The sequence below is a fragment of the Mauremys reevesii genome, linkage group 1, assembly GCF_016161935.1.
Source record: "Mauremys reevesii isolate NIE-2019 linkage group 1, ASM1616193v1, whole genome shotgun sequence".
NCBI lineage: Eukaryota > Metazoa > Chordata > Testudines > Geoemydidae > Mauremys > Mauremys reevesii.
Genome location: NC_052623.1, coordinates 200,461,790 through 200,605,968, shown reverse-complemented (window position 1 = coordinate 200,605,968; position 144,179 = coordinate 200,461,790). Strand labels below are relative to the sequence as shown.

General features: G+C 45.0%; 1 protein-coding gene, 1 long non-coding RNA gene and 1 pseudogene across 2 annotated transcripts; 2 read left to right on the top strand and 1 right to left on the bottom strand.

The window, feature by feature from the left end:
- Window positions 1-25,447: 25,447 nt before the first annotated feature.
- NFKBIZ (NFKB inhibitor zeta) lies at window positions 25,448-35,173 on the top strand. Its single transcript, XM_039511220.1, has 12 exons — window positions 25,448-25,751; window positions 27,933-28,072; window positions 29,103-29,139; window positions 29,262-29,365; window positions 29,479-30,233; window positions 30,617-30,722; window positions 31,021-31,167; window positions 31,563-31,626; window positions 32,235-32,404; window positions 33,123-33,233; window positions 33,355-33,522; window positions 34,635-35,173. Exons 1-12 carry the CDS (start codon window positions 25,514-25,516, stop codon window positions 34,686-34,688), a joined length of 2,094 nt encoding a protein of 697 aa, XP_039367154.1. The 5' UTR covers window positions 25,448-25,513; the 3' UTR covers window positions 34,689-35,173.
- A 2,368-nt stretch (window positions 35,174-37,541) lies between these two features.
- Window positions 37,542-123,577, top strand: LOC120374616. The gene is made up of 4 exons (XR_005586175.1): window positions 37,542-37,689; window positions 69,366-69,488; window positions 121,338-121,412; window positions 123,405-123,577. It is a non-coding gene; the product is annotated as an uncharacterized LOC120374616 (long non-coding RNA).
- On the bottom strand, window positions 54,562-55,092 carry LOC120374610 (annotated as a pseudogene).
- Window positions 123,578-144,179: the final 20,602 nt, after the last annotated feature.

Here is a 144,179-nt window from a genome sequence, read left to right as displayed (position 1 = left end):
TTCTAGAACCCTGGGCTCCTCACACTTATTTCAGCTGAGGGTGTTTTTTAGAACCTGTGATGAAAAATTGTAATTGAAATTTTTTGTCCAAGAAAAGGAAAAACCTGAAAACTTTTTAGTTCTTCGTCAAGTAATGTCCTTACAGGCATGCTACTTCAGGTGTGCTTGTACCCCGTGCACCTTTGACTGGAGACTTTTGTTAATAGTGCCTGTTTGACCTGTGCATGTGCCCTACACATCCTTGTGCCCTGCAAAACTGAGCTTGATAAGCTTACGGAGGGGATGGTATGATGAGACTGCCTACAATGGCATGTAGCTGATCTGCAACGGCTAGCAACCAGTATCTCCAATGGCTGGAGATGGGACACTAGATGGGGAGGTGTCATAAACAGATAGTTAAGGGTTAAAGTATCTTTTACCTGTAAAGGGTTAACAAGCTCAGTAACCTGATGAACACCTGACCAGAGGACCAATCAAGGGACAAGATAATTTCAAATCTCTGTCGAGGGAAGGCTTTGTCTGTGTCCTTTGTTTGGATTGCCGTTCTCTCTTTGGATTTAAGAGAGGCCAGACATATTCTTCAAGTTCTCCAAAGTTTCCTGAAGTATTTTCTTCTATTCAGTATAGTGAGTATTAGAAAGGCGAATTAGTCTTATAATTAATTTCTGCATTTGCAATTGTGTGTTTGCTGAAGAAATATCTTTATTTCTGTTTGCTGTTACTTTGATTATTCTGAGGAGGAGGGAGGGGCAGTCTCTCCAGGTTTATAAGTTAGACCCTGTATTTTTTCATCCTGATAATACAGAGATAGTATACTTTTTTTCTTTCTTTAATAAAATCTTTTCTTTTTAGAACTTGATTGATTTCTTCCCTTGTTTGGATTTTCAGGGGAAGGGGAGGGGGGGAAAGTGAATCCCTCTTTGTTTTGATTCAAGGAGTTTGAATCTGTACTGGTCTCTCCTAACGGCTAGGGGAGGGGGGAAGAAGGTGGAGGGGAATGGTTTATTCTCCTTTGTGTTGAGATTCAAGGAGTTTGGATCTATGTTCCCAGGGAAAGTTTTGGGGGAACAGGGAGTGTGCCAGACACTAAAAACTTGGCTGGTGGCAGTGTTTACCAGATCTAAACTAGGATTTTAGTTTAGAGGAGTCCATGCAGGTCCCCATCTTGTGAATGCTAAAGTTCTAAGTGAGGAATAAACCTATGACATGGTGGTAGAGGTGGGATGGTATTAAGAACCAGGAGCCATTGAGAGCTATTCTCTCCTTCTAGAGCAGGGAAGCAGTCTGAGAAAGGAGGGTGGGGGGTAGAGGTATTCAGTTTCTAACAAGGTATTGTTAGAAGGAAGTTTTTCCAGCTGGGCTAAGTTGGAGGTAATAGGTTTTTCTAACAAGGCTTGTTAGAAAGGACCCCTACTGAGAGATCATTAGCAGTTTGCCAGAAACAAGTTACAAAACCAGATTTTCTGGTTCTCCCTCAGCGAACAACCAGATACACATTTGCAAATGAAAAGTTTTGTTTTCTTTTTAGTCAGTCGTTGATAGAAAGGGTTAGGAATTTGTAACTCAAGCAACTGAACCAAGCAACACAGGTAATTCCTTGACTGCAGAGGGGTGTGGCCAGCACCAGAAAGCAGGAAACATGAGTGCCAAGGAAGCATCTAAACTGGAAACAAAACAAAGAGAACTGCAATTAAAAGAAAAGGAATTGCAATTAAAACTCCAGGAGATGAAAATAAAAGAAAAAGCCAAAGAGGCTGACCACAGGAGGGCGTTGGAGCTCCAGAGGGAGGCCCACCAGCAGGCCCTGGAATTAGAAAGGGCTAAGCAAAATGTTCCAGCCAACCCTAACAACCCTTCTCCAGGCACTGTTCCCCATCCCAAAAAATTTCCCACCTACATGGCAGATAATGACACTGAGGCCTTCTTGGAAAATTTTGAAAGGACCTGCCATGGGTACAGCATCCCTGAAGACCAGTACATGATAGAGCTGAGACCACGGCTCAGTGGACCCTTAGCAGAAGTGACAGCTGAATTGCCTGTCCAGTACAAGGGCTGGTCAGGAAAGTGGACTTTTGCTGTCTATGACAATTCTTCCATCCCCATGCTACTGGGGGAAGACTTGGCCAACCATGTGGAACTGGCCAAGAGCGGGGGGAGTGGTCACCCGCAGCCAGGCCAAACAAGCTTCCACTCCCATCCCTGTTCCTGAGCCGTCCACCAGGGCCCCATCTGTGTTACCAGAGACCCAGACAGAGGTGGTGGAACTGGATCTCATGCCAACAACTACAACAGCCATAGTACATCCAGTCCCAGAACCAGAACTGGAAGAGCAACCAGCGACAGAACCATTGCCAGCACCGACGCCAGCGCTTGCAAACCCGTCTCCAACCTCATCGCCAGAGGGCGCCAGCGGGCCTGAACTGGCGGAAGCAGCAGACAACCCTACCCAAGAGGCTCAGCCAGAGCCTGAAATATCACCTAGTGCACCAGCGGAGAGCGGTTCACAGTCAATGGAAACAACCTCATCACCTACATCGCTTCCAGAGGAACCAAGTCCAAGTCCACAGTCTACGGAGGAACTGGTATCTCCAGCCTCAAGGGAACAGTTCCAGACTGAGCAGGAAGCCGATGACAGCCTTAAGAAAGCTTGGGCGGCGGCACGGAGCAACCCACCGCCTCTCAACTCGTCTAACCGAAACCGGTTTGTTGAAGAACAAGAACTTTTATATAAGGAGATTCTTTCTGGTGGACACCAGGAAGGCTGGCATCCTCAAAAACAGTTGGTAGTTCCAACTAAGTACCGGGAAAAACTCTTAAGCTTGGCCCATGATCATCCCAGTGGTCATTCTGGGGTGAACAGAACCAAAGACAGGTTGGGGAAGTCCTTCCACTGGGAGGGGATGGGCAAGGACGTTGCCAAGTATGTCCGGTCAAATGGTTAAAAAGTGTTCTTAAATGTCAAATATCTTGTTGTTTACATACTTAGTAGTATATGTAATAGTGCATGTGTTTTATTAATCTGTTTATTTTAAAGTTCTAGGAGGAAATCACCGCCAGTGTGGTTCCCCCACTGTCTGCGATTTGGGTGGCGTGTCATAAACAGATAGTTAAGGGTTAAAGTCTCTTTTACCTGTAAAGGGTTAACAAGCTCAGTAACCTGATGAACACCTGACCAGAGGACCAATCAAGGGACAAGATAATTTCAAATCTCTGTCGAGGGAAGGCTTTGTCTGTGTCCTTTGTTTGGATTGCCGTTCTCTCTTTGGATTTAAGAGAGGCCAGACATATTCTTCAAGTTCTCCAAAGTTTCCTGAAGTATTTTCTTCTATTCAGTATAGTGAGTATTAGAAAGGCAAATTAGTCTTATAATTAATTTCTGCATTTGCAATTGTGTGTTTGCTGAAGAAATATCTTTATTTCTGTTTGCTGTTACTTTGATTATTCTGAGGGGGAGGGAGGGGCAGTCTCTCCAGGTTTATAAGTTAGACCCTGTATTTTTTCATCCTGATAATACAGAGATAGTATACTTTTTTTTTCTTTCTTTAATAAAATCTTTTCTTTTTAAAACTTGATTGATTTCTTCCCTTGTTTGGATTTTTCAGGGGAAGGGGAGGGGGGAAAAGTGAATCCCTCCTTGTTTTGATTCAAGGAGTTTGAATCTGTATTGGTCTCTCCTAACGGCTAGGGGAGGGGGGAAGAAGGTGGAGGGGAATGGTTTATTCTCCTTTGTGTTGAGATTCAAGGAGTTTGGATCTATGTTCCCAGGGAAAGTTTTGGGGGAACAGGGAGTGTGCCAGACACTAAAAACTTGGCTGGTGGCAGCGTTTACCAGATCTAAACTAGGATTTTAGTTTAGAGGAGTCCATGCAGGTCCCCATCTTGTGAATGCTAAAGTTCAAAGTGGGGAATAAACCTATGACAGGAGGGTTCTGAGAATCCTTTCCTAGGTGTTTGGTTGGTGGGTCTTGCCCACATGCTCAGATCTAACTGATCACCGTATTTGGGGTCAGACTGGCAGAGACCCTGGAGGTTTTTTGCCTTCCTCTGCAGCATGGGACACAGGTCACTTGCAGGTTTAAACTAGTGTAAATGGTGGATTCTCTGTAACTTTGAAGTCTTTAAATCATGATTTGAAGATTTGAGTAACTCAGCCAAAGATGGGGGTGGCGGAGGTGTCCATTACAGGAGTGGGTGGGTGAGGTTCTCTGGCCTGCATTGTGCAGGAGGTCAGACTAGATGATCACAATAGTCCCTTCTGACCTTAAAGTCTATGAATAGTCTATTTATACAGCTGTGTGGGCAAACTGCTCTCAGGTCCTTCTCAATGGCCTTGCATTTAGTTTAATTATCCTTTTCTTTGTTTTATTTAATTCATATTTATTTTATAGAATGATTTGTTTTACAATCCCTTTTCCCCTTTACGGAAGCACTTTCCTTTCAAGATCCCTGTTGTTCCAGGGTCTCCAGGCTTCAAAAGTTGCATCTCTTGACAGAAAGCTATCTGGGACAGTGATGAGTATTCGCAGTATATCTTCTGCTTGTTTGGAGGGAGACATCCTTCAAGTGTTCCATTTGCTCAGCATTCAAAAGCAGGGCTGGAAAGAATTAAGAAATACAACATAGTATTTTAATGATGAAGCATTCTCTCCATCTGGCTTCAGATCCAGGCTTCGGATTCCTTTCAGCCTTCTGCCTCAAGAGTATTGAAAGTATTGGCAGTGGTCACCACTTATCTTTGATGTCTATGGATAGTTGTATTTCTGTACCTCGATGACTGACTTCTCAAGGGCTGGTCTTACAACGAGGATTTCTCTTCTGTAAAGACAGCAATGTCTTTGTTCCATAGACTAGGACTGCAGTGCTACGTCAAGAAACCTACTCTGAGGCCAGTGCAAATGATAGAGTTCATAGGCACCTCCCTAGATGCAGTATCCTCCCACGGACAGGTTCTTGACATTAACACACCTTTTATGTCAAAAATTCAAATCAGTCCACAGACATCAACAAAAAATTTCCTTCAGTTACTCAGGCAGCTTGTATGTTTGTGATGCAGCATGCCAGGTTATTACTTCATAGATTCCAGGGCTGTCTTAAAAACCCTGAACAAACACAGCCTGAACAAGCTCGTATTGGTCCCTTGTCAAATATGAGACTCTCAAGTGGTAGGTAGACCCAGACAATGTCTGCACTGGTGTTCCATTCATCCAACCTTCACCTTCCATCACCATAATGACAGATGCATTTCTGGGCTAGGCAGCACATTTAGGGATCCACGCCATTCAGGGGAAATGATCTGCCAAAAAAGTATTGTTACTCATCAATCTCCTAGAGCTGAGGCCGGTTAGGAATGCCTGTATCCACTTCCTGCCTTTAATCAGGAAGAGATCCATAAAAATTAATGACGATGTTGTCTATATATTCTATATTAACCGGGGGTGGGAGCATGGTGATATCCCCTTCTCTTTGTGCCAAAGAGATGAAGCTATGGTACTGGTGCATGGTCAACCCCATCCTAAGCTCTGCAGTCTGCCTTCCAAGTGTACAAAATACTATGGCTGATGACCTCAGCAGGCACTTCTCCTGAGACTATGAATAGGAGTTGGACTCTCAAGTGCATTTTTTTCTGACTTGGGAAGTTACAGAACCATGGATCTCTTTGCCACTGTTACCAACGGGATGTGCAGATGATCTTTCTGGAGATGGGGATTAGGCCCTCACTTACTGGGAGATACTTCTGTATGCATTTCCTCCAGTGCCACGGAGTTCGAAGGTGGTAAACAAAATAAAGCAAGACAAAACCAAGATCATATTAGTGGTTCCAGCATGGCCCAGAGAGATCTTGAACCTTTCCCTGATTCACCTAGCCATTTGTGTGGCCATGAGCCGTCCATCCATTCCCAGCCTTTTCTCTCAAAATCCCAGGCGGACACACCATCCCAATCTGGAAATTCTTCACCACAAGGCTTGGTCAGTCAAAGGTTCACAGGAATAGAGACCATCTGTTCTGCAGAGGTACAGCAGGTGTTATTAAATAGTTAAAAAAAAAAAGTCTACACAAGATCCCTACTTTCAAAAATTGAAAAGGTTTCAGTGTCAGTGTGCCTGTGATGTCTTTCATCTGTTCATTATCTACTCTCTGCTGTTCTTGATGATCTATTGGAAATAAAGTAAGGATTATCTATGACTAAGGCTGCGATTTGGTCATGGATTCCATGGCTTCCAAAGACCTCTATGACTTCAGCCAGTGCCGGCTGGGAGCTGCAGGGACCTCTGCTGCCTGCAGAGGCAAGGAGTTGGGTGGTACCTCACCAGGCAGCAGGAGCCCCTCGCAGCTCCCAGCCAATGGCCACAGCAGGAGAGACCCCCGCCGCCATGGGATCCCAGGAGCTCCTGGCCACTGCAGGCGGCAGGGGGGACCCCCACCACTCTCCACCTCAGTGTGTGGCGGGGGGACCCCTGGAGCTCCTGCGGGGGGGCAGGGGAGACTCCCACATTTCCCACCACTGTGGTTGGCAGGGGGGACCCCCACAGCTCTCCGACTCTGCGGACAGCAGCGAGGACCCTGTGTGACCAGAGACTGGGGGGTGCCAGCTGAGGTCACTTAATTAGGGTGAACTGCAAAGAATGGGGTAAACAACCCCGAAGCTGGTGGATATTCTAATACTTAGATTTACCAAGCCAGCACTAAACAGCTTCTGTAATTTACTCAGAAGTCCAAAACACAGTTCCTTTAAAGTAACCCAGCCTCATGCCTCCACCTAGTTACCCAGGTCAGATATGATGAAGATTAATGAAAATCTTATATCATCATATACAAAAGTTCTACCAATCCCAAAGAATCAAACACATTACCTCCCAGGTTAATGAATATTCCAAATCTTACCCAAATATACACTTACAGCCAATTCTTATTAACTAAACTAGAATGTATTAAAAAAGAGAGAGAGAGAGAGTATGGTTAAAAGATCAATATACATACAGACACAAGTTCAATTTTTGAGGTTCAGATTTATAATAGAGATGGTGAGCTTTGTAGTTGCAAAGAGTTCTTTTAGAATTTAGTCCATAGGTTATAGTCCAATGTCCAATATCATATCCAGGGTGTACCAGCTCAACTGGGATCTCATCTTGCGCCTCAAACTTCCCCGATGAAGCTTCCGCAATCTGATATGACAGGATCAGGACCCAAGGATCTCTTATACAACTCCAAGCCTTCTTTGACAGGTTGCAATCCTTAAGTGAATAATATGCAATGAAGGCGACTTTGAAGTAGGCCCATCACCAGTAATTAGCTACATGAATTAGCATAAGGCAATTGCCTGTTTTCCACCATTCGCAGATGATTGGCTATACATTTCAAAGAGAGATAAATACAGTGACATCCTGCGTGTGCAGTTCATTTAAAAGCTAGGATGTTCTTTTGATCTCTGAATTAACAGAATACAGCGTAGACAGGGATTGTTGATTACATTGTTGACCACTCCCAATATATATGTAAATACACAAAAACACAAACATTATCTCCCCATATGTCTGAAGGGTTGAATTTGAGTCATTCATTCTGCAGGACGCTTAACTCTTTCTGGTCATGCGTCACACCCCTGCAGCTCTCCACCTCTGTAGGGGGGACCCCCAGAGCTCCCGGCAGCTGTGGGAGGCAGGGTGGACCCCTGCACCTCAGAGCCACCAGCAGAGGGAGACCCTGGAGCTCCAAGTCCCCATGGGTGGTGGGGGCCCCTGGAGCTCCCAGCCCGCAGCTACCCAGGCTCCTCATTTTGTCATAGATATTTTTAGGGACACGTCAAGGCTTCTTTGAATTTTTCATTATTGTCCATGACCTTTACTAAAAATATCGGTGACAAAATCTTAGCCTTAACCAGGAGTTCCATCAGGGTCCACTTGGTCTCTATAACTTGGCCTCATTCCCAGGTTGAGGGATTCTCAGTATTTGATCATCCCACCTCAACGAGATTCATTAAAGAATCGAGAAATCATTTCCCTCACATTAGAGAACCCACCTCATATGGGATTTAAACTTTGTACTCAGATGTCTTATGAACTACCCTTTTCAAACTGATGGCCACATATTCCCTCCTTCACCTATCCATGAAAACAGCCCTTATTGGTGACTATCACTTTTTGTAGAAGAGTTGGGGAACTAGGTGCTTAAATGGCGGACACTCCCACCCTCTTCACAGTATTTTTCAAGGACAAAGTCTCATGTCTGGATACAAAATTTTTACCTAAGATGATATCTGAATTTCATATCAATCAGGTCATCCATCTCTGTTTTCTTCCCCAAACCGCATCAGACATGGGAAAGTGCTGCCTTCCATACCCTGGATGTCACAAGGGCACCAACCTTTGAGTTGGACAGAAGCAGATCATTCAGAAAATCTGCAAGAATGTTACTGTTAATCGCTGACAGGTCCAAAGACTCCAAATCTCCACCCAGAGGCACTCTAGGTGGATTTCTGAATGTATTATTTCTTGCTATGAATCTCCAGTTTACAACTTCCTCCTAGGATACTGGCCCACTCCACAAGGTCTCTTTCTACCTCTAGAGCAACTTGGTCTTCAACACATACATTCTCCAAACACTACACGGTGGTTCATTCTTCTCGATCAGATGCTGTCTTGTCTCCAGTATTGGACTTGGGTCCAAAGCTCCCTTCTCCTGTTAAATATGCTGCTTGGGAGTCTTCAATTTTGTAGGGTTTTAAAAAAAGTCTGCACCACTTGTCTTCAACAATCGCATCTTCAAGCACTCGTTACCCTTGATATGCAAAATTCTCCTATAAATTATTTGAAGCTTCAGTTTTATTTAAAAGTTTTGTTGTTGTTTTTGTTTTGCCTAGGAAGGTATTTGTCTTTTTGTTTGTTTTATGATGTAGTAACTTCAAAGAGTTTAGGGAATGAAGTTATGTCCCCTTTAATTGAGTCACACTACGTACTGAATTTTGTTTATAAACAAGGCCACTGCACTAAAATAAAACCACAACCCTTGTTGGTACTTTTAAAAGTGTTGTTTGTCTATATTTCTAGTCTATTTATTAGGATACTTCTAAGCTTGTTGCTTATCTGTTGGTAGCAGTGAAATACCTCATGGCTGCACATTGGTGGGAAAAAAAAGTTACTTGGTTTAAAAGGGTTTAAAATACATGTTATGGAGAAGCTTACAAAGAATACAAACAAGGGGAGCCCAGCTATTTCCTGTTTGTGAGATATGAGCAAAAGACCAGAGAAGTATATTTTTCTTAATGATAGAAGTGTAATCTTAAACATTATTAAAACTCCTACTTTCCCTTTAATTTATCTTGTTTGCTGTAACCCCACATATTTTTCTTTTATATTCTTATAGCCTCTTTGTAAGTAAGTGTGTCATTTCCTGTTCCTGGAAAGTAATTTATTTAAAACACTGTGTTGTATAGACATCTTGCAGAAGGCGCCTGCAGATTAAAATGGAAAAAGCAGCTAGGGAAAAGTGTTTACAGTTTAGTTTTTGTTATTGGTAAGGTGGGGGGAATCTGTCTGCAGGGCATAAATTTAACACTCACGTTCAAGTGCCAATATTGTCATATGGTGTCTGGTGTCTAAATGTGAATACCAATTGGGATGTGTCCTCAGAGGGCTTTGAATAGAACAGGGGTCGGCAACCTTTCAGAAGTGGTGTGCTGAGTCTTCATTTATTCACTCTAATTTAAGGTTTCGTGTGCCAGTAATACATTTTAACATTTTTAGAAAGTCTCTTTCTCTAAGTCTATGATATATAACTAAACTATTGTTGTATGTAAAGTAAACAAGGTTTTTAAAATGTTTAAGAAGCTTCATTTAAAATTAAATTAAAATGCAGAACCCCCCCCCCCCCCCCCCCGGACCAGTGGCCAGGACCCAGGCAGTGTGAGTGCCACTGAAAATCAGTTTGCGTGCCGCCTTCGGCACACGTGCCATAGGTTGCCTACCCCTGGAATAGAACATAGGACTCTAGTATTGAAGGCTTTAAAAACGTACACATCCAGCATAAAGCCTGCTTGCCATATTATAGGCATCCAGTGTGAAGAGGATAGGGAAGGCACAATATGGTCCTAGCTGCTCTGCCCTGTAAGCAGGTGTGTTGCTGTATTCTGCAGTGCTGGGGATGCTGTGCTTGGAGCTCCCACAGAACTGCTGCTGCCTGCAGTGCCTCCCTGCAGTCACTAGGTGACAGGCAGCAACCAGCCTCCCTAAGGCCTGGCTCTTGCCCAGGAAGCTGAAGCCAGTAGATACCAGCTTATACAGATGGGTGCTCAGCACCAGCAGTTCCTGACTTAGCCTAAAAGGGCTGCAGAGCAAGAGGCCCTTCAAGTGTGTTGTAAAGATGGGACAGGAAAAGGGGGCGGAGGAGGGAGGAGATTGCAAATGTCTGAGACCAGGGTCCTGCTCTATGCCACAGAACAAGAGGAGGGCTGATTGATTTGGGCAACGCTGTTAGCAACTGGATGAGACAGGGTGCCCTTGTGGGAAACGGCAGCCCCAAAACATTTTAAAATATCAAATGCCTTAAAATATGAAGCACAGGCTCTGCCCCTGTCTGTCCCACTCCCCTACCTCAGACACGCCTCCCTCCATGGCAGGGTTGATACAGCAATAGTTTACAAGGCTTGCTTACAGAAGTGTTCATATTTAATCTGTGAACCAGGGCTTCACATGTCTGCAGAAGTGAGGGGTAAGAGAGAAGGAGAATCGTTTATTAAACAACTCCCTCAAACATTTTCTCACAACCAGCGTGGGAGGTGGCACGACTTGCCAAACTTTTTCAATTAGTGCCATCTGCTGTCAAAGTCTTTTTCTGTGGGAATGCTCTTGTATCTCTGGTGCTTACATGGGCCCATCACTGTAGTAGCACGAGTGCCTCGTATTTCTCCTGTGGGGTAGGGAAGAGCTATTATCCCCATTTCACAGAGAGGAAGTGAGGCATAGAGAAGCAAAGTGACTAACCCATGGTCATACAAGAAGTATGCGGTAGATGAACCCAGGTCATTCAAGTCCTAGGCTAGCACCCTCATCACGGGCATATCCTTCCTCTCTCTGCCCTGCCTCTCCCACCCCAGAGCCAACGTAGCCTGAATTTGTCAATTTTCTAGCAAATGGCTAAATAGTCTATGTATTTAAGCAGAAATTGACAGAGGTGATGCAGTTAAGAGTGGGATTTCTGTCTGGTGGGAAAGTGAGGTGGGACTTCAGTTTTTGGTCATGTGAGTGCTGATTAAGATGCCAATTCAGCAAGGTATTTTCCTATTTTTGAGCACGTGAGCAGCCCCACTGACTCTATTGGGGACAACACATGCTTAAAATCAGACACATGTTTAAATACCTTGCTGAATGGCGATCTCTGTGGGCTAACTCAGGTGATTGGCACCTAGGTTAGACTAGCCCAGGTAAGAGCAGCTATGCTGCAAAGCCCTACCCCAGTTACTGCCTTCACCCATGTGTGCTGCTGCTTGCCAGGACTGCTGGGAGCACATCCCATGGTTCTGTGTGCCGCAGTGCAGTAAACTGATTTGCTCTATGATTCTTTCCCAGTGAATTGTGGGAGAATTTCTCTGTCCTTCTAGACCAGAGGTTCTCAAACTGTGGTTCGTAGACCACCAGTTTGAGAACCTCTGGTCTAGAAGGACAGAGAAATTCTCCCACAATTCACTGGGAAAGAATCATAGAGCAAATCAGTTTACTGCACTGCGGCAGGTGGTCTGCAGATAGTTCTCGCTAAGGTGCACGCCTGGGCGGCTGCACACAAGAGAATGAAGAGCCGTGTCCATGTAGCTCCACTAATTAGGTGCCTGAACTCTGGAGAAGACACACATGTAAGGTGAGTTGGTGGCCTTGGGGAGAATAGGGGGTAGGTGGGAGGGGGCAGTGGGGTGAGAAGAGAGGTTGGGGGGGATTTGGGACATGCCGGGCTGCAGTGGCCAGAGAAAGAGGCGACTTTCCCCAGCTCCAGGGCTGCAGCTGCAGGGGAGAGACCCCCCCCCCCTTCTCAGCCCCATCTCCGGGGGCTGCTGCAGCGGGGGGAGAGGGCACGTCCATCGCATTAGAAAGGTAAGACTACTGATATTAAAATGAGTTGTGTGCTTTTATTTGTAGAACAAAAATGTTACTTATTAAGTTTTTTTTATATAGCACTTTTATCGGAAGCGCTTTACAATAGTTAGCTAATGGTACAAACAACATTTGGAAAGATCATTATGTGGTTCGCCAAGACCCTCAGCAATTTTCAAGTGATCCGTGAAAAAAAAAAGTTTGAGAACCACTGGTTTAGAAACAACGGGGAATTGTGGGAAGGCATTTGAGCATAATCAGTGCTTGAGTGAATCAGTCCGTGCCCTCAGTGAAAAGTGGGTGAGTTTACAAGCCCCAGTGAAAGTGGCAGCCAAATTCTAACCTGCATCCCCAGCCTTGCCAGCGAACTTGGCTTGAAAACAACACCAAATTCAGATAAGAGAGCTCTGTGTGGGGGCAGGATTGATGTTAAAGACAACGCCTGAGAAAGAGTCCAGGCTAACTCTGCCGTGAAGACATGCCCTATGATGCATAGCAGAGTGGGAGGGGAAAAAAGCTGGGCTGCAGCTGACTTACGCTTTGTAATGCCTCTGTGGTTGTGATTTTAAATGTATGTCAAGAATACCCAGAGTTTTGGGTAGGCACCCTCTGCTGGGAAGCTTCTTTTAGAGGTGAAACCTTAATAAATAAATAGAATATTTATACTTTGTTAATTTTTAAAAAAAATGCTGCCTAGATACTGCGTTTGAAGTTTGAAGGCTGCATTGTGGAAACATGTGACTAGATTTGGAGAGGTGTAGTACTGTGTTCCCATTGTGTAATTTGACACGGGGCTGGGGTCAAATCCTGGTAGAAGTTATCTGGGATTATCCTCATCTGGGGTTTTGTTGAATCTGGCCCATTCTGAAGGCAAAATGGTAAGTATTTTTTTGAGCCACAGGATGTTTAGCAGCACCATTTCCCAGAGGGGAAGTGAGGCATAGAGAAGCAAAGTGATTTGCCCCTGGTCATACAAGAAGTATGTGGTAGATGAACTTGGTTCATTCAAGTCCGAGGCTAACACCCAAACCACTGGCACATCCTTCTTCTCTCTGCCCTGTCTCTCCCACCCCAGAGCCAACATACCCTAAGGTAAGTGGGGGAAGGTTACTTCATCAGGGCAAAGAAAGCAACTCAAAATTCCTCCACCACATGGGAAAACAGTTTAACATGTAGTGTGTTTAGGCCTGACTTGACATGAGTAATTAAACGTGGGGAAGGCCTCATTTCTTGGAAGACAGGATTAGAGAGGTAACTAGATGAGCAGGCTGAAAACAGAATGTTTGTGCTAAGATAAGCAAATAGGTCAGTAAACTGAAAGACACATAATTTCCAGCTAGCTGAAATAGGAGGAGGAACAACCAGGGAACCATTTCCAAATACAAGGTAACAAGGGATAAGAGAAGTTGGGATCATAAAGTTGAGGTAAAGAGTAAAGTCAAAGATGGACAGAGCATGCTGTACAGCATTGGTTCCTGCAAAGTAACTAAGCCAGTCCCAAAATGTGATGCAATGTATAGTGAATATAAAGTAAGTACCAAGCATATAAAGGAAGAGGGGTTCTGTGTAACTTTGGATGTGTGGTATACCCTGTGTCTGATCAACTCAGCGTACCTTTACTGCATGCTGTATAAAGGAACCTGAATAATGAGCTCGGAGTCGAATCAAGCTCATGGGAAACCCAATGGAGCAGGTCTCGGAGGCTACCCCAACAGCATGGTGTGTCCAGGATAGGAGGAGCCCTCACTAGCATCTCACTGATCCATGATTCATCCATCCCATGTGCATTTCACCTTGCCCTTTCTTTCCACCTTCTGTTCTTTTCCCTCCTTCTTAGCCCTAAAAATATGTAAGTATGTTTCATCCAACACCCTCATGACTGGGTCCTCTGCCTATCAATCTGCATCCTGTATTGTCTGATCTGCTTTGCCAGATCCTGCACTGCAGCTTGTCTATCCACCACTCCTGTACATGTATACCTGGTAGAGCAGGGGGTGGACCAGTTATTAGTGACGTGGTCTGGCTGTGGGAAGTGCATGAACAATGCTCCAATATCACAGTATGATAGTCTGTTCCAAGTTAACTAGCCCATAAAACAGGGAGCACAGCAGAATGTCGAGGACTGGCTCCTAGGGCCAAAAACTGGGCGGGTGATTCAGAATTCAATAGGGGAGATGAAGCAATGATGCTGAAGAAAGTAGCTGAATTTGCCGGAAGAGTGTCGGAACTAGGCGGAGTTCAGGGCTCCTTTCTCCTCCTGCCACCCTCTCTTCTTTATCTCTAGTCTTCCCTGTCACCTCCACCCCCAGTTTTCCTGCCTTCAGCTGCCTGAGTCATACCTCCAATCTCTTCTGCCACATTTGTCTGCTTGACTCAGCGTTCCTCAAGGAGGTGTCTCTTGTCAATAGTGAGAAGGTATTTTTGTCTTAGCTGTCTTTTGCCATCCATCTTTTCTTCCATTTCAGTTTCCCTCCTCACTTTATTTATTTATTTTTTTAACTTTTCTCCTTTTGTCTCTTGGCTTTTCTCTGGTTTTCTGTTCCCAGTGTGTCTCATTTTTGCCTTTGACTTAGTAAAGAACAGTGCAAAGTGGCAGTTACTTTACCGAAAGAGGAGACTGGCTCAAAATAGGTATAGATCTTTTAAAGAAAAAGATCAATAGAGTCAGAATCAAGCAAATATTAGGTTTTCTCATAGAAAAAGACATGTAAAATAGGCATGTAGATTAGCTATGCACCTCTCACTCCTGGTAAATTTGTAACTTCTGTTTGAAATTTAGTCATGTGTCTCTCTTTAGGTGCCTCTTAACCTACTGAGTTCCTACCATGTCTCCATAGACAGTTGCAGTTCCTCTAATTGTGGTGGACTCCTAGTGTGGTCTAGGTCTGGGGATGCATGGGTTTTATTCTCTGTTCTGTCACTGAGCTACTGTATGTCCCTGGTCAAGTTGAATCACTTCTCTGTGAGTGTCAAGTATCAGAGGGGTAGCCGTGTTAGTCTGGATCTGTAAAAGCAGCAAAGAGTCCTGTGGCACCTTATAGACTAACAGACGTATTGGAGCGTGAGCTTTCGTGGGTGAATACCCACTTCGTCGGATGCACGAAAGCTCATGCTCCAATATGTCTGTTAGTCTATAAGGTGCCACAGGACACTTCGCTGCTTTCTCTGTGAGTGTTTCCGTCCCATCATACTTACGTAGATTGTATGCTCTTGTGGAAGGGACTGTCTCTTACTGTGTGTTTGGCACCCGTTGTTCTGGGTGCTGCACAATCTCAGTTGTAGGTTACAAATGATCATTTAATTCCCTAGATGGCTTGAGTGGTGTGGGAAAAAATCCCACTTCCTAGAAACCTTTCACATTGGAGGTAAGATTTATGATGACTTGTTTTCACAGGTTGGGGAAGGCATAGAGTTTTCGGACACAGAATTTGCAGGGGTACTTTATATAATCTCAGGATTTATCCTGGTCTCTCCTCTCTACCTAACCTGGCAATGAGTTGGAGGCAGGCCTGTGGTCAGTGGATGCCCTGTCTCATCTAACAGGAAGTATTGTCTCTGGAATCAAGGCAGAGCTTCCTCTTCCTAACAAGAGATGCTGTGTACAACAGAGCCCCATCATTAGGACACATCACCAAGCTAGGCAGGCATTCTAGATGTATTCATTTGGTTCAGAAAAGGCACAAGCACGTGAGCCCTTTCACCTGAAGTCGTGAAACAGATACTAAAATATGTAGGCGGGAGCCAGGGCTAGTGGTAAGAACAGATGTCTGGGGGCCAGCAGATCTGAGCGCTGTTCCTTCTTCTGTCACAGACACCTTATCTGTGAACTTGGGCAAGTCTGCCATGCTCTTTGCTGCAGCTGTCCCCACTTGCAAAGAGAACTTACGTACATCATAGGTGTATTGAGAGGCCTATTGTAATTAATGTTTGGAAACTGGATCCTCCCTGGAAAGGTACCATAGGAGTGAAAAGGATTATAGTTTGGGCATAAATGCATTTTTCTGTGATTTATACAGGCCTGAGCCTACCATCACGACCATTCAGCTAATGAATAATAAAATACTAGAACCTTCTTGAAACAAACAGCTCCTATTTCAAAGAAAAATGTTTGAGTGCGTCAAGATTATCTGTTGACCGTTTTCCAGTGATAGAATATCTCCGAGAACAGCAAAAACAGAACCCACGCAGCACTTCCTGGCTACAGGGGGTGTGGTTTCAAAATGATCACCTTTGGGAAGGGAAGGTAATCTTAGACATCTTTCAGCTTGTTCAGACAGGCGGGGGCGGAGGTTACTGCTATGTTCTTCACATCCACGTTCCAGTGCAATAGGCGGCAGTGATACCAAATGCACAGAGAAGAGCTAAGGGAAGGTTGTTCAGTGCATTTACCTTTTTGGTGCTGGCAACCAGCATTGATATTCATCATAAGCATGCTGGGGCGGGGTTAATGATGGGTGCTTAAAGCAGTGGATGCTACCTCTATGATGTTTAAGATTCAGGTGCCACTGGCCTGCTTGCTGTGTTTGATAGGTATAGCAAGTCCTGGCATACATCACCAGGGGAAGGATAGGTTGTCTGCTTGTGTCTGTGCGAGTTTATAGATTGATCCAATCTGCTCTTAGGATACTCCAGAGACCAACAGTGTGCTGAAGATCACAGTCATCTCTTTTGGTGGGTGATATTTTACATTTGATTAAAATTGTTATGGTAAATGAAGGGGACCTAACTTTTCATTCTGTAGAACATTTAGCAATTTGCTCATCATGCAAAGCCTTCATTTGCTGAGAATTACAAGTCTCAGTTAAACCTAAACCACCCTACTGAAGCCAGTGGGATGGATAGATGGAACACAAGATAGGCTGTGACCCACTGGGGCAGATTCATCCCTGGGGTAATTTCTCTGAAGTCAAAGGAATTACCATAGGGATGCGTTTGGCCAATGTGTGTCACTGCTGTACAGCTTAGTTAATGTGTATAGAGCAGTATGTGGTGGCAGTGTAAGTGCTTAGTAGTAGTGTTGCCAAAAGGCAGGTGACTATTCAGTGGTCCTGTAACACATTTGCAACAGAGACGCAAAGTGTCTTGTAAGAAAAGGAAAGAAAGTAAAACGTTTCTTGATTACTTGAGTGCTGAAGAAGCAATATTAAAAACAAAGCGTGTCCTACGGAGCTGACTTTTTTAACTTGCACCAGGAAAGAAATCCTGCTCTCTGAGTTGCAATGTTTTGAATTGAATTAAATAAATATTATTATTTAAATATTTAAATAATATTTCCCAGTGAAGTGGAATCTGATCCTGCAGTAACAATAAACAAGGACCCAGGCCCTGCTGTGGAGCCTCTCGATCCTCTTCAGCAGCAATGTGCCAGTCCGGGTTTTTCAGCATGCCCTTCAGGCAGGGGAATGTCCCTGAGATGCTTACCCTGCTTGGGAATTTCCACAGTGCAGAAAAAGTCCAAGTAGCCACTCTCGGCCCTCTCCACCCCAACTTCCTCTTGTATGTCACACCATTCCCCCATCTCCCACCTCCTGTTAACCATTGCAAAAGATAACTGGGGTCTGAATCACTGCAATAAAAAGACCCTGGTTGGTTACACCAGATCTGTATGTAAATAGAGTCAGGTCTCTTCTCTTTTGGCTAGGGCTTGTGTGTGTGTGGAGGGGGGGGGGGAGTTTCCTTGCTGCTGCTGCGTCTCATTATTACATCTCGGAGGAAACTGCTGTATCCTTTTCTCTCTCACACAGACTTGGTAATTATTGAGGATCGGTTACCAGTGGGGAACAAAGTAATTGCTTATTTTGTAGATATCTAAATCGCTCTACAGAAATGAAGGTACACTATTATTTTATTATTTACTTTTGTAATTTAAAAATCATAATAGAAGGCATATAACTGTATTTTTCTCCCGTTGGACAGCCTTGGAAATTGCTTGTGCTATCATTGTCCAGTTATTTCTGTAGTGGAATACCAGGTATATTAAAATGTTTGATTTTGGCTAATGTTAACAGATGACAATCAGGAGTGAAGGAACTTAAGTGAAAAGTGGGATTTTAAAGAGCACCTAAGTAATTTAGGAGCACATGCCATTGATTTTTCACTGGGACTCAAGTGCCTACAATACTTAGGTGCTCTTGAAAATCCTAATGGAAATCCCCTTTGGTAACTATCATGGCTTGTGTAAAAATGGATGATGGGTGAAGCAGAGAAGCTTAGAGTATTAGATGAGGCATCTGTTTTAGGAAGCAGTTGTTTTAAGTAGCTTTGGCTACACTACATTTTATTTTTGTTTGTAATTTATCAATGAACTGCTGGAGGATAGAGTGGAAGCAACACAGCTGCAATCTAAAGTGAGTAGCAAGTTGTAATACATAATACAGACTGCAGACAAATACATATAAAGAAGGGAAATAAATATTTATCATGAATGGGAACTTATTGATTACTTGGAGGACTGAAACCAAAGTTTATTGGCCAGTAGGAGCTTCTCTGGCTTATCATTTAATGTAAATTATTGACTCTTGCATAGCATCCTATTTCATTGTATCACACATCTTATCAGAAGGTGAGGGAATGTGTTACAGAATTGGGCAAAGTGACTCTTGTAAAGGACAAAACATGGTCTGGATGCTGGAAAGAGCAGATACCTCTTTGGACATAGTTCTGCTACCTGGAGTAGTTGTTTGAGGGCTGGATACCTTGGTGATAGGCATGGATAGGATATATTCTTCCTGTATGTCATTGTGTGGCAGAGCAAACCAAGCATGATGTCCTGAGGTCTTAGGTTACCATTTCATAAAGCCAAATAACAAAGGGCAAAAGGCACCTAGGAACACTTAGAATTAGGGCACCTTTCTGCTCAAATTGAAACCTTTCTGCTCCAACAGACACCCTTTTCCTTTTTGGTTATTAGTTTTCCGGTTTTCTTTGCAGAAGGTGTTACGTTTTGCTTCATGCTTACCGGAAGTGCACAAAAGGAGCAGTGTTACTCTTGATCCTGTGTTCCTATCAGTCTCCCCTCCCTGAATTCCTGAGATTAAACTTAGCATATCACTGCTGCGTGAGCAAGTGTAGGGGGTGGAGGTTAAAATTGTGTGTGTCCCGAGCCCCCTTTTAAGGGACTGTAATGAAAAGGGCAATAGTAGTTAGCAAGAGATGTGAATCCAGCTTTGCCCATGGCCTGGCTCCTGCAAAGCAAAATTCTGCAATCACATCTGCATGATGGATCTGGATTTAGATATTTTGTATTCCCAGCTTGGTTTTCTTGCCTGTAGGAAGAACAGAATGCTGGAACTGAGAGCTCTTCCCCCACCCCCATGCTAGCCCCGCCCCCAGTTATTTGAGAACAGAATTTTGTTAGCTATCAATCTGGGTCATGTGGCTTATTTCCAAGAGTCCTGAAATTGTAAATTGAATTTTATAGGGTTGATATATTGCTGTAATTTGTTGTTATCCATGACTATGACGACTCCTTTTAAATATGTAACCTGTGTTCTTTAAGTGTTCTTATTGTTCTCATAAAACAACAGAAGCAAAAGAGGGCAGAGATACTGTTAATATATTTTGTGAGGGCCTACCTATGAAGCTGACTATCATAACTCTATGTATGGGTCAAATTGTGCCCTCAGATAGACTGGTGCTGTCCAGTGGAGGAGGATTACACAAATTTAATTGAGGGCAAAATCGGTCCCAAGACATACAGTTTATGCCTGTACTATGTAACTTTTAACCATGACGTTCGACACTTTCCTTGCTATGGCAAAATTTTGTCTGCTCACTGGCATTGGTTTAGGAGGTTTGTTATGATCAAATGTCCTGCTTCTTGAATTTCATGCTGACTTATAGATGAAAGCTGGACAACTGAATCTCAGGAGCTCCCTGAATTCTTTGGATCAGGTCCATAGAAGAAAGACTTCCTCCTTAACTTACCCTTCACTTATTACACCAAGGCAATGCAGTGCATATGGGTTGTGAGACTGGAAACTTAGGGTCCTCACCATATTCCAATTTGAGAAGCTAATTCTGACTATGTAAATTCTTTCAATTGGTTAAAGACTTTTCCTTTTCTTCCAGTCCTACCCAGTTGAATGGTGATACTGTGCTTTGTTAAACAGCTGTTGCAGCCCACTGCATAAGGTGACTTAATTTCATTGGTGAATGAAGTGTTTGTGTGTTCCTAAGACACTATCTAGATGTAACAAATTAAAATGTGTGTTCTGGAACACCAAGGCAGTGTTTACAAATCCTAGCCTTAATGTTCATTCCAAGTGGAATGGTATGGTAAAAATCGGTGAGCAAAACATTCAGCCACGTGTGGTATGTATCCCACACTAGTGAACAAGATATCCATACCAGGTGATGTGACATTGCTCTTTGTCATGGGAAATCTGCGTTCTGCTTATTAATTATCTATACATTATGGTGTCACTGCTGTGCGTGTTGCTTTAGAGACCAGTCCCTGCCCCAAGGCCCTTACAGTAGAAATGAGAGTGGGAACCTAATGAAAAATGATGATCACCTACAGCAGTTTGTATGTGGAGGAGGAGTGCTAGCAGTGAATAAGGGGTATGGAGAAATTGCTTATGGGAAAGCATTACTTATAAAGAATTCAGATCAGCTGCGTGGCAGTTTCATAATGCATGGGAGCTCTGATGTTTCTCCTCTCTACTGATCTTGGCTCTGTTTTGCTCACAGTCTGAGAGAGGCCAACCTTATTTCATTTTTGCCCTTAGTAGGGGCCTGATCCCACAAGTTGCTGAGCACCCTTAGCTCCCAATGAAGAAAAAAGGAGTATTAAGGGCATTCTGTACCTAACAGGTTTGGACTCTAAAATATTTACCGTGTATGAGCACTCCCAGTTTTCCTTTTAACATGAAGAATTATGTATGAGCATACAACACACACACATACAATCTTTTTAGAAGTCAATTTAGTTCTAGGCTGACACCCCCGGAAACCACCATCCACAAAAAGGGGATCAGAACAACTATAATGAAGTCAGAAGCAATACAAGGTTCCCTGCGCTGGATTTTAGAGGTAAAAGGTGTCGCATCCCATTTCCAATCCACTGAACTGTTCAGTCTCCTTGTTCAAACTTAAAGCAAACTTATCTACTGCTTCTGAGTAGTCTCTGAAGAGAAAATAATCGCTATGCTTTAGCCTCCAAATACTGTGATACTATTCAAAAGACAAGTACAATGTTATGTTTGACTATATTTTGGAGTGCTATTTAGAAATCTTTCCGGCACACAAAGGTGTGGCAGCTATATTTGTATAAATTGACTCAAGAGCTTGCTGCGCCAGGCTAAATATACTTATTTTAGTGTGAAGAGTATTGACATCAGGAGCCTTAGTACAGCAAATATTTGCCTAGATAATGGAATACGTTTGTCAATTGTAACATTTGCATTTTCACTTTAGACAACTTAGGCAATGTTCTGGTGATCCCATCCCAGAAATATGTTGATGATTCCTCGATTCTGTTTTTGTGCTTCTTGGATTCTGGGGTCTGGGGCAGTTTCCAGTGTGAGTTAGAGCAACCCCAGACACTGCTCTAATTTCCAGGAGTCTTGCACAGCCACTTGAGTGCTGCTCTGCAGCCCAGATTTGCCAGATCAAATAGCACTCCCTCCAGCCACTCCCCCATGAATCCCTACCATAACTCCTGTACTTCTCCATGCTGTGGGCAGCACAGGCCCATATACATCAGTGCTAAGTCATTCCTTGCAGAGGATATTTCGCTAATGCTAGTTGTGGCCTCTTTACATTCCCTTTCTGGGAGCAGGGGCCAGATTCTGGCTCTAAATTGTTGCTCTATAGTGTTTCAAACGTTTTTGAATCTGGGTTATGAAGAGTAAAATAGCACTAGTTCAAAGCTGGCTGGCAAAATCATGTCTCTTAAACTGAATTCATACTGTCATTATTAAAGAGTACTGTGGTGCTGAGACATGTAACTATGATTAAGCTAACTGGTTAATTGTTACATGTCTAAGTAGTTTCAGTGATCAGGAACATCTAGTCAAGGTAAAACCAGGTTGATATACCTTCTGTCCACCAATATTTGACCAGCATAAGACAGCAGTTTGAAGTGAGAGAGGGAGAAGAGTTGTATCTTTTAAAGGGGATAATAATGCACTGCTTAATTTTGTACGGTGCCCAAATATTATAGAAGTAAGTGTAGGTATTTACTTGTGAATTTGTTTATTAAAGCAACGTTTCAGTAAAATGTTTGTTTCCAACTTTGGCCACTAGTTGGCATGAATGGTACACTGCATAACTGCATGACTTGTTCAGAAAAACAACATTGGCTCTTGCTGTCCTGGGTCAGTGGTATTTTTTTTGACTAGCACCTCATATTAACAGCCTATAACTGATGAGTATATGAGCCCATGTGAGGGTCTATCACAGTGAAGCTATCCACTGCCTGAGAGTTTGTTGCACACAGTAACAGAAAATGAAGGTGGTACAATTCTGTTTGATTGTATTTGAGCTGGGTCTAATATTCTGACCTTAATTTACACCTGCCCTGTGGAGCTGTGAGTATTGTTGCATTAATGTGCTGTTAGAGCCCCACCAGGGGAGGCTGGTAGTGGCATGTGCTGAATTATTGCAACCACTGGACCTCATGCTCCTGCCAGCGCCTCTCTCATTTTTGGCTGTGCTTGCTCTGTGTTGGTCCCTCAGAGGAGTAGATATTCCAGCCTCTTTGTGCCACTATTGTGTCCTCTACCTGGGGAGGACTTTCCAATACTGAACATGTTTATTGGGGTCTTTGCCAGTGGAGCCATCACTGCTTGATGTTCAAGACCTTTAGCATCAGGGGCAGCTCTAGCGATTTCGCCGTCCCAAGCACGGCGGCACGCCGCCGGGGGCGCTCTGCCGGTCGCCGGTCCCGCGGCTCCGGTGGACATCCCGCAGGCACGTCTGCGGATGCTCCACCGAAGCCACGGGACCAGTGGACCCTCTGCAGGCACGCCTGTGGGAGGTCCACCAGAGCCGCCCGCCGCCCTCCCGGCGACCGGGAGAGCGCCGCCTGCGGCTTGCCGCCCCAAGCACACGCTTGGCATGCTGGGGCCTGGAGCCGCCCCTGTTTAGCATGATGGTTTTAATACCTAAATGTGGCGACATAACAATCATTTTATGTATGTGGAAGTTACTGGGAAATGACAACACCCTTTATAAGGTTGCTGTGAGCCAATGAGCGGATCCTGTGCAATAAATGGGGATATGTGTTATAGAAAGGGGTTTTGTTTACAGAGCTCAGTGGAGTTAGAAAGACCTTAATCTACCTTAGTTGAATATAGGCTTTTATCAGAGGGCCTAATAAATAAGATGACCCTGTAGAAATAGCTACTAATAAACTTAGTGTGGTGCCTTGAGTGGATTTTGGATGCTAGGACAGCAACAGGGATTTAGACCTCAAATACCTTTAATGAATAGAGCGGAGAAGAAAAGCTTAGAAATAGAATAGAAAAATCAGAAAACCCTAGTTAAATCAAAACAATTAAACTGAAGCTAGATTTTATGCAACATTCTTCATGGGACATAGAGCTCCACTTAAGTTCACCCAAAGTTCATCATTCTAAGGTAGTGGTATCTTAACCTATTTACTATTGTGGGTTGCATCTGCAGCTCTGTATGTGTTATGTGGGCCAAATCCACACAATATATATACAACCTGTATGGCCTTGAGGCTGTCACATGGGCTGTAGCAGTGTGCTGATTTGGCCACAAGCGGCCCGTGGGTTGAGAACCACTTCCCCAAGGTAATATTCAGGGAATAGTCTCTTCTCTTCCTATGTGTTTTTATAGCACTTAGCAAAATGGGGCCATGATCTTGATTGGGACCATTGGGAGCTTCCACAATACAAATAACATAATGAATTTGATTTTGTGTGAAAGGTTTTTTTTAATTAATCTTGATATTTTAATGAGAATGTTATTGATAATTGCAACATGATCTAATTATTTGGATTATATACTCTTCACATGTAAACTACTGTGTGCTTGTTAAGAAGGGAAACCCATTTGCAACAATAGTTTAAACAAAACACCCAACCACACCTAACCACTAAAGAACTAGGTAACACTCCATTACTATGTACAATATTGAGCTTTTGGTGTAGGGCAGCTGTAGATAAGTAAAGTCTGATCAGTCTGAACAGTTCTCAGAAAACTACTTTAGGGAGTCATTCATCAGTTACCAAGTGTGCAAAGAGTATTTTGGGGTGAAAGGATCTCACACATCTTTGTAGTAAAGTCATGTCTATGCTATGGGGACTATAGGGACATAGCTGCCGCATTGTAGAAGCAGCCTATGGAAACAGGCTTTTCCATTGCTGTAGGAACATTACCTCCCTGAGTATGGTAACTAGGTCAAGCAAAGCATCCTTCCATTGAACAAGCTGTGTCTACACAGGGAGTTAGATTGACATAGCTACAGCCTTCAAGTGTGTGGATTTTTCACATCTCTAAGCACAATAGCTATGTTGACCTAAAGATTAAGTGTTGAGTAGACCTAAGAAATAGTGACAATAGCTACTTGCTATCAGTGCAGCATTACTGAGTGTGCTGTTGAATTGTACATGGTTTGGAAAGGGATAAAAATCATTTTACCGCATCTATAAAATTTATGACCTGATTTTGCAAAAGTAAGGCCTGCTGTAGTCAACAAGAATGCTCACACATGATAAGACTGCTGGTGGAAATATGTGAATTTTAAGCTCTCTTTGACTACTGTGTTTCTGACATTGGTGTGAAAAGTTTGGATGGTAGCTGCTTTTGTTTCGTAGCTTACCATGAAAATATTTCTACAGTTGGTTAGATTTGAGTGTATAGATTAAATACATAGTTCATTCCAAACAACCCTCCTCTTCCACCTGATATCGAAAAGAAAATCTGGGTAATGAAAAGTAATTCCTCTTCCTCCTGCCCCAGTTTGTTTATGTATCGTTATGTGGTCCCCAATGCCATGTCAGCTGGTCAAAAGTCGAAGTTCCCCCAAGCCAATGACTCATTGGGTTGGTGCGGTTGCGCTTAGCGGTCCACAGGCGAGGGACGTGGCTCTGTCCCTCTCTGACTGTCTCCACCCCGCACGAAAGGTCCCGGAGAGGGACAAACACTTGCAGTAGGGGCGGGGGGTTGTGCTGCCTCGGGTTAATGATTCACCGGGCCGGCCGCGCTAAGCAAGCGGCGCCAGCGGGGTGTTGCCCAATCCCGGGCATTTACTGGCACTCCCGCCCTCGGCAGCGCATCACGCCGGGCCGCGGCCAATGGCCGGGCCGCCTGCTGCTTCCCCGCGGCCCGCTCCCCGCCGGGGCGGGGCCGCTATTAGAGCCGCGGCCGCCCCCTCCGCCTCCCACTTCTCAGCGCCCTGGCTCAGCCCGCGGTGGCTGCTGCTGCTGCTTCCCGCCAGTCTCCCCGGCCCGCCCCGAGGACTATGATCGTGGACAGCAACCGGGAGGCGCCGGCCGACGGCGACTCCGGCTCCGTGAGCAGCCCCCTCAACCTGGCCTATTTCTATAGCGCCTCCCCCTACTCCAGCGATGGCAGCTGCTCGCCCGCTCACTCCACCCCGGGGTCGCCCGGCTCCGACTCCGACCTGTCCGTCAGCAGCAGCGGCGGCGGCGGCGGCCGGAGGAGGGACTCCCTGGAGGGCGTCCGCCAAGCCCTGCAAGGTAGGCGCCAGCCGGGCCCCGCAGCCGGGCCGGGGGGGGAGAGGCGCTCCCCGCTGGGGTGTGTGTTAGCCGCCGGCGCTGCGAGCCCGGGTATTTAGCGCCAGCCCACAAAGCCGAGCCTCTGCCTTCGCCCTGGCACTGCAGGGGCACGTCCGCAGTCAGCCGAGCCCGCTGCGGGGCACCCCGCGCCGTGCCGCCCTGCTCCGCCCCAGGGGCGGCTGCGTTGCAAGGGGGCTGTATTGGCCACACGGCTGGGTTGATCTTCCGAGGGGAAAAGTGCCGCTTCAGAGTCACCCGTGCAACGACCTCCCAGGCGTCTGCTGCGGCTTATTGCCTCTTCTGATGAAAGAGGCTCATGCTTAAAATCCCTTGTGTTTATACAGCACCTAGATCCTAAAGACGTAAGAAGTTGTGATGGGTAGAAGATCACATGTAGTAGTCGCAAGTGCGGCCGTGTGCTGTTGTTGCCTTTTTCCTTCGCTGCCCCTTAATAATTTTTAAATTTGATAGTGAAGTGAGGAGGGGAAGGGGTGTGGTACAACCACTGTGTAAAGCAAGTTGGTTTCAACAAAGGATACTTTGAAAACGAATGTCTGCGAAGTCATAACTGTTTGAGGATTGAAAATAGGCTAGGAAGAAAGTGCTTTAGAAAAACTGTCATTTTGAAACCAACCTTCAAATGGGAGAAGAAACTACCAGTATATTTTGCACTGGATGATTCATCCTCTAGTCTAGTGCATCTTTTATAGGACAAAATCCTGTGAGCTCAGCAGAGCACCCTCAACAGCCTTTTCTCAGTAGGTGGGGAGGGCACTTGGCACTTCATAGTAGGTGCTCAGCACCTTGGAGGATGAGGCCCGTAGGGCCAGACTCTAATACCCTTTACTCATGGTAAGTAGCACCGTACTCCACAAGTAATCCCATTGATTTAAGTGGAATTCTGCATCTGGAGTAAGGGTATCAAAAGCTAGCTTGTGTGCATGTCGCTGTATGTTGTGGGATGTCAGTACAATCTGGAAACAGCCTTTTATGTACAGTGGTTTGTTTAAAAAAAGTCATTGGAAATGTTTGCTCCTCCATTTTAATTTGCATTATGTCCTTCTTCCCCAAATAATCTTAAACACCCCCCCCCCCCGTTTGATTTGGATCTGGTTGGATTTATCTTTCATAAGATTTTTGTTTGTTGAAAACATTAACCATATAAGCACAATCTTAATAATCTTGTTTATACTGTCTTCTTAAAAACAACACATCTTCTTTGTGGATAGGAATGACCTATCAGCCTCTCTTTCCACTTCATACCTCCACTCAAAGGCCCTGCTTCTGGCCAAGGAAAACTGGGCCTCTTGGACTGTTTGCTGGGATGAGGTGCTTTGAAGACCATAGGTCTTTGAAGACTCCTACTTGACATCAGTGGTCTTTGACTCAAGCCCTTTATTTCCTCTTTCCCAGACAGAAATCCCAGTACCTGCTGGCCAGGGAAATTTGGAACCTGAACTCTAATCTCCAGTTAAGACTTCAGTATAGGGATTTTTTCTATACTAGACTCCGTACTTTCCTTATCAGGTCACATAACTTCCTTTTGCAAGTGGAATGCCTTAGGTCATCATTTCCTGTCTTCCACTTCTGTTTTTGTAGCTTCAAAACTGATTTAATTTGAAAGAGGATGTGAGACAGAAGAGGTCAGGCCGGGAGTGTCACAGTTGTATTGTACTTCTAATAAAGCAAGTTTTCTTTCTTAAAGCTGCACTTTCAGTCACTATGGAGATAACAAACACAAGTAATTCTGAAAATTATTATACAAACCCCTGTAGCATTTTGACATCTAATTTTTTTATATGTAATAGATTGTGGCAGGGGACAGTTTATGAGTGGGGTCCTTTTCTGTGACTGGCGCTTCTAGCCACTATGATGCTGATGTGTTAAGTTTTTTCCAGCTTGTTAACCAATGAGAGTTGGGGGTTTGGAAGACTCCAGAGGAATAAAAATCATACAGGTTATATTCTTCTGAAACACTGGCTGGCAATGTTCTGTGCAATATATTTTTATGTCAAAGGACTGTCTGCATTTTCAGTTGAAAGCAGAGTTTGAAGTTATTTTCCACAGTTGTTTCTTGATTTGCCTCCTTGGATCAGGATTGTGCTGATGCATTAATTTTGTTTTTGTTTTGTTTCTCAACAGCTGAACACCACATGGGGGGAGGAAAGCAGCACAGAGGACCTTTCCAAGGGGTTCGTGTGAAAAATTCAGTGAAGGAGCTCCTATTGCACATTAGAAGCAACAAACAGATGTCCTCAGGCCATGTTGCCGATGAATTCAAGGTAATTCAGTATTTTTGATAGTATGGGTCAAATTCAGCTCTGGCGTAAGTGAGTTCAGCTCTGAATGAAGAGATGCACCACCTGATAACACTAAAACCAAATTTGGCTCCTTGCTGATGTCCATATGAGCAGAGGTATTTTTCTCTCCCAAAATAGGAGGAGGGAAGAAGTTGTGGTTGGGAGGTAATTTGGAAGAAGCCAGCAGGCGGTTTCACTGTGTTTGCTAAAAGAAACACATTTTGAAAGTTTTTTTTGTTTTTTTTGCTTACTAAACTTTATTTTCCAAATGGAGCGCACATGCACACACACTTACATTTGAAACTATGAAAACTCACTGTGCAGTCTGATAGAATTCTGGAAAGGGCTGAGGGGCGTGGCATTCTGAGAAGGGAACTATTATTTAATTGCTCGTCAGAGCTGATGGCCTGCTCAGTGCTGTACAGGACTCAAGAGTGAAGGTGGGTGGGTGGTGTGTTTCCTGAGGAGCCTGCAATCCAATAGACAGAAACAGGAAATGAGTGTTGGGAAGCCCAGAGAGAGGAATATCTGAGAAGGGTGTCTTGATTTTGTTTGTTTGTTTTTCTTGTGGAAAACCCATAAGAGTCTTGAGGAGCGATTCTCTTATGTAAAACCCCTATAGAAGTTAATGGGGATGAAGCTGACAGGTTTCCATGGAATTCTCTCTATGATCCTATGGAATTTAATAGAATGTATAGGTTTTTTGAACAACTGTATCAAATTCTATAGCCTGGATATAATTCTGGTACATTCTATAAGGTGTCTCAAAAAGCTTTATAATTTTCTCTAAAATTCTGTAGAACTCTTTCATAAGAGTAGGCTTAAAAATAAGGATTTTTTTCTTCATCCAATCTGGTGGAGATTAAAAAATGAAAATATGGTCAGGCCATCACCTGTTAGGGCTGCTTTAAGAGATGGGGATAGTTAGTGTTTGCATTTTTTTTTTAATTATTGAAAGAGCTCCTTTTAAATTGGTTTTGGCTTTTTAAAAATATACTTATTTTCTACATAGGCACAAGCAGGATTGATGAACTACGAACAGTTTACAGGTACAAGTATTCTTACTTTTGTATGCCTCTGTGCAATACCTGTATAAATATTTTAGAATATTTGCAAAGTAGATTGCAAGAGTAACCTAAAAACTGATTGTAAATGCATTTTCTCTGAACAGAGTTGAAGAACATACTCGCTCACAGTGGTAAAAGAAAGGCTCACGAGTCCCTCTGTGATGGACCCAGTTACAAAAGACCAGCTACTTTCCATTCTCACCTCTTGGTAAATATTTCTATAATATTGAACATTAAATTATTTTTCCACTTAGTTTGTGTAATAGGAAATGGTCAGCTAAATACATTTTTCCTCTTTTTTTGTTTTTAATTTTTCTCCAGACACCACCACAAACACCAACCTCTATGGATAACATGGAAGAAGCCCATAAAAATGAACCAAAACATAACGGTTCTGACATGCTTCAAAACATTATAAATATTAAGAATGAGTCAAATCCTGTTTCTCTGAACACAGTGCAGGTCAGCTGGCTGCACAGCATATCTAACCATAACTCACCAGGGGAACGATATCAGGATATCCAAGGGGCACAGGCTTTTTCCCCTTCTGAGAAGTACCAAGCCTTCCAAGCCAATAGTCCCCAACAAATGCTGGATCCACCCCAGAATTACCAGTTTTCTTCCTCACAGACTCAGGATTTGCCACAGAAATATACTCGAGATTCATTACTGGAATACAGGCCATTTTCTGGCAATGACCAGTCCCCTACCTACCAACAGAATGTCTTTGAAAGCCACGAACTGCCGTATTGCCCAGGCCAAAGTTTCGCATCTCTCTTGAATGAATCTGAACACTCAGAGAATATACTCCAGCCTCTAGCCACTGCCCATCAGCAGTCTGATGTCAATGCCCCTGCTCAGAATTTCGGCCTAGTGCAAAATAACAGCTGTAGTACACTCGATGGACACAATTCATCTCTGGCTGCTCTGAATGTCTCTCTACAACACCAAGGTATTGTCAGAAACACGACACAGCTGGGCAAGTCATTCTTTCAGTGGCAAGTGGAACAGGAAGAGAACAAACTGGCCAACATCTCTCAAGAGCAGATCCTTGCAAAAGACTCAGATGGGGACACGTGAGTATTGTTTATTTTACCACTGCTAAATTAGAAGTGTGTGGATTGTTTATGCTTGTTTGTCTGTGGATTGTTGGGTTGGAATGGGATTCCTTTCACGTATTAGCAGTGGGTGCATGTTGAGAATGTGTGATGGCTTCTCCTTTCAAATAAAGGTGGTACAGTAATATTGCCGGTACCCAGTATTCCATATGATTTTCACTGTTGTAGAGTCTGATGTAGACCAGTGCTTAGGTGAATTAAAACAAAAGCACAAATTGCATGCCATCATTGGATGTGGAACGCTTGCAGCATGTATATCCTGCACTTATATTTCTCTAATGGTACGTCCCCCATTTGCACAGTTAAATTGTAACTCTCTGTATTTGTGCCCCTCCCTGCAGGTTCCTTCACATTGCTGTTGCCCAGGGCCGACGGGCTCTTTCCTATGTTCTTGCTAGAAAGATGGCTGCTCTGCACATGTTGGATATTAAAGAACACAATGGCCAGGTGAGGTTCTCTATGTCCCAGCCTCTCCAAAGGGTTTACATTTCCAAACCCTAAGCCAAGTGTGGTGGAATGCTTGTTAATATTAAACCTGAGGTTGAGCCTGCATGCCACCTTGGGCTGTCAAACAGTGGATTCCCCAGAACCAGTAAGATTATGTTCTTCGAGTTGTTTGTCCAAGCTTCCCAGTGTCCATAAGCATTGTTTTATTAATAGCTTTGTAGTGGGGATATTTTTAGTCCCCATTTCCTGGTAGATAACAGCTGACTAATATGTTATCTTTGTTTCTCAATATTTGCAGAGTGCCTTTCAGGTGGCCGTGGCTGCCAATCAGCATCTTATTGTCCAGGACCTGGTTAGCCTGGGGGCCCAAGTGAACACCACAGACTGCTGGGGTAGAACGCCATTGCATGTTTGTGCTGAGAAGGGGCATTCCCAAGTCCTTCAGGTAAGAGTCAGAAAGGCTGTAAAGCTTTTCCCTTTGCCTTCCTCCCTATCCCTAATGGCTTTACATTCTTGTATGACCCTTCCCAGAAGATTCTGAAAACAGTCCTCTGCGTTGCCAGAGTATTATCAACAAGCTTTTATAAATATATCCCTTACACTAATGGCCTAAAACCTGCAGCTTCCTCTAAGATGATCTACAGTGTATTAGGCCATGACTGTAGAATCATGTAGTACCTTTTATTTTATTTTTTAAAAAAGGGAGTATTCTCCTTTAATATTATGATGGTTTCCTTTTTTTCTTCCCAACACACTGTTGTAGCAAGGTGTCATAAATGCTTTAATTACCAGTATATCTTTTGAATTGAACTAATGAGTACTTCATCCCCACTTTTGCAGGCAATCCAGAAGGGAGCCATTGGAAGTAGTCAGTATGTGGCCCTTGAGGCGACAAACTATGATGGTGAGCAGCTGTGTGTGTGTGTGTGTGTGGTTTTTTAAATCCAGAGTTGCTGGGTATTGTTTTGTAGCCACTGACACACATGCTACACTGGGCAAAAAGCAATACAGCTAGGGGCGTCAAATGTTTCTTTCCCACCTGAAGGTAATTGTGATTGGCACATCAGCTAGGTTTTCCTAGTTTCTGTGCAGAACTTACTTTCTTGGATTCTGCACGACTTCCACATTAACTCTGGTGGATAAATGTTTAAAATGTACGTCTATCAAGTTCTAATTTAATAACAATCTAATAACTGATGTGGCTGAGTATCGAGGAAAGAATAAGGAATACAGAGCAAACCATCAATTCAGGTGAAAGCTGTTTAAATTGAAACTTGCTTTGTGAACAGTTTAGTCTAAAGTACATGTTATAACGCAGTCTTCTGAAAATCAGTTCTTCCATTAGTCACCTGCTGACATCAGTTTAACCCCTGACATCACAAACACAGAGCAGCACAAGGACATCTGGTGTTAGTCAGAAAAGTGGAACCACAGAAGGAAGCCCCTTTTGAAACAAGCCGCCTGTCCAGTGGTTCTTTACTGTTTGCTCATTGAATTTTTTTTAATTTTAAGGGTTCACAGCTTTGCACTGTGCAGTGCTGGCCCATAACGCTGTGGTGCACGAACTCCGGAACAGTCAGCCGCCGCACTCTCCTGAAGTCCAGGAGCTTCTGTTGAAAAACAAGAGCCTGGTGGACACCATCAAAGCTCTGATCCAAATGGGAGCCTCTGTCGAAGCAAAAGTAAGAGCAATAATTCCTTAACTGGGGACTGACTGGTCTCGAAAGAACTCTCCAAGTGAAAAGAATCACTTACTACAAATGAAGCAGATTAATAAAAAAAAAAAAAAAGTATCAAAGCACAGTAGGATCTATTTTATGTGATTGGAATAGGAACATTGCACTGTCTGGCCTGAATAAATGTAAACAATACATATTAGGAGAGGGGAGTGACTGCTTAATTTTTAGATGAACTAATTTTTACTGTGTTGGTAATTCTGTTTTATGAAAAGGGAAAGTCATTGGAAGCAGTCTGATATATCCATAATAACTAGGTGCTAGTTTTGCACTGTTCTTGACATTTGAATTTGAGTGAAATGCTGATCTTGTATCCAGTTCAAGTGTGTAGTGGGCCAGTTTGTCAGCTGGTGAAAATTTGGCACATCTCCCTTGCCTTCAGTAGAACTATGCCAATGTTAACATCAGCTGAGGGTCTGGCCCATTGTGTGTTAAATCCAGAATACTTACTTTTAAGAAGAATTAACTCTGCTTTAATTTGGATTAATTTTCAGTGTGTTCATGGAATTACAATACCGGTGGGGTGGGAAAGGCAGGTATTTTTTTCCCCATGAAAATGTTTATTTCCCTTTTTGTTTTAAATGTCCATGTATGTTTGTTCTCTCACAGTGGAACCACCAAATGTCCAGCATGTAATACTGAAAGTTTTTTCTTTTTTGGATAGGATGGTAAAAGTGGTCGCTCTGCTCTGCATTTGGCAGCAGAAGAAGCCAATCTGGAGCTTATTCGTTTCTTTTTGGATCTACCTAACTGCCTGTCTTTCGTTAACGCAAAGGTATGGTATCTTTCTTGAATTCAGCAGTAGAGTAGAATGTTGTATGGTAATGGCATTGTGTGTGCACTGTGGTTCATAAACCTTCCTATCCTTAATAGTGTTACTCTCTCGTCTTCACTAGGCTTATAATGGCAACACAGCACTCCATGTGGCTGCTAGCCTGCAGTATCGGTTGACTCAGTTGGATGCAGTTCGTCTGCTGATGCGAAAGGGAGCTGATCCAAGTGCTAGAAACTTGGAGAATGAGCAACCAGTTCACCTGGTTCCTGATGGCCCTGTAGGAGAACAGGTAAAAAAAAAAAAAAAAAACCTTCAAATTCTTTCAGTCCTTTTCCGGGAATTGCTGGCAACTGATACAAATCAATGATGGTTCCTTAGAAGCCCTCCCTCTCTAGAGGTCCTCTATTAGAGACCTAGCTATCAACACATTTCTGAGTTCTCATTTAAGATGAGATCCTCCCTGTCGTCTTTCCTAAGAGAGCAGAATAGTGTGACCATTCTGCATAGGACAATTGAGTATTCCAATAGCCCTTTCCCCTCATTGCAATGCTCTTCTAATTGCTACATGCTAAATGTAAAGCGTGAAGCAATTAAAAGTTAAGTTGCTTGGGGAGTCACAAAGCTAGTAGCGTAGATAGTGATTGGCTGATCTTAGTTTCAGGAATGGTCTTTGGCTCTTCAGAAACGTGAATTGAATTTTTTTGAGTCTAGCAGTTCAGTTTGCTTATCTCTGAATCACATAGCAGATTTGCTATACCCAATTTGTACAACTCTAGACCCTTCAATACAGTGGGACAGTGGTTTCTGTAGGACCAGGATTTGGCCCAGTCCGATTACCCTGAGCATTCCCTTCAATAATTAAATAGTAATCTTTAAACAAGATATTAAAAATACAGTTTCCTTTAAAATCTAAATTTTTAGGTTCAGGATCATGTGTAGTTTTTTAACATGACAGATGCACAGAATTCTAGAAGGTACTTGTAGCATCAATAGCTTTTTATTGTAGAACCAACATTTAGCTTTTTTTTTTTTTTCTTCTCCCCAGTGTCATAACTTCATAGCACATAAGGCCCAATCTTGTGAACATTGACTAGTTCTTGATTTATTATTTGTATTGTGGTGGCACCTAGAAGCCCCAGCCAGGACTAGGGCCCCACTGTGCTAGATGCTCATAACAAGTAAAAACTTATTATCTAAGCAAGTAAGTAATTCTGACCTCATTGACGGTGGCATAAATCATTTAACTTTAGGGCAAATCACAGAAATGAATGAGCTCAGACTCTAAGCTATTAGCAAGAAAAAGAGATACAGGTTTGGGTTTGTTAGATATTTTTTCTGACTTTAGAATGATTGAGTATGGGAAGGTGCATATTAATCTTTGTCTCTCTCTCTTTTCTTCAGATACGACGTATCCTGAAGGGGAAGGCAGTTCAGCAAAGAGCTTCGCCATATTAAACTCCTTGTGTCTTGGAGTTCAGTACACTCACTGTCAGTTAGGCAGTCCTAATGTATCTGTAAATAGACCATTTGCCCTGTGAAGGCAAATGTGAGTTGTTTCTATGAAACAAAAGTATTTAGTTCACTATCATATAGTGGGTTATGTTAACAATTCAAATTCCTCTGAACAGATGGGAATGTTCCATACTCAGGTGTCTGAATACCTGGATTTAATAGCTGTGGCAAGCTGACTTATTTAAACAGTTTAACTAGTTTTGAGGCAAGGACGATTATATTGAAGGTTTTTTTGTATTTAGATAGGTATGAGATGGCAACAATGTTCAGTTCTTTTTTTAATCACACAAATATTAATTTATGGAGAAAAACTAATATTAATTTTAGGGGCCAACAGAATATTTATATTTCTCAGTGTTTTATGCTGTACTGTATATAAATCAGTAGCATTATCCTGCTATTCAATAGTTCTTTGTAATTGCTTGAAATGAACTAAAAAGAGACAAGTGTTTCAAATGTAGAATTTTGTATTGTGGATTGCACATTGAATTCTAATATTATGCTTGTACAAATAGATGAATTTCATTATGTATGATTGTGGGGGCAAAGAGTACAGTGAAGATGAAGTGTCATGGACACTTGTATACATCAGTCAAAGTTATTAACAGGAAATGAAGTGCCATAACTAAATGACTATAAGCTTGAGCCTACTCCCAATGAAATCCATGGGGACAGTATCAGATCCTTTTTGCATGCACCAGCACAGGACTTTATTTCATCTTAACAGTGGATTATGTGGGAGAAATATCCCTATCTATACAGTGTATATATTTTCATCAACATACTTTAATGAATATAGCCCTGACTCAGGCAAGTACTTAAGCACATATTGCTTAACTCCCTCCCTAGTCAGTGAAATACTTAAATATCAGCTTAAACCCCTCATTGATTTCAATTTAAATACTTTTGCTATGTATTTACCTCTAAAGGAGAATACTTTCAACAGTTAAGTCCTATGTTTTTGTACCTTATAAGCATAGTGGATAGCTAAGTTATATTTGAAGCTAACATTGTTTTGTTTTTTAAGAATAATTCTGACTATTATTGCAAAATGTTTACTAATGATGATGTATAGACATGCTCTGTTGGAAAGAATTTAATGTTTTCCAAAGTGATCCAGTGTGTACAATAATCCAGTTTGTTCTTACTCTCTTTGCTGTAACTGTTCTTGCATCACATGTGATTCTCTTCCATAGCCATGTAACTAACTTGGGATAATCTGATCACATTGTTTGACAAAGTATGTCTTGTAGACAAGTTAATTGGAGAAATCTGGTATCCTCAAATGTAGCTGTGATGCATATCCACTAAATTCTCATGTACAGTTTCAAATAAATCTGTTAATCCAAAAATGTTGGGTTGTGGTGTATTTGTTACAAATAACTTAGTTTTGATGAAATATTTTGACTTCTTCCTGGTACACTCTATTGTTACTACTGGGATCTGGTCTGGGAGGGCTACCCATTTAGCAGGTTGTTTGAACACAATATTGCAATCGTTACATGACCAATCCTTCCTCACATGCAAAGAGCCCTCTCTTCTTCTACATTTATACTCAGAAAGTTGGCTAAGGTGCCAAAGCTTCACTATCTCCTTCCTTGGACCTTTCCTCCTGATACTCCGTCCTTTCTTCCCTATGGTTCATGTAGTCCATTTGGTTCAACAGTTTGATTTGGTTCCACTGGCATCAGTTGTGCCCTCCATAATGAGAAGTTATAGCAGATTTGTCCCAATTATGTCAGGGTGCTGTTTGGGGCAAGATACTCTGCCAGTGCCTTCTTCAGGAACTGGGGCCTCTTAAGGACTACTCCTGCAAGGCAGATGCTTCACTTGATAGGTGGGAGGAGGCCAAGTATCAACCAGTGGAAAAGATAATCTCAAATGGTGATGGAGACTTGAAGCTGGGTAAAATTCACAGCTAGTGTAGGTGGACATACTTCAAAAGTCCATGAAGTTGCATATGGATAAGCCGATGAATTTAGCCTAGAGTCTCCTGGTAACAAGTGTTCGTAGGGGAAGTATGTGTGTCTTGAGAGACTCTGATCTATAGACACACTGAAGTCAAAAGGTGTGTCCACATCTGCTAAGTTTCTCTGCTGATCTCTTGATCTGGGAGAGAAAGATGGTGCTCATTTCTGTGAGGATACTGCTCATATTCTGTCCCACTCCAGTGCCACTTCATTAATTTGTGGTTTAAGATAATGTATTGGAATGCCTTCTCTGGGGGCATTACTAGCTAGCTCACCCAGCAAGTGAGCAAAGTACTTTTTGAGGGTGATAGAATGTAGGTATAGTAAGTGCTTGGGTATAAGGTCAGTACCACAGATGGCCCAGTGGGAGCCTTATTCAGGTCCATAACAATAATACTTGCATTGGAGGGATACTTTTTTGGAATTAAGGTTTTGGACAGACAACCCTCAGAGAGAAATTCAGTATTTTGATACTTTATTTTGTACCCAGAATTATTTCATTATCTCCAAGGCTAAGTATACAATTTAACAAAAAAGAATCTAGCCCCAAATAGAACTAACTTATTTTTTCTTACATAAAATTGGAAGGTGATTAGTGTGTGTGATATACTATGGAATAGGCAAAGGTTAGAGGTTATCCTTTTTATTGAAGTAAGAAACTTTAGGAATTGACTTGGATAGCAGGTGAGTAACATTTGCCTGAAACCCTGCACTCCATTAGCAGGTGTTGATACTGCTGGGAAAGGGTTAAGGTAGGTTTTACTGATTCATTGGTACAGGTGCCTTGTTATCTCACCTGGATGTAATGGAGGTGGGAAAGGGGATCTAGGTTGGGGCTTGAGCAGCATTGAGAAAAGAATGCTAGTAAACTTGAAGAGAAGGATTGAGCTAAACTTTATCCCCAGATTGTTGACTTCTTTGGCTAACAAAGTCAAACCCTGGAAAGGAGTGAGTTTGGACTTGTGGACCGTGGAGTAAGTACAGGTTGGGAAAGGTGCCTGCTCATAATGTCCTAGAAATATGGCTCTGCTTTGAAGCATTTCCCACATCTGTCATTTATTTTGTGTTTATCAAGAAACCATAGACTGGGTGTATACCCTTTGGGTGGCTGGGTATGGCAGCAGCAACGGCAACTTCAAAACATGCAACATGGATGTTTTGTTTCTCTGGCAACAGCAGCATACTTTTCTGATTGCCTCTGTTTATGCGAACAAATACAATCCTGGAGAAGGGAAGAGCTGATGATGGGGAGAGCAGTATTGAAAATGAGGGGTCAGAACTGGGAGAGCTCCTGAATTTAAATATCTAGCAAATTGCCTTGGCCTGTCAGGTTATTCAAACCATCATCACCTTTCACCTTCTTTAGGAGTTTTACTGGTCGACTTGGTCTGAGGTAATATTAAAACCTTTCCCACTTGGCCAAATTTTGTTGCCTTTATGTACAAACTGTTTCCTATATCTCTAGCTTCCACCTTTATTTTATAATTTGGGTAAATATGAAAGAAGAATATATCCTAATGGTTGATTCTCTGCAGAGCATCCTGCTTCTCTTTAGAGAATGTGGCTTGATTGTATCTGAGCTTAGCTTTGAGTGGGTATGTTTATCCATGAGGCTAGCCATCTGGGATACTTTGGGACTCTTTACTGATCCTGGATTATCAAGAGGTACTGATGGCTAGAAGCAACACTTTTCATCTGCATTTTACCAAGTGGTAATGGTTTGTCATCCTGGGTGGGGAATTCACAAAAGCTTAGGTAGCTGTGGTGACCTTCATGTGGTTAGTTCTCTTCAGTGTTTTCTGCTGGTTCAAAACATGACTGCCAAATTATTCAGCAGTGTTAGCTGTAAAAAGAATATTGCTTCTGCTCTCTGCAATGGCTCCCATTTTTCTTCTGGAGACAATTGAAGGTGGTGACTGTAATACATAGTTTAGTTTGGGCCATTGCTACCTTAGAGTGACTTTCCCAAATGACACACGTCCCCTGACAGTTATTCAGCTGTGGGCCTTTTTCAAATTAGATTAGCATTCTTGTACTTGTCTGGTGCCCCTTCTCACTAGCAGACCTTCCTCTCTGGAATTAACTCCTTCCTTTTGGCCTGAAACAGCCATTATTTGCTGACTGACTCCAAGGCTCATTAACTTAGGCTTTTTTGCTCACAAAGCATGTGATGCATTGAGTTGGTGTTTTGGAGGCATTAATGTTGCTTGATGATGGTCATTCTGCTCTGTTATAACTGCCTTGAGACTTGGTAATGGCTGAATATTAATTTAAAAATAAGGAGTAGTTCTCAGTATCTCACTTCTCAGGTGCTCAAAAAATGAACTGCTAGTATTGCTACTTCAAGGCTAATTTCTGAGTGGCACTGTAGCATACCTCTCTTCATATAGTCTATAGGACATTCTCTGAGAGTCAGCTCTGGAGTTTGGCAGCGGTGGCACCAGCGCTCCAAGCATGTGCCTGGGGCAGCAAGCTGCGGGGGGGGGGTGCCTGCTGGTCCCTGTGAGGGCGGCAGTCAGGGTGCCTTCGGTGGCACGCCTGTGGGAGGTCCGCCAGTCCCACGGATTCAGTGGCAATTCGGCGGCGGGTATGCCGAATCCATGGGACCGGGGACCTCCCACAGGCGCGCCACCAAAGGCAGCCTGCCTGCCGTGCTTGGGGTGGCAAAAAAGCTAGAGCTGCCCCAGGTGTTTGGGGAGTTAGTTTGTTTACAGAGACTATAGGGTCAAATGCTTCCTTTCTGACAAACTCACCCAACTTACAGCACCTCTGGCTTTCATATTATTTTGGACCCTCACATTTTTATTAACATTAAAAATGTATTTTGTAGTAGCACTGAGACGCCAATCAAGTCAGGGTCCCATTGTGCGAGGACCTGTACACACATTGAGTAAACATATAGTTGCTTTTATGTGATGTCTTTCACAAACCTGGATCCTGACCTTTGATTTGTTTGCTTCCCTGTCTGTCACCTGCTTAACCCAGCCTTACAATAAACAAGGGAAGAATAATGTCTTTTTGGATGGGGTGAGTAAAGTGTCATTAGTTTCTTCTTTACTATAATCCATTGATAAAGGGTGGCAGAGTAGGTTTTTGTGTGTCTGGGCTGGTTAATTTTCATGGCTGTTTTGTAAAGTTGCTCTTTGAAGTTTGCCTTTCAAGGAGGTGGGTGTTGCATTACCCCATACTTCACACTTGGCTTCCCTTTTAGTTTCTGGTGAGTTTTTTCTGCTCCTCTTTGCTCACTGGGTAGCCTGAGGAAGGATGAGTAAGATGGTGCAGTTGAAGCATTTGATTTAGGAGTGGGAGCATAGGGTTGAAAAAAGTTGCCCTATTGCTACTGTAGCTTTGTTCTGGCTTTGATTCCAACCTGTTTTTAGTGCCTGAGTGAAATGGTCTTTCACCAGGATACAGTGGTGGGATGCTTTTAAGGAGTGGAATAGGAAAACACATTTTGGGAGAAGTTCTATGTGACTGTTTGCTCATCCTGCCACGCCTACATTTTAAGGGTTGGGTTTGGTTTGTTTGGCTTCTTCTGAAACATACAAAACTTTTTTTTTTCTTTTTCTGGTCTATAGTTCCCAGGGTACCAAATACCCTACTAAGTAAAACAGGAGAAGGTGCAGAAAAGTCTTCAGTTGTACACTGTAAACTTTAACTCGGCCCCACAATAGAAATAATAGCAAAGCATATATCATCCTCACTTGCACCGGACACTAAGTGTGCAGGGAGAGAAATATAAAGCTTAAATATAAAACTCCCTGCCCCAAGGAGTTTCTAATCTAAACTGAAGGCAATCTAACAAGTGACATCAATAAACTAGGGAAGACGTATGGAGAACAAAGGTTACAACAGTGAAAAGATCATGAGAGACGCTTATTGTTGCTTTTGCATCTTATTCCTCTTTACTGTGTTACATTGTAGGCAAAATGTCTAGAATGAAGAGCTGGGTGGATGTTACTGACAGCAGGCTGGCTGAAAAGCATGAGTGTGAGGACAGATGGGGTTGGAAAGGAAACTCCAAGTACAGATGGTAGCATCATACTAATACCTAGCTCTCTTCAGCAATAGTTCTCAAAGCTTCTTACTAAGACGAGCAGGATCATTATCCCCATTTTACCAATGGGGAAACTGAGGCACAGAGACAAAGTGACTTGTCCAAGGTCATCCGCTAGGTCAGCGGAGGAGCTGGAAACAGAATCTATGTCTGCTGAGCCTGAGTTCAGTGCTCTATCGAGTCCCCCTTAGATTTGGTCAGAGAGCTGCTTGTGAGAGGGAAGAGACACAAAGGGCTGGATCCAATGTCCACTGAAGTCTAAATGGCTTGCAACTGACTCTCAGTTATTTGCTATTCTCAACTATTTGCAGAATAATTTGCAGAATAATTGGTCAATTCCTGGTCTGCAGGTCGTTCATGAGGAGTTCTTTGAAATTATTAAAATATTCAAGAGGAGTGTTTGTTTTGATTGACTGTCCCCTAGTTGGATGGGCTATGGTTTAGATTTAGGTTTCTGGTGCAAAAACTCACAAGTGAGCTTAAAAACTCACTTTCCATGAAAGATTTTTGTTCTGACCCTGGATTGCTAAAACAGAAGCAGACAAGCAAACACAGAATGGGCCCAAATGTAGGCAAAGTGAATTCAATTCAATTCAATTTGTTGTTCAAGCGATTATTTATGGGAAAACTCTTTGAGGTATTGTCCATCTCTAATGGGAGTATGTCATGAACACTTGCAGCAAAGCGATGGAAGGCTATTTACTGTAGAGAGTGAGAGGGGACATGTTAAAGCACAGTATGATATGTTGCAAGGACACTGTATTGCTAATAGATTCCTCAAGCCAAGGATACTATTCAAAGAGCCAGAATAAGCATCTGCCTGATTGGCTAGGACTATTAAAGGAGCCTAACCCATCAGCCTTAGCAACTTGACACCATTATAAAAAGTAATGCTCCTGTGGGAGCAAGATGCAGCTGAGCTACCTACCTTGAAAATTGTTGCTTTAAATCAGGGGTCAGCAGCCTTTCAGAAGTGGTGTGCCGAATCTTCATTTATTCATTCTGATTTAAGGTTTCATGTGCCAGTAATACATTTTAACGGTTTTAGAAGGTCTCTTTCTGTAAGTCTATAATATATAATTAAACTATCGTATGTAAAGTAAATAAGGTTTTTAAAATGTTTAAGAAGCTTTATTTAAAATTAAATGAAAATGTAGAGCCCCCCGGACCGGTGGCCAGGACCCAGGCAGTGTGAGTGCCACAGAAAATCAGCTTGCATGGTGCCTTTGGCACGCGTGCCATAGGTTGCCTACCCCTGCTTTAAATGGTAGTAGATAAGGGAGGATTATTTACTGTCTAAGTTTGGAATATAGCATTGGCCCGATTTTGTGTCCTAGCTTCTTAAAGTCAAAAGCTGATGCATTTGTCTCTGACTTTCTCCCTTCCTTTTACTTGCTGCCATATAGACAAGCATAGAAGCCTTATGAGTTTATATAGGGGGTTGATTTTCCTTTTGCAATTAGAAGAATTGGCAATATGTAAAATGTATTGTTACCCTATATACACCCATACAACACTTTCCTTTTTCTAGAAATACTGTAAAGGAAATCAGTACTTTACAAATGGTCTAGGAGAAAATATAGCTAGCATGCTCTATGCCTTCAAAATTTTTGGTTCTCTCATATTAAAAATAGAATAGGGACAGTCCTGGACACACAAACCAAACTTAAGGTTGTAAACGGATATTTAAGACACTAGTAGAAAACTGTAGTTGCAAAAATAATCAGATGTGTGAATGCTGGGAGCTCAATATGAGAACAGAAATAATTAAGGTTCCAGTGTCACTCTTACAGGCAGATCCTCAGTTGGTGCAAATTGTCATCGCTCCGTTGACTTCAATAGAGCTATGACAATGTACAGCGGCTGAGGATCTGTCGCTCTGTCCTCAAAGTTCTGGCCACTGCAGACAGGGCCACCTTAGGTGAAATCTTGCCCCCCTCAGTGTCCCAAGTTACTGAGATTTTTGCCACTGACTTCAATAGGGCTAGGATTTCACCCCTTGTCTTCCCCCGTCCAGCTCTGAGGAATGTTGGAATGGTAAACAAACAGTGTGAAGCTGTAAAAACAAACACTTGCAAGGATCTGATGCAGAGAAACTTTTACACCATATGACTTTCTAATAATTTTTGGGATTTACTGGATTTACTGTGTATGGATATTCCAGGCAGTTTGTTTATTTTTTAAACAAATGTATCAACTGTTTGTGAGCTGGGACACAGCATTTGTGTGTGTCTTTGATTACTGTAATGCAGCGAAGAGATAGGGAGAAGCTCAGTGAAGGCCCAGATTCAACATGTTAAAGTTAAGCATGTGCTTTATGTAGTCAGGGCCCTAGTTTAGTAAAGAAGTCCGAGGATTCCATTGAAGAGGTGTTTACAGCACAACGCGCAAATCCATTTTCTCAGAATATGGGTTAGCTCACTGTAGAGGCAGCTGACTGGCTTGGGATTAAGGGAACTCAAAGAGAACCTGGAGCCTGAAAAGTAAAATTTACCGTAATTGGTCACCTTATCTAGATTTAGAAGCTAGACCGAATTGGAGGCTGAGTTGCACCGAGTGGGGAAAGCTGAGTCAACTTTGTGACGGGGTAGCGCTGTGTTGATCAGGATGCTGAGAGGCAGCACCTACTGCTACTCAGAACTCTCATCTGGTATCCATAAGCCCTGTTGGACCCTTGCACCAAGACATCTTTGTACGAAAAAGCTCCTTTTAGAGAAACAGTATTGGAAACGGCAGGTCTAGTTCTTCCTCTTTAAACCACCGAATGAAGTTTCATTACCAAAGTGTTTCTATATTTATACTGTGAACTGGGGAACTCTCTCTTCTTTCTCAAGTTCTTCCCTGTGATTTTCGAGTTTCTCAAGACAGCCCACATGCCACTATTGGCTTTATGCAATCTGGTGCTTTTGACATCTGTGCCTGTAAATTCAGTCATGTCGCTCTGAGACAACTTCAGAAGTGCTCAATAACCAGTAGTCCACACTGAGAATGCGTGCAGCATGGAGTGTAAGGGGAGCTGCTGTGTACGCCTTAACTTAATTAGGTGCCTAAATGGGAATAGAGCTCTCTTGAAAATCCAGCCCAGGGCTAACATCCCTCCAAGCTTGGATGTAGGCTTCATACACCATATGATCCATGGAGTACACTATTTCTCCTAGTCACTGCAAGGCTGCCTTGAATCTTTTCGTTTTCCATTATTCCCTTGGTTCGACAGCGCTAGGTATAGTATTAATGATCAGTGTGAGTATTGTACAGCATGCTCCAGTGACTAGTAAAGTCAACTCCTGTAATATGGAACGAGGAAAAGAGCTATTTATACAGCTTTGCCCCCCGATTTCAAACCTCTCCCTATAGTCTGCAAATGTGTCCTCTAGTCTTGTCTCTCTGAAACTGCTTTACTGGGAATCTTCTTCTTGCTATCAGTATCCATGCCTCTTCTGGACAGATCATGCCTCCCCAAATACCTACCTATTTTCAGATGGCCAGGGCTGTGGGCAAAAGGCAAGTGCCAATGCTGCTCTGAGATCCTCCAGCATGTATTAAGACGTGAACCTTGGCCTCTGTTCATAGCCCAGGCATCTCATGCCGCACCTGAATTTTACCAAATCTCCCAGGTAGGAAGGGGAGTCATCCGAAAACAACAGTAATACCCCAGTATTACTGCCAAGCTAATGAGCCATGGGGGTTGTACAGATGCCAAAAGCCATGCTCTAGGCTGCAGAATCTTTATTAGGGGCAATGGTGAATGAGAAGACAAGAGCCCTGTTTGACTCTCAGCTCTCAGGAGTGTTTTTAGAGCTGGTCACTTAGGGGTGACCCCCACCTCAGTTTTTTAAACTGAGCTCATTTGAACTGGAAATCTTGGAGACACAATAAATATGGAAACCCATAATGCGATTTTACAGCATCACTTTTCAGAACAGAAGCATTCCGTTGGTCTAGTTACTCAAACGAGGTTAGTGTCTCAGGAAATCCCTTAGAGGCAGCGCCTCAAAGGGTAGGTCTACACTGCAATGAAGCCACCGCTGGCCTGTCAGCTGATTTGGACTTGTGGGGAGGGGGCAGAAGCTTGGGCTGTAAATTGTGGTGTACGCATTTGGGCCCAGGCTGGAGCCTGGGCTCTGAGACCCTGTGAGGGGGAAGGGTTGCAGAACCAGGGCTCCAGCTCGAGCCTGAATGTGTGCACTGCTCTTTTACAGCCCCACAGCCTGAGCCCTGCGAGCCTGAGTAAGCTGACCCAGGCCAGCTGTGGGTGTCATGGGCAGTGTAGACATATCCTATGAGTAGCTCTGATAGTATTTTGCTAACTTACTGGAAAAGCAGTATTACTGAAGCAGCGTCACTTTGCTCTGTTTTTCCTAGGAATCCTGCTCTTACAAAGGGGGGAGAAGGGAACTGCCAAGTCAGAAAGAATCACTTGTTTCCTGCTTGTTGACCAACAAAAAAGTTGTTCCCTTTCCGCCTCTAGGTGAATTTTTCACAAACAGCAGTGCTGCTGCTGCAGCTACTCCCCACCTGGGCTCTAGGTTGAGTCCTACACCCCCGTCCCTCCACCTTTTGCCCATGTTCCAAGTTATTCTATTTGAGGCATACACACAGAGAACTTAGATAAAAACATCAAATACTTTCTGGAAGGGTGCAAGTCCACGCTACTTTCTTTCTTCGAATCCAGAACCCCAACACGCAAGAGTCACAAAGCAGGCTGCCCCCGAAGGCAGAGAGGCACAACTCAGCTAGGGTGGCTCTTTGCAAACAGCCTGCTGAGGATGCAGATCATGTGGGTTCCCTATGAGGCCCCTTGCCTGCCAGCAAGACCAGGAAACCCTTTCCACTGTGAAGTGACAGCTTGTAACTTTAACACAGTTTCCAGTACACCACACGAGTTACTGTGCCAAACAGCAGAGCCCCAGCCACCCGGGATGAGGCTTGAAAGCCTCCTGCTCTTTTGAAAACCCCCAGCTCCTCCCCAGTCAGAGCTATGGAGGACAGAGTCTGCCCCTGTTGCCCTTGATTCCCCACCCCCCAAAGTCTGCACCAAATCGCTGGGCCATGCAGGGCTACCAGCTACCCCCGCCCTTCAGAAAGCCACTAGCTGTCACTCCTACCAAGGGTTCTGAGGGAGCATGTCTGGGTAGAGCGACCAGACAGCAAGTGTGAAAAATCGGGACAGGGGGTGGGAGGTGATAGGAGCCTATATAAGAAAAAGACCCCAAAATTGGGACTGTCCCTATAAAATTGAGACATCTGGTCACCCTATGTCTGGGCATGCGGTGCCTTCCCCTTGCTCCCAACAGGTACACCGACCGTGTGCCAGGGCAATTGGTTCCAAGGGTGGGTTATAAAAGCCCCCGGCTCTTTAGGAAGCTGCCAGTTGCTTTGGCCCTTTGCCCACGGTCCCAGGGAACCACCTATGTATCTTACACCTTACTGTGCACCTCCCAGTATCTCCTGCTGTTGTCAACTGGCACCTACGCTCAGCCCTTCACAGAACACGCATCCAGCCAGTCCCAGCCCCTGAAGAGCTTACAGTCTAAATAGCAGATGGACAGGGAAATCAGGACAAGCAGGGAGCCACTTAAAAAATGTACAAATTCTCTGTCCTCCCCTGAATGGCACATTTAATTCGGTATTTTTTTATTTATGGCCTGCAAGGGCCTTGAGAGACAGGAGCCTTCAGGAAAGAAGTAGATGAAGGGGGTAGCAGGAGGGCTTGGCCAACTGGGATTAAAGCTCAATCTCTGGCTGAGCCTGCATATGCTTTGCACACTGCAGCATTGTTCTCCCTGTTATCATGCTGATGGCTCTGGCTCCGGCTATATTTATTGATGTCATATTGTTTCATTTATTGCTTCTGGGCTCTTCCTAGTTGCTGCCTCCCTTTTAATGCTGTAAACCACCTTCACCTTTGTAGGCTCCTGATTAACTCCTGACTCTTCTAAACCTTGAATTCCTTGCTGCCATTTTATTCAGTACCAGGCCTCTTAATTAGCACTCCCACAGTGCTGTGGCCTCCTCTCTGCCTTTCTTAATTCCAGTGCTAACACGTTTACCTCCCGCTTTTGCTCAGTGGGGCCACTCTCTCTTTTTGCCTCCTCATCCAACACTTCCCCTCTCTTAAACATGTCCCCACACTGATACTTTGGATCCTTGTCTCCATGCTTTTTCTTGGCTATTTCCACTCTTATCTCAGCCCTTTACCATCTCCCGGGCCCACTGTCTCTGGCACTGTTCTGCTCTGCTGCCACTTTCATTTTAGTTCCACTGATACCTCCTCCTTTCCCAACTCTGGCTTCCCACCTTTGTTGCTTCCCACTCCTTCTCCCACCCTGACACTTGCCTATTTAGCTCCACCCTGGCCAACCTTTCTCCCATACCCTGCCCATCTCTCCTGCTGCTTCTGTCATCAAGAACTCAACTTCTGCTCTCCACTCTGACTGAGACCTGGGTTTCTCCCTCTGTCTCTGCCATCTCCTATAACAGCTTATTCTTTTCTCACTCTCTTCACCCTGAAGGCCACCCTTGGGCTCTTCCCATCTCCCTTCCTGCCCATTCTAGTCCAGCCTAGTTTCTCTTCCCACATCTTCTCTTATTTTGCAATCCACTCCATCTGTCTCTTCTTTCCCCTCTGGCTCTAATTGCTTATCCCCTCCACTCACCCCCTCATTCTAAGTGACTTTGAATTGGGGCTTTCCCTCTCCTTCACAGGCACTACCTCTGTCCAGGATCATTTCAGGCTATAGATTGTCTGGATGGCCCTCACTGCATCTTGAAAGAGGATATATATAGAGAGAAATCATGTTACTTTCTTAGTACTTTCATTCTGCTCATCACTTTTAAAGCTGCCCATTTCCTCTCCCCATCACTTGCCCTGTTACCTGGTCTTACTGCAACTTCCAATCTACCAACATCTGACTCCTCCAAGACTTTTTTTTGGGGGGGTGGTGGGAAGAAGAGGGGAAAAGTTAAGAATTATTCTCCTCTGGTCCCTTTCCTGCTTCTTTCATGAATGTTCTGGTATCTCCTCCTTGCCTATCCAGTTTGTCTGTTCCCATTTCCTTGTCTTTTCCAATCCCCTGTTGCACCCCCTTCATGAGGATTTCTGTTAGAGCTGGTTGGAAAAATTTTCCAACCTCTTGTTTCCTTTTGTCCCCAGAGCTTAATTTTCTGACCAGTTCTTCCATTCAAGGGTGACTGCTTTTATCAAGGGTCATCCGTGAGTCCCTCCTGGAAAATCTGAGAGCCTCTTCTCTTTTGTATTCAATCTACTGGATTTGACTCTAATCACTTGCTTCTCAAACTACCCCTCTCTCTCTCTGGACTTTCATGACTCTGTACTCTCATGATTCTACTCTTACCTCTCCAGCTGCTCCATCAGTGTTTCCCTTGACAGCACCACCTCCCTCCCGCTCTCTGTTGGCCTCCCTCAGGGGTATGTCCTCCATTTCCTGGTCTGCTTCTACACCCAGTCCTAATGGCTTCCAATTTCCACCTCTATGCTGAGCAAACCTCTCTCTCCACACCTGACTTCCTCCTCTCTATGCAGTCTGGCACCTCTGCCTCCCTATGTAACATCTCACCTTGGATATTTTATAATCAGTTCACGCTTAATATGCTGATACAGCAGTCAGTTTTCAATCTTTTCTCTCCCTTGCTTTGTTGCCACTCTGGCAACATCCTCACTTTGTCTCCTCTTCTCCCCGCTATGTCCAAGCCCTGACACTGATGTATTTTTCCTTTCTAGCATCCCTTTCCTCGCCATCTCTGCTGCTGAAACATTTGTCCAAGTCTCAGTCATTTTCAGCCTTAACTACTGCTGCATCTTCCTCACTATTCTTCCCGATTCTCTTGCTCTCTCCCTCCTGCACCAATCTGTTCAGAATTTACCTTCTTTGCTGTTTGGACCACATTGCTCCCCTCTTCAAATCCCTTCAGTGGCTGCCCATCACTAAAATTCAAATACCCGGTTCTCATTTTCAGTGCCTTGCCCAACTCCACGCCTCACTGGAGCTAGTTCACTTAATTCTACTGTCCTTGTGCATTTTGTTCCACCCAAGCCTCTCCCTAACCACACCCTTCGGCATATCCTCCCCACTCTTGCCTTCACACCCTCTTCCATTACTGGTCTCTATGTCTAGTGTAGCCTCTGTGCGCTGGGGCACAAGCCCGTTCATTCACATCTCCTCAAAACTCATTTCTTCCATGTAGCCTGTCATCACCTGGCCTTGCTGGCTTCTACATGCAGATGGTGTGGGAGCGGGAGTGCTCTCTTTGATCTACAAAGTCTTCATTGTTTGGGTCCTGTGTTATTTAGAGGCCATCTCTCCACTTATGTTTTCAGCTAGCAGTAGAGGCTTCTGGGACACTTCAGTTGACAACACCTAGATTTGTACCTCTGAAGCAAGGGCATTCTCAGGGCAGGTGTGTGTGTGTGTGTGTGTTCAGCTCTGGAATCTGCTGTCCCCTTGGCTCAACTACAGCGTAGTTCTATTGTCCTTCAAGGTGCCTACAAGGCCTATCTGTTTACCCAGCTCTGTATGAAGGGGTTGAGGGCGTTTCTGTTTGTGTTCGTTATCACTGGTTTAGCGACGCAGTGTCCCTCATTTGATTGCTTATTGCAAATGTGCTTTGAGGCTGGTGCATGAAAGTCATAAATTAGGGAAGGGCTAGTCAATAAGCTCTGTTTCCACAGCTGAAACGTGCGTCAGTGATTTATAACAAAATACTTTAACTTCAAAAAAACCCACCACAACAAAAGCCACTCATAATAAATCTCTACTGTTAACTGTGGGGAAATTCTATATTTCCCCCTTCTCTCCTTTATCATGTCTTTCCCATACCCTCTATATCTGTCTCTCTAGATTGTTACCCCCATGGGACCTTGTATTTTTGTAAACATGCTAATAGCAGTGCATGAAGAATAAAAATAGAGATGGTGATATCTTTGAGTGGGCCTAAAAGAGTCTTCCTGACTCCTTTCATGGAATATTTGCTATAAAACTTGTTTCTCTCATGACACATCACAGCGCCTCTTGCACAACACATTGTCTTAGCTACAGATGTTCAGTGCTTAGGGAGCTCTAAAAGTACTGGTATGGAAGTGGCTGCCTTTATAAGAAGTGCAATTGAAAATGAAGGCAGTAGGGGATGACTGGGGACTCATTACAGAGGTGTCCATCAATCAGTAAATTGGTTTACTTCTGCCTAGGCTGAGAGACACATCAGATGGTTTGTTTTGAAATGACTAGTGGTCTTGGTTCAGTTCCTAGTATGGGTGGCTACAGCCCAATTGGCACCCGTGTTGGCAGAGAGTTCGAAGACTGAATAAGCATGAAAACCATCTCTCCTGGATGCAGGGCCGGCTTTAGGCCTATTCCACCAATTCCCCCGAATCGGGCCCCGCGCCCAGTGAGAATCTCTTCCCTGGCTAGATGCGCCTTTTTAATTTTTACTCACCTGGCAGCACCCCGGGTCTTCGGCGGCACTTTGACGGCGGGTACTTCGCTCGCTCTGGGTCTTCGGTGGCACTTCAGTGGCGGGTCCTTCAGTGCCACTGAAGACCTGGAGTGAGTGAAGGACCTGCCGCCGAAGTGCCACCGAAGACTCGGAGCACCGCCCGGTGAGTACAAGCCCCATGTTTTTTTTTTTTTTAAGTCATCCCTGCCGGGGCCCCGTCGAAACTGTTCGAATTGGGCCCCGCACTTCCTAAAGCCGGCCCTGCCTGGATGTGGTTCTTGAAGGTCAGGCCCTTATCAGACTGTTGTGGGGGAAATCTGTACTGAACCTATTCTCTTGATAAGTAGCCCTGGAGAATGACGTTCTATCCAACCAGGATATTCCTTTCTCGACCCCCTCCCCTGCCAAAAAAAGACAAGGAACTATAGCCCAGATCCTCAAAGGTCCTCAGGTGCCTAACTCCCATTGATTTCAATGGGAGTTAGGAGCCTAAAACCCTTTGGTCACTGCAGACCTTACAGTTAGTTCCTATCACCAACAATGTGCTCTGGTCATGGATTGCCTACTGGTAATGTGTTGACAATATACTTGGTGGCTGTAGCGGAGATTTCTTATATTCAATCTCCTTTAATGTAGCTTGCATCCCTTCTGTACCTCACTATGCACTGATCAGAAACCCGAGGGCTCTGAAGTATTTTTGGAGACATCTGTTCACATTCCCCTGTAAGAGGACACGCCATTTGATTAAAAACCTGGCATTCAATGTAATCCAGGGTGCCTGAGAATCACCAATTACTCCTTTTGTGGCATGCGGAGGTGGAAGAGAGAGAATCTGGTGTGATTCAGAGACCCAGCAACATTAATCAGTGAGGTGGAGTGCTGGCTGCAGATCAAAAGATAGATGAGTCAGGTGAGAAGTCTGCATTTGGCTTGAACCCAATGCCTGTTTGCCTTGGCACGCTCTGAGTGCATGTGGGCCAAAGACAAGAAGAGTTGAGAGAATCCTGTCTGCAGTGCAGCGCTGGCTCCCCATGGGTGCAGAACCCTTGTGGAGTGTGCGCTGTCAGAAGAGTCATGTGAGAGGCAATCTAATCCCTGACAGCTCTCTATAGAGTTTTTCCCAAGTCCCTGGCTTTTCACGTCGCATCTCTCCATTTGTGCCCTCCCACCTCCCCCCTGCCCCGGACTGGCTCCATACAAAGTGTTTAGTTTTTCAGGATACAAAATGGCGTAAAGCTGGGTTTGAAAAATTGATCTAAATGAAATGAATGGGGAGCAATGGGAGGTAGGGGTGGGGAATTGTCCTAAAAGTACTGGCCTCGGTACTCCATTCTCCCACTACTGCACTTGGAAACAGAGGGGCAAAGGTGGGCTTTCTGCCTCCTGTGTTCTGGGGCTGTACAGGAACTTGCCAATATACATTAGACATTGCAAGGCTGCTCTAACTCCATGCACAGGTTGCCCTAGCCTCCTGTGGGAAACTCAGAATAGCTAGAATGCAGCAGCAGTCTGGCCTTGCTTCTGGAATGCCCTCTGTGCCAGAAGGTGTGATGTGGGTCAGGCTCAGAAACAGCCTTCTGTGAGCTCGATGACCTTTGGGGAAATCCTTTATGCCAGGGATGGGGAAGATCTGCTACCTTTTGATGTCCTTTTGTGTTGGTAGCATAAAGGAGATGAAAGTAATGGACAACCAGGTTGACCAAACTGGAGATGTGTGGATTATTTGTGTGTAAGTAACACAGTCTAAGGGCCCGAGCCTGCATGACTGACATCAATGAAAGTTCTGCCATTAATCGCAATGGCACAGGATTAGGCCCTAAGTGCATCTCCTCTGCAAATGTCTAGGAACCTTTATCCCTGTAATTACAACAAGACATGCAAATACACGCAGAGCCAGCTAATACCTATGGTATAGAACAAGTGTTCCCTAAAGGTAGGATTGGGTGGGCCCATGAAGTGTTTGGGCCTGAGAGCTAGGAAACATCCCAAAAGCCATGCTGACTCAAGGACCAGACAATAGAAGTTATTCATTGGGGAAAGTGGCGAGGGGACCTTTGACAGCGCCAAATACATTCATCCTCTCCTGGAAGGAACAAGAAATCTTTCTACCCCGGAACTGGGCTGGAAAGGATGTGAAGACAACTTAATTGAACATGGGAAGTTTACTTTAAGGGGAGAACAGTACTGAGAATAATCTTTCATTATGGAGTAAGACATAACGAGGCCTGGCCCAGTCATCCAGTGGCAGCATGTTGCACTGCCACAGATAGGGTCAGAGACGGGGGGTCCCAAGGCTCAACTCCTGTTGTCTCACAACAACTCTCAGGCACAACGGCTCCTGGAGAGCATCCTGTAACCCTCCAGCCATACCTTTTGGCTGATCTAGTGCTGTTGGCCTTACTCCAGGTGACTTCTACCAGTCCTCTGGCCCTGTGCCCACGGACTTTCCAGGCCCCAAATGCCTCCCCAGTGACTGTGCTTAAGCAATTATTTTTTTTTCTTCAGAGGTGGGGAATGGGAAAACATTATGGCAAATTTTCAGCCCTGTTGCTTAGACTTAAATGAAAAGAGTTAGAGAAAGCCGACATTGGCACAGATGCTCCACAGGCTCCTAACATCAGTGCCTGCATTTTAGAGGTGAAGAAACTGAGATGGTGGGCTACATTCCTTCCTTCTGTAACTCCACTGAAGTCATTGCAGAGATGACTTTGTTAGGGTGACCAGACAGCAAGTGTGAAAAATTGGGACAGGAGGAGAGGGGGTAATAGGAGCCTATATAAGAAAAAGACCCCAAAATCAGGATTGTCCCTATAAAATCAGGACATCTGGTCACCCTAGACTTTGTCCACTCACTAAGTGAAATGTACCTGAGGCACTATGGCCTGTTGGATTATGTAGGCATCTTATTTAGGCAATCTCAGTTTTGATTCTGACCTTTGGACAAGTTATGTGTCTCCTCTCTGTAGAATGGGGGATTAGGCTATTTACCTGCTTCAGAGGGACTGGTGAAGGGAAATCTTGCCTAGTGTTTGTAAAGTGCTGTATAAATTCAACGTGTTAATGAAGCCAGTCTGTTGGAGAAATATGTTCCCAAGGATACTTTCTTCTATATAAGACCCAACTTTCCTCCCACTCACACAAGCGTAAATTAGGAGTAGAGCTCCTAGACTCAGATGCATGGGTGTAAAACTAGTGTGACAGCAGAGTTGGACTCCGTGGGCACTCAGCCTTCGACTTCCTTGACACTGCCCATGTCTGAATTGTCAAGGGCTTTTTCTCATGCTTCACTGCCCAAAACATTGAGTTCCCTGAACTTTTACCTAAACAAACCTCCTGCCAAGAACTGTGGAGGATACAAAAATCACACAACACAAAGAGGTGGAAAATTCTCCATTGGTTTAACTCCACTCTACTAATGCTCCATAGACTGGCCTTATACTGTGCTTGGCCTGCTTTGGTTTTCTTTCCAACAGCAACTCTTGCCCTACATACATACACCTGTTCCTCGTTCCTTTCCCTTGGTCTCTTTTCCACCTTCTGAAAAAGTGAATATATAAAACCAAGCAGCCATAAGCATTCAAATTCCTATTCTGGAATCAGTGACTGCCCCGAAGCACCGTCACTTATATTTGTACAGTACCTAGCACAGAGGGGGGGCAACCCTCTTGTGGCATTTCGGTGCAACATAATATTCTAATATTATCACAACATAATATTTTAATGATCAATACACTATAGGGCTGCATATGGTTTCTCAGTGTGCTGCTTGCTGTGGGAATTTATGGTGACAGCTTCTTCTGCAGACCTGGCCAATTTGTACAGCAGGATTAGACACTTGTAGGAGCAACAATAGCATTTATGGTTATACAAATACAAAAACAGTATGGCGGCTAGGCCAAATAAATGAACAAAGAAAACTGTCAAATTCAATAACTTGACAGAGTGTATAATCCAAAGTTCACTTTGCTTAGGATTTTATTACTCTTTCAAAGCAATCATTCCGGTAACTTGCTGCTGTTGTTCTAATACTGGAAATACTCTTTTTAAACAGGTAATAAAATGTCAACAACTGGACTTTGGCTTACACTGATTGGGGGGGTTTGGGAAATGAAACTTTTGCAAAAGAATCTTTAGCACCTGGAGTGTGTGACAGTGTGTGTGAGAGAGAACTTTGCATAGCTATAGCACCTTTCTAATTTCAACGTTATTTCTAAGAGCTATTAAAGTGCTGTGCTTTGCATATGATTATACTGAATTCCTTACTAATGGTGTTAAGGAGCCACGCCACACAGTTTTTTGTTTTCTTTTTTATTTATGTACGTCTGTTATGTCAGATTTACTCCTGAGCCATAAGTTTTTGCGTCTTCAGCTTCTTTTGAGAGACTTTTTTTCTTCTGAGCAAATTCCTTTTCTGGCTTTGGAATAATCTGCTCCTTCTCAGTGAGGATCATTTCAATATGACAGTGGGAGCTCATGTAGGGGTTGATACGACCATGAGCTCTGTAGGTACACCTCTGCATTTTGGGGGCCTTGTTGACCTGGATGTGCTCAATTTGAGTTCAGCATTACTCTCAGCATTTTTTAGTATGTGCAGTAGGAACTCTGCACTCTTTTTAGGCCAACGCCCCTGTGTCCAGCCCCACTGCTTGGCCGGAGCACATCTGCCAACTCCACCATTGTAATGACGGAAAGGAACACACTGCTTTTTTAGGGTCATATCCTTTAAATATTTAGTGGCATTCCGGATATGCATGCCCTTGATAGCTTGAGCTGTCTCATGAGTTTGCTTGAAGTGGACTCGAAGGGTAGAACTCCTTGACTTGCATGATTTGGTGGGGTTCTCTGGATGAAGTGAGTAGTGGACCATTTTCAGAGCTTAAGTCAGGGGCTGGTAAATGAAGCACTGAGCATTTAAGTGATTTGCTCAAGGTCTCACTGCAAGTCAGTGATAGAAATGGAGACAGAACCCAGGTCTCATGTTTCCCAGGATATTACACCATAATTTCATAGAAAAAATGGCTTCCTAAAATGATGGAACACACTGGGAACACTTTTTCGTCTTCTCAGGCCTGGTCTACACTAGGACTTTAATTCGAATTTAGCAGCGTTAATTCGAATTAACCGTGCACCCGTCCACATTTAATTCGACATAGAGGGCTCTTTAGTTCGAATTCTGTACTCCTCCCCGATGAGGGGAGTAGCGCTAAATTCGACATGGCTATGTCGAATTAGGCTAGGTGTGGACGGAAATCGACCTTAGTAGCTCCGGGAGCTATCCCACACTGCACCACTCTGTTGACGCTCTGGACAGCAGTCCGAGCTCGGATGCTCTGACCAGCCACACAGGAAATGCCCCGGGAAAATTTGAATTCCTTTTCCTGTCTGGCCAGTTTGAATCTCATTTCCTGGTTGGACATCGGGGCGAGCTCAGCAGCACTGGCAATGATGCAGAGCTCTCCAGCAGAGGAGTCCATGCAATCTCAGAATAGAAAGAGGGCCCCAGCATGGACTGACCGGGAAGTCTTGGATCTGATTGCTGTGTGGGGCGATGAGTCTGTGCTTTCGGAGCTGCGCTCCAACAAACGGAATGCAAAGACCTACGAGAAGGTCTCCAAAGCCATGGCACTCAGAGGATACAGCCAGGATGCAAAGCAGTGCCGCGTGAAAGTCAAGGACCTGAGACAAGGCTACCAAAAAATCAAAGCGGCAAACGGACGCTCTGGAGCCCAGCCCCAGACATGCCGCTTCTACGAGGCACTGCATGCCATTCTCGGTGGGTCTGCCACAACCGCCCCACCAGTGTCCGTGGACTCTGACGATGGGATAGTGTCGACGGGCAGTTCCTCGGCGATGTTCGCGGACGGGGAAGATGAGGAAGGGTTTGAGGAGGACGAGGCAGGCGACAGCGCTTACAACGCTGATTTCCCCGACAGCCAGGATCTCTTCATCACCCTCACTGAGATCCCCTACCAACCCTCCCCGGCCGTTACCACGGACCCTGAATCAGGAGAAGGATCAGTCGGTAAGTGATTAAAACATGTTAACATTTATTTTTTAACAAAACAGGAATATAAGCTAGGCGAAAAGAAGGTCTATATATAGGGGGACGGAACAGGCATCTTCTTCAGAGATCTCCAGGAAGCTCTCCTGGAGGTAATCGAAAAGCCTCCGCAGGAGGTTCCTGGGGAGAGCTGGCTTATTGGGTGCTCCGTGGTAGCACACTTTTCCGCGCCAGGCTCTCATCTGGTACTCCGGGACCATTGCCTTCACGAGCATGGCAGCAAAGGCCCCTGGTTTGTGCTGGCTTTCATGCAGCATGCGCTCTCTGTCTGCCTCACTGACCCTCCTCAGGGTGATCTCGCGCGCAGACTCCTGCATTTAAGCAGAGTGATTTGTGTACTATTAGTACTGGTAGTGCTTCACTGTTCCTTTGCACAACAAGAAGCGTCACTTTACAGCCACGTGGTGGAGGCTGCAGAGTGGCAGCATACAGGGATCTTTCCCAGGGAAGAGCTGTGAGGGGGTGGAACAGGGGCAGAGTTTATGCTTTCAGGATTGCCTGCAGCAAGAGGACAGAGCTATACATTCACTCTTAAGCAGCCAAAAGTCTTTGGCTTACCATGCCTGGCTGCTCCACGGATTCTGCTGTCCTGCCCCGCTTGTCTGGTCTGCAGTGCAATACCCCAGGCAATGAAAGCGAATTCAGAAAAATCAAACTTTCCCTGAGTGAGTTCGCATGAGATAGGTGCTGTGCATGGTCTTGTTAACAGACACTGATTAGACTATGTTCCTTGTTTGCAAACATGTATCTTTGTAAGGAATTCACTCCCTTTTTCCCATCACACAGCTGCAACTGTATCCCGACCTGCTCCAGTATGCCCCTCACAGAGGCTGGCGCAGATTCATCATTCATTCATGCCCGTCACCCCAACCGAGGTATGGGCCGCCAACAACAGATCTCCATAGTCTTCTATCCTGGGCCATTCGCTCTAGCTGGTTCCAGGTATAGCCCATTTTGCTATCAACCTGAAGGTAGATATTTCTTGGGCGGCCTCTTTTCCGCTTGCCTTGGGGGTTCCACTGCAGTGCCTGTCTGGTGATGTTGGTTGGCTGCTTGCGTAGTGTATGTCCTATCCAGCCCCACCTTCTCCTTCTAATTTCTTCCTCTGCTGGGAGTTGACGGGTCCTCTCCAAGAGGTGGATGTTACTGATGGTGTCTGGCCAGCGGATCTGGAGAATCCTTCTGAGGCAGCTATTAATGAAGGTCTGGATCTTCCTGGTGGTTGTTTTGGTTGTCCTCCAGGTTTCAGCTCCATACAGTAAGACTGATTTCACGTTGGAGTTGAACAGTCGAATCTTTATTGCCAAAGACAGCTCTCTGGAGCTCCAGATGTTCTTGAGCTGTAAGAAGGCTGCTCTTCTGGCGCAGATTAGGCGGCGCAAAAAAAGGACACGGGACGAGATGTTTGCTGAACTTATGGGCTGCTCCCGAGCCGAGGCGGCCCAGCAGAGCCAGTGGAGGGAGAACCTCACTCAGCAGCAGCGCTCACACAGCGAACGGGAGGACAGATGGCGTCAGGAGGACTAGCAGGCAACTCAAACGCTGCTTGGACTAATGAGGGAGCAAACGGACATGCTCAGGCGCCTTGTTGATGTTCTGCAGGACCGCAGGCAGGAGGACAGAGCCCCCCTGCACTGTGTCTGCAACCGCCCTCCCCCGCCACAAAGTCCAATACCCCCCTCACCCCAAATAACCAGAAGGAGGGGCGCGAGGGGCCGTGAAAACTGTCACTGCACCCCAGCAGAGAGCTCAATTACCCAAAAGCTCTCAGTCCATATATTTTGAAAAGTCCCTACCTTTCTGGCTCACCCAAGCCCAAATCCCAGTTTCATCCCCCAATTGTGTTGTTGAGTATTAAAAGTAGTTTGCTGTTAATTACTGTTTCCGCCATGTTTCTTTGCAGAAGACTTTGTATGAAGGGGGGGGGGGTTGTAATTGCGTAGGACATTCACCATTACCAGGGTACAGACATGGGGGCAGGATCAACAGCAGGTCACACACAGAGTGCAGTCACTAGGCACCCTGGTCAGTCTGTGAGGTGTTTTTAATGTTCTGTTCATAGGCGGCAGGTGCCCTGCTCAAGGTATATTTGGAGGTGGGTCTCTGTCTGCTGCCCCAGGGCCCTAGCGCCTGCCATCCACAAATGGCAAGGCAGGCTGCCCTTACCCTGCCCTTCCACCACAGCCCTGAGCCTCTACAATGCCCCAAACCCTCAGCCCCAGCCAGAGCCCTCATCCCCCTACACCTCCTCCCCTACCCACACCCCTCACCCCTTACTACGCCCCCACCCCCAGCCCAGAGCCTGCACCCAAACTCCGTCCCAAACCCTGCACCCCTCACCCCTTCCTGCACACCCACCTGTAACCGTCCTCCCTCCAGAGATCGCTGTGGGAGCCTATCATTCCTGGAGTCTAGAAGCTGTCTCTACAGCACTGCACACCCTACCCACCACGGTCTGCGTCCCTGTTTCAACCCTTTAACGCGAAGTCATTAGTAAAGACAAGGTTGTTAATTAAAAATGCTCCATTACCTTTATTTTTACATGGGTGTTGGAAGGGGGGAAACGTGGTGAACGGGGTATGTAAGCATAGAAAAAAGTCAACAGTAAGTGAAATAGGGGCAGGTTCAGCTTCTCTGTAAAGAAACAGAACTATCACAGGTTACCCTGCTCACTGAGGAACCTAGCTTTCAAAGCCTCCCGGATGCACACCGCTTCCCACTGGGCTCTTCTAATTGCACAGGTGTCTGGCTGAGCATAATCAGCAGCCAGGCGATTTGCCTCAACCTCCCATCCCGCCATAAAGGTCTCCCCCTTGCTCTCACAGAGATTGTGGAGCACACAGCAAGCTGCAATAGCAATGGGGATATTGGTTTCGCTGAGATCCGAGCGAGTCAGTAAGCTCCTCCATCTCCCCTTCAGACGTCCGAAAGCACACTCCACCACCATTCTGCACTTGCTCAGCCGGTAGTTGAAGAGCTCCTTGTCAGTGTCCAAGGCGCCAGTATAGGGCTTCATGAGCCAGGGCATTAGCGGGTAGGCTGGGTCCCCGAGGATCACTGTAGGCATCTGCACATCCCCAACGTTTATTTTGTAGTCCGGGAAGAAATACCTTCCTGCAGGCGTTTAAACAGACCAGAGTTCCCGAACACACGCGCGTCATGAACCTTGCCCGGCCACCCGACGTTGATGTTGGTAAAGCGTCCCCTGTGGTCCACCAGTGCTTGCAGCACCATTGAAAAGTAGCCCTTTTGGTTAATATACTTGCTGGCCTGGTGGGCCGGTCCCAGGATAGGGATGTGAGTCCCATCTATAGCCCCACCGCAGTTTGGGAATCCCATCGCGGCGAAGCCATCTATGATGACCTGGATGTTTCCCAGGGTCACTACCTTTGAGAGCAGGAGCTCCACGATTGTGTTGGCAACTTGCATCACAGCAACCCCCACGGTAGATTTGCCCACGCCAAAGTGGTTCGCTACTGACCGGTAGCTGTCTGGCGTTGCTAGTTTCCAGAGGGCTATGGCCACTCGCTTCTGCACAGTCAGGGTTGCTCGCATCCTGGTGTCCAGGTGCTTCAGGGCAGGGGACAGCAAGTCACACAGTTCAAGGAAAGTGTCCTTACGCATCCTGAAGTTTCGCAGCCACTGTGATTCATCCCAGACCTGCAGCACTATGCGGTCCCACCAGTCCGTGCTTGTTTCCCGGGCCCAGAATCACCGTCCCATAGCATGAACATGACCCATTGCCACCATGATCTCCACGGCGCGGCGTACCGTGCTTTGTGAGAGGTCTGAGCCACTCTCTGACTTCATGTCCTCACCGTGCTGCCGGAGCCTCCTCACCCGATTTCTCAGCATCTGACTATGGAAGAGGTGGACGATAAGGTGCGAGGAGTTGACAACGGCCATAAGTGCAGCGATGATCGCAGCGGGCTCCATGGTCGCACTGCAGTGCTGTGGCATCTGCGCTGTCACTGACCAGAAAAAGTGCATGAACTGATTTCCCACTGGCGGGAGGGACTGTTGAATTCTGACAGTTACCCAAGACCACCCTCGACACAATTTCCCCCCCAGCATGCATTGGGGGGAAATCCCAGAATTCAAATGGGCAGCGGGGAGTGCAGGAACTGTGGGATAGCTTCCCACAGTGCACCGCTTCCAAAGTCGACGCTGGCCCCGTTAGTGTGGACTCACAAAGTCGAATTAGTGTCCTTAGTGTGGATACACAAATTCGACTTCGTAAGGTCGATTCCACAAATTCGAATTAAGTTGAATCGAACTACTCTTGTAGTGTAGACATACCCTCAGACAGAATGCAAGCTGTAACTGTAATCAAACTATAACTATAGCACTCATACCCGTCAATAGTAGAACCTTCTCCCTCTTTTCATATTTTCTCTACTCTATCTAAACTTCTCTCTTTTACCCACTCCTAACTTTATCCCTGATCTTGCCTGTTATGCGTGGAAAAGCCTCCCAGTTCATTTTTGCCAAGTGCCTTCAAACCTGAAGAACAAACCTGTTCTGTGAAGTGTTCCAGCTACCCACACCACTCCCCACTCTGGTATTTTTTGGTGTTTGTCTTGTAAACTCTTTGAGGCAGGGAATGTATTTGTTGTGGAGTCTTTGCTGGCACCTAGGGGACTGTGGGCCAGACTTCCAGCCTAGCATGCAACCCAGTTCTTTTCTTTTTGGGGGTGCACCTTTATACCGGCATATTTAACTTTTCAGTGACATGTGATGCCTAACTATTACATGCATCCAGAATTCATGGTGAGCTCGAGTGTTTGTGAGCACAAAATTGCATCCACAAAAAATGGATGCTGTCACTGAAAAGCTGGCCTTGAAGTTAAACTTTATCAGCGAGGAGAGTGACCTGCCCTTTGCTGTGTACTGTATGAAAAAGCACTGGACAGATCACCTCATCTTCAAAAACATCCAAATGATCTCCTGAGTTCAAATGCTCTAGGTTTTTTTTGTCAATCATATCTAGTAAGTTAGCAGACTGACTAATTTCCCCAGACACTTATGAACAGAGCAATAACAGCCATAAAACCGTGATCTTATTTTGGCACTAGTCCATTGTACATAACAAGCTGTCGAGCTTAATTAGGCAATTCTGTTCTATCACTTTTAATAACCGAATGTTTGTCTCCCAGCTATTCTGGTAGGCTATTACTGATATTACTGGCAATGTTGTTTTCCACCTTTTTTTAACTTTCGCATTTTGTGCTAGAACACATTAACACTCTTAAGTAGTGGGTGACTCTGCCAGTTAATATAACTGCAAAAGTGTTCTGTTGCAACATCAGAACATATATCACTAAGAATAGCTGCCACAGGTGACTTTGCCAACATCATTTGTACATATGCCTTGACGCTTTTCTCTTTCATCTTTGAAGAGAAGGACTTGTTCTATCAAGAACTTCACAGCATCATCAGTAAACTAATATCAGGCGAATCACTCTATCTACTGGGATTCTTCTATGCTAACTTTGGCTCAGACCATGAGATGTGGCCACTGTGCATTGGTCACCATGAGTGAGGGGGGAAGATGAATGACAATGGGAACAGACTACTGGTGCTCTGCACCCACTGATGACTGGGTATTACCAACACTTACTTCCGTGGTGGTCACCGCTGGAAGGTCTTGTGAAGACACCCCAGATCTGGAGACAGGTGTCAACTGGATTTGTCACCCATAGAAAACACCTACAGGATATTTCCATACTCCAAGTTTTCACATTGCAGATTGTGATACCAACTGTGAGCTTATATGTTGCAAAATAAGGCTTTCATTATGGAAATCCTGTTGTACTAAACAAAGCTGTTGTCCACACTTTAACGTCAACATCAAAAAAGACCAAGAAAGATGCCTCCAATTCACTATGAATCTCAGGGAAGCTATCTGTGTCATCGACTGCACCTCCCCTGAATGCTGATGCACACTCAGGATGAATACTCATATAGCGTTTGGTGAAAAGACTGGACAAGATGAAGACTGGGTTGCAGCATGCTCTGAAGAAACGCTTCCAGTTATTGAAGCAAAATGCCCAGCATATCTCTGCCACAACCTGAACCCTCTCCCAAGATATCTCAGAGTGGCCAAGAGTGCACTGCATTGAACAGCAAGGCAGTGTGCTCAATCATACTGCTTGATATGTGAGAGAAGATACAAACATCCTTTGAGGCTGGGTAGGTTTGGCGGGATTTGATTTAAATCAGGAGTCATTGTTAAATATTGATTTCTCCTCACACTCACACAGAATTTTTCCACTGATTACAGTAAGGCAAGCGTAGCCTCTCCTGCACCTACTACCCGCAAGGATCCACCATCACCAGCCCTATGGTCCTCTGCAGGCTTGCTCTCCCGGCCTCACTCCCGGCCAGGAGTGCAGGGGCCATCCCCAGACAGGAGCTGTTCAGCATTGGGGTGGCCTCCCCTGCAGCCATGAGCACATCCTCCTCTTTGTGCCTCTGAGTGAGGTGGTTTCTGTTCCACTGGGTCAGGACTGCAGCCTCCCCCGTACCTTGAGTTTGGATGCCTTGGGCCCCTGGGCTGTGCAGGGAGCCCCTGCAGCCCCGCTATCAGCACTGCCTTAACCCTAACTTCCCGCTTAAGTTCCTGTGAAAATTAAAATGGTTAAACTGAAAAAAAGTAAAAATAAAAAAGCAGTATTAATCATCAAAATGACAAATATATTAAACTAAATGCTGCCACTGCTAAGAATGGAGATCTAAGAAGTCTGTGCGATGGAAGCAAGAAATAAGTATGTCCTTCTGTTGAGAAGACTGCCCTGCTCAAATCTCTTAATGGAGACATCATCATTGACAGAAGCAAACAGAAGCAATGCTGGCTGTAACCCTATTACAAATTCTATGCATGTGAAATCTCTGTTTCTGAAGCAGTGCTAAATGTGATCTCCAGGCTCCAGACTATCAAAAAGCTTGATATAGGACCCTCTATAAATGAGCTTGAAAAGACAATCACCTCCCTAGCACAGGAAGTGATACAAGAAAAGATGGAATTCCAGTTAATATACTGAACCAAGGGGGTCAGCTCGTGCTTAAACATCTGCACAATGTCTTACTTGCCTGCTGGAGGAAAGAAGGGATACCACAAGACATGAAGGATGCCAACATCCTTACATTGTATAAAGGCAGATGATATTGAAGTGATTTCAACAACTATGGAGGAATCTCTCTCCTTAGTATTGCTGGCAAGGCTTTCACAGAGATCATTCTTAAGACTTCATGTTCTTGCTGAACATGTATGTCCAGATAGTCAGTGCAACTTCCATGATGGTAGATAGTGTGAAGACCATGTCAATAATCAAAGGACTTTGCAAGAAAAGTGTCAAGAACAAGGGAAACCTCTCTACGTGACCTTCATAGATCTTCCAAAGGCTTTTGACCTGGTCAGCAGAAAGGTCCCTTTCCAATTGCTAGAGAGAATTGATTGTCCCCGAGTCTGCAGCAGTCTGATTCAATCCTTCCATGATGGCATGAAGGCTACAGTCCACTGTGACGGTGATCAGTCTGACAGTTTTGAAATCAAACAGGGATGTGTTTTGGCACCAACACTCTTTGGTATATACTTCTCTCCGCTGCTTTGTTGTGCTTTATTATCTAGCACCAAGAGTCAGATGGAAAACTCAACTTTGCTTGTCTATGAGCAAACAGCAAAGTTACACACCTACTGATAGGAGAACTTCTTTTCAATAATAATGCAGTGCTCATCACGTGCAGTGAAGAGGAGCGACTTTGCAATAACTTTGTGCTTGTTTGTGACAAATTTGGACTAACCATCAGTCTAAAGAAGACAATGATTATAGCACACGGTGTGTTGACTACACCAGAAGTTCTAATAGGTAATGCCAAACTAGAAGTTGTGTACAAGTTCTGCTATGATCAACTACATTGCACAATTTATCTCTAGATGACTAGCTTAATTCTTGCATCAGAAAGGCCAACTGACCAAGCAGATAATAGAAATGTAGGGTTGAAATGACCTCAAGAAGTCATCAAATCCCTGCCCCCACACTAGGGCAAGACCAAATAAACCCAGATCATCCCTGACAGGTGTTTGTCCAACCTATTTTTAAAAACCTCCAATGATGGGGATTCCACAGCCTTCATTGGAAGACTATTCCAGAGTTTAACTACCTTTATTGTTAGAAAATTTGTCCTACTATCTCACCAAAATTTTTCTTGTTGCAAATTAAGGCCATTACTTCTTGGCCTACCTTCAGAGGACATGGAGAATATGTGAGTGTGATGGGATGGAGTAGGCCCTGAGGCCCCCTGCTGGAGGCCTTCTGGCCTTGCCACACCCTGCCCCAGAAAAGGGCAGTAGAGAGGTCCTCAAAGCTGCCTAGAGTGGCTGATTCCCACACAGCCAATCAGGGCCCAGCAGGTCAGTATAAGAAGAGCTGCAGGGCCGGAGTGAGTGGATGGACAAAGGACATATTCAAAAATATCTCTTCAGTAGAGAACTTGCGGATGCTCTGAGGCTGCTGGGCAGACCTAGGCTCAAGTTGAAGGACATTTGTAAGGGAGACTTTAAACTTTCAACGTCAATACTGCAAGATGAGAAGATGCAGCTAATAGGCTATCCTAGAGGGCTGCGCCAGGGGGTCAGAGGATGGTTAAGGGAGGGAAAGTGAAGAGAGCAAAAAGGAAAGCACAGCAGGCCTCAAGCACTAGTAGTGCACCAGCTTCATTCTCTGGCCCTGTGCCTTAGACCTGCATTATCTGCAGCAAGGACTATCATTCAAGAACTGGCTGCCTTAGCCACTCGTGCTGCTGCAGTGTGATACACAGTAATCAAATTGTATAGCCTTCTCCTCTGCCTGCTTTGGTGTGGACACCAGAGTTTTCTGAGATGGACAGTTGCCATAATTAGGATTATCTGGTAGTCTCTTGGTTATGACTATGAATTTCAGAAGTGTCACAATGTACTGTGTAATTATTGCCGTTGCTCAGTAATAAATCCCACCAAACCTCCAGGGTGCCACTAGCATTTTCGGTGTACCGTGACTGGGATACAAGCACCACAGGTGCTTCAGCAGCCAGGACTCCTAGGTGCTAGCCCTGGTGGGGCCCAATAACCACACAGACACATGGCTAAGGGAAAGGGCATTTTACTAGGGATGGTGGGAAAGGTTGCAAATACCTAGGTACAGAGGCTTAAACAGTTACAGTTCAAAGTGAGTAATAGTAATTCTTCTTTGGGTCCCTGGGGCAGTCCAATCGAGAGTCAGGGCTGTTCAGGTCTAGTGCCTGGGGAGCCCTCTCCTGTCCAGCCTCTATAAAAGTAAGGGCCCCTCTGCACTGACTCCCTGCCTGCCTGCCTGCAGCTGCTCCCCCATAATTCCCATGCAGACCCACACCCAGCTGTAACATCTGGCAGTCACTCTCTTGTCTGATCCACTCACAGCTCTGCATACTGTTCCTGCCTCCTGTTTGCCTCCAGCTCCTTGCTTGCCATGTAGCTGCTGGTCTCAATTCCCAAACCAAGCGCAGCCACTTCCTGGTTCAGGATTGAAATGGCCCAGGAAAAGTGATGTGCATTGGGTAGGGGATTGATGGGAATTGTAGTCCCCTGCTTAGCAGATCCATCACAACTACATGATTAAATGCCAGGTGCTGAAAAAATTGGATTCTGAAAGATGACAAATAGTAGAGCTGTGTGAACTGTTCTCTGAAAATGTATTTTATTAATTTTACCCCTTTATGTGTCGTCAAATTTTTGGAGAAGAAACTTTTGATTTTTGTATACTTTTTGTTAACTGGTCAAAATTATCTGAGTGACTTTGATTTTATGAGTTTGTTTTTCCAAACATATTTCAGTTTATGGATTTCACATGAACTGTTTGTGACTGATTCAAGTATTTACTCTTTGTGGTTCACTGTTTAAACTATGACTGATCACAGGGGCCATAGGGGACTGTTTCCCCTCCCAGTCCAGATTAGTGACTTTGAAACCAAGGAGAGCTTTCAAAATAAGCATGCAAATATACCTCATGTAAACACATTCCAATGAACAGTCACAATATTTTCTTTGTCCAACCATTATTTTTCTTTGATCCGGATTGCAAACAAAAGAGCTGTCAATATTGTGAAAGTGAATTAATGGGAATTTTATTCCAGTGAACACCAGCTCTAATAACCAGCTAAGCTCTGATAATCAGGAAGCAGAGATTTTTGCATGTTTGATTTAGCTCCTCCAAAGTGAATAGCAGGCTATTCTGACTGGTTATTACTATGCACAGAGTTCGGTAAAAATGTACTATCTACTTGGATATTTATTACACCAGTCTTTGACAGTATTGACCTTTTAGGAAGTGAACAATAGACATTGTTTGACCGTGCATTCAATCAGAAGTCAAATTTAATTGTTGTATTCCACAGGGCTGCTTGGAAAACACTCTCAATATTTTCCAATGAGGGAAAATCCCATAGCAATGAAAAATGGCAGGTTGTCTGCAGAATGTTTTTTCCAGGCGCAAAATGAAATTTCTTTTCATTTTTTTGTTTTGAAACAACAAAAAAAATGTTGAAATAACTGTTGTTGTTGTCTTAAAATGTTTGGTTTTGAGAAACCAAAAAAAATGTTATTTTCCCAGTTTGGGATTTTCAGAGTTCAATGCCTCCTTTTTTTTTTTTTACTCCCCCCCCTTTTCTACTAGACACTGGTTAAAATTAGAAAAGTGAGTGGAAACCCACTTTTTACATTATTTTTATTGTTCTCCAACTGGAAAAAGTAGGAAAACACAAAGACTGTTCAAATTGGGGTAAAGGGGTAGGGGTGTGTGTGTGTGTGTGTGTGTGTGAGAGAGAGAGAAAAAAAAGAAAAGGGAGTAGCAGAAACAACACCAAACATCTGAAAATGGAAAACCAAAATGTTTTTGTTTCCAAAAAAACAATGTGAAATGACATTTTAAGATGATACAAAAATTAATTTAGTTTCAAACTGTCAATTCAAATTTTCCAATGGGGAAAATTTAAAAACATGTTTAAATCAACATTTTTTCATGACAGCGTGTCAACTTTGATGAAACCACATTCTCTGATGGGGTAGGGGGTTCCTTTTCTTTTTTGGTTAACAAAATATTTCGACCAGCTCTAATATTCAGTAATAGAAGCGGGGCGTGGGGGGGAAAGAATCTTTCAGGTATAGACAAGGAAGTAAAACAGTGTTCAGGTGAGAATCAAACTTTATCGTGATTGCACCATCTCTTTATTTACAATGTTAGACGCTGCAGATGAGAAGGCTTTTGCAACAAGACAAGAGTAACAAGATTGTTGGGAAGGACTAGATAGGAGACCAGTGTTTAGATGGGAAAGGAAGGGAAGAGGCTAATATAAGGCTGTCTGACGAAATTTATGAAAAATTTTTACGGAGAAAGGGCAGGTTTAACCTGGATTCTAAATTGAGGCCCCAGTTCATTCATGTTTAAAGCTAAGCATATTAGACCCAATAGGTCTGAATAAAGGTCTGAAAAGGAATAGGTTTCAGCCCATGTTTAAGTCCCATTGAAGTTAAGCATATACCTAAATGGTGTCCTGCATGGGTATTTTCCCTTGAATCAGGCCTTCAGTAGGGAGAGAGTGGAGGAATTTGAGGATGAAGATGCTACAGTTGTGCTTTTTGACAATGATGGCCCTTCTCTATCTAGCAAGTAAGGATACATTTTGTTCTACTTAGTAAATGCTACAATAACACTTTTTGCCAAAATACCAATTGTAATAACATCAATGTCCCCTGTCTGGGAAAGGAATAAACGAGAAGTTCTATTAGAGATGCAAATTTCCAGAGAAGCCCTAGGGAAAGCACAGTTCATGATTCACTCGGGTTTCCCCATGACTGCAACACACAAAATATGAATGAGCCAAATGCAGCACTTCTTATTCTTGCTGTGGTGTAAATTCAGTCTAATTATGATCTGTATATACAACAGCCTTGTCTGGCTCTGCTGTGGAGTCTGTTTACTCTGATTCACACACAGCGTGGATATAGTAAATACTGCATCTCTCATCTCAAGAATCACAAGTGTGGATGATGCAGTCGCTCCCACCCCTCCCAAGAAAATACAAGAAAATGCATCTGTAGAATTCATCTTTTTAAATGACCTGGGAAATGGTCCCTTTTTGCCTCTCTCTGGTGTATAAAGGGAGTCTGAAAGGTGTCTTTTTTTTGTTTGTTTGCAATGTGTTTTTTTTTTAACCTGAGAGAGATTGACAGAATTGCAAAACCCAAGGATTCCAAAATCCTTATACTCGCTTCAAAATCATGACATTTAAAAGACAAACAAGCAACACATTTGAAGTTCTTTTTATATGCCTTCTGGAATTGGAACTTATAAGGTTCACATTTCCAATGTGTTTCCCCCTGCCCCCAGTAATTATGAAAACTAGAATTTTTTTAAAATGAAAGCTGAGATTTTCCAATAGTAACCTGATTTCAGTGGCTGGAGCTTTAAGAAAAACACCAAACGCTGTGAGAACTGTAATAAAATAGAGAGAATTGTTAATGGTATCTCCATCTTCCCTAGTTCTGCTCAGAGACTTCTTGGAGACCTAAAACGAATGGTCAGCTTTCCCAGAGCTTTAGTGACAGGAGTAGGGAAAGTGTGTGTGTGTTGGGAAATACAATATAGTTTTTTTTAAACACAGATCTTTCTCTACATTTTCCAGGGTGCAGAGTTAAATAGTAAAAATAAGACCTTACATGGCCTGAATAGAAATCGCCTTTCCTCTCAGCTGATCAGGTTTCACTTGCATGATGTTTTTGATACCTACTAATTCTCCAGTTGTCCAGAGTTTTTCAGGGGAAAGCAGAGCAGACAAGAGCTGAATTTCTAATAGGAAAAAAGAAGCTAGGACAAAAACTTTTGTTTTGGGAAGAGAAGATAAACCTTTCAGGTCACCTTCATAGAGAAGCAAAAAAGGGAGGCAAACCCATATTTTCCCCCTTGCCGGTGATTTTTTAACATGTAGTGATTTTTTTTGATAGGAATATACTGCTTCAGACCACAGTCCATATTATTAATAATAATTATTTATTTGTATAATCATAGAGCCTAGGAGCACCAGTCATGGACCAGGATTCCATCATGCTAGATACTGCACATACGCAGAACAACAAACAGTCCCTGCTCTAAAGAGCTAACAGTGACTAAAACCTGATGCTTCAGAAGAAGGTATGTACCTCACAATAGCCTTATTTATACATGCAGGGGTTAGGGGATAAGAGACCTTCCTCCCAAGCTCACCTGGCAATAGTTGGTTGATGGCTTTAGTTGGAGGACTTAGCATTTGTGTTGTCAGTGTATACTGGTAATAAATATCACAGTTAACTACCAGTGGTGTGTGAGGTGAAAATGTGGGCCTAACATGGGTGACACCATCCAGAAAGGGTGGGTTTCAGTATGGTTTCGGGGGGGTTAATTCTGCAAATGAAAAAGTATAATTTAAAATGGATTTGCTTTTTTACGAATTGATAATTCCAGTGCCTTTTGCATAATGTAAACACATGGAAGTGATTCAAACACAAAGGTGACTGAAAACGAATGGATCCTTATGTGATATGACTTCTTGACATTCAGCTTGGAAGATACTGGATCATTAAAGTACATGAGACATGATCTAATGCATAGGGCACTAGACTGGGACTTGGGAGACTTGAGCGTCATTTCTCTGCTCTGCCTGTGATCTTAGGGAAGTCCCCCTCCTTTGGTTTCCACCTCTTTCCCTCCCACGCCCCCGCCCCACTTTTGTCTGTCCCACCTACTTAGATTGTGAGATCTTCGGGGCTGGAACTGTTTCTTACTACTGTGCTTGGCACAATGAGGGCCTGTGGCCTCTAAGTGCTACTGCAACATAAAAATAATAGAGGTGAAATTCTTGTTCTCTGCTTTGGAAAGGGCAATTTAATTGCATTAGTCAGTCTGGCAGAGGTACTTGCGTGCGATGAGGTTTACTGCTGTCAAAGTTTCCATTTCTGACCAATGTCTGCTTCTCATGCATTTGGCAGGCTGTGAAGGTAGTACACTTGGAGCAAAGATGACTCCAGATTCTCAGATGTTTTTGTGAAAATAACTTTAAAATAAAAGGAAATTGCCTTCAACTTCTAATTACTGTATTAGTACAAACACCCTTCCCCCTTGTAAGAATGGGGTTAGGCAGGATTTCTTTGCTGTATTTGATGTTACTAATTTTGAGTGTTTTTGAAGATAATCTACCTTTCCAGCTGTAGTCATACTTTTTCCAGTTCTGATTTGATACAGAAAATGGAATAATTGATCTAGTCACTGAAGCAATGATAACATAAAATATCTGTTCTTTTGTCATCTGATATCACTTCTCACTCTGCCACATCCTCTTTAACTACTTCCTGGATCTCTCTCTCTCTCTCTCTCTCTCTCTCTCTCTCTCTCTCTCTCTCTCTCTCTCGTGTGCCTTTTTTCCAGTCATTTCCTATGACTGCCGCCTTCCATTTACTCTAAACCAAGTGTCCTCTTTCAGACCCTTCCTTAATGGGTGGGCCTATTCTGAAAAGAGACATTGTAGGAAAATAAAGTGCTGTAGGGTCCCATTTTTTTTCTTGGTCTGTCTGTCTGGGTCAAATGTGCTCAGTTTAAAAGTAGAAAAGTTTTCTCAGACTGCCAGCCCTGCAAGCCCTGCCTGAGCTCTGAGAGTCAAGCTGGCTTCCTTACATTTCGTGCATCATCACCAGTAATAAAGGATGTTGAGACAAAATTATGACACCCGTGAAATCAGATGGCCTTCAAATGGTTTGTACAGATGCATCAGACTAGAAAGCCGTAAACAATTCTGTTGATGATCTAAAGTACGTATGGACTCCAGCTCACTTCCTGTGAACTGTGCCGGCTGTACAAGGCCTAGAGAACTAAAAACAGTAAAAGCGTATCTGTCATTGAAGCCAACAGTTAGAAAGTGCCTTTTTTATAGTCGTTATTCAGAGCAGAACAGCACTTTAAAACCCATTTCTGGCTGAAGAAACATTGCTCTCCTCACTAGCTATGGCTAGGTTCCTCCCTGCTTTGCAACTATTGTCCTATGTATTTGTCTGATCACATGGTAAGGTAGGAGCTGGGACCTCATACAGCACTAAATATCAACAAAGAGTCCTGTGGCACCATAAAGACTAACGGATGTATTGGAGCATAAGCTTTCATGGGTGAATACCCACATCGTCAGACTCATGTAATGGAAATTTCCAGAGGTAGGTATAAATATGCAGGCAAGAATCAGTCTAGAGATAATGAGGTTAGTTCAATCAGGGAGGATGAGGCCCTCTTCTAGCAGTTGAGGTGTGAACACCAAGGGAGGAGAAACTGCTTTTGTAGTTGGCTAGCCATTCACTGTCTTTGTTTAATCCTGAACTGATGGTGTCAAATTTGCCAATGAATTGAAGCTCATCAGTTTCTCTTCGAAGTCTGGTCCTGACTTTTTTTGCCATAAGATGGCTACCTTTACATCTGCTATTGTGTGGCCAGGGAGGTTGAAGTGTTCTCCTATAGGTTTTTGTATATTGCCATTCCTAATATCTGACTTGTGTCCATTCATCCTGTTACGTAGGGACTGTCCAGTTTGGCCGATGTAAATAGCAGAGGACCATTGCTGGCACATGATGGCGTATATAACATTGGTGGACGTGCAGGTGAATGAACCGGTGATGTTGTAGCTGATCTGGTTTGGTCCTGTGATGGTGTCGCTGGTGTAGATATGTGGGCAGAGTTGACATCAAGGTTTGTTGCATGGATTGGTTCCTGAGTTAGAGTAGTTATGGTGCAGTGTGTGGTTGTTGGTGAGAATATGCTTAAGGTTGGCAGGTTGTCTGTGGTGAGGACTGGCCTGCCACCCAAGGCCTGTGAACGTGAGGGATCATTGTCCAGAATGGGTTGTAGATCACTGATGATGCGTTGGAGAGGTTTAAGCTGAGGATTGTAGGTGATGGCCAGTGGAGTTCTGTTGGTTTCTTTCTTGGGCTTGTCTTGTAGCAGGAGGCTTCTGGGTGCACATCTGGCTCTGTTGATTTATTTCCTTATTTCCTCGTGCAGGTATTGTAGTTTTGAGAATGCTTGGTGAAGATCTTGTAGGTGTTGGTCTCTGTCTGAGGGGTTGGAGCAAATGCAGATTTGATGATAGGGTTTGTACCACTGTAACTATACCGGTATAGTTAGAGCAGTAAAACTTTCCAGTGTAGATCAGGAACTTAGTCTGACACATGGAGATAGAAGAGAACTTTGCTTTCTATTGTTAAAATGGTGGAAGAACCTCTCAAAGTTTACAGATTTAGTTCAGATAAAATAGCAAGAAAATACAGCCTGTTAGAGGAATCTATGGACTTTCTTCCATTCTTTGCCTTTTCTGGGGGTTGTTAGAGGTAGAGGGGTGGTGAATAGCAGTTGGGCAGGAAGGGGAATTTGTTAGGAAGGAAGGACTGTGAATGGCCGTTTGGGACTTGGTGAGAAAGCAGCAAGGAGGGAGACAGATAGAAAACTAGTGAACATGGATGGGGAAGGATTACATCTGGTGCTGTATTTTATCCAAATAGTTACATATCTTCAAAATATTCTGTTTCTTCTCCCCCCCGAACTGTGTTCAGAACTTGAAGGTTTTTTTTTTCAGGTTTAAAAAGTATACCAGTCTGCCCATCCCTAGTGAAGTCAACAAAAGTACCAAATTTCCCTATTAATAAAGGTCACTGTTCCAGCTGGAAACTTTTTGCAATACTTGATTACTTTCACAGTTTAACCCCGTGATCTGCAATCCAAAGTTTAGGAAATTCAAGATTAGATGGTTGTGCAGAAAGCAAGTGATGATGACAAGTTGGGAAAGGCGAGGAATGGAAATGGGACATTAGCAGCTGAAGCCCCTGCTTATCAGTGTCTGAAGAGCTCAGTTATAACACCGAAAGGTGTCATGACAAAGGCAAGAGCTAAAGTGTCTCCACTCAGTCTTCATCATCCAGTGTTATGTGACCTGACATAAGTAAAAATGGAAGTGACTCGAGCCTATAACCTGTGTGAACTCTAAACACAACTTTCAGATAGAAACTAGTAGTTAAACTAGTAGTTAAAACCAAACTTCTGGCAGTGACAATCATTTAGGTTAGTGTTAGAGATGGGATAGAATCAGAGTAACTCTGTGCTTTCAGAAAGCTTAGGTTTGGATCTAGATCTGGAGCCAAATGTTACAGCATAAGCCTAAATCTGATTATGGCTAGTCTTGATTTGTTGACAGATGCTGGCAATCTTCTATTTTCCCTTCCACCAGATTTGGGAATGCAGTTTTTTTTATACAATATGCAATTCACATATGGAACTCATTGCCTCAATATATTGCTAAGCCCAAGAACTTAGTAACATTGAAAAAAGGAGTAGAGATTTATATAGCTAATGAGAACATCCTCACTTACATTAGACAGAAAACAATATTTTAGAAGGAATGTAAATCTTCATGCTTCATTGCATAAGAACAAGGGCGGCTCCAGACATTTCGCCGCCCCAAGCACGGCAGCACGCTGCAGGGGCCGCTCTGCCGGTCGCCAGTCCCGCAGCTCCACTGAAGCCACGGGACCAGCGGACCCTCCGCAGGCGTGCCGCTGAAGGCAGCCTGCCTGCTGCCCTCGCGGCGACCGGCAGAGTGCCCCCTGTGGCTTGCCGCCCCAAGGACGCGCTTGGTGTGCTGGTGCCTGGGCCTCTAGCACATGCAACAAAATAATGATCTAGCAAATTTATTGGCAAATGGCAGGATGGGTTGGAAGTGACGAGCTATAGGGCGCCCACAACATATTAGGCTCAGTAATTACTATGTCTAGACGGTCACACCCCTTTGGTCAACCGGGCCTTAATAGGGACCATGTACGTGACAGCGGAGTGAAGTGAGAAATGACAGATAAGTCAAAAGCAAGCCTAAGGTGTCACTCTCTTCCCCCTGACCCCTCCTTTTTTCACTTCTACCTTCTCTAGAACAGATGTTAAGTTTAAAAAAAAGTCAGATGTTCCTAACCAACTTTTAAATGCCTACTACATTGGTAACTGTACCTTGTGGCAAATTTGCCTTGTACAGAGGATGCATTGGGTGCTTTGTTGGTTTTTTTCAAATTTTTTATATCCTCCTCCCCCCCACCCAGTTACACTTTTTTTTTGTCTAACCAATTGCTCATTCTTTGCTTTTAATTCCCTTTGGGAACTTTTTCCTCTTATGACATTTCCCCTTCCCAGAGTTCCCCACACTCTCCCCTTCACTAGCTCCCTTTCCCCCAGCTTCACTCCCAGTTAAGAAAAGGACTGTTACAAACTGCAGCTATCTGTGTGGAAAATGAACATTGCCCAGAGTGACCTTAACCTTAGAGACCAATCAGAGAAAATACAAACGTAAAGTTATCCTGATAGAGCACAGAGGGAGGTGTCTGGGCTCCTCTGATAACCTGAACAGAACAAGAAATGGCTACTTGGCCTTGTCCTACCTGGTCCCCGAGCTCCTGGCCCGGGAGGCTCACCCCAGGCCCCTCCCCTGCTGTTCCCTCAGCTCCTTCACTCTGCTGCTGGCGCAATGCTCTGGGCAGTGGGGCTGGGAGCTCCTGGGGCAGCGCAGCTGCAGAGCCCAGCCTGACCCGGTCTCTGTGCTGCATAGTGGCAGCAGCGTGGCCCGGCTCCAGGCGGGCGGTGCGGCTGTAGAGCTGCCAGCCACTGGTGCTCCAGGCAGCATGGTAAGGGGGCAGGGGAGTTTGGGATGGTGGTCAGGGGGTGAGGGTGTAGATGGTGGTCGGGGGGAAAATGGGGTTGACTGGGGGCAGCGGACCCGGGGGGCAGTCAGGAAGGAAGGGGGGTTGGATGGGGCGGCTGGGGTCAGTCAGGGGCAGGGATTCCAGGGGCAGTCCGGGGACAAGGAGAAGGGGTGGTTGGATGGGGCAGGTGTCCCCAGAGAGCCATCAGGAATGAGATGAGGGGTTGGATGGGGCAGCGGGGGTCTGGAGGCAGTCATAGGACAGGGAGCGGGGGTGAGTGGATGGGGCAGGGGTCCCAGAGGGGCTGTCAGGGAACGGGGATGGGAGGGTTTGAATAGGGCAGGAGTCCCTGGGGGGGGGGCAGATAGGAGGTGGGGGCCGGGCCACAACCCTCTCCCCTAACCGGCCCTCCATACAATTTAAGAAACCCAATGCAGCCCTCAGGCCAAAAAGTTTGCCTACCCCTGTTCTAGACTAATACATGTAGCCTTACTTCAACAGGCAGCTTTACATATACACACAGATTAATGTATTATCATAATACATATATCTCATGCAATGTATTGTATTTTCCAAATAAAACAAATTATTTTTATATATTTGAATGATACAAAAGTAGGGTGAAAATCGGGGGAAAATACTTTTTGTAAAACCTGGGATTTTTTTCATTAAACATTGGTTTAAACAGAAAATGAAGGGGCTGAACTATATGATAACTGAATATTTGGGTTATTCATATAAATTAGGTCTAGCAAAGAAAGTTTAATCAAAACTCTTTTTTGATGGGAAATTTGTGTTTTTTGACTGAACGAAGATTTATGTGAAAAGGGTCTGCTTTGTGTGGAAAATTTTAGACTCTCCATTGACAACACAAACATCTGGAAACTGAAAAGTTTGGATTAAAAAATGGTCTGTGGTGCCTTGTAGGAGCTGTAATTTGGCTGCCTCATGCTCCCATTCTCCTTTATGGGCTGGATTCCCCAGGAGACAGTCTCCCCTATGATTAACCATAGACATGTTCTCCCATGATGTGCCACAGCAGTTAAGAAAGAGAGAAGATCATGGTGCCTCATGGAAGATATAGTTTGGGTACTTCCATTCTCTCCCATAGGCTAGACCTCTGACAAAACTACATCTCTCATGATGCACTACAGTGGCATTTCCAAATCAAAATGTTCTGTTTTCAGATAAAAAATTGTGTTTTGATATTTTTTGGGGGGTGGGAAGAAGGAATTTTCTGACCAGCTTTTATAAATATCCAATCTCTTTTTGAATCTAGCTAAGTTTTTGCCCTCAGCAACATCTTGTGGCAATAAATTCCAGTGCACTAAAATGCTCAAATTCTCTAGACCACTTCTCATTCTACACTCCATAGTGTGTGTGTTCTTCATTAACACCCGAAATGCTTTGGAAGATACTTGATTAATTATTAGAGTTTTTGACTGTTCATTACCTCAGTTGAGGGATACTTTTCATAACTCCCTTTCATCATGCATGCCTGTACAAAGTGAATCTAAAAAACTACCAAGAGTGGAAGGTTGCAAGATTGGATCCTGCTGGTGCAAGTGAGTAGAGAATTTGGATTTGGTAGCATTTTGTATTTACTTGGCATACATGTAAATGACTTGCATTGGGCTAGAGACATTTCCATTTTTTGTGGAGTAGGAGACAAAATTTCATTTTTTAAATTGGTCGAAAATTTCACCTTTTTTATATATTTCTTATAAAAAGTGTAACTTGAAAAATAGGAATTCATTATGTGGTCTCCTTGCAGAAGGCTGAAGGTCTTGTAAAATATAAAGAGGAGCATTATATGTTGCCCTCTATGCCCTGGCGGGATTGACTGGGACTATATGACTAAATAGGTCTTTTCTGTTTCTAGCTTCCAAGGCAACAAGTAGTTTGGCATGGCTGTCCAATGTTGGCAATAAAGAGTTTGAGGCCATCCTTTCTGGATTCATGCATCTCAGGATGCTAGAGGCTGGTGGCCTTGTTGAAAGGAAGATTTAAGTCCCTGATTCATAGCTACAAAGCTTGTACTGTGTGATAGCTGCTGTTTATGTGTAGAGAAGAGCAACAAATCTGTGGTCCAAAATAAAGTGGGTGTGCTGGGGGTGAGCCTGGAAACGCTAAGAGATTTGGAGATTTTTTTGGAAGTTCAAAATATGTTGGATGCTCTTTGGTTTAGAAATCAGGCTGGAGACCTCATGAGAAAGAAACGCTGCAAGGATGCCAATATATTTGGAAACAATCCTGCAATGCTTGCTAGCACAGATGGTCAACTCCATGGGACTGCTAATGTGAGTAAAGAGTGCTTGTGTGACTTGGGAACTGCCTATTTACAGCCTGAAGTGGAAGTGCAGAGGTGTGTGGAAATAAAAATAAATTATATTTATATCAAGCGTCCCTCCTCCACCCCAAATGCCACAAAGATTCCATTTCAGTTCATAGTTTGGGCCTGTTCTTGTCTTCTCCAACCTGGTTTACCTAGCCTTAAACTGCAATGCACACACTTTGACCAGCCTAAACTCTGAGTAATTCCCCTCAGGTGAAATGTTATCTGGAGCTGCTTGCATCTAAGTAGAGGCACCGTTTGCCTCTTGAGTAGGAGACAGGAATGAGATCTTTAGCTTTCAATGATGAGGGCGCAACTGCCTCATCTAGAATTGCCATGATTAAAGAGGAGCTGGGTGTGGCCCAAAAGGCTCTCTCTTTCATCAACAGAAGTTGGACCCATAAAAGATATTTCCTCCCTCACCTTGTCTTTCATGGTTAAATTTTGATGCACTTGCTTAGTGCAGAGGATGGAAGAACTGCAGAAGTACTGAGCCAGCTGAAAAGAGAATTAGTGTATTCCAGACCCCCAGAAGAAATTGTCTGAATCAGTCTGTCTGCACTATGTAAGAAAGTGTACCCCTCTGAATTCCGGATGATCAATTCTTCTTTATTACTGGAGTCACTTTAGTCATGTGATTTTTTTTTCCTCTGCACTTCCTGAAATGGGAGGTTAACTTCTTTCTCTTTTGTCTGTCAGTTCTGCTGCCATCTCTTCTGTAAAGATACATTTGCTTTCAGCCAGTTTAATCAACAAGGCACTAAAAACAAATCTCCCTGCTCCCACTGACCAGTGTTAGCATCAGTGAGGTTGTGTTTTGTGTGTATGTGGTGCTGTAAATTTCCCAAATCTAAAAAAAAAAAAAAAAATTCCAATGCAATCTAATCTGTGTGCATAAGGACTAAGTGACTCAACACAATGTGTTCTGCTGTCCAGTCAAGTATCAGTCCTTTTATGGATAATATAAACTATTTTGTCAAGTATCAGAGGGGTAGCCGTGTTAGTCTGGATCTGTAAAAGCAACAAAGAATCCTGTGGCACCTATGAGACTAAACTTTTTTTTTGCAGCATACGGGTTTCAGATGCAAGCTTCAGAGAACAAGAAGAGAAGAACCATCCAACCAGCTCATGCTGCATCGCTGCACTGCTGTTAAAATGTCCTGTGTTGCTTCTTTGTTGCTTTTATAAACTATTTTATAAACTGCTTTTTTCTTTATCAGTCCTGCTGCTGGCATCTCTTGCGTACTACTGTGGCGGTCACTGGGTATTGACACCAGGCACGTGACAGACACTTTCATGATAGGCCAGTGCATTTGAGATTGATTCTATGGATGAACTAGCTGATGTGCTTACTAATTTTTAATGATGACGTAAATAGTGGAGTCCAATTTCATTCCTACGTGTCAGCTCCCAGGGAAGAATTACTTGCTCTTTTTTTCTTTTATATATGCTTGAGGCAGAAGGGGTTGATGGTTCCCAAGGCTCCAATGCTCATGCCAGAGATGGGGGTTATCATTGAAGCGTGTGTATTACATACATTTTCTCCTGTTCTTCCTGTTGAAATAGATTTTCTCTTCTCTGGGTCTTGTGTTATGCTTTCCCTTCTCTCTCTCTCTCTTTCTCTTTTTTTTTTTGGGTCCTTTTTTAATGTATATTTAAACATTGTCTTTGGAACCTACCTAAATGCTTTTGCCCACTGGCTTACTCTATTATTTTTCCTTATTATCCTAAACTCAGTTAAACTCATGCTCACCGGCTCAAAGATTCCACTTTAGCTCCAGGTACCTGTCTAATCCATTTACAGTGGACAGGCAGTCCAAAATTTCCTTTTAACTGTGTGTTCAGTGTATTGAACCAGAATGTTACCTACCACAGCATTCACAAAGCTCCTGGATTATTGCTGTAAACGTTACTACCCAATAGCTGTCTCAGATTAAAATCTGCCATGAGCGCCATATCTTGGGACTTTCGATCTCTTTTACAAAGGCTTTCATTTAACTTCCCCTCTGATTTTGGGCATCTATAGCAAATGCCAGCTGTCATATTACTCAATGATCAAAGCATAAAATACAGCCTGGGGATCAAATGCCGAATGGAAAGAGCAGATAATTCTCAACTGCAACCCTGGCCACTTACCCCATGCAGTCCTGTAATCCTGAGCAAGTCACTTAACCGCTCTACTTCAGTTTCCCCATATGTAATGTATGATGATGACATATGCGTACTGAGAAGTTTAAAGAGATGCTGTTAACATAAAAATCACCCTTCTGTCTGCAACAGTATAACAATGGTGTGTAATAAATTAACACCTATGATTAGTGTAGCTGAAAGTCTATAGAAAATATTTTTCTGTTTGTATATTTGAGAGCATTTTGTGTATTGTTAGTGTCACTCTTTTCCCTGTAGGGTTCGTTGTTTTGCTGGGGTCATTCATTCAGCAATAGGAGAGACAAACGCTTGGGCCCAGATCCACAAAGGTACTTAGGAGCCTAAGTCTTGTGTTTAGGAACCTACATCCTAGTTTTGTCTCTGCAATCCACAAAACTCCTGCCAAACCCTGTAGGTCCCTAAACTCACTTGGCACCTAAGTTTTCAGGGAAAACTTTCTTTGGCACCTAAATTTCTGCCTCTCAGCATGTGCACTGCAGGCTCCCTCTTGGTGTGAATAAATAATGAAAGAGGGTGGATGCAGGAGTACTGGACTGGGCAGGGCCGGCTTTAGGCCGATTCCACTGATTCCCCTGAATTGGCCGTGCCCAAGCCCCGGTATGGCGTACCGACAAGAGCCGGTGCGCCATACCGGGGTGGCGGGGCTTCCCCAGGGGGCAATTTAAAGGGCCTGGGGCTCCCAGCAGGGGTTGGAGTGCCAGGACCTTTAAATTGCCACCAGAGCCCCACTGCTGGAGACCTGGGGTAGGGCTGCGGGGCACTGGGGGGTATTTAAAAAAGTCTGGGGCTCCCGTTGCTTCTACTGCCCCGGCCCTTTAAATAGCCGCTGGAGCCCCGCCGCTTCCCCAGGGCTCCCTCGGCTATTTAAAGGACCGGGAAAGTAGAAGCAGGGGAACCCCTGGCCCTTTAAATAGCCCCCAGAGCCCTGGGGTAGCAAGGGGGCTCCAGCTGCCTTTGCCACCCCGGTCCTTTAAATAGGCCTGGGCTGCTGCTGCTACCCTGGTGGGGGAGGGAGGAGGAGGGGGCACTTACCATACAGAGTGGGCTGTACCCCCTGCCCCCATACCTCCTGCCTGCCCTGCCCTGCCTGCAGCCAGCCCTGCCCTGTCTCCAGCCAGCCCCACACCCCTGCCCTGTCTCCAGCCAACCCCTGCCACACCCTCCTGCCCTGCCCGCAGCCAGCCAGCCCCTGTCTCCAGCCAGCCCCACACCCCCTGCCCTGCCCGCAGCCAGCCCCTGCCGCATCCCCTGCCTGCACCAGCCCTGCACCCCCTGGCCTGCCCGCACCAGCCCCACACCGCCTGCCCTGTCTCCAGCCAGCCCCTGTCTCCAGCCAGCCCCGCTTCCCCTGTCCTGCCGCACCCCTTGTCCTGTCTGCAGCCAGCCCTGCACCCCCTGTCTCCAGCCAACCCCTGCCGCACCCCCCTGCAGTCCTGCCCGAAGCCAGCCAGCCCCACACACCCCGCTGCCCGCACCAGCCCTGCACCCCTTGCCCGCACCAGCCTCGCACCCCCTGCCTTGTCTCCAGCCAACCCCTGCCACACCCCCCTGCCTGAAGCCAGCCAGTCCCGCACTCCTCTGTCTCCAGCCCTGCCAACCCATGCCGCACCCCTCTGTGGCCCTGCCTGAAGCCAGCCAGCCCACCCCACACCCGCCTTTCTCCAGCCAGCCCTGCACCCCTTGCCCTGCCTGCAGCCAGACCCTAACTCCAGTGAGCCCCTGCCCTGCCTCCAGCCAGCCCCATGTCCAGTGGTGCCCTGCAGTTCCCAGGGCAGTAACCCTGCACACCTGCTTCAGTGAGGGGGGCAGGGAGCAGCTAGGACCCAAACATGTGCACACCCTAAGGTGACCAGACAGCAAGTGTGAAAAATTGGGACGGGTGTGGGGGGTAATAGGATCCTATATAAGAAAAAGACCCCAAAATCGGGACTGTCCCTATAAAATCAAGAAATCTGGTCACCCTAGCACACCCCCAGGGAGTGGTGGGGCCCCACACATGTGAAACGGAGCTCAGTTCTAGTTCAGGCCCATCTTTTAAAAAAAGAACTTTAGGTAGGGTTAACATACATCTGTATTTTCCTGGACATGTCAGGCTTTTTGGTTCTTAAATCGCCATCCAGGAAGAATTTTTAAAATTTAAAAATTCCTCCTGGGAAAATACGGATGTATGGTAACCCTATTGGTACAAAAAATACATACTGTGGCACATCCCTTAAATCAGAACTTTTTATAGGGAACCAGTTGCTAAGAAATGAAAGGCTTTTTTTAATGTTTTTGTTTTTTTTTAGTCATCCCTGCTGGGGCCTCGCTGAAAATTTTCGAATTGGGCCCCGCACTTTCTAAAGCTAGCCCTGGGACTGGGGTTTCCAATCTATCAGGTTTCAGAGTCATATTTTCTCTCACACTCACACACAATTCATTAGAAATAGCTTTCTCTTTCACTTTTCCACTAGGGAAAAATACTTAAATAGTCATTGGGCCAGAGAGAGAGAGAGAGAGAGAGAGTGAAAATGACTTTGTAGTTCAATGTTTTGAAGCATTGGTGGAGGCTACATCCAGGGCAAGTTATCAATCACTTTGACTTTGCAGATGATATTGTAATGCTAATACTAAAGAGGAATACAACAAAGAAGCAACAACTAACCTGTACACACCAGCTAGAGAACTGAGATTAAAAATAAATGAACAAAAGACCAAACTAATGGTAACATCAAAAATCAAGAAACAGGCTAAAGTAGTTATTAACAGTGTAGACATCAAACAAGTAGACAGTTTCTGCTACTTGGATTCCATCATAATAGATGACAACTGCAATGAAGATGACATTGACTAGGGGATAGTTACATGCCTGAATAAAATGTTTGGAACCCTAAATCAGTGTCCATGACAACTAAACCAGATTATACACAATGTTCATTTTAACCACACTTTTATGTGGTTGTGAAATGTGGGTACTGACAAAGTAGCTGGCGTAAAAGCCACAAATGTTTGAAATGAGGTGCCTGTGCTGTATCCTAGGTGTGATGACAGAATAAGAAACAACAGCTGTAGAAGACTGAACAGTGCAGTGTGTGACTGCAGTCATTAAAAGGTGTTAACTATAATGATTTGGTCACATGGCTAGCATGACCTCCTACTGACTCCCTGAAACTGTTCTCTGTGGATGAGTGCATGGAGAGAGTGGCATAACATGGTATATAAAACAATCTAGGCAATGCTCCAAGAGGCTGGGGCCTCAAAACAGACATTGCTGGGATCTGCTCATAACCTTGACTCTATCCTACCTTGGTGTTGGAAAAGGGAGATGGTGAATGCTCTGGGCCATAATGTAACCCCTGCTGGTAGACTTTTATAGGAGCCTCCTGCTGGCATTAACATTGTCCCTTCTGCTAAGCAAGTGGCTCAGGAGGCACAGGGATGTTTAATTTCCATCTCTCTGTGGCTGCTGTAGTGAATCTGGCTCCAATCCGTCAAAACTACTAAGTATGTGCCTAACTTGGAGTGTGTGAGTTGTCCTATTGTCTTTAATGAGACTACTTTGTGTGATTAATTAGGCATATGGTTAAGTGCCTTTGCTGAATCAGGGCTTCTGTCTCTACAGTTGTAATAGTCTCTGTGCTTGAGGTTAGAACATGGATGACTTCAGCCATTCCTAGTACGATAAATTTAACCTCTGTCCTACAGAAAACTAGAGTAGGGCAATCTGTTGGCAGGTTGTTGTTGAAACACAGAAAGAATGCAGACAAGCTTGATCTGAATGTCAGCAGTCCTGTCACTCACCCCAGCTTGCGTGCGAGCGTGAATGCAGCATTTATTACTCTATTTTGTAATACTCCTTGCACTCCTGTTGTTGGACCAACCTGACTGTAGGATCGTAACCTGGAGTTAAAAAAAAACCAACCAAGATAATTTAAGGTTGGCCAAATCAATTCAAAATATAGTCTTTCACCATTTCTATTTCCTATAATAATGGACAGTGAAAACAAATACAATATTGAAATGATTGACTTGCTATATAGTAGAACACAGCTCTTCCCCCCCGCCCCGCCCCGAACCCTCCAAAACAGCACAAAATATTTGGGGCTTGATGCTGCTGAGCACTCTGGCCCTCAGCCGCAGGGCACTTAAGCACATGGTTAAAGTTAAGCACAGGAATAATCCCATTTGAAATCCAGGAGACTGCTCACATGCTTAAATACTTCGCTGGGTTAAGGTAATAGCTACTATTTGACAGGACTGAGCCCTCGGGGCTCCATTAGGGCTGCTCTGCATGAAGGTGCTACACAGAGAGAAGGTACAAGTAGCTCTTCCCAGTGCTTGTGCTCCTGGAGAAACAAAAGGGTTGTATCCAGAGGGAGTCTATCTGGGCAGGTTGGGGTGTAGCTCCGCTCCTAAACTATGTTGTAAATGGTGCTCATTTTCCCTTCACACTGTACTTCACTGCCTCTTGCGGCTGTAGCTTGCCCATTGAGCCAAGTACCTGTCAGTCTATTCTCGGTTAGCTAATAATATTGGTGTCTGCCGTGTATTTTGCAGTGTAGAATGCCTGGGTGTGTGACTCTTACACCATTCTCCCTCAGGTCGCAAATAAAAAGGTATCTCAGGGTACGTCTACACTACCCGCCGGATTGGCGGGTAGTGATCGATCTATTGGAGATTGATTTATCACGTTTAGTGTAGACGCAATAAAATCGATCCCCGATTGCTCTGCCCTCGACTCCGGAACTCCAACGTGGTGAGAGGTGGAAGCGGAGTCGATGGGCAAGTGGCAGCGGTCAACTCGCCGCCGTCCTCACATTCGCGTAGCTGAAGTTGCGTATCTTAGGTTGATTCCCTCCCCCCCCCATTGTAGACCTAGCCTCAGACTAGATCCCCATGTCTTGTTTCACACGACACTTGTCATAGCTACATGCATTCCTAGCAGGATGGGCTTTATCTTAGAAGAAATCATTTAGTAAATAGACACGGCAACAACTGTCACTTAAGTAACGCTTCTGTGCCACCTCTCGATTGTATGATGCAATATAGAATGGGTTGCATGATCTTAGCTTGTAAACTCTTGGAATAAGGACCATCTTTTTGGTTCTGCGTTTATATAGCACTTAGCACAATGGGGCCTGCGTCCATGACTGGGGCTACTAGCTGCTGCTGCAATAGGAAAAATAATTGTTTTTCCATCTCTAACTTCTTGTAACTCTCTGTTTGGAGACGTCAGGCCGCCGAGCGCTTCTGCAGCTTCTCCCCTTGTGAGACGATCCTCCTTTCTTTTATCACAGGGTCAGATTCCGCATGGTATCTGCTGACCCTCAAGAGCCTCTCCACTCATTTGCCTGTCTACCAGGAGCTGTCTTTGCAGTTGTTGACACCGTAATCATTCACCTTGAAGGGAAGGGAGTTAGGGGATTTTTTTTCAGACTGTGTGTGTGTGTGTGTGTGTGTGTGTTCACAAGATCTGAAGAAATGTGTGCACATCACTTTAATGGTCAAAAGCCCATTGCAGCCAATAGGAATTTTGCCTGCGATGGGCTTTGGAAGAGGTGCAAAGAGAGTTGCCACAGTCGAATGCATATGCTGCCCATGCTCACAAATGCACATCTGAGCTGCCGGATGAGAGGATCTGCAACTGAAGCAGGGACGAGCCAGTGAAATGGGGACAGTGCTGAATTAAATAATTTTGGGGGGCCCGTGCACTATAGCAATTGGGAGGAGCCTACCTTCCCTGCTTCTGGGGTGTGGGAGGCTCCATGTAGGGCTGTTGGTGAGTGAGCCCATCCTGTACTTACCCCCACAGCAGCTCCTGTCCTCTGGAGCTGGCCTGGCTCCCTGCTCTGGCAGGCTGGCTCTGCCCCCTTCCTGGCCCTGGGTTGGCTTTTGGGGTGTGTGTGAGCGGGAGGCTTCCCCCACCAGACACAGTGGTTGGGGGCTCGTGAAAGTGCACTGGTTAATCTGGGTCTGAATGGGGAATCTTGAAAGAGAAATAAGAGTTGATTCTAGTGTTCCTAATTATTAGTGCATCACAAAATGTCCCCACTCTATCCAGTTTAGTTGCCTATGTAGACCAATAAGTTATATTCAAAGACAGGGCCGGCTCTACAGTTTTCGCCGCCCCAAGCAGCGCGCCGAATTGCCGCCGTGGGTGGCGGGGGCAGTCCGTGTGCCCTTAAGGCAGCAGGCGCATTTCCGCGGCTGTGGCAATTCGTCAGCAGCTTCTATGTTTAGCTGAAGCTGCCGCGGAAACGCGCCTCCCGCCTTAAGGGCACACAGACTGCCCCCGCCTGCCCGCGGTGGCAATTCAGCGCGCTGCTTGGGGGCAAAACAACAGGGACTGCCGCCCCTTGTAGATTGCCACCCCAAGCACCAGCTTGGAATGCTGGTGCCTGGAGCCGGCCCTGTTCAAAGAACAACTGTGTAAGAAAAGAGTGGAGGAAAATATGCCAGGACACCTTATGCTACAATTATTATTAGTAGGAAGCATTTTTATTCTAGCACCCCAAAGCCCTAGCTGGGATTGGGGATGCCATTGGGCCAAGTGCTATACAAACACAGAAAAGAGGCAGTCTGTCCTTGGGGCTTACCATCTAGATTAGACCTGCACGCAGAGTAGGAAAAATGTTTTTGAATTCTTAACTGTGCTGAGCAGGCTTTTTTAAAACTTTACTACATTCACACCCCCTTTTTGTTTGTTTTTCCACAAATAGTCTTTTGAGGAGTATTTTGTTCACACAGATGTTGGGGGATGACTGTTCATCATGCAAATACCTGTGTGTGCATGGAAACAACACGATGGGCACCTGCTGTTTCTGACTCCTCGACCTCCCCTGTTTATTAAGTTTCAATCAAACAATGATCAGAAACACTAGCATGTGAGGGAGGCGACCACTTTTACAACAGAGAGCAAGCAGCCGAAAGCATTGTTAAAGTGAACAGTTCATGACCAACCAAGCTTTTCTTTAATAAACTCTCATAGGATTGCTGATTTTTTCTCCTTCTAACTATGCTGGAAATCTGACAGCAGCACTCACAGTATCTTAATGCTTCTGGTCTGGCTGAAACCTGGAAGTGGCGTGTTGTTTGAAATTCAGAAAGGAGAAAAACATTAGTCACTCTTTTATAATGAACCTTGACATTACGACTAAGTTATAAGCAAGGGAATACAGGAGCTTATAATAGGAAGCATTGGGCAACCTTAACTATAGGCATTGCAGTCTGCATCACCTATAACACAATCCCTTATGCCCTATGACGCATAGGCAATATTTATGTACTGTTAGCTTTGTTTGTCTTTGGATTTTATTGCCTATTTTGCATTTAGACAAAGAACGTAGGAAAAACAGATGCACACAACCATTTGAAATCTACGCACGGTCTTCTGTCAATGCAGCATCCGGTGCCAACCTCGTAAAAAACAAACAAACACATTCTTTGCTCCCTTATTTGTGAATCAGGTTTTATCAATTTAAATGATCTGTCTCTCTGCTGATGGTGTATTGGTCTAACTGATACAAACCTGGTTTGGGCACTTCCTTGTGCAATTAACGGAACAGCACAGCTAGAGCTGGGTGCATTTTTCATTCAGTTACTTTACCCCTCCTTTTTTCCTGATCATGAGTTAACCCAGAGCAGATGAGTGGTGGTGTCAGGGCAGCTGTGCACATAGCCCCTCACCTCAAATTGGTTGATAGGATAAGGCCCCTCCGTGAGAGTGGGAGAAGTCTGCCTTTTTATGGAAAACTCCTGAATAGTGTTGTCCTGAATAGTTTTGCATCTCCCTGTTCCCTTTATGGCCAGTTCATCCCTCTGCCACCCTCAGACATTCCCTCCGTTCTCTTTTCCCAACCGTTAATCCTACGTCTGACATCAGCTGAAAGGACAGGAAGGATAGCCTGTATGGGTAACGAAAAGCTGAATAGCTGGAAGCTCCAAATGGGGATGTGTGTGTTGGTATCAGGTGAAGGTTGGCAGAGGGAGAGGGGGGCTACGACTTTAAAACACATTGGACTAAGACAGCTCTGCGGAGTGACAGGGTGTGTACGTGAGGGGGAAACAGTCAGGGACCACTATCCTAAATAGGGACCGTTGCCTGTGAGATTGAATAATAGGGGGCTCAGAGGTGCAGCTCTTGTTAAAGTCCCTCATCTATTATGGAGGCTGGCTCTCCTTTCTGGTCTGGTGGCAGCAGGCCCAAAGGTTGATGAACCTGATGATGTTGTATGGCAGGACCTTCCCTATGTTTTTTCGCTTCAATGTAAAGACATTTCATAGCGCTTTCCTGTATACTGGAGCACATTGTATGTTGAGTCAGCTCTTGATAGGAAGCTAACAATGGACATGGGAATGTCAGATGAAGATTTGGTTCTGTGCAAGTTCTCGCAAGGAATTGGTGGTTCTGTCATATTTGGCCAGTGGGTTTTACTTCCATCACTGGAGATCATGCTTCTGACATTTAAATCAAGGACCATAATCAAGGAGGGAGGAAAATAAACAAAAGAACTAGCTTTTGGGCTGTGCTAGCTCATGTATGCTGTGGAAAGAATATAAATGAGGCTAAAAACATGACTATACATCATATACCGGTGCAAACGCAAGTGTTCAGTAAAAGTCTGCTGTGTAGATAACATAGTGATGGACCCAACAGAAATGACTAAAGTAGATAGAAAACCGAGATAAAACAAATGTGTATGAGATTTGGGAGATATTCTAAAGCTAACATATCTTTGAGAGAATGACAGCAAATGTATATCTTGCATGCTCACCAGCTCTCCCATGGGAACATATGCAACAAAGTATTTGTCCACGGGGCTATTCGTGTACGTGGCATAGCATGTTATTGTAGAACTGAAAATGTTAGTAATGAGACAATACTGGTTAGACATGCCTAGAGCACACACTAGCCTTTTCATGCAGCAAATGGCTTTATCTCCTGAGAGTCAAGAGACCCCAGCCAAGCTGGCATAAAAATGATACAGGACCAAACTTGATGAGGAATCTGGAATCTCGAAGTGCTCTGACTGCTAAACTGTGGAATTATATTTTCATTTTTTTGTACTGTAATCACCGTAATTTCAGATTTGAACGTGTGCTATTATGAAGAAATTTATGGCTAAAATTGTATTTTTTTTAATTCTCTCTGTCTTTCATACTGAAGAAACTAAATACAAAGTTAACTTATTAAGCCTTTTAGAAGTGACTAATGATTTGGGTTTCCTCAATTTTTAGATGCCCAACTTTAAAGACATTTCACAAAGGGCCGAGCACCCTATTTTGGAAATTCAGGCTCCCTTTAGACTGTCTAAATTGGGCACCCCAAAATGGAAGCACCCAAAACCATTAGCCACTGTTGAATTATCTTGATATTAAATCTTTAGGCCTAGTCAACATTGGAATGTTGTACCAGTATATCTGTTTTAGGTAGAGTTCTGATTTATATTTACCCAATATAGTTATAGTGGTGCAAGCTTTAGTGTGGATGCAGTTATACTAGTATAAAGGTGACTTACACCAGTCTAGTTATTTCCATATGGGAAAGGGAATGACTGTACCAGTAAAAAGCCCTTTTATACTGCTATAATTGCATCCACTCTAGGGTTTTGTTCCACTTGAATTATACTGTTACAGTTAAAGCAATACAATTTTGTTGGTTAGCCAAGTTCCTGTTGAATTCAGAGAACAATCGTAAAGCCCTCCTCCACCTTCCCGCACTCTTGTAAATTGTGATATTGGGTGCCCAAAGATTATGAATCCTAGTAGTTAAAGGGGCTGAATTACATTGCAGAAGTAGCTAGTTCAGCTCTTAGGGGGGTGGCATTTTTAAAATGATTAATTCTTCATACATTTTATTCTGGAAGAGACTCAAGTCTTTCAAAAATTTATTTTTATCAAAAACAACATGGGAGAAATAAGCAAATGCAAAGCCTCCCTGCCCCCCCAAACCCACAAATGAATCACAAATGTTTGTTGAGGATCATTAATGTGCTGAGTCTGAGCCTGATGAGTCATCCCTAAATCAGAGAGTGTAATGAGTCATCAGAGGTAATTGTCTATAGGTGTTGTGATAGGCCCCACACCATTCAACCAGGGTTCAGCCAGTCCACAGGTGAGGACTCATCCAGGTGATCCCAAGGTGGGTATATAGACTCCTCAGGGAAGTAGCCTCTTTAATCTACTAAATATTGCTACCTGTCTGGGAACACTCCCATTGGCAGTAGTTTCAACTGATCACCCTTGCTCCTATTCTAGCTGTGCCTGCTTCCATGCTAGCCAGCTTTCATCTGCTCCTGGTTCTGCTGGCCACCTGGTAACTCTGACACTGTGCAGTCCTAGAAGGGAACTTGTACCCTGCCATATGGGACTTTGTTTAAATTAGGTAGGCAATAGAGTTTCAGTTATTTAGACAGCAACCTCCATTCATACTGAGAAGTCTTTCTTCACAACTATAAAGGCTAGTTTCCTTTTTAAATTAAATTTTTAGCTTACATTCTGCCGAATCACAATCTGTTAGGAAAGCCAGGTATAGTAAGTGGGCTGGATCTCCCCCTCCTTTGAGTCTGATATTTAAAAGTGACTGAAAAGCTTTTTAGATGCCTGTCAGATGATTATTATCTTGGATGCCATTTTCTCCAGTGTCTGTTCTTCTTCTCGTCGTAGCTGAACTTGTATGTCTGTATTTATTTGTTTGTGTGTGTGTGTATACAAAACATGCTTACATTTGTTTTCTGGTTATGAACTGTCGCCATCTGCCCTAAACCTAGCTATCATTAATTGATTTTCTTATAGGTGTTGCAATAGATGTAGTTTTTGTGGAGAGATTGAAGGAGCATGTAATGGACTGATGGGACACAAATTAGGTTATTATGCTGTATTTATGAGACAAGCAGAGTAGTTTTGGCAGGTGATAAACATGTTAAACATAGCTTCCCCTACATACTTACCATCACCTTGTTAATTTTCACAACACAATTGTCCAGAATTTTCAGCTGTCATTTTGTTATTTCTTATAAATCTTATTTGATTGCCTTAAGGGATAAAAAATAATGAAGAGACTCTGCGGTCTGTCATGTTTGCTATGTAGCTTGTTAGCAGCTTTATCATGCATTGCAATCAGGTCAGAACAACATTCTAGTAATTCAGCCAAAGCCTCGGCTGAGGTACATCAACATAGCTCCATTTACTTGAATGGAGTCTTCACTTCTTTATGCCGGCTGAGGATCTGGGCTCTTTTGCCAGGACTTTCTCATAATATTTCAGAAACACATCAAACACATGGCAAGTGCCTGAATTAACATAAATTTTAAAGCAGGTGTGGTGAGGGAATGATGCAGATTTATTGGCATTCCACTGGTTACACTTCATGTTTTGACTATGGGATCCACTCTTTGGAATGGCATGTGTCTGTCATGTGCATAATGGGTTTTCCAGCTCTTTTTGGAAGCCAGAGATGGTGTGAATTTGGCCTTTGTGCACACACAACACAGACTAAAAAAGCGGCTCAGACAAAGTAGCATAACTTGGACAATTAGTGATGAACCTTTCACTTGTAGGCAGCTGGCTCAAATCCAGCTAAGGTCCATATGGGATAACACTTGATGGCTATTCAGCACAGCTTGTGAAATGGTTCTGTGGGTTCAGCCCAGTTTCCAATGGACAAGGCTCTAACTCACAAAATTGTAATTGGCACTTTATTGGCATTCTCAGGGATAGAGAGACTGAGGGCTGAATGAATATAGAGTGCTATCTACCCTCACACCACCTAGAGGTAGTCCCTGTAAAATAGGAATGATACATGCTGTACCTGCTTTGTGAATGGAGTCTCCAGGGCTGTCAAGCTGATGCCTTTCAGGAGCATTGAAGTTTTTTAGAAAAGAAGAAAAATCCATGAATGCACATATCAGAGAACATCGGGTGTGTTGATAGCTTGACAGCTCCTGGATGCAAGACGTGGTAACCAATGTAACTGATCCAAGCTGATTGGGATGCTGTGAATGCTGTTGTGCTGCAAACCCATCCAGAGACTTGCTAGTACATATCAGGTGTTTCATATACTCTAGGGCAAAGTTTGAGTGTTTCAGACACCAGGCACTACAGGGTCTGATTTTCAAAAAATAGCTCTAACTTTGATTACAGTTTTGTGACATGAGCGCATGTCTCTTTAGGATTGGACTGATATTGAACAAACTCATATGGGCTCCTGAACAACTGTAAAGGTGGTGACAACTTTGCCATTACCAACCTAGGTCTGAATCAGTGGAGCTAGAGATGAAAGCATTTAGAACGTACATACTGGGTCAGATCAAAGGTCCATCTAGCCCAGTATCCTGTCTTCCGACAGTGGCTAAAATGCCAGGTGCCCCGAGAGAATGAACAGAACAGGTAATCATCAAGTGATCCAACCAGTCACCCATTTCCAGCTTCTGGCAAACAGAGGCTAGGGAAACCATTCCCGTCCATCCTGGCTAATAGCCATTGATGGACCTAGCCTCCATGAACTTATCTAGTTCTTTTTTGAACCCTGTTATAGTCTTGGCCTTCACAACATCCTCTGGCAAGGAGTTCCACAGACTGACTGTGTGTTGTGTGAAGAAATACTTCCTTTTGTTTGTTTTAAATCAGCTGCCTATTAATTTCATTTGGTGACCCGTACTATTTGTGTTATGAGCAGGGCTGGTGCAACCCATTAGGTGAGCTAGGTGGTTGCCTAGGGCACTAGCATTTGGGGGGCGGCATTTCTGGTCTTTCGGCGGCAATCGCAGTGGCCGGATCTTCGGTCGCCCCAGTCGTCATCGACATTTAGGTGGAGGGACCTGGGGCAGGGAGGCGCGGGGAGTGCCACCTGCAGCAAGTAAGGGGGGGCATGGCACGCAGGGGAACCACTCCCCGCCCCAGCTCACCTCTGCTCCACCTCCTTCCCTGAGCGTGCGGCTCCGCTCTGCTTCTCTCCCTCCCAGGCTTGCCGCGCCAAACAGCTGATTGGGAGGCGGGAGAAGTGGAGCGGCGACAGTGTGCTCGGGGAGGAGGCAGAGCAGAGGTGAGCTGGGGCAGGAGCTGCCGTGGGGCGCCTCAGGGTGGGGAGGCGGGAGCTGCCCTGGGGCGCCTTAGGACAGAGGCCTGCCACAGGGCTCGGGGGGGGGGGGGACGGGACTCAAGGTGGAAGTTTCGCCTAGGGCATGAAACATCCTTGCACCCGCCCTGATTATGAGAAGGCATAAATAACACGTCCTTATTTACTTTCTCCACACCACTCATGATTTTATAAACCTCTATCGTATCTCTCCTTAGTTGTCTCTTTTCTAAGCTTAAAAAGTCCCAGTCTTATTAATCTCTCCTCATATGGAAGCTGTTCCATACCCCTAATCATTTTTGTTGCCCTTTTCTGAATCTTTTCCAATTCCAATACATCTTTTTTGAGGTGGGGTGACCACATCTGCATACAGTATTCAAGATGTGGACGTACCATGGATTTATATAGAGGCAATACGATATTTTCTGTCTTATTATCTATGCCCCATTACCCTAGAGCTGGCCAACATTTTTGAGACAAAATGACTTTTTGATCAAAGTGAAAAATTTCATTTTAAATTTTAATTTTAAATGAATTTTTCTGGATTTTTGACAAAACGAAACTTTCAGTTTCCATGTTTTTGTTTAAAAAAAAAAAGAGGAGGAAATTTTAGGAATAATACTCCACATTTTAAAAAATCTCTTGTGGAAAGTAATTGCCATTTTAGCTCTTCTCAGGTGTGTTTGTGTATAAAGCCAATCTGGTTCACTAAGTGATGAGAGCATTTGCATTTGGTAAAAAACGCAGGATTAATTGTGAACCACTCTTTAGTCTAGTACCATCCAAGTGCTCTTCAATGGACTTTGTGCCATGTATATGAGAGGGAAGAAATCACAAGATCATACAAGCTGGCAGAGCAGGGATGCTGGAGGTGGGGGCACAACATAGTGAAGTTACCTCACCCTTTTGTGCTTTACATCCCCTCCCACCATGTGTTTACCTAAACCGTCAGCTCTTTGGGGCAAGGTCATATAGTCTTTTACTTTAGCACAATGGGGCCCTGATCTTGTTGGGGGCCTTTTTAGATGCTACTGTTATACTAACAATTAACGTTAAATGTAGCTTACACCTGCTATGCAGCCCCTTTACACAATGAGACTGGTGTAAGGGATCGTGGTGTAAAATGAGAATCAGTCCTTATAGGCGCTACAATTCCCACTTATGGAAAATATTTCTAAGAGTCTCTTTTAGTTCTAGCAGTAATATATAACATACAGCGTTGTCTAATTTTTGTTAAGCATTGCATGCCTACAGCTTGTGGTATGATGACCTGCATGTCTAACTTAATAGACTTTAGAGTTCATTTAAAAAAAAATTGTAGACCTTTCAAGAATGTTGCTATTGCATCAGTGGAAAAATATAACAACTTTTTGGTGGCTCAAAAAATCTCTCTAAATCACTCCCAGATATGTCAGAACCTTGTGTAGCTTAGATAAAGTGCCTGCTTCATAGTTCAAAGGTTTCATTTGTGTTAGAACTGAACTTCCCAATCTGAATCTCACATGAGGCATGTTCTCAGTGCTGCAAAGTTAGGACCAAATTAGTCTTAATTGTGTGTTCACCTTGACACTAGCTGCTAACTCTTTTCTAGTCATGCTATTTTTCCAGCTATAGTGCATCTTTTATGTGGCTGAACTGTGTTTAACTTTCTTTAACATGAAATATATTGAACCAGATTAATAACGTACAGCTATCAGCAGTAAGATAAAGCCAGGTTACCTTGGGTACGAAGTACTGAACAAGAGACATCTCTTGTAATGAAGGCCAGTTGAGAGGTGATGAACAAGAAGAATTACTCCTAAATTAGTTGCAGTCAAAAAGAATGACAAAGATTTGTGTGTGCACTCTGTCTGAACTAGGCCCAGAGTACCTGCTAGCAACAAATTGTCACAGGAACAAAAACACAGTTGACATTGCACGTTGTGATAGACAATGCTAGATTCAACATTTAGACATAAATTGGCCCCGTGACAAGGATATGTTTAAAAGTGCAACAAAACATTTTGAAATGCTTGATAAAGATCAAAGGTATACAGTGCATGCATGCAGATATGAAAGTCAGCTTGTCGCATTCAGCAAAAAGAGAGATCCTTTCACCTTGAGATCGTTAATATAAAACTGGCCTGCATCAGCTGTGATGAATTGCTCTTCTTTTCCTTAGGCTTAATTCTCTTTTCTCTTAACTCTAGATTTACTCCAGTGTAAATCAGAAGAGAATTGGACCCCTTGTCCTGCATGTTGCCTATCTGGACTGTAAACTCGTTGGGTCTCTTATTAAATTTATGTAATTTAATACCTACCACACTTTCAAAATCAGGTCCTATATAACACGAACCTATCCTTCCTCACAAAATGTGCCAGGAAAGTAATACAGAAAAGTGGGAGCAGCTCCCACTTATTGTGTCAGGTTGAACAAATGTCAGCTTGTAGCTCACCGTCCATATGCATTCTAGAGTCTCCTTGTTTCTGTGCCAAACAAAATATTCCAGAGAGCAGACAACATTCTTTATCTGTTCACACGGAAAAAGAAAATGTTTAGGATAAACTGGAAAGCAGCCACTCTGCAGCCGAAGATGGGAAGTGGCAGTTCTCTCTTTTCAATATCATTTTTGGGCTGCTCTTTGAACCAGGATTCTATGGACTTAGAAACTCTACTTTTCTAAAGAGCACAGGAGCTGCTGAAACATAATGACACTAGCAATTTTCAGTGGTAACTGATTTCTTATATTGGCTGCCTATCTGGACGGAGACACTTCATAGGGGAAATTACTGGGAGTTTCCTCTGCAAGCAGCATCTGTGCCCCCTCCTGCCTGTTGTCAAAAAATCTTCAGGTGGGAGGCTCCCAGGCCCCTTTGCAAAGTAGTGGGAGATAACTGATGCTGAAGTCTGTTACTGTTTATTTTAAATGTCACATTCCTTGGGGTTTCCCCTCAAGTGGCCCTGGAGTGTGCACAAAGTTGATGCTTTTGAAGCATTCTGTACCTGTCCTTGGGATGGCTGAAAGCTGATTACAGTCCTTGCAGAAAAATATTCCACTAGCCAAAAATAGGGAAGATGGAGACGTTAACATGAAAAATTTTCAGGTTCAGCTCTGTCCATCAAGTAGGCTAAGGTGCAGCCTGACTTTTCTGGTGAAAGCACTTTTCCCACACATCATAATTAAGTTGGCCCAATTACTGTCCTAGGCCCATGCGTGGGCAGTGGAGGTGTAGAGACTGCCCTGAACATACTACTTCGGTTCTGGACCTCTGGGTCAAGTCAGCAGATCTGGAGCCTGATTCTGTTTTCACATCACTTTTATATCTGTTTAAGTCTTGATGCTCACTGGGGAAAGTCAGAAAAGAATCAGGCTGCAGATGAGGAGAGGCAGGCAAGGAGCATGGCTGGATGGGAACCAAACTGGTCTATCCATTCCTAATAAGGAAGATGATGCCACTGATGTAAAAGGAAACGATATCTCTGTACAATAGAGAGAGCAGAATAGGGGGTTCAAGAGATGATGTGCAAATGTGAGAGGACATTTGATCCCTCAATCAGGAAATAACTACTCTAACTTTCTGCTTGCCTCCTAATTAGACAATATCATTCTTTCTTAGGTCGATGAGACCAAGATAAGGTCTTACAAGCTACTTTTTTTGTTGCATTCAAAGAGACAAGTTAATAGACCAGCTATTTTTATGTTCTGAGAGAGAGAAATACAAAGCAGAAGTTTAAAAACAGATGTCCCTGAAAGAGTGAAACAGGACCACTGGAGGCAAATATGTGTCTCAGCAGTGGAGATACGCCATGCTTGTGAAACATGAAACAAAAGTACCACAAACTGTGTTGGTTTTTTTTTAATGTAATTTCCTCTTTTTGATTTATTTTAGTAGCAGACCAGTGGGTCTCCCTGAGTGACTCACCCAGGGGCACGTGTAATAGTATAACAAATGCATCATAGAAACTTCAGATGAGAAGACCATCTGTTTTGCTTCTTGCCAACTAGTCTAGCCCCTGATTAGTGGACGGAGTGAAATTGGTACTTCCTGGGGAAGGGCATTTTGTGGGGTTTGCCCCGAGTCGTGGCTTCATTCTTTTATACAAGTAGACCTGGCTGGGACTCCTTTCCTGATGATTTTGTCAGAGTCAGGAAGGAATCCCCCAGCCCCTCCCTTGTAAACAGCATTGGCCAGATGTATTATGGGAAGTTTCTAACTTCCTTTGAGACTTTAGGTATTAGCCATTTCCGGTGCCAAATACTAATTAATAGTCTGATCAGTTATGGCAAATCCAATTTTACTATGTTCATTCACAGCCCCTGTTCCTAAACTGGCTTTGGAGATGATTGATGCTGAGAAATAAGAGGTGCTTCCTTACTCACCCTGTGGAGCTGCGCAAGCTGTCCACCGGAGTAGAGAGAGATTGGATTTGGCAATTGAATCTGGGTCTGTTTTCATGTGGGTCCCCATTCTGGTTTCACATGTTCTGCAGAGCTCCTTCAGTAGGAAGGGTTTGGTCTTGAAGGCCTTCCTTGGAGAACAAAGTGAATACAATGCCAAGTCATTGTAGAGTGTAGATTTTTATTTTTTAATTGCACGGCTCCACCTCCATAGAGGTTGCCTGGATGCTGAATAAAACCAGCATTCAGTGGTTCTCCAGCCAGCTGTAAACCAGACTCATGCACTAATAACACAGGCAGATTCTGTGGCAGGGTCATCATTGTGTCAGCCCTCTCTGCATCATCTTATCACTGAACCATGCCCCAACACAACCTTAAACTCGCTACATTCAAAAGTCTGGCTCTGAAGTCATGGGGAGTTTTGTCACTTGACCGGGTCAGGACTGGGCGTACATTCTGTTAGGGCAGCTCTTTGTGTTAGACCTGATTTATGTGATCCACTTACACAATTTCAGTAATAATCTACAAGTCAAGAGCAGCTAAGCTGGCAGGGGGAGGCAGTAAAATGCTGCCAGAGCCTTCCCCCTCTGCTTCCCCTCTGCCAGAGCTTTTCCCTGCTGCCAGAGTCTTTCCCTGCAGCAGACAAAGACTCTAGCAGAGGAGAGGCAACAGGACACTACACTGTTTAAAAATAGCAATGTAGACGGGGAAGGCACTGCTTGGGCATGTAGAGAGCTGTGTAGGGTACATACCCACAGGGTTAAGGTGTGTCTTTCCTCTTCTCACCTAAGCAGTGCCCCCTTCCCTGACTACACTGCTATTTATACCCTTGCTAGGGAGGCTAACTGTGTAAGTACTCTATGCACTGCCAAAAGGAGTGTGCAGTGTACAGGTACCTAAAGTGGGGAAATCTTTGCTTTCCGGCTGAGTCACGTCAGGATAGGGACAGCCCTCTGAGAGGTAAGGAAGTTCCATTATCCCCAGTACAAAATACAGGTTTTTTTTGCTGTCTCTTTTTTTAAAGTCTCCCTTGGAGTGGGGAAAATAACACTCTGGGTTGCAATTACAGGGCAGATAACAGGTTCATAAACATTAATGAACTCTGTAAGCCCTCAGATAGTTTTGCAAGGTTCGTGGACCTTTGAATTCTGTGAGGTTGGATATTTCCTGCGGATGAACGGGAACTTGTAAGCTCACCATTTCTGGCATTCTCCACTGACATTGATGGGAGTTCAGCACACAGACGGCCAGGGAGCTTCCCGAGCACAGCACATTAACCGCTTGTTGATTTTCTGTTTGAGAGTTTTGTCTGTAGTGGGATTTGATATTTCCTGGCAGCCACTATGGTTTAAAAAAAAAAACAGCAGCAACACCACCAAAAAAAGTCTGGGCTTTTTAAAAAAATGGATATTGCACTACATTTTAAAAATTAGACATAAGAAATGTCACCAAAAGAGGAAGTGACTACAGGAAGGGGAAGCTAGTGAATGCCAAAATGCATGGCTCAGCAATGTCCTGCAACCTGCCTTTCTAAAGTTAGCTTTCAAAATTGCAGATAGCACTTGCAGAACAAAAAAGAGAGATCCTCTGGGCTTCTTCCCTCTGACAAAAATGGAAAGTGCTTTTAAATTTGGGGATAACCTTGTACTATGACATGATGTGGGTGGATCCATGAGGCTATTTTACTGTAAACTATGAGCAAAAGAATTTCTCAGCAGAAGTTGAATTCCTAAATAGGCGAATATTCATGCACATTTAATTGCTTCCTAAAGCTAAAATAAAGTCCCAACATAATTTTTAAAAGTTACTGCATATTAATTGTGATAGACCCAGGCCAGTTGGGTACAGCAGAATAGCCGAAGGCAGATATATTGGCCACTGGATTAACAGTTTTCTGTTCCCTGACTGACCAGAGCAGGGGCTGCTCCAGGCTAATGAGAACACCTGACACTAATTAACCTGTAAAGAGTCAGGTGAGGCCAGCCGGTTAATGTGACCACCTGACTCTAATTAAGGCCCTGCTGTTACTATAAAAAGGGCTCACTCCAGTCAGGCAGGGAAGTCAGGGAGCCAGAGGAGAGGAAGTGCGGCTGAAGGGCTGGTTACTGAAGACACCCTCAAACCATCGTTAAAGGAGCCCGAAGGTAAGGGTGAAGAAGGGAGAAGTAGGAGAGCTGTGGGGAAGTGGCCCAGGGAAATGTAGCAATTTTGGCAGTGAAAGGTTGGCTGCCAACAACTGCTACCATTAGGGTCCCTGGGCTGGAACCCGGAGTAGAGGGTGGGCCCGGGTTCCCCCCAACCCACCACTACAGGAACATCTCCTGGAAGGGGAAGTCAGGTCCCTGTCAGGACAGGAGGCTGAACAAAGACTGTGGGAGTTCTCTCACCAACCTCCTTGCAGGCCTATGATGAAAAGGGCTCAGTAGACTGTAACCCTGGCCCTAGAGAGAGAAGGGCTATGTGGAGGGTCACAGTGAGCCACTGAGGCTAGCATAAACTGCCTAGAAGTGCAGGACCCACGGGAGCAAGGTCAGAGCTCTGCCACAACTGGTGTCAGAAGTGGGATCGTGATTGTTCACAGCGTGGCGGAACAAAGAGGGGTTTACTAAAAAACAAACAAACAAAAAAGTGCACTGGGGTTTTTGGTTGTGGGTTTTTTTGTTGTTGTTGTTTGTACCACCATGGAGGAGGTGGTGAGAGCACTGGTGCAAGCCACAGTGGCCCAGCAGGAGGCAACACGGGCTCAGGCGATGGCACAACAGGAGTCCATGAGGTTACAGCAGGAAACCAACCAATTATTAATGAGCCAGGCGACCCAAGATCGAGCCCTCCTGTGCGAGGTTGTGGACGAGCTGAATATCCTCACCACCCAGGCCCAGGGGTCCAATGGGACGCGAACCCTGAGGGCCACCGGTTGTCTGCCAAAGATGACGGCAGACGATGACATAGAGGCGTATCTCCTCTCATTTGAAAGGACTGCACAGTGTGAGGCGTGGCCCCTGGAGCAGTGGGCCAGCATTCTCGCCCCTTTCTTGTGCGGAGAGGCCCAGAAGGCCTACTTTGATCTGCCCACTCAGGATGCCGCTGACTATTCCCGGCTGAGGGCAGAGATCCTAGCACGATCTGGGGTGACAACAGCGGTATGGGCCCAGAGGTTCCAGGAGTGGAAATACAGAGAGAACAAACCTCCAAGGTCCCAACTATTCGACCTCATACACCTCGCTCGGAAGTGGTTACGGCCTGAGGCATGCAGCCCGGAGGAGATTTTAGAGACTTTGGTCATGGACCATTACATGCGGGGGCTGCCGCCAGATCTCCGCAAATGGGTCTGCCAGAATGATCCGTCCACCTATGATGAAATGATCACATTGGTGGAAAGACGGATAACAGCCAGGGAATTAACCCAACTACCCAAGGAAGGCCCCTCACGAAACAAACATTTGACCCCGACCATGGAGGGTCGGGTGGCCAATCCCCCAGGAAGTCCTAGGCGGAAGAAGAGGGAGGTTGAAAACCAGTCAGGAACCCAGAAGGAAGGGAAAGACCTGAGTGGGGGGAACCCTGGGACTAAATCCCCTAACCCACGTGATAGGGGAGTGACTGGAAGCAATTATAGGTGTTATGGGTGCAGGGAGTTGGGGCACATAGCTGCTCAGTGCCCCAATGTCATAGAGCCAAGGCAGTGTAACCTAGGGAACGGGGCAGACCCATGCAGCCTACTCAATATTGTAGGGGTCGCAGTCACTCCACATAAATATACAAGGCAGGTAAAGTTGAATGGGGGTAGAAACCATGGCATTCGTAGACTCGGGGAGTGCTATCACCCTGATTTCGGGTAAATTAGTGAAGCACAGCCAGTTAATGCAGGCCAAGCGTACGGGGGTAACCTGTGTCCATGGGACTGTTAGCTACTACCCCATCATACCAGTAAAAATTGAAATTCAGGGAAATGTCACCGGTGTGGAAGCAGGGGTAGTTCCAAACCTCCCATACCCCGTGCTCATAGGTAGAGATTTCCCTGGGTTTGGAAACTTGCTCCCACCGGAGGAACTGGAGGGAGAGGAGCTCCCCAAAATTCAGAGGGCTTCCGCGGCAGAATGTCACCTCCCATTTTTTGCAGAAATGTCCCAGGAGCTATTCCCTGTCCTGGGGAAAGGCAGGAAGACCAAAAGAGAAAGGAGGGCGGCCAAGGCCTTGGGTACCCAAATCCTGATACAAGGACAGAGGGTCGCCTGTGTAGGCAGACGTACACGGGCAACTGAAGAGGAGGGCCCTGAGACAGAGGAGGGGTCAGAGACCACTTCCAACCCCAACCTCATGGAGCCAGCCGAGAGGGCAGAGACAGATCCCCCAGAGTTCAGGCTGTTAAGCCCAGAGAGAGAGACTTTTGGATGGGACCAGGTGGAAGACCCAAGGTACGAGAACGCCAGGAAGGAAGGAGGTGGCTGAGATAGATGGGGTACCCATAGAGGGAAAGGCCCAGGGACCAGGGCTTTATTTTGTGATCAAGAGGAATCTCCTATACCGGATCGTGCAAATGCAGGAGCAAGAGGTACACCAGCTCCTAGCCCCCCGGAAACACCAGAAGGCAGTATTAAGCCTCGCTCACAGTCACCTTTTTGGAGGACACTTGGGAGTGGAGAAAACCCAGGCACGAATCTTATGCAGGTTCTTCTGCCTGGGGGTACATGAAGACGTCCGGCGGTACTGTGCCTCTTGCCCTGAATGTCAACTGCACAGCCCTCGTCCACATCTAAGAGCTCCTCTGGTACCCCTGCCGATCATCGAAGTCCCATTTGAGCGGATCGCCATGGATCTTGTGGGACCGCTAGAGAAAACGACCCGAGGCCACCAGTATGTGCTTGTCATCCTAGACTATGCAACCAGGTACCCAGAAGCTGTCCCCTTACGAAATACAGCTTCCAAGAGCATTGCCAAAGAATTAGTGGCAATCTTTGCCCGGGTAGGGCTTCCAAAAGAAATCCTCACAGACCAGGGAACACCATTCATGTCCAAGTTGATGAAGGATTTGTGGTCCCTGCTCCATGTCCAGACGCTGCGGACTTCAGTTTACCATCCACAAACCGATGGTCTGGTGGAAAGATTTAACCAAACCCTCAAGGCCATGATAAGAAAGGTGGTAAGCAAGGATGGGAAAGATTGGGACAACCTACTACTGTACCTCATGTTCGCCATCCGTGAGGTCCCCCAAGCTTCCACCGGATTCTCCCCCTTTGAGCTGTTGTATGGACGCAACCCCCGAGGCATCCTGGACATAGCCAAGGAAATTTGGGAGGAGGAACCCAGTGAGGGGAAGAACGTAATAGAACATGTACTACAGATGAGGGATCGGATAGCCCGGGTCACTCCCATAGTGAGGGAACACCTAGAGAAGGCCCAAGAGGCCCAGAGAACCTATTACAACCGCCAAGCCAAGCTTCGTCAGTTTCAAACTGGTGACCAAGTAATGGTACTGGTACCCACGGCCGAAAGTAAGCTGTTGGCCCAGTGGCAAGGGCCCTATGAAATAGTTGAACCTGTAGGGAAAGTAAATTACAAGGTGCGACAACCAGGACGTCGAAAAGTAGAGCAAATATATCATGTCAACCTTCTGAAACCATGGCATGCGCGAGAGGCATGCACAGTGATTCGAGAAGAGCTGCACCCAGGGAACAAAAATCATGAACAGATGAGGGTGTCTCCTGATCTAACGACAGCCCAGAAGAAAGAGGTAACTGAGATGATTGCCCAATATCAAGATGTATTCTCGACAAAGCCAGGTCGCACAACTGGGACATATCATCACATCATCACAAACCCTGGGGCCAGAGTAACTATGAGGCCCTACTGGGTGCCAGCAGCCAAAAGGGAGGAAATAAAAGCGGAAGTCAGGAAAACGCTGGAGATGGGGGTCATCAAAGAATCCCACAGTCAGCGGTCCAGCTGAATAGTGTTGGTGCCCAAACCTGATGGCACCACAAGGTTCTGCAACGACTTCAGTCGACTAAATGAGATATCCCAGTTTGATGCCTACCCTATACCCCGCATAGACGAACTAGTGGACCATCTGGGGAATGCTCGGTACTTGACAACCTTAGATTTGACAAAGGGGTACTGGTAGATTCCCCTAGCCGAAGATGCAAAGGAAAAGACGGCGTTTTCTACACCAGAGGGTCTCTTCCAATATACGGTCCTTCCTTTTGGACTACATGGGGCTCCAGCTACCTTTCAGCGCCTCATGGACAAGTTATTACGCCCCCATACCAGTTATGCTGTGGCCTACTTGGATGACGTGGTGATTCATACCCCAGACTGGGAGACCCACTTGGAAAAAGTGGGGGCGGTCCTTGATACCTTCCGGCGAGCTGGCCTTATGGCGAACCCTGTTAAGTGCGCTATAGGGATCACGGAGGCCAAATATCTTGGCTACGTGGTAGGAAAAGGGCTGGTAAAACCCCAACTGAATAAGTTAGAGGCCATCCAAAATTGGCCTCGGCCGAGTCGTAAGAAGCAGGTCCGAGCATTTCTAGGGGTGGTGGGGTATTACCGGTGTTTCATCCCCCATTTTGCTACAAGGGCAAGTCCCCTAACGGACTTAGTGAAGGCCCGTGGTCCTGATCCAGTCAGATGGTCCGATGCAGCAGAGAGGGCATTCGCGGACTTACGGACTGCCCTCTGCAGTAACCCCGTATTCATAGCCCCAGATTTCAACAAGGACTTTATCCTACAGACAGATGCATCCGAGGTAGGGTTGGGGGCCGTCCTGTCGCAGATGGTTGGGGAGGAGGAACACCCAGTTCTCTACCTCAGTAGGAAACTCCTTCCGAGGGAACAAAAATATGCAGTTGTAGAGAGAGAGTGCCTCGCTGTAAAATGGGCCATGGAAACGTTGTGTTACTACCTGCTGGGGCGCAGATTTATCCTTGTGACTGACCATGCCCCTCTTCAATGGATGCAATGGAACAAGGAAAGGAACACAAGGGTAACCAGGTGGTTCTTATCCCTCCAACCTTTCCAGTTCCGCATAGAGCACAGAGCAGGGAGTCGCCATGGCAATGCCGATGGCTTATCACGCGTACACTGTCTGGCGTCCCAAGCTGCCCAACCCCTTAGTGTTGAGCAGGGGGGAGGGATATGTGATAGACCCAGGCCAGTTGGGTACAGCAGAATAGCAGAAGGCAGATATACTGGCCACTGGATTAACAGTTTTCTGTTCCCTGACTGACCAGAGCAGGGGTTGCTCCAGGCTAATGAAAACACCTGACTCTAATTAACCTGTAAAAAGTCAGGTGAGGCCAGTCAGTTAATGTGACCACCTGACTTTAATTAAGGCCCTGCTGATACTATAAAAAGGGCTCACTCCAGTCAGGCAGGGAAGTCAGGGAGCCAGAGGAGAGGAAGTGCGGCTGAAGGGCTGGTTACTGAAGATACCCTCAAACCATCGTTAAAGGAGCCCTAAGGTAAGGGTGAAAAAGGGAGAAGTAGGAGAGCTGTGGGGAAGTGGCCCAGGGAAATGTAGCAATTCTGGCAGTGAAAGGTTGGCTGCCAACAACTGCTACCATTAGGGTCCCTGGGCTGGAACCCGGAGTAGAGGGCGGGCCCGGGTTCCCCCCAACCCACCACTACAGGAACACCTCCTGGAAGGGGAAGTCAGGTCCCTGTCAGGACAGGAGGCTGAACAGAGACTGTGGGAGTTCTCTCACCAACCTCCTTGCAGCCTATGATGAAAAGGGCTCAGTAGACTGTAACCCTGGCCCTAGAGAGAGAAGGGCTACGTGGAGGGTCACAGTGAGCCACTGAGGCTACAATAAACCACCTAGAAGCGCAGGACCCATGGGAGCAAGGTCAGAGCTCCGCCACATAATATAATCCTAAGTGTTGACCATTTTGGGTCCCAGGGATTCATATCAGAAAGTTATTTTGATTGCCTGGATTTTGCACTGCCTGGACCAAGTTCACTAGCACTTGCATAAACTTGGACAGATTTTACGGTAGCAGAAAGAGCTCTTTTGGGCAGGAGTTCTCTTTTTTTTGTTTTGTCTGTACAGTGCCTAGCACACTAGGGTCATGGTCTGTGACTGGGGCTCCTAATTGCTATACAATATAAGAAATAATAAGAACCTCTCACCTATGGTGCGATGTGAGACACTGATAGTGTCTCAGAAATAGGTTGTACTGGCAAGGTAATGGCTGTCGCCAGACAGGGCCGGCTTTAGGAAGTGCGGGGCCCAATTCGAACATTTTTGGCGGGGCCACGGCAGGGATGACTGAAAAAAAAACATGTAAAAAAAAGCCTTTCATTTCTTAGCAACTAGTTCCTTATAAAAAGTTCTGATTTAAGGGATGTGCCACAGTATGTATTTTTTGTACCAATAGGGTTACCGTACGTCTGTATTTTCCTCCCGGATGGTGATTTAAGAACCAAAAAGACTGACTTGTCCGGGAAAATACGGATGTATGTTAACCCTACCTAAAGTTATTTTTTAAAAAGATGGGCCTGAACTAGAAATGAGCTCCGTTTCACATGTGTGGGTCCTCGCCACTCCCTGGGGGGCCAGTGTGCACATGTGTGGGCCCCAGCTGCTCCCTGCCCCCCTCACTGAAGCAGGTGTGCAGGGTTACTGCCCTGGGAACTGCAGGGCACCACTGGAGGTAGGGTCTGGCTGCAGGCAGGGCAAGGGGTGCAGGGCTGGCTGGAGACAGGCGGGTGTGGGGCGGGCTGGCTGGCTTCAAGTAGGGCTGCAGGGGGGTGCGGCAGGGGTTGGCAGGGCTGGAGACAGAGGAGTGCAGGACTGGCTGGCTTCAGGCAGGGGGGGTGCAGCAGGGATTGGCTGGAGACAGGGCAGGGGGTGCGGGGCTGTCTGCAGAAAGGGGCTGGTGCAACAGGAGCTGGCTGTGGGCAGGGGCGCCCCCTCCTCCTTTCTCCCCCACTGGGGTAGCAGCAGCAGCCCAGGGCTCGGAGGCTATTTAAAGGGCCTGGGGCTCCCCTGCTTCCACTGCCCCGTAAATAGCCGAGGGAGCCCTGGGGAAGTGGTGGGGCTCTGGCAGCTATTTAAAGGGCTGGGGCGGTAGAAGCAATGGGAGCCCCAGACTTTTTAAATATCCCCCAGAGCCCCGCAGCCCTACCCCAGGGCTCCAGCAGTGGGGCTCTGGTGGCAATTTAAAGGGCCTGGGGAAGCCGGGCCACCCCGGTACAGCGCACCGGCTCTTGCCGGTACGCCGTACTGGGGCTTGGGCATGGGGCCCTCTTAGGGGCGGGGCCCGATTCAGGGGAATTGGTTGAATTGGCCTAAAGCTGGCCCTGTCGCCAGAGAGGCTGAGAAATCCCTTATGGATAGGCTTGAAAGGATTAGCTTTTTATAGGTAAATGTTGATAAACTCGGAACACACACATGCACACGAAAAAATATTTTCATCGATAATCAACGTTTATGAATAGTCAAAGTGAGAAGAATGGATCTTAAGAATTTATTAGTTTGATTTTAAGGCTCAAATTTTGATATAAGACATTGACAGTGTATTTTATGGTTATAAAGCTTTAACTTTTTTAATCTCAGCCTCTATTGTCATTAGATATTTGTCTGACTCCCCCAATAATGTCCTATAACTGTGAAAATTTAAATAGATAAACATTTTAAAATGCTTAAAAATATCCTTGAAATTATACAAAAAAATCTTTCTGCCAAGTCTGCTTGTGGAAAAGTTCTGTAGAGTTTAAGAGGGATGAAGCCAGCCTGGTTCTATAGAATTATCCTCTAAACCTATAGGATTTCATAGTGATTCTTTCTGAACAATCCTATGGGATTCTGTAGCAGGGATATAATTCCCCATAAAATTCTTCATAAAGTGAGCCTGCACCGAGGTTTTTTCATAACAAAAGCCCGAACTAGTTTTTGTTTTGCTTGGTTTTGAGTTTCATCTAGAACATTGTTCACAGATCTGTTTCTGATATGAACCTAGAGAAACAAGGTCACATAGAGGTAATTAGGCTAAGGTAATAATCAGCCGCAGACTTATCGCTATGTTGTGCTAGAGCTATAGCATACAAAACCCTGACTGCAGGACTCTGCATGGTTTTAACTGTCCAGCACTGCAGTCCTTGCACACATAATTAACTCCTTTTGAAGTCCATATTAACTTTCTGGGCACAGTGAGTGTGGGGTCTGGCCCTATGTAAACTGAGTAATTCCATATATCTTTGGTTTGTTATGCAGCATAGATCAGAACCTTACTGGTACATCCAGTTAGTCTGTTTGTGTTCAATATATCCTTTTCTTTTAATGGCAGTATAATTTGCAGTTACTGTTTTGGCATTACAATTAGAGTGGTTGGGAGTGTAATTTTCCTTTGTGAACCAAGCTAAAGAAAAGGAAACTTTCCACAGTTGCTGGTGTCTGTGAACTAGCATATCTTTATAAACACGAATGAATCAGCTTCTGAATCACTGTCCACAAAGTCGGATTCGTCCCAATTTAAGGAGTCTGTTTAATTTAATTGGTTTCCAGCAAAGCAACAAGTTAACACTCAGCCTCCATTGAATGTGCTGGATGGAGGTGATGAAGGAAGTGCCCTGCCCTCCTGTAAAATTTAAAACCAAAAGAGTATTTAAGTGATCAAACAGAAACTGAAGAGTGCCCTGGGCTTAAAGATGTACAGAAAACACTTATGACTAGGCTTGGAAGGATTCGATTTTTATCAGTGAATGTTGATAAACACTGATTTCACCATATGGGTGCATATTCACCAAACATTTTTTTCATCAATAATAATCAAAATGTACAGATAGGAAAAGTAAGAAAAATGCTGCTTAAGAACTTATTACAATCAAAATTCTAGTGATTTAGACTTCTGAATTAGGCTTGTTACAAATGGAGTAGGGAATGAATGAAGGTGGAGGAGGTTGATTTAAAGATATTTGATTTAAAGGTTGATTTAAAGATTTTGACAGTGATATTGACAATTTGTGTTCTAATAGTTTATAAAGCTTTAACTTTTTGAATCTCAGTGGCTACTGTCACTAATTGTCTGATGCTTATAATTTCCCTCAACTGTGAGAATTTAATTAAATAAAAATTGGAAAAAAAATGCTTAAACCTCATAATTTTGTGCAACTGTGAACGTTTAAATAGAAATCCAAAAAATTCTTAAAAATAAACATTAATATTTGTTGAAATTATAAATAAATAAAAATCAAAACCTGCCAGGCTTACTTATTACACTTTAAGCAAGGTATGAGCCATCAATTTATAGCAGAATTAGCTCAAAACTACTCAGGGTGCTTTTAAGATACCTCTTTTTAAAATTATACAATTGATACAATGGGATATATAACTGAATAATTTATTAAAATTACTTAATAGTAGCATTAAATATGGGAACTAAGGGCTTAATCCAAAGCCCATAGAATCATAGGACTGGAAGGGACCTCAAGAGGTCATCTAGTCCAGTCCCCTGCCCTCAAGACAGGCCCAAGTATTATCTAGAGTGTTATCATGTCTTCTCTCAGTCTTCTCTTTTCCCAACTAAACAAACCCATTTTTTTCAATCTTCCCTCATAGGTCATGGTTTCTAGATCTTTAATCATTTTTTGTTGCTCTTCTCTAGACTTTCTCCAATTTGTCCACATCTTTTGTGAAATGCGGTGCCCAGAACTGGACACAATACTCCAGTTGAGGCCTAATCAGCGCAGAGTAGAGCGGAAGAATTACTTCTCGTGTCTTGTTTATAACACTCCTGCTAATACATCCCAGAATGATGTTCGCTTCCCCACCCCCCCAACAGTGTTACACTGTTGATTCATATTTAGCTTGTGGTCCACTATGACCCCCAGATCCCTTTCCACAGTACTCCTTCCTAGGCAGTCATTTCCCATTTTGTATGTGTGCAACTGATTGTTCCTCCATCATGAATAGGTAAGAGTATGAACAAGAGGCTGCTAGACAACTCTCTGACACTATATTCTACAGGCCATTACCCTCTGACCCCACTGAGGATTACCAAAAGGAACTACACCATCTGCTCAAGAAACTCCCTAAAGAAGCATAGGAACAAATCTACAGTGACACACCACTAGAGCCCCAACCAGGGGTATTCTACCTGCTACCCAAAATCCATAAACCTGGGAATTCTGGACGGCCCATCATCTCAGGCATTGGCACCCTGACAGCAGGATTATCTGGCTATGTAGACTCTCTCCGCAGGCCCTATGCTACCAGCACTCCCAGCTATCTTCGAGACACCACTGACTTCCTGAGGAAACTACAATCCTTTGATGATCTTCCAGAAAACACCATCCTGGCCACTATGGATGTAAAATTACTCTACACCAACATTCCACACAAAGATGGACTACAAGCCATCAGGAATAGCATCCCTGATACCATCATGGCAAACCCGGTGGCTGAACTTTTTGACTTTGTTCTCACCTACAACGATTTCAGATTAGGGGACAGTTTATACCTTCAAGTCAGTGGGACTGCTATGGGTACCCGCATGGCCCCTGAATATGCCAACATTTTTATGGTTGATTTAGAACAAGACTTCCTCAGCTCTCGTCCCCTTATGTCTACTTGTGCTACATTGATGCCATCTTCATGGGGGGATAGCTCCATCTGACCCTGACCTCTTGTGTGGACATTCTATGATCTGGACCCACAGGAAGGAGGCCCTTGAGGAATTCCACCAAGATTTCAAAAATTTCCACCCTACTATCAACCTCAGACTTAATAGGAAGAAAATACGTTAGGATGAAAGAAGTACCTTTCAGTAGTACATCTTGTCTTTGCCATCTTTGTTTGGCCTTCTTTAATTTCTGCTATCCCTCATTCTTCGACATGGTTTCTATTGTCTTGTGTAGACCTACTGTGTACAAAGTTCAGTATTGCTTGGGCTACAAACACCTACTTAGCCCGCAAAGACAAAATCAGAGCCATCATAAATTGAATTCACAATCCTGATGGATTAATTTGTACAAAGCAATATCTAATGAGGCAAAAAATTTCTGGTGGCCTCGCTACCATCGCTCAGCCGTTACTTCAATATGGAATGGAAGGCCTAAAGTAGGCCCTAAGACTATAGCTTTATTAGCCTATGGGTTAATCCGGCCCTTCTGATAACTACTCTCCAATCAGTTATGCACCCACCTTATAGTAGCTCCATCTAGGTTGCATTTCCCTAGTTTGTTTATGGGAAGGTCATGTGAGACAGTATCAAAAGCTTTACTAAAGTCAAGATGAAGTCAATTATTTTTGTTTGTGCTTGTATAGCACCTAACACAATGTGGATCGGGTCCATGACTAGGGTTCCTAGCCCCTACTGTAATACAAATAATGAATAAATAATAAAAATAGGAATCTTTCCATTGAAGTCAGTGGGCTTTGGATCAGGCTCCAAGTCCACTAGGTGTAGAAAGGGATCATATTTCTACGTCAAAATAGGTGTGAGATTCGGTGAACAAAAATCACTTACAGCTGGAGTTGGGTAAATCATTCATTTTCATTGCATTTTGCTTTTTTCCTATGAATAAAATATTTGGAAGCAGATAAATATTGAATTTGAAGTAATTTGCGGTTTTTTAAAGTATTTCACTCCCACCTCTATTTGAATAACTTGTGAATAATTTCTAGTGAATATTCTATATTCAGAATTCTAGTTAGCCACACAGCTTAACGGTGCTGCAAATGTATAAATTAGGGTAGAACTTGGCCCTCGGTCTAGCACAGAAGAACTGGAAATAGGACTTTCTCAGGCTATTTCTGTCTCTCAACTGACGTCATTTTTGTTTGATATTTATTTGATAATCTAACTATGAGAGCCCATAAACTTCCTGTACCTGACATTTTGGAAACAGAAATGGTGAAGCAAAGGAAATTAGTATTTTCTAATTCATTTACTTTTATCACAGTGATTCAGCCATGAATGTTAGTTGGATTCTCAGCTGGAAATATACCAACCCAGGCAGTTCCATTTGCGCCACGTACATTCATATACTGACTCATACATACATTTTCCCCACTCCTTCGTTTTTGCAAGCTTTGTGGTGTTTTTTTTGTTTGTTTTTTAAAAGATGGAATAAAACCAGATGCTCAGATACCACCATGATGGGTGCAGAATAGAAACATGAATAGATAAAATAGAAAGCCTGATACTTTTGTGATGTCTTCTTAATCATGTTCAATAACTCATTTTGGGGCAGGAAAGCAACTGCTTGAAATGGAGAACTACCAAAAAAACCCAAAATGTTTATTTTTAGCATGAATAAATTATAAGCCATTTACACTTGAGACACAAAACTGCACTGTCAAACATCCCGGTACTGGAATGAGATAAAACTGAATACATAATAAAGCAATAACAACACCATACACTCTCATCCTATGATCAGCCAACTCTTAATGTGATACTTTTGATTGGATTGCTGTTTAATAATGGTTCACACTTTTTTCAGAAGCCAGAGAATTAACCATACTTGACATTTTTAAACAATGGTACTATGTCCAAATATCTCTCTAATCTGAAGCTTGTGTATCTGCATTCATGAACCTAACTTGAAATCTTTCATTTGATAGCTGTCTGTGTTATCAAGCCCCAACTGGTAGTTTTGGGCATGGCCAGTTCTAGGGCATAGCTTTGAAATTGGCCTCAATCCTGTCTCCTGTTCTGTGCCTACAACTAAACTCAGCCACACTTTTGAAAATTTACCATAGATGTCAGTGAAATTTAGATGTCCAATTACCTGTAAATAAGGTACTATTCTGAGGAATTTACAGTGCACCCATGGGGATAGCACCTCAGCTGGTATAAATTGGCATAGCCCCTTTGAAGCCAATGGAGCCCAATGGGTCTACATGAGGCCCATACATTTCTGAGTCTGCAGAACTTCAACCCAGGTTTGTGAGCTCAGTAAAGAGGGGCAGCAACTGAAACTTTAAGCACAGCATCTGCTGGTCGCACTCCCTTTAACCGGATTCAACCTGTGCTTTCCCCCACTTCAGACTGACTTTGGTATGTGAGGAGTGGACAGACTCATAACTTCCTCTGTGTCTTCTAGTGCTACCAGCACCACTCTCCCAGTTCTTGTGCTCTGGGAGCCTGTAGACTGTAATCATATTGGATCTGGGGAAGAAAGATTCTTGTGCTTTCGCAGAGCCAACCACAATCCTGCTCCTAGTGCAAGGATAGCAGAGTCTCCCACACAGAGCATTGGCTTATTTGCCAGATGTGGCAATTTCCTGGACAAACATTACTGAACTAAGTTAAACCATATTCAATTAAGTTTATGTATCATTGTGGGCTGGGGACTATACGGGGGGCACCAGTCCTTCGGTAAGGGTTGGAAGGCTTGTGGCCGCTTGAGTCCCCAGGAGACTGAATGTGCTTGTTCCGAGAGAGAGCTGTTAGGAAAAACCCCTGGATGGATCTGAAGGACTGTTCTGCCAGAGCCCTCCTCGGAGTCAGGGGATGATCTCTGCTCAGCTTATTAGCATGTGGGTAGGTTCTTCTGTTTTCATATTGCCTCTGTAATATCTTCACCCTGTGTTTGATTAGAAGAAGCCCTGGGGTAGCTTAACAATTCCCCTGTTTACCATCTCTGAGGAGATAAGTCAAACTGCCTGCTTTGCTGGGGAATTCACAGTACAGGCAGGGAGCTGTGCAGTCTGGAAATATCCCAGGTGGGTGGGAGAGAGAGACACATCTCCCCCTAAGAGAGGGGATGGCTGAGGAGCCAGGAGCCTATTGTGGGTGCCTTTGCTGGAAATACAGGTGCAGTGTAGGAAGTTGGATTGTAACAGTTTATTTAAACTAAAGGGAAGTGAACAAAAGGTGTCTCGTTGATGTGGCTTCTATCATCATCATATATGAACACATCACAAACAACATATTTATCATCACAACACAAACACCCATGTCAGCTAGAAGAGTGCGGCTATCCCCTTTCTTATAGATGTGGAGCTGAGGCACTGAGAGAGTAAGGGCCTGCTTTTCCGAGGTACTAAGTACATACAACTCCAATGGATTTCAGTGGGAATGGCAAGTGCTCAGCACTTCCGCAAATCAGGCCCAAGATCAAACAGTAAGTCTGTGGGAGAGTCTTCAAGGACCATGTTAGTGTCCTATCCACTGGACTAGTGTTTCTCAACCTTTTTGATACCAGGGAGTGTCTTGCTGCCTTTGTAAACTGTGTCAGGGAGATTCAGGAACTGGTGCTGGTCCACTGCCTGGTCATTGAGAAACATTGCTCTAAACCAGCTTTCCTTGGCTTATTGATCTCACTTCCTGTTATATTTTGAAATGTCCTGATTTGTGGCTGCATAAGAACGTTTTGTTCTATATTGAGCTTTTGAAATGCCCTTGTGGGTGAGAAGTCATATAGAATAGAAAGTGAGTTGTGACCTAGTGTAGAAAGTTGTGAATATCTCTCTGTTCCTTTCCAAGATTAATAGAAAAGTGTGTCCCATGAAGGATATGAAGCTTGCAAGCTTTGCTTTGTGGACATTTCATGGTGGTACTGAAAAAATATTTGTAGTACATTTTTCAAATATCTCTCCCACTTCCAAATATTCAAAATATAGGGGTTGGTGAATTTCAGTGTTCTCATCTAATTAATTTTATTGTGCTTGGTTTTTATACTTTGGGTGGAGGGGGAGGCAACATTAGTTGCATCCAAGGGCCTTATTGTAAGGTGTGTATTAGGGTGTGTCTGCACTGGGGAAAAAAGAAAAAAAAGAAAGCTAATCTGAGTAAAGAACGCACTAATTTACGTTAAAACAGGCAATTTGGATTTTAACTTGGATTAGAAGCTTGAGCTCAAGCCTATAGGGGAGTCTGGGGTGGAACTCAAACTGCTAGCACAATCCCCCCCACCTTTTTTTATTTTTTTTTTATTTGCAGTGATGACATACCCTAAGAGGGAGACAGAGTAGCAATGTTCCCCATACTACCTGCCAGAGGAAACTCTGCTCTGACTGGGGCAAGGCATGAGGGCAGCAAGAGTGCTGTGGACCCCTTTTGAGGAGTTAGGGCAGCAGGAGAGAGATGGGTTCCATCATGCCTCACACAATCAGGATTATGGTTGATCTTAAGGTGCTACAAGCTCAGCTTTTACCTCGGGTTAGCAGCAACTCAACCAAAATTAGAAGGGGAGAAAAGTTGGGGCAGGAAACCTCCCTTAGCTCAGCTGTATGTCAAAGTCTGTACCAAAGGGGACATTTTGGTAGGTGCTTTTCAAGCACCAGTTATGCCTCCCCATTATACTCCCCGGAACAAAGAGCATTGTCCATATTTTTCAGCAATCAGAATATCTGTAGTGACACACCACTGAGATCACTCTCCAAGCCTAAATTCCCCCATTCCCTTTTCCTACCCCACCATGGCTTTCCTAGGTAGGTCCCCCTTGAGAACAGGGCCATTCTTGTGCCATCCACCTCACTATGTCCCTTTCTTCTGCTTCACTTCATTGCACTGCAGTGACAAAAAAGAAGCCCCTGCTTCTCCCTTTGGGCTTTGTGGTAGGCCTCAGACTTACCCAGTGTTTGACTTGCCTGTGATGCTAGCTCAGGGCTAACTAGCACCATCCTTAATTGTGTTGAAAAGTATCCATGGACTCCACAGGGTCACCCAGCGTGAGGAAAAGTGGCAGAACTGGGCCCAGTGTGAGTCAGTGTAGTGCAACTTGCAAGAGCTGGTTGCAGCAGGACACCACCCTTTTCTAAATGAGTCACTTAGAAACCAACAAAATGAAAACTCAAAGACAATGAAAAAGAAGAGAGAGAGAGAGAGAAAACACTACGGCTTGGTACAAAAACACATGTTCAGGGGGCCTACTGTGTGGAGCTAGTGTAAGGGATCTATGCTGCCCCCAGTCATTAGGAGAGGTAATGGGGCATTGTCATAGTGCCCTGCACTATTGGTAGGCACTGCTTCACAGGTCCCAGAGGGGTCTGTAGGCAATGGAGCATAATTTAGAGCATCCTCAAGGCTGCTATAACTTACACCAGAGGCTGAGCAGACCCTTGCATGACCTTGAATATGTGGAGTACAAAGATGATCTCAAGCCACTTTTGTGCTCCATTTCCCTCCCTTTTCATACCTGCCCAAAGTAGAAGAATTGAATAAGTGAGAATCAGGTCCACAGCACCCAATTCCCCTCACACTTATGCTAGTTGTCAATGGAATTACTCCTGATTTGCATTGGTTGAAGTGAAGGGACAATCAGGCTGCAGAATCAGGTTGAAGGGTTTCTAGGCATGCATTAGAAAATGGGTGGAAGAGTTATTTCAGGGACGTAGCTCTGAACTACTACCACTTATAGTGTTTACATTACACCATGCTGTGTTAGATGGGTAGTGCTGAAATTACATAGAGATGTGTTCAGAATCTTTGCCACTGCAGCTAATAGATTTACAGTTACAGTAAATCAGCTTTCAGGTTCAAAGCTAAATGCCCACTACAGTAATGTGGTTGAGTAGACTACAAGAAATATAACAACTTGTTGCCAGTATTAAGCCTTGGCTACACTTGAGAAACTTGACACATTTCCTACACTGGCTGACATCAGTTCAGCTGTACTGGTGTTACTGATGGCGGGAAATGATGGTGTGTGTGTGTGTGTGTGTGTGTTTTGTACAGAGCCCAGCACAATGGGAGTCCTGGTCCTTGACCAATGACTAATAACAATAACAAACAGGGGCTTGTCTGCTGACGCTACTTTTGACAAGCATAGGCCAGATTTTCCAAAGAGCTCAGCGCCCAACATGCTTTGGAAAATCTGACCGCTTATTTGGGCACCTGTTTGGGAGCGGAAGTCTTCTGAGAATCTGGGGGGATTGTGGGTGTTGAGTCCTTCCAAATATTCCAGCTCAGATTATGGCATCTAATCAGACGTCCGGCAAAATGTAAGTGACTTAGTCCCAATTGTTGGAATGTCTCCGTGTGAGAGAGAGTGCCCAGCATACACCTTCACCCTGCATGTCGATCCCACTTCCTCCCTGTCCCACCATACCCCTATTAGGGGCACTCTGAGCCTCCAGGTTAGTGCAGTGGGGCAGTTCCTGCACTCGCCAATGTACAACATCTGCAATTGTGTGCACAGCATAAGGGGCAGGTGGAGGGTGGAGGGGGAGGAGGGGTCTCCTTATATCATGGCTTACCGCTATGCATAAGGTCAGGCAGAATCTGGCCCACAATGTCCTGGGCTGCTTCTTTGAACACCGTGTGTTTCCTTTTAATACGGGAAACCATACTCTTCCTCACTGCACCGATACCAAGAAAAACCACAGTGATGAAACGAGATCATAGGACAAAACCCGTCATCTAAAAACGATACTAACTCTGCTTCTCCTTTTGCATGAAATTGGGGGCTTCATATTTTCACTTTTTCCCCACCTCCTAAGGCAGGAAAGGGGAATTCAGTGGCACGGGCAACATTCATGGATGGTGTTCCTGACTCTGAGTCCTATGATTAAATCACTAGATTGGGCCCTTCTCTATGCCCCTGCATCTTGGCAATGTTCCCTGCACCTGTGGAGGACTGGATTCTGTTCTCTTCAGAGCTCATCAATGTCACGCATCAATTGTCTCTAGAGCACTCAGCTGGCTCATTATATTTTTCTATTTGTTTTATCAGTTTTATCATCCATATTTTCTTTATTGTGATTTTTGGATATTGTAGTTGTGGCGGATAAATAATATGAAGATTCTTTGATCCAAGCTATGAAAGAACCATGTATTAATAAAGATTTTTCTCTTGGCCCACCTTTTCCCCTAACACTGCTAAAGCAATCTGTATTGGTGCTGAAGCTTCACGACGTAGTTTTTGTCTCTGCTGTGGTTTCTGATGGTGTTTTTTATGTTAATGACCCCACACATCTGCAGAAAAGTAGAGAGAGTCCTCCAACGCATTTTGTAGAGGCTGCTGAGCCACCACTGTCATGTGGCAATAGGTTTCAGAGACAATTTAGCTTATGATGGCCTAACATGTCATTAATTCCACTTGACTTGCTGCCACACATTTGCTGTTTCCCTAAATAATCTTCAGTTTTACTTAGCTTTTAAACTAAACCACTTATTTTAAAGAGGTGACTACAAAAGTGACTTTCAGTACAAGGTTCTGATCAATGCTGAGTCCAGCTGATTTTGAGTGGGACATCGCATCAGGGCGGCTTTACTGGGGGTCCGTGGGCACCATTGCACCCACAGAAATCAGGCCAGGATTAACCAATGTGCACTTGTACAGGTCTGGATCTCTAGTTTGACTCAGCTTCCCCTCCATTCTGAGTGAGTGGTGCTGCAACCAGGTGCATGGGGTCATAACGCCACTCAGGTTTTGCTCCTGCCATCAATAACATGGGGAGTGACTCACATGCCTTGGCCAGGCCAGATCCCATCACTGCCACTGCTGGCATCATCATGCCAGGCCTGAGATGACCCATCAGGCAGTGAGCCCAGAGGTAGGAGTGAGGTTTCAGGATACCACTTCCATAAGCAGCGGGTGTGGAGCTCAAGGAGAGACAGGACCAGGAGTGTTCCGCTGGCTGCATACAGGCCAGACTCCCCTCATCCCAATGGGGAGGGCAGTGACCCCATAGTCCTGACCCCTCTCTCTGGCCCCTAATAGTGCATCTATTGAAGTTAGAGACTATATCTGCCCAGCACTGTACGCATTAGTCTGTTAGAAGATCTATTTATCTTAGGTACTCACCATCTTCAATGTATTTATTAGAGCTGGGCAGAGAATGGACATTCTGTTTTGCAGAGGATCCTGAAACTTTCAAAATTCTCCACCAAACATAATGTCTGAAAAAGTATTAATTTTGGATTTATTGAAATATATTGTTGTTTTTTGTTAAGGAGAGAGTCTATGGGATGGAGCATAGAATCAAGGGCAATCATTTGAATTATCAAAAGATGTTTGGGAAATGGTGATAACAGTATTCAGTTTAAACACTGAAAATTATCTTAATAACATACTGCATAAACAGAAGAGCACCACATATCAGTATAAATAAAGAAGTGTGATAGTGAAATGTAGCAACAAAATGAAACATTTAATTGGAATGAAGTAACGGGATTAGAGCTGGCTGAACAGTAACATAATTGATTGTCAGTATTTTTTTTCAGATAATATACTAAATTTGGCTCACTATGATTCATGATATCATTTTTATTCATGAGTAAGAAGGATGGAAAAATCAGAATTTCCATCCTGTGGGAAATTCTAATTATATGACATGGTATTTGTCCTGAACTGGGACAAAAAAGTTGAAATCTTGAAATTTTTCACAGAACAAAATGTTCTGAACAATTTTTAAATGAAACATTTGGATTCAGATGAGTTCAACATTGAACAGCATCTGCCTGAGATGTTGTGATGCATTGTGGAAATTGTAGTTTTGGTGCTTTGTGTTCCCATTCTTCTCAAAGAACCAATCTTCCCTGCTCAGACCACATCTCCCACAGTGCACCACCCTCTACCCGTGGCATGTCAGACAAATACAGATTAAATTGAACTGACACACAATGTTTTGATTAAGTTCAACAAAATTAAATCTTTCAATTTGGGTTAATCAGACCCAAGACAAAATACACATTTTTGATAATTTATGTGAAAATTTGGGAAACAGGCGAGATTCACAAGCATCTTAACTATGCAAATCACTCCGCAGACTGAATAGTCATGAATAGAGCTGGCCGAGAGTTTTCTCTTTCTGTATTTTAAAATGCAGTTTCTGGGAAAATATCCATTTTGTTGAAAAATTTCCATTTTTAAGCCACATTTTTCCATTTTTAAACCACATTTTTTTTTAAAAGAAAAAATTCTCGACCAGCTGTGTTCGTGGCTATTCAGTCTACAGAGGGATTTGCATAACAAAAGTGCTGACCTGTTTCCCAAAATTTCACATACATTATCAAAAATGTGTCCCAGCACTGAATTAGACATTATTTGTTGTTTTATTGTTTTAATCAGGAGTGTGACTTGCGACAGTTAACCAACCCATAGGCTGGAAATTATTTAACAACACTCTGCACCAAATGCTTGCAACTAACAAATATGCTTGAAGAAAATCAGGATCAGGTTGCAGGGTGGAGAGGCTAAATTTGTGAAGATTATTCATTAGACTTGATTCTTCACTGCCTTAAACCCTATGTCAGAATTTCCAGCTGTTCAAAACAGGTATAAAATGCTACTGTGTCAGAACAATATCATTTTACTCTCCCTTTACAGAGTTATAAATAATGGCACAAAGCAGGGTAGAATTAGGCTCGTTATTTGTAAGGAGCAGCCCTAGAAACAAGAAACCAGGTAAGCTCATATTTACAGTAGTAGTTAAATGATGATTCACATTTACACAAAGGTCCCTGTATACTGCTGTGTCATTACAGTTACATTCACTGTAAGGCCCCTCTACGCTGCCAGAGTAATGTAGAGAGGTGTTAACCAGGGGCGGCTCTAGAAATTACGCCGCCCCAAGCAGGGCGGCGCGCTCGCCGCTCTTCCCCGGTCCCGTGGCCGGGGCAGAAGTGTCTGCGGGAGCTCCGTCCGAGCCGCGGGACCAGCGCACCCGCCGCAGTCATGCCTGCGGGAGCTCAAGCGGAGCCGCGGGAAGAGGGGACCCGCCGCAGTCATGCCTGCAGCAGGTCAGCTCGTCCCGGGGCTCCGGTGGACCTCCCGCAGGCATGACTGCGGAAGGTCCGCCGGAGCCAAATGCCGCCCTACCGGCAAAATGCCGACCCACGCGCCTGCTTGGCGCGCTGGGGTCTGGAGCCGGCCCTGGTGTTAACGTCTCTGTTTGGGGCATACAGAGAGAATGGCCATTCATTAAAAGTTATAATTGGAGAGTTTGTTTAACTCCTCTAAGATGCTGTCAATTGGGTACTGTAATCTGTGCATTATGTTATTGATCTTTATGCAATCATAGTGGTTTCACTTGCTGTGCATCTCCTTTTCAGGGATTCTAGTTATTATACTTGTAGTCCATCTGTTGTGCTTATTTACATTTAATTACAAACACTAAGATACAGTATCTGAAGGAGGCAATATAGAGCATGTGAAATGAAAGGAGGGGGTTAAAAAAAGGGGAGGGGCACCAAAGCCAGAATATTGAGTATCTGAACCCTATTGAATTTTGGGGAAAGGTGCAGATTTTAAACCCCTGGATCTGAAATCCAACCCCCCCCAAGAGCATTTTTTTCTGGGTCAGGTGTGGCTGAAATACCATGAGAACATTACCTACTTGATAGGTGACCAGAATTGGATGAAAACAGCTGATTTTGTGAGATTTGCACCATTCATGGTATTAACATATAAAGCAACATCAGAAAGACACACAGGGATTATGACTGCACTTTTCAGAAGGGCACAGCACCCACAATTGAGGCCAGATTTTCAATAGGCTCAGCATGCTGGGTGCTGAGCTCATTTAAAAATTTGGCCCTTTTATGGTGCCTAAATAGGAGCTGAGTTCTTTCAAAAAATCAGGGCCCATGTGTGGGTGCTGAGTGCTTGAAAATCTGGCCTGTCTCTTTCTGTGATTCCAATTCTCAAAGCCTGTTACTCACTCTTCCTTCACCTTTGCTTCCTGCTGCTCAAAGAGGGTGCTTCTGTTCTCTTGTTTGGTTTCAGGCTTCAGAACTCAGGCCAGACTCTTCAAAAGCTTTCCCCAAGCTCAGGAACATTTGAAGTGAATCTGGGTCTGTTTTCATGCAAATCTGAATATGTTTATGGTTTTGCATTAAAACTCTGTGAAACTTGACATTTTGATTTGGGGTTTGTTCAGACTTACAGTTTTAAGCGAAACCCAGAGGATGTGAACTTACATGAACTGAAGTGGAAAAATGTTCACAGGAACCACTGAGAACAGAAACTGACTAGGTTCCCACGACACTACTTAAAGAACCTCCCATTTTTCTTTGTTCTTATATTATGGAGCAGGGGCAGCTGCTATTCCATAGCTAAGGATGTACCCTGGCCCCACTGTGAGCTCCATTTTACACCTCCTTATGTTTATGGGTATTAAGTTAATATGCACAAGAGCAGTAATATAGTGGTAAAAAAAAAGTAGATAAATTAATCTTCTCTAAACTCCATATTCCCCAAATGAAAAGTGGGTAAACTCGATTTACCCTTGACTACATTGCTGCAGGGGTATTGCAGGAGTCAGCAGGAGTTTACACTCTCTTCTAGTTGGAAAGCTCACCAAAAGAGAGACCTCTTATTGTATGAGCATGATGCTAACAATATTGATTCCCTGCCCCCTTCACCTGATGCATTGACAAGAATATTGCAAGGCATCTGCTCTGGAGAGGGGCACTTGTTTATCGTTCCCACAAAAATTTCTAAACTTCATTCCATTGTAGCGAGTCTCGTGGAAGATCTAGAACAAGATTCGATGCAGGCCAGTTTTCATCAGGCTTTCTGAAGTATCCCAAAAGGTGAGCAGTGACCAAACTATAGCTGATTTTTTTTTTCAAGGTGAAGGTTTTAGTGAGACTGTTCCAGTTTATCTGGTACTCTTATCACATGGAAGCATTTTACATAATATCAGAACAACAGTGTCCAGTAGGCATCCCTCTGAAATTTTTCTGGAGAAGATGGTGAAAATAGCGTAGGGGTACTACAGCATAGGTAAAGGGCTGTCCTATGCACAAACCTCCACGCATGCCTCCATTAAAAGAGAAATATTCATATATTTCTGAATCTGTTGGTGTCCTCTATAAAGAGCCAAATCGTCGTGCCACTTCTCAACGTGAATGGCTGAGTGGGGTACCAGACAGAGTCACAGGGTTGGGAAGGGGGGAAGGAATCCTCCTTCACAGGTTATGGAGCAGATGCAGAGCTGCTCCACAGAGGCTACTTCTGCCCCATTGTTGAAGTGGTCTCCACACGCATGTTTTATTGTTGAGGGAGCAGGGACAGGTTGGGCATCGAAAATGCATGTTGGATGCCAAGTATTGCCAACCCCAGTTGTTGTGGGGGTAGAGGGCTGCGGTGAGACCGAGGCAGGGGCAGAATAGAATAGGCATTTGGCTGCAGAGCTTAAATCCAGAGCTAATAAAAGCCAGTGGAAGGGGAAAAGTCACTGTCACATCGGTTTCTCTCCTTCCTCCTCCTCCAGCCCCAACAACTGTGAGTGAAATTAACAAGGATGCCAGAAATGGCCTCTAATCCTGTGGGTTTAACCAGGGAGTGAACAGGTGAGTTTAAACTGTTCCTGTGCAGGCAGCAGGCATACTGGGCAGGCTTCTCCCTCAGCCAGTTCCCCTGCTCCCTGCTGCAAGCTAGAGGGGAGCCGCTGCAGCCCCTGCTGAGTGCGAGGTTCGGGGGAGGGGAAGCATGGAGCCTAGCCCCTTCGGCAGCCTGGCTGGAGGAGAAGGAAGAGAAACTGGTGTTACAGTGAGTTTTCCCCTTCCACTGTCTTTTATTAGCTCTGGATTTAAGATGTGCAGTCAAATGCCTATTGTATTCTGCTCCTGCCTTGGTCTCACCTCCACCCCCACCCCAACAACTGTGAGTGAAATTAACAAGGATGTCATAAATGGTCCCTAATCCTGCGGAATGAACAGCTGAGTTCAAACTGTTCCTACGCAGGCAGCAGGCATACTGGGGAGGCTTCTCCCTCAGCCAGTCCCCCTGCTGCAAGCTAGAGGGGAGCCACTGCAGCCCCTGCTGAGTGCGGGGGTCAGGGGATCCTAGCCGCGTTGGCAGAGTGGCTGGAGGAGGGAGAACAAGGAGAAAAATGTGATAGTGAGTTTTCATTATTTCAGGCTTATTCCAATATGAAAGTTTTATTACAGACAGTACTGGTAGTAGTAGCTTTATTTTCTATATCAAAGTCATGCAATGAGAGGTATGAAGTATGTAGGGGAGGTGGGTTGCTTGCCTCTGGACTGTACCAGTAAGAAATGTAACTTACTTTCACCCTGGCCCCGCCTCTTCCACCTGCGGCCCCGCACCTTCTGGGGCGGGGGTGGGTGGAGAAAGAGTGGGCCCCATACCGGTAAGAGCTGTATTTTACTTTCACCCCTGGCCAGGGGTTGAGCAACGAGCCCCCCCCCTCCCCCCCGGCACATTGGAAAGTTGGTGCCTGTAACTCCAGCCCCGGAGTTGGTGCCTATACAAGGAGCCGCATATTAACTTCTGAAGAGCCGCATGTGGCTCCAGAGCCACAGGTTGGCCACCACTGCTCTAGGGCCTAGAGCTTTCAGAAACCCCCCAAATGTTGCAAAAGTTGGTAACACTGTCAGCCCCAAAATTTTGCTCTGTCCTTTCACTGGACCTGTGTCAACAAAAGGCAGGATTTACTCATGTTAGAGTATCAATTAATTGACTTTGAGCAGTCAGGGCAGATCTTTCTTCATAGCACCTCAAAGCCACTATGCTTTTCAGCAATTTAAAGTTGTGATGTCATCTTTTTTCTCCTACAGTGTGATTTTTTCCAAGTCACCTTCCCACTCTGCTCAGAATCAAAAGCCATGCTCTTCTCTGAAGAAGGAATGGAAACCCAAACATAGTCTGCACACACAATAGCTATGCCTAGATGGCTATCTTCGTTTCCTGATTACCAGGGACTTTCTGGGGCCCATTTTTTAAAGAACAAAAGAACATGAATAAGCCACACTTAAAAACAATTGGAACAACTGCTAATGTTGAGTGTTTTTTGAAATCTTGGTTTTGCAGCTGTCTTTAACCCCCAAGGGAAACTCCCACCGTCAGTGACACTTCCATGTGCACACAGAAGATATATCAGTATGTGACCTTTTGTTGCACCATTCCCCCTGGAAACTACTGACAAGAGATCAGAGAAATTGCACTGATGTAATTAGGTCTAATCACTTCTTCGACCTTTTTGTTTTCTCCTCCTTGGGGAAGCTGTATGAATGTCATCACAGATCAGCTGCTTTACAAGCATAATTTAGGCTATGTCCACATGACAGCGTTTACAGCGGCACAGCTGTACTGATGCAGCTGGACCATTGTAAGATTGCTCGTGTAGCCACTCTCTGCCAGCGGCCACTCTCCCACTGACATAGCTCTGTCCACATGGGTGTGTCTGTTCAGGGGTATGGTTTTTTTTCATACTCCCTAAGTGATATAAGTTATACTGACAAAAGTGGTAGTGTAGACAAGCCCTTAGTTCTGTTTAATCCTGTTCACGGGAGCAATGGACTAATCTAGATTCATTAAAATTGTGCTGCCATGTAAACTGAAGCTGCTGCCAAAACAAGTATCTAAGGCTTTTATCTTCACTACCAAAAAGGTGCATTTTGATGGTGGGGCGGCTAATGTAACCCGCTGTAAAATCCTAGTGGAGACCAGGCACTGTATTTTTACTGTGAGGTAAATGTGGTCAGGTCAGCCACAGGCAGGAGGTATAATGTTGACGTTGCCTCATGGTAAAAACTACAAGTGTCTTGCCTTTGCTAGGATTTTACAGCGGGACAGCACCATTTGGTTTATTTGCCGTGGGATAACTAATGCAAACTTTTTTTGCAGTGAAGAGACAGCCTTAGGATACGTCTACACTGCAATATAAACCTGGGCTCAGACTCAAGCTTAGGCCCAAGCCCCTCTTCTGTTTACACACATGTCTCTCAGACCTACCTGCAGGAGTGGTAGGTTCAAGCCTGAGTCAAGCCGGGACCCAGGGTTTGAATTTTGTAGTGTAGATGCAGCCCACTCCCAAATCAACTCCTAGGAGTCCGCCAAAAGTATCCCACAATCCAATGGGCAACTTCCTTTGCCCTCTCTATCCCAAGAATCTGCAGCAGCACAGGAGCCAGCAAACAGAGCTGTAAACAGGGGAGTTTGAGTGGGAGTTTACAGGGGGAGTTTGGGGGAAGACTAAGAGGCAGGCAGAGGAACACACAGGCTACTGAAGGGAGTGTGCAGTGTTCTAGCAGTGTATTGGTACTTGTTGGGGGTTTGTTTTGCTGTGGGTGTTGGTTTGTGTTTCCCAGATTTACAGGATTTAGGTGGGAAGCCTATGACAGATACAGAGGCACCAGTTGTAGTGACCCACGCCGTGGAAGACACAATGAAGATGACTCGATGTGGAAGCTGCAGCATGTACATGATCCTGGAGGGGGTACCTGAAAAGAGTTTTGTCTGCATGAGGTGCCGCCTGATAGAGCTGATGGAAGAAAAGATCTGAGGATTGGAGATGCAGGGGAAACTCTGGTTGAGTTTAGAAGGGGGTTCGAGCGGATGATGGAGCAAAGACATGATGAGGCTGAAGGGAAAAGCTCAGACTTGCAGATGGAAGCAGGACCAAAGAACTCTGAGGGGAGACTGCTGGGTGAAGAAAGTGGATGGTGGAAGCATATGTCTAAGGCCTGGTCTACACTAAGGGGGGGGGGTCGAACTAAGGTACGCGACTTCAGCTACGCGAATAGCGTAGCTGAAGTCGAAGTACCTTAGTTCGGGCTACTCACCAGTCCAGACGCCGCGGGAACAAAGTCCGCGGCTCCAAGGTCGACTCCGCCACCGCTGTTCGCGGTGGTGGAGTTCCGGAGTCGACCGGAGCGCGTGGAGAGTTCGAACTATCACGTCTTGATTAGATGCGATAGTTCGAACTCCGAGAAGTCGAACTCTCCGCGTCGACCCGCGCGGTAAGTATAGACCTACCCTAAGACAACCACGCAGAGGAAAAGACGGGCCAGTGAAGGAGCACTAGAGCTCAGGAACAGGTTTGTGGAGTTGGAAAATGAAGAAGGGGCACAGCAGGTGGTCGCTGAAGGTGAGAAGGCAAGGAAGAAGAGAAGAGCAGCTAGTCCTATAGGAAGAGGGGACAAGTCAATGGAGATGACACCAAACATGAGCCCCAGGAGGATACAGGATGGGTTGCAGAGGATTGCAAGGGTGAATAGGAATCAAGAGGACTTACAGCCAGAGGGAACAGGGGACAGTCCAGAGAATCGCACTGTCACCAGGAAAAGGCAGGTCTACGTGATTGGGGACTCCTTACTGAGAAGAATAGACAGGCCTGTAACCAGAGCTGGTCCAGAGAACAGAAGGATGTGCTGTCTGCCGGGTGCTAAGATATGGGATGTGGACCTGAGGCTGAAGAGGATCCTAATGGGAGCGGGAAAGAATCTGCTGATTGTTCTTCATGTGGGAACGAATGATACGGCTAGATTCTCACTGGAACGTATCAAGGGAGACTATGCCAGGCTGGGGAAGACACTTAAGGAAATTGAGGCTCAGATGATTTTCAGTTGGATTCTGCCTGTTCCTAGAGAAGAGTGACAAAGGTGTGACAAGATTATGGCGATCAACAGATGGCTCAGGCAGTGGTGCTACAAGCAGGGCTTTGGGATGTATGGCCACTGGGAGGCATTCATGGACAGAGGACTGTTCTCTTGGGATGGACTTCACCTGAGTAGGGAGGGAAATAGACTTCTACGATGGAGGCTGGCACAACTGATTAAGAGAGCTTTAAACTAGGAATTGGGGGGAGATGGTTGGGAGATGTCCAGGTAATCTCAACTCCGGATTTTGACATTGAGAGGGAAGAAAACGAAGCAAGAAAGGATACTGTTGTGGGTAGGAGAATGGACATATGGAGGAAGGGTACTGTAGATACAATTCTACAATTCTAGGTGATACTGGTGGTAGAACGTCTGGGCCTAATCAGGTACAGAATGTGAGTGAAGCCGAATAGCAAGAATTAAGATGTTTGTACACCAATGCGAGGAGCCTAGGTAACAAAATGGAGGAACTAGAGTTACTGGTGCAGGAAGTGAAACCGGATATTATAGGGATAACAGAAACATGGTGGAATAGTAGTCATGACTGGAGTACAGGTATTGAAGGGTATGTGCTGTTTAGGAAAGACAGAAATAAAGGCAAAGGTGGTGGAGTAGCATTGTATATCAATGATGAGGTAGAGTATAAAGAAATAAGAAGGGGTGGAATGGATAAGACAGTCTGTCTGGGCAAAAATCACATTGAGCCTGCCCTGAGATAGTGCTTGGGGTGTGCTACAGACACCCGGGATCTGATTTGGATATGGATAGAGACTTTTAAAATGTTTTTAATGAAGTAAATACTAATGAGAATTGTGTGATCATGGGAGACTTTAACTTCCCAGATATAGACCGGAGGACAAGTGCTAGTAATAATAATAAGGCTCAGATTTTCCTAGATGTGATAGCTGATGGATTCCTTCACCAAGCAGTTGCTGAATCAACAAGAGGGGATGCCATTTTAGATTTGGTTTTGGTGAGTAGTGAGGACCTCGTAGAAGAAATGGTTGTAGGGGACAACCTTGGTTCGAGCGATCATGAGCTAATTCAGTTCAAACTAAATGGAAGGATAAACAAAAATAGATCTGTGACTAGGGATTTTGATTTAAAAAGGACTAACTTTAAAGAATTAAGGAAATTAGTTAGGGAAGTGGATTGGACTGAAGAACTTGGGGATCTAAAGGTGGAAGAAGCCTGGAATTACTTCAGGTCAAAGTTGCAGAAACTATCAGAAGCCTGCATCCCAAGAAAGGGGAAAAAATTCATAGGCAGGAATTGTAGACCAAGCTGGATGAGCAAGCATCTCAGGGAGGTGATTAAGAAAAAGCAGAAAGCCTACAAGGAATGGAAGATGGGAGTGATCAGCAAGGAAAGCTACCTTATTAAGGTCAGAACATGTAGGAATAAAGTTAGAAAGGCCAAAAGCCATGTAAAATTTTCCCTTGCAAAGGGAATTAAAACCAATAGTAAAAGGTTCTATAGCCATATAAATAAGAAGAAAACAAAGAAAGAAGTGGGACCGCTAAACACTGAGGATGGATTGTAGGTTAAGGATAATCTAGGCATGGCCCAATATCTAAACAAATACTTTGCCTCAGTCTTTAATGAGGCTAATGAGGAGCTTAGGGATAATAGTAGGATGACAAATAGGAATGAGGATATGGAGGTAGATATTACCACATCTGAGGTAGAAGTCAAACTCGAACAACTTAATGGGACGAAATCAGGGGGCCCAGATAATCTTCATCCAAGAATATTAAAGGAACTGGCACATGAAATTGCAAGCCCATTAGCAAGAATTTGTAATGAATCAGTAAATTCAGGGGTTGTAGCGTATGACTGGAGAATTGCTAACATAGTTCCTATCTTTAAGAAAGGGGAAAAAAGTGATCCAGACAACTACAGGCCTGTCAGTTTGACATCTGTAGTATGCAAGGTCTTGGAAAAAATTTTGAAGGAAAAAGTAGTCAAGGACATTGAGGTCAATGGTAATAGGGACAAAATACAACATGGTTTTACAAAAGGTAGATTGTGCCAAACTAACCTGATCTCCTTCTTTGAGAAGGTAACAAATTTTTTAGACAAAGGAAATGCAGTGGATCTAATTTACTCGATTTCAGTAAGGCATTTGATACGGTTCCACATGGGGAATTATTAGCTAAATTGGAAAAGATGGGGATCAATATGAAAATTGAAAGGTGGATAAGGAACTAGTTAAAGGGGAGACTACAACGGGTCGTACCGAAAGGTGAATTGTCAGGCTGGAAGGAGGTTACTAGTGGAGTTCCTCAGGGATCGGTTTTGGGACCAATCTTATTTAATCTTTTTATTACTGACCTTGGCACAAAAAGTGGGAATGTGCTAATAAAGTTTGTGGATGACACAAAGCTGGGAGGTATTGCCAATACAGAGAAGGACTGGGATATCATACAGGAAGTTCTGGATGACCTTGTAAACTGGAGTAATAGTAATAGGATGAAATTTAATAGTGAAAAGTGCAAGGTCATGCATTTAGGGATTAATAACAAGAACTATTGCTATAAGCTGTGGAGGCATAAGTTGGAAGTAACAGAGGAGGAGAAGGACCTCAGAGTATTGGTTGATCACAGGATGACTATGAGCCGCCAATGTGATATGGCTGTGAAAAAAAGCTAATGTGGTCTTGGGATGCATCAGGCGAGGTATTTCCAGTAGAGATAAGGAGGTGTTAGTATCATTATACAAGGCACTGGTGAGACCTCATCTGGAATACTGTGTGCAGTTCTGGTCTCCCATGTTTAAGAAGGATGAATTCAAACTGGAACAGGTTCAGAGAAGGGCTACTAGGATGATCTAAGGAATGGAAAACCTGTCATATGAAAGGAGACTGAAAGAGCTTGGCTTGTTTAGCCTAACCAAAAGAAGGCTGAGGGGAGATATGATTGCTCTCTATAAATATATCAGAGGAATAAATACCAGGGAGGGAAAGGAATTATTTAAGCTCAGTACCAAGGTGGACACAAGAACAAATGGATATAAACTGGCTATCAGGAAGTTTAGACTTGAAATTAGATGAAGATTTCTAACCATCAGAGGAGTGAAGCTCTGGAACAGCCTTCCAAGGGGAGAAGTGGGGGCAAAAGACATATCTGGCTTCAAGATTAAGCTTGATAAGTTTATGGAGGGGATGGTATAATGGGGTAGCCTAATTTTGGCAATTAATTGGTCTTTGACTACTAGTGGTAAATATGCCTAATGGTCTGTGATGGGATGTTAGATGGGGTGGGATCTGAGTTACTACAGATAATTCTTTCCTGAGTGTCTGGCTGGTGAGTCTTGCCCATATACCCAGGGTTTAGCTGATCGCCATATTTGGGGTTAGGAAGGAATTTTCCTCCAGGGCTTCTGCCAATCTGCCCTGGGGTTTTTGGGGTTTTTTTTGCCTTCCTCTGTAGCATGGGGCACGGGTCACTTGGTGGAAGGTTCTCTGCACTTTGAAGTCTTTAAACCATGATTTGAGGACTTCAATGGCTCAGGCACAGGTTTGATACAGGAGTGGGTGGGTGGGTGAGGTTCTGTGGCCTGCATTGTGAAGGAGGTCAGACTAGATTATCATAATGGTCCCTTCTGACCTTAAAGTTTATGATTCTATGAAAATGGAAGCAACCCCCAGTAGTGTAATGCAGCTGCTCAGTGAGTCAGCATTTAACCCTTCCCTTGTCTTCTGACCACCAAGGTGCAAACACACCATCAGAGAGCCTTCTGTGTTTGCCATGGACACTGACCACAAGAAACCTTTTGCAAAGTGCGCTGCTTCATGGTCAGATACCAGATTTTGGTAATTCTCTGGTGTGAGGCCAGCAAAACAGTGCACTTCAGTAAGAGTACAGGAATAATTATTCATACCAGCAAACGGTGAAGACCAGCAGCGTTGAAAATTTACCTGACTAGCACAGGGAGCAGATTAAGTGGCTCAAGACTGAGTACAGGAAAACCAGGGAGAAGAACCATAACTCACTGACATTATGTCTGTTTTATGAGGAGTTTGAGTGGGTGCTGGGCACTGTGCTGAGCACGTAGCCAAAGAGTCTGGATGGTGCCTTGCCAACAGCACATTCAACAACCATTCTACACCTGCTGAGAATGTAATTAAACCATCTTTTGCCAGGGCCTCTGAAATCAGAGTGTGGTTTCATGAGCCAAGCCAAAGGGGTATGTGGGGTCCCTCAGGCTAATGATGGGAACAGTAACTCCATTTATGGTGATGTCATTTGGTGGGAATAGTGTCCAGCCAGTCCATGAATGTAGACTCCCATCGGTGAAAACCCCTGGCAGCATGAACTCGTCCAGTGCAGCCCACGTTGACATTCATAAGTTGACCTCTGTGGTCAACAAGGGCCTGTATAACAATGGCATAGTACTCTTTGCCGTTTACGTAGACATGTGCCCCTTGAGGAGGGTAAACTATGGGCAGCTGAGTTCCATCAGTGGCCCTGGTGCAGTTTGAAAATCCCATTCTCTCAAAACCAGCAGTTACCTCAGGAATATCTTTTATGCCCTCACGCCTGATTGCCTCAGAAATTTCGGCCACCATTTTACCTCCATTCAACTTTCCAACACCACAGTGGTTGGCAATGGACTCATAGCAGTCTGGGGGTAGCCAGCTTCCAGAGGGGTATAGCAACCTACTTCCGGACTGGCAACGGTGACCTCATTCGTGTATTTGTACATGAGAAGGTTGCCCCGACCCTCCAGCGAAGCTCCAGAAATGTAGCTTTCTTCATGTGAAAGTTCTCTACCTACTGTTGGTCATCCCAGGTCTGCATGATGATGTGATGCCTCTGTGCCTGGGGCCCTGCTCCAGAAACACCAGCTTATATAGGCTGTACCGTGTGTCATGAACAGTATCAGTGAGTTTGTCTGCCATGTCTTACCTCTTTCCTCTTCACCTTACTCCACCATAAGCTCTGTCTGGTGCCTTTGGTGGGTGAGAAAATGCTGCCAAAGTGTCCACCAGCATCTCATGGGAGATTTGCCTCCTTCCTGACACAGGAGTGAAGGATCAAGCAAGAAAGAGTTCTTCAAAAGGCACTATCTCCATGTTACTGGCTCCGGTAACTGGGAGTGCACAGACCAAAATACTGCCCGGCAGGCTGTACAACCTTGCCATAATGTACAGAGTGGAGGGTCAAATTTTCCCACAGTGTACCATCGTCAAAGGGTGAGAGTGGCCACATTTTGGGAGGGTACTAGGGAATCTGAGATATGGTTGGTTTGACCTGGATCTGCATGCTTCAGTGTATGCCAGAGCCTCAGGTTCAAGACTGGGTTAGAAAATTCTTAATGTAGGGTTAGCAATTGGTGTAGACACTCAAGCCCTGCATTCTCTAACCTATGGTCAGCTGACTTGAGTCACACTAACCCTAAGCTTACATTGCTGAGTAGGCAGACTCTTAGGGTATGGCGGCACTACAATAAAACACCCAGAGCTGGCCTGTGTCAGCTGACTCTGGCTTGCTGGGCTCAGGCTGTGAGGCTATAAAATTGCAGTGTAGATGTCCAGACTTGGGCCAGCTGCAGGTGTTTTATTGCAGTTTACTGCTGTGTACTTCCCCACCTCACAGGGTCCTTGGATTCTGGGCTCCAGCCTGAGCCCGAATATCTACATAGCAATGAAACAGCCCAAGCCCGAGTCAGATGACACAGGTCAGCTGCAGGTGTCTAGTTGCTGTGTGTAGACATACCCTTTGTGTCTACAAATTATATGGCTTCCATGACTCTAGTACCTGAGCACCTCAAACATCAGTGAAAGTGTCATTGCAACACCCCTGGGTGGTAAAGAAGTTGTCACTTGCATTTTACAGCCGAGGAACTGATACCGAGATTAAGTCACTTGCCCAGCGTCACACAGGAAGTCTGTGGCAGAGCTAGAAATTTAACCTCTTTTCATATATGCAACTCATATTATGTAAATAGTTTTCTTTCTGAAGAATGAATTCTTTGTTCACTGGGGAGCGTAGATAATTTAATGGGACTTGGCAGATGGTTAATCAATACTTCTCCTTTCAAGCTTTGCCTTTACCTGTAGAAAAAACTGTTAATCTTACTGTCTGTTCCTTCTCCTGCAAATACCAACCTGCCAGTTAACAGTTTGATGCCATATAACAGAAGAGCTGAGCACCTTACATAGTGTCACCTAGAGGTTTTGCAAAGGATCTGTGCCACTGTGGACAATCTGGAATGTTACTGTAGCCGTGTTAGTCCTAGGATATTAGAGAGACAAGATGGGTGAGGTAATATCTTGGACCGAATGCTGCTGGTGAAAGAGACACACTTTTGAGCAACACAGAGCTTTTCTTCAGGTCTGAGAAAGGTACTCAGAGCATCACAGCTAAATACAAGGTGAAACAGATGGTTTAGCATAAGTCGTTAACACACATTCTAGAGGGCCCACTCAAGGTGAAGTGGGCCGTTAACACCCCTGCAGTCATAGGGCAAAAAACAGGGGTCAGTGTCCTTGTTTGGTGAAGGTGGTTTTAAGTGTATTAACGTGGCCAATGTTTAGTTCCCTGGGGACAATAGCTCATATGGGGTACTGACTGGCACGTTTGTAAGTAGACCTATGCAAAACTTTAATCACAGAACCTCCTCAGAGCCCTGAAAAGTATCCTATTATTAGTTATACCATGGTAATGTCTAGGAACACCTACTGAGGAAAAAAACCACATGTTGGCCACGATGTGCCAGATGAACAACATAGACAACGCTTCTGTGGGTTTTGTTAAAAACCTCAAATTAATTTTATTTCCTAAAGGTTCCTGAGCTGGACAGATCTCTGATATTTTTGTGGGGAGAGGAAACATGAGTTTTGAATGCATCTCACCTTTCTTTACTTTCATCTTAACTACAAATCAAAGTTAATTTCACATGGTGAGAACCCCTCTCAAATCAAAACTAGAAGAAAGACTGAAGGAAGTGTGTGTGTGTGTGTGTGTGAGAGAGAGAGAGAGAGAGAGAGAGAGAGAGAGAGAGTGTGAGATAAGGAACATACAGTGAGGTGGTGGATGTAGATCCATTCTGTTTCCTTCTCAAATTAAAAAGGCCAAAGAATAATTAGTAATTATATATAGGAAAAAAGTGAAACCAAGATTGAAACAAGCCTGACAATTTGCTCTGCTCTTTTTTTTTTTTTTCATTTCCTCTGTCCATAGCTTTGTTTTTAGATGCAAGGCCCTCTACCTCTGGGAATAAACCACTGAGTCATCTTTTATATTTAAAAAAGGCAAGTTTATGTGATTCCTAAGGCCTTGTCTACACTACAAGACTATTTCGAATCAACTTAGTTCGAATTTGTGGATTCGACCTTATGAAGTCGAATTTGTGTATCCATACTAAATACACTAATTCGAATTTCTGAGTCCACATTCACGGGGCCAGCGTCGACTTTGGAAGCGGTGCACTGTGGGAAGCTATCCCACAGTTCCCGCAGTCCCCGCTGCCCATTGGAATGCTGGGTAGAGCCCCCAATGCCTGCTGGGGGGAGAAATGTGTCGAGGGTGGTTTTGGGTAAGTGTCGTCATTGAACCGTCAATCACAACCTCCCTCCCTCCCTCCTTGAAAGCGCCTGCGGGCAATCTGTTCGTGCACTTTTCTGGTCAGTGACAGCGCGGACGCCACAGGACTGCAAGCATGGAGCCCGCTGCGATCATCGCCGTTTTCTCCTCCTCGCACTTTATCGTCCACCTCTTCCACAGTCAGCTGCTGAGAAATTGGGCTACTTTTCAATGGTGCTGCAAGCACTGGGGGACCATAGGGGACGTTTTACCAACATGAATGTCGGGTGGCCGGGCAAGGTTCGTCATGCGTGTGTTCTCAGGAACTGTGGGCTGCGCATACGCCTGCAGGAAGGTAGTTTCTTCCCAGACCACGAAATAACTGTTGGGGATGTGCAGACGCCTATAGTCATCCTAGGCGCCTGGGACAGCGACAAGGAACTCTTCAAATACCAGCGAGCAGCGTGACCTGTGACTGTTCAGTTTCTTTACAGAGAAGCTGAACCTGCCCCTGTTTCTTTACCCAGTTACTGTTGACTCTCCTCTTCGGTTACATACCCCGTTCACCCCGTTACCCCCACTTCCAGCACACGTGTAAAAATAAAATACATGTCCCATTATTACTTAACAAAGGTTTATTTATTCATGACTTTTCGTGAAAGGGTTGAAACTGGGACGCAGGCTGTGCTGGGTAGGGTGTGCGGTGATGTAAAGACCGCCTCTAAACTCAAGGAATGACAGGCTCCTGCTCCTAGAGTGGTCCGCAGTGCTGGAATGCTTCTTTCAACGGAGCCTGCCATCCCTCTTTTTCGAATTCTGTGTGCGGGCGGATATGTGACCTTGTGGTGGAGGAGGACGGATACAGATTCCTCAGCTGCGTGACTCAGCGGTCCAGGACAAGGACCGCTGTATAAGATCTGTAACCGCCCTCCCCCGCTGCAAAGTCACATCTCCCCCGCCCACACAGATCCTGGAAACCACCTCCAAAAACCGACCAGGGTGCCTACTGACTGCACCATGTGTGTGACCCGCTGCTGATCCTGCCCCCGTGTCTGTACCCTGGGAAAGGTGACTGTCCTATGCAATTAACCACCCCCTTCCCCACGCCCCCCATTCAAACACAGTCTTCTTTGAAAAAACATAACGGAAACAGTAATTAACAGCAAAGCATTTTTATTAATTAAGTAGACAGTTAGGGGATGGGACTGGGATTGGGACTACTGTGAGTCTGGAAGTGAAGGACTTCGGCAAATGTAGGGTATGAGAGCTTTTGGGTACTTGAGCACTGTGCTGTGGTGCAGTGACAGTATTCACGTCCCTGGCTGCCCCTCCTCCTGATTATTTTCGGTGAGGGGGGTATGGGACTTTGTGGCAGGGGAGTGCGGTTGCAGATACACTGCAGGGTGTCTCTGTCCTCCTGCGGTCCTGCAGAACATCCACAAGGCGCCTGAGTGTGTCCGTTTGCTCCCTCACTAGTCCAAGCAGCGTTTCAGTCGCCTGCTTGTCTTCCTCACGCCACCTCTCCTCCCGTTCGCTGTGTGAGCGCTGGCACAGAGAGACGGTCTCCCTCCACTGGCTCTGCTGGTCTGCCTCTGCTAGGTAGCAGCCCATACGTTCCTCGAACATCTTGTCCCTTGTCTTTTTCTTTCGCCGCCTAATCTTTGCCAGCCTCTGCGAGGGGGATGCTGTGGCAGGTCTGGAGACAGTGGAAGCTGTGAGATGGGAAACAGGGAGTGAATTCCTTGCAAAGATACATTTTTGCGAACAATTAACTGAGTCTAGGCTGTCTCTGTGAATTCTGGGTTGAGACCCCTGTGCCTGCTGGGGAACAAATCATTTTCGCGGTGGATTCTGGGTAAATGTCGCCAGTCATTTCTTCCTCCGGGAAAGCAACGGCAGACAATCATTTCAAGCCCGTTTTCCCAGAATTGCCCTGGCATACGCCATAGCGTGGCAACCATGGACACTGTTTTGCCTTTTGTGTATGTCACCGTATGTGTACTAGATGCCGCTGACAGAGGCGGGCCAGCAGCGCTACACAGCAGCATGCTTTTGCTTTTGCATGACAGCAGAGATGGTTACCAGCCATATTGTACCATCTACCATACCATAAATTGGTAATAAGATGGTAATAAGATGGGCATGGTTACCTGTCCTTTTGCACTGCACCATTTGCTGCTGTCATAAGTGCCCCTGGCCGAGCAGCCAGGGGCGCAAAAGCAAAAATTGGGAATGACTCCCTGAGTCAATCCCTCCTTTTTGGTATCTAAAAATAGAATCAGTCCTGCCTAGGTTATGGGCAAGTGTACTAGAGAACCACTGTATCATAGAACCAGAGAGCACAGCTGCTCTGTGTCCGTTCCTGCATAAATTATGAGCTGTATGCTATTCACAGGGGGTGCTCCTGCAACAACAACACCTGTTCATTCCATTCTTACCCCAGCCTTCCTGGGCTACCATACCATTGTCCCCCCACTTGTGTGATGAAGTAATAAAGAATGCAGGAATAAGACACAGTGACTTGTTTGTGAGAAATGACTGGAAGCCTCCAGCTGCAATGATAGTCCAGGCAGGACATTAAGGAGTGTGGATGAAGGAGCCCATCATCCCTCTGCTAGTCCAGGGGCAATTGAATCTTTTATTTACAGTGAAGGGTGGGGGCTGATGGAGCTCAGCCCCCTGTTGCAATGATGAGGACGGTTACCAGCCATATTGCACCATCTGCCATCAAAAATTAGGGACAGGCGCCCTTGATCGACCTTACTGATGCTAGTCGGCATGGTTACCAGCCCTTTTGCACTGCCCCATGTGCCAATAGGCTGATGATGAGGACGGATACCCATCTTTTTGTACCATCAGCCATCCATAGCGTGGGGGGAGCAAGGAAGTTGGTGTTGAGTGCTGCACCATCGCGTCTATCTTCAGCATTCAGTAAAGATAGGGTGACATGTAAAAGACTCAACAGAGGATTGTTTTCACTTCTGGTGGTGGGTGGGGTGTGTGCGCAAATTGCCGAACTATGCCCTGACCCACCGCAGACACTGTGTTTGACCCTAGAAGCATTTGGAGCTCATCCAAGAATGCAAATACTTTTCGGAGACAGCAGGAACTGTGGGATACCTTGCGTCCTCATTTCCCCCTAACTCCATGAGCGTCCATTATATTCTTTGGCTTTCCGTTACGCTCGTCACGCAGCTGCGTGCTGAGTCTGTGCTATGCCGTCTGTCCGTAGATTTTTTAAAAATACTTTGGACCAGGCGTAAAATTACAGTAATTACCCTAATTAGATGCAGGAGTCTCTGAGCGAGATCACCCTGAGGAGGGTCACTGAAGGAGATAGAGAGCGCATGCTGCGTGAAAGCTAGCACGAACCAGGGCCCGATGCAGCCGTGCTCGGGGATGCAGTGCTCCCTGAGTACCTCATGAAAGCCTTGCGCGGAAAACTGTGCTACCACGGAGCACCCAATAAGGCAGCTCTCCCCAGGAACCTCCTGCTGATGCTTTTCGATTAACGCAAGGAGAGCTTCGTGGAGATCTCCAAGGATGATTTCTGTTCTATCCCCATATCTAGAGAGACCCCCTTTTCACACAGTTAAGATTCCTGTTATATTAAGAATAAAAGTTAACATGGTTAAAGCACTTACCGACTGCTCCTTCCCCTGATTCAGGGTCCGGATTAATGGCCGGGGAGGGTTGTTGGGGGATCTCAGTGACGGTGATGAATAGATCCTGGCTGTCGGGGAAACCAGCGTTGTAAGCGCTCTCGCCTGCCTCGTCCTCCACAAACCCTTCCTCATCTTCCCCGTCCGCGAACATCACCGAGGAACTGGCCGTCGACACTGTCCCATCATCAGAGTCCATGGTCACTGGTGGGCCACTGGTGGCAGGCTCCGTAGCGTCCATTTGCCGCTTTGATTTTTTCGTAGCCTTGTCTGGGGTCCTTGATTTTCACGCGGAACTGCGTTGCATCCCGGCTGTATCCTCTCTCTGTATCATGGCTTTGGAGACCTTCTCGTAGGTCTTTGCATTCCGTGCTTTGGAGCGCAGCTCCGAAAGCACAGACTCCTCGCCCCACACACCGATCAGATCGAAGAGTTCCCGGTCAGTTTATGCCGGGTCCCTCTTTCTATTCAGAGATTACATGAACTCCTCTGCTGGAGAGCTCTGCATCGTTGCAGGTGCTGCGGAGCTCGCCCCGATGTCCAGCCAGGACATCAGATTTAAAGTGCCCAGACAGGAAAATGAATTCAAATTTTCCCGGGTCATTTCCTGTGTGGCTGGTCAGAGAATCCAAGCTCGGACTGCTGTCCAGAGCATCAACAGAGTGGTGCACTGTGGGATAGCTCCCGGAGCTACTAAGTTCGATTTGCATCCACACCTAGCCTAATTCGAGCTAGCCATGTCAAATTTAGCGTTACTCCACCTGTTGGGGTGGAGTACCAAATTCGAACTAAAGAGCCCTCTAGTTCGAATTAAATGGCTTCCTGGTGTGGACGGTTGAGCGGTTAGTTCGAATTAACACTGCTAAATTCGAATTAAAGTCCTAGTGTAGACCAGGCCTAACAGTAATAAATACTGGAACTGAAGTTGCATTTATTGTGACCTTAGGAGAATTCCAGACAGGGCTGGCTCCAGGCACCAGCATCCCAAGCAGGTGCTTGGGGCGGCAATCTACAGGGGGCGCCAGTCCCTGTGTTTTTGCCCCCAAGCAGCGCGCCGAATTGCCGCCACGGCACACGGCTTGCGCATGTGCCGTTAGGGCGGCTTGCGCATTTCCGCAGTGGTAGCAATTCAGTGGCAGCTTCTATGATCAGCTGTCCGTGGCAGCGCAGCTTCCGTCTTCTGACTGAAGACAGAAGCTGCTGCTGAATTGCCGCCGCCGCGGAAATGCGCATGCCACCCTAACGGCACCCGGACTGCCCCCGCCGTCAGTGGCGGCAATTTGGTGCGTTGCTTGGGGGCAAAAACGGTAGAGCTGGCCCTGGCGGCCAGCAGTGGAGGCTGCAGAGCCTAGCACAATACCCCTGCCATAGCCAGTTGCAAGCATCCAGCCCAGTGGGATCTGGGGCCAGGTTCAGAACCTGCTCTTCCTGAGCCAACCCCAGCGGGCCGAGCAGGGCCCGTAGAGATAGGAGTGCAGACACTCCACATGCACCAGCGCTGGGCCGCAGCTCAGTCGGGAGAGTGCTGGAGTCCTATGTAACTCGGGCAGCGCCTGTGGGCTTCCAGCTGGGGCCGACCCATGGCAGCCTCGCAGAGTAACGTGTCAGCCCGGCCCAGGCGCGGCTGGAGGGAGAGGAGTCCCCTTGGGCAGCCTGGGCCTGACGGGGGAAGGGGTGGGGGACATGTGTTACCCCCATGTAGCTCCCCCTCGGGGGCCGGGTACCACTCCCTGCCCAGTTCCAGGCCGGCCCTTCCTGAAGCTGGAACGTTCCTCCCGCGGCCAGGTGCGCCGGTCAGACAGGTTGCAACGACACCAAGCGGGTGAGGTGGGGGGTTTCCGAGAGTGTGTAGCGGGGAGCTCGAGCTCGGTCCTGGCAGGTCAGTGGCGTGCGCTGGGATCCATGCGTCACCTCGCTAAGTGCCCCGGCCGGCCTGGGAGAGCGGGGGCGCGCGGGTGGCAGGAGCAGGTCAGGGCCGAGGGGAAAGTAGAGTTGTGTGCATGCCGCCCTAATGGCACACGGACTGCCCCCACTGTCTGTGGCGGCAATTTGGCATGCTGCTTGGGGCGGCAAAAACAGTAGAGCCGGCCCTGATTCCAGACTTGGATCCAGCTCTAAACTTTGCACCTCTGGACTTTCTCTACCCTAGCCTAAATTGGAATGTTAAATCCAAGTACTGGAAAACTTTCAAGAACTTTAGATTTGACTCCACAGTCTTCTTCCACAGATTTAACAAGAAATTGGGCCATGTTTCACGTGACTGTGACCATGAACTGCTTATATCTTTTGAAGATTTCGCACATCCTGTCACAGCTAATAAGAGCTAGTTTGTCTTGTTATTTTCAGAGAAAATCAGAGGCAGTTGGAAAAAAAGCAAACCGCTGAAACAGTTTCTAGGGTAAGAGATGGAAATCTGCAGCCTTCAGAAATTGAAAACATTCTCTATGATTCAGAAGCTAATGGAAACCATGCATCAACTGAAAAAGAAAAGAGCAAACATTCATGGACTTAAATAAGATCAACAGAAACCACTAACACGAGACACACATTGAGTGTGATTCTCCACACCACTACTCCAGTTTTTATTAGAGTAGCTGCATGGAAATGAATGGAGCTTCACTAGCTTAAAACTGGTGGAACTAGGGTGACCAGATGTCCGATATTTCGCTCCACCGGCAGCACCGTTTTTTTTTCTCGGCCGACAACACTTGGCGCGTGTGTGTGTGTGTGTGTGTGTGTGTGTGTGTGCGCTCCACCGGCAGCACTTGTGTTTTTTTTGCTCACCCCGTCCCCATGTGTCCCAATATTTTCTTCATCTCATCTGGTCACCCTAGGTGGAACTCAGTGACAATCAGACTCACTTACTTACCACCAACTGTTGCCTGAATAACATCAATGCTTTGTTGGTTTCTGGTTTCAGTTTGAACAGACTGAGAGGGGACATAACAGTTTTCAAGTACATAAAAGGCTGTTAAAAGGAGGAGGGAGAAAAATTGTTCTTAACCTCTGAGGCTAGGACTAGAAGAAATGGGCTTAAATTACAGCAAGGGCGGTTTAGGTTGGACATTACAAAAAACTTCCTAACTGTCAGGGTGGTTAAGCACTGGAATAAATTGCCTAGGGAGATTGTGCAGTCTCCATCATTGGAGATTTTTAAGAGCAGATTAAGCAGCCCCCTGTCAGGGATGGTCTAGCTAATACTTAGTCCTGACTTGAGTGCAGGGGACTGGACTAGATGACCTCTTGAGGTCCCTTCCAGTCCTATGATTCTCTGATAATCACAAGTTTGGAAAGTCACATTGGAAGGACAGAATTTTGCCATTTCCCCAGGCTTTTTGTAGTAATAAGAAGAGTGCTCAGTGTTACAGTGACTAGGCTAACTGCTTCTCTGACCCCTCCTGGTCTCTTTGGGTACGTCTGCACCACAGTAAAAATCCTGTGGTACTGAGTCTCAGAACCCAGGTCAATTGACACAGGTTCATGGGGCTAAAAATTGCTGTGTAGACATTCGGGCTTGGATTGGAGCCGAAGTTTTGAGACCCACCCCCCTCACAGGGTTTCAGAGCCTGGGCTCCAGTTTGAGCCCAAATGTCTGCGCTGCAATTTTTAGCCATGCAGCCTGAGCCCCAGTCAGCTGATGTGGGCCAGCCCTCGCCATGCCACGAGTCATTTATTGCAGTGTAGATGTGCCCTTTGAGCACACCTCAACTCAGGTTTCATCTCTCAAGCTGTCACCTCTCTTGGGGAGGGGTGGGGCAGAAATCACATGATTCTCCCACTCTCAGATTCAGTCCTGGGCTGCAGTCCCCAGGTGCTAACCATGACTACCCCAGCAGCATAGGTGCCAACTCCATGGGTGCTGTGGGGCTGCAGCACCCATGGGGAAAAATTAGCAGGTGCTCTGCACCCACCGGCAGCCAAGCTCCCCCTGTCCCACCCCCTCCTCACTGCTGCCTCCTCTCCCCTCAGCGCATCGTCCCCGCTCCTCCCCCTTCCAGTGCATCTGCCCGCCACCTAACAGCTGTTTGGCAGCACTTAGAACTTTCTGTGAGGGAGGGGAAAGGAGTGGCAACGCGGTGCGCTCTGGGGACGAGGCGGTAAAGAGGCGGAGTACTGGTGGGGACTTGGGGGAACGGGGTGGGGTGAGGGTGGTGCAAGGGTGGTGCCAGGGGCAGAGGAGGGGTTGAGCATCCATGGGGGAGAGGGAAGTCGGCGCCTATGCCCAGCAGGCCTGAGTTTTGATCAGTACCTGCAGTTCTGTTCCTTCCAGGAGCTAAGACAGGTAGCATGCAGTCAGTAGTCAACCTTCTTAAAACAAAGGACTGTATTTAGAAGGAAAGCATTTCAGAAAAAACAGATCTCTAAACAATAAATAGTCTATACTCATGCCTGTCTTTCCTTAAAGTTGACCGTTCCCTGAAAGACAGGAAATATCGGAAGACAACTGCTTCAGACTGCCACGGGATCTGTCTCTGTTCCATCTCAGTTCCTCAGAAACAGCTCATGCATTACTCGTTCCCCACTTCTTTCCAGAGAATCCTCTTATCCGTTCAGTGTCGATTAGATCTCTAGGGTCCCAGCCTTGCCAAAACAGCTGTGTACATTTGGACTGGAGCCTGGAAGTAGCATATTCACTGCTAAAAGTTCAGTCACTGTCTTGTAATTGCCTTTCAAGTGTTCATTGGGAGGTAGCTTATCTATAGCCATTGTGTTGCTTTCCTACTTGTTTTTCTGGTAGCTCCTTATTAAGCCCCTATATATTCATACAAGAAAGTCTCAAAACACAGTATAACTGTATAGTAACTTTACCTCACTGACCAGGTTTCTCACACTATTTATAAAATTATTACAGCTCAATATTCTTAGATTATGCTATAGCTACTCCATATTCACCACCCTCAACACTTCACAGAAGCAGGCCCTATAATTTTTGCCTATTATCCTTGCAAACTTTTGTGATGAAACTTAGAAGTGTAAACACAGATGTGGTAATCACATTGGCCTTCTGTTTTCCTCAATGCAGTATTGCCCTTTCATATGAACTTTTCCCCCAGAATGTCTTTTTGGGGCGGCCCTTTAAATTTGACAGAGACAAACAGTTGCAGACCTAAAATGGCGACTTAGTAACTGCTTTCTGTTTGCTGCATCTTCTACTCTTTCCAGCTGGTAAGTAGCTGTTACATTTACTCCTAAGTTTTCTTCTTGCTAAAACAGTATATTCTTTCATAGTGTAATGATCAGATGGTCTATTGAAAAAGGTGCTTGAGACAAATCTTTTTCTGTGAGATCCATCTATTGTGTTTGGTTCATTGGATTAAGAAAACACATGGCAATGAAATAAAGCTAGTATTTCTTGCAATGGGGTCTGGCACAGTGTGACTGGCCTTTTTAAAGGGAAATGGGACCAGCCTCATCTGTGTCATATTTAATTAGCTGCTTCTCAGCCTGAGGGGGTGCAAATAAGGCCGGTCAGGTGCTGTCTCGCATGACCTTCTCATAAACAAACTAGGGAAGTGCAACCTAGCTGGAGCTACTATAAGGTGGGTGCAAAACTGGTTGGAAAACCGTTCCCAAAGAGTAGTTATCAGTGGTTCACAGTCAAGCTAGAAGGGCATAATGAGTGGGGTCCCTCAGGGATCGGTTCTGGGTCCGGTTCTGTCTCTATGCCATTATCTAAATCAATGATTATCTATTATCAATGATTTAGATAATGGCATAGAGAGGACACTTATAAAGTGTGCGGACAATGCCAAACTGAGAAGGGTTGCAAGTGTTTTGGAGGATAGGATTAAAATTCAAAATGATCTGGAGAAATTGGAGAAATGGTATGGAGTAAATAGGATGAAATTCAATAAGGACAAATGCAAAGTATTCCCCTTGGGTAGGAACAATCAATTGCACACATACAAAATGGGAAATGACTGGCTAGGAAGGAGTACTGTGGAAAGGGGTCTGAGGGACCACAAGCTAAATATGAGTCAACAGTGTAACCTAACCCTGTTGCAAAAAAAAGCAAACATTCTGGGATGTGTTAGCAGGAGTGATGTAAGCAAGACATGTGAAGTAATTCTTCCACTCTGCTCCATGCTGATTAGGCCTCAACTGGATTATTGTGTCCAGTTCTGGGCACCACATTTCAGGAAAGATGTGGAAAAATTGGAGAAAGTCCAGAGAAGAGCAACAAAATTATTAAAGGTCTAGAAAACATGACCTAGGAGGGAAGAGTGAAAAAACTGGGTTTGTTTAGTCTGGAGAAGAGAAGACTGAGAGGGGACATAACAGTTTTCAAGTACATAAAAGGTTGTTACAAGGAGGAGGAAGAAAAATTGTTTTTCTTAACCTCTGAGGGTAGGAGAAAAAGCAATGGGCTTAAATTGCAGCAAGGGAGGTTTAGGCTGGACATTAGGAAAAACTTCCTAACTGTCAGGGTGGTTAAGCACTGGAATAAATTGCCTAGGGAGGTTGTGGAATCTCCATCATTGGAGATTTTTAAGGGCAGGTTGGACAAACACCTGTCAGGGATGGTCTAGCTAATACTTAGTCCTGCCACGAGTGCAGGGCACTGGACTAGATGACCTCTCAAGGTCCCTTCCAGTTCTGTGATTCTATGATAGGGTCCTTATAACCTTCTCTGCTGCACTCACAAGAGCTTCATCACTTAGGCCCTGTCTATCCTACAAGCACTAACCATATTTTTTTGTAACCAGCAGGGGCGGCTCCAGGTCCCAGCACGCCAAGTGCGTGCTTGGGGCGGCACTCTG

Excerpts from the sequence above, each read along its gene's own strand:
- NFKBIZ (XM_039511220.1), top strand. The coding sequence starts at position 25,514 with ATGATCGTGGACAGCAACCGGGAGGCGCCGGCCGACGGCGACTCCGGC. Across the intron at positions 28,073-29,102 it reads ATGTTGCCGATGAATTCAAG|GCACAAGCAGGATTGATGAA; the intron begins GTAATTCAGTAT and ends TTTTCTACATAG. Across the intron at positions 29,140-29,261 it reads GAACTACGAACAGTTTACAG|AGTTGAAGAACATACTCGCT; the intron begins GTACAAGTATTC and ends TTCTCTGAACAG.